This window comes from Cherax quadricarinatus, chromosome 24 (assembly GCF_038502225.1).
Source record: "Cherax quadricarinatus isolate ZL_2023a chromosome 24, ASM3850222v1, whole genome shotgun sequence".
NCBI classification, from domain to species: domain Eukaryota; kingdom Metazoa; phylum Arthropoda; class Malacostraca; order Decapoda; family Parastacidae; genus Cherax; species Cherax quadricarinatus.
In genome coordinates this window covers 43,550,970-43,695,148 of record NC_091315.1, presented here as the reverse complement: position 1 = coordinate 43,695,148, position 144,179 = coordinate 43,550,970, and the positions used below count along the sequence as shown (strand labels likewise).

At 40.0% G+C, this 144,179-nt stretch overlaps 2 protein-coding genes across 5 annotated transcripts in view; both read left to right on the top strand.

Annotated features, from left to right (window-relative positions):
- The window catches only part of LOC128690719 (uncharacterized), a 5,611-nt gene extending 1,930 nt beyond the window's left edge, over positions 1–3,681 (top strand). The window contains exon 2 of the mRNA XM_053779447.2: positions 1–3,681. This exon is cut by the window's left edge and continues 1,005 nt beyond it. Within this exon, the coding sequence (XP_053635422.1) occupies positions 1–2,098 (2,098 nt within the window). The 3' untranslated portion in view covers positions 2,099–3,681.
- Positions 3,682–31,507: 27,826 nt separating this feature from the next.
- On the top strand, positions 31,508–102,805 carry LOC128690980 (SAP30-binding protein). 4 transcript variants are annotated; one of them, XM_053779800.2, is made up of 8 exons: positions 31,508–31,632; positions 35,719–35,928; positions 40,270–40,332; positions 56,235–56,325; positions 59,609–59,730; positions 70,325–70,477; positions 70,725–70,835; positions 102,476–102,805. In XM_053779800.2, the coding sequence occupies exons 1-8, from the start codon at positions 31,627–31,629 to the stop codon at positions 102,662–102,664; spliced, it is 945 nt and encodes a 314-aa protein (XP_053635775.1). In that variant the 5' UTR covers positions 31,508–31,626; the 3' UTR covers positions 102,665–102,805. The 4 variants fall into 4 exon arrangements, with proteins under 4 accessions (XP_053635775.1, XP_053635773.1, XP_053635774.1 ...); XM_053779798.1 differs by lacking the exon at positions 31,508–31,632 and adding an exon at positions 32,191–32,409; XM_053779799.1 differs by lacking the exons at positions 31,508–31,632; positions 40,270–40,332 and adding an exon at positions 32,191–32,409.
- Positions 102,806–144,179: the final 41,374 nt, after the last annotated feature.

The following is a 144,179-nucleotide window of genomic DNA, read 5'->3' as shown; positions in this document are numbered from 1 at the left end:
TTCCTGTCCTCAAAGGTGTAAGAGACAAAGGTGGACCCATGACATTACTACAGCTTCTTATCACGACTTCACCATCATCCTTAAAGCGATGTCGACAGACGTGAGACGTGAGACAGAATTGGAGACTTACCCTTTGTCTAAGTTCTTCTCTGATATGGGCGGAAGTCTAGGTCTCTTCCTTGGTTTGTCTGTCTTAAGTTTTCTTGAATTCTTAATAACAGTAACAAAGCATTTATGGGGGTTAAAAATAAAAGTTATTAATCAAACAAAGAAGCGTCATATTGAAGCTTTAACAAAGTACACAATTCTGGTGGGGCTTTCCATACTGACGAGTGTTCACTGCCTGGAGGCTCTACGCATGTATCTGACTCAGCCAAGATTGACGGCAGTGTCGATAAAATTCTCGTCGTCTTGGGAAGAGGACGACATCATCACACTGGTTTCCCGACGTCTGGCCACTCGTGCTTTAGACTGCCGACCTGAGGAGACACGTCACGAAGAATGTATGATGTGGTGTTTGCTGGAGGGTGCAGTTAGTGGAGTGGCGCCCTTTTTAAATCTCGAAGGTTTACCTGCCTGCCAGCAAGTTACTTTTTCTCTACCGTCTTATGTTTACTTGGTGCCTCCCGAGCTTCTGCTGATGGCGACGCTGACGGAGAAAGTAGAGAAGTGCCGGCGATGGTGTCTTCACTTGCCACACAATAAGACGACGGCTCCTAGGATGATCATGAGTGTAGATAAGAACTACTATTCAGCTAATTCTTTGCAACTTATCTCTAGTATAGGAGGAATAATTGGTCTATATTTGGGATATTCTATCTTTGATTTTCTAAACTACAGTCAGTCTCTCTTAATAGCACGAAGGTCCTATGTATTGGCTGGAATATCTAAAAAATTATTATCGACGATTCTTCGTGTAATAAAGATAACTATTCTTTTATTCAGTGCGGTTTTGGCTTGCTGGCAGGTTTACACTTTTCTCATAAATCATATGATATCATCGTCGATCAAACAGACCCCGAGGGCCAGGCGGAGTGAGTGTCTGTCGTTTACGGTGTGTCGGTGGCCTCCGCTTAGCCTCCCCCATGTTGCCACCCAACTGAGACTCAACATTACTGAGGCAGACTTACTAAAGCTTCCCAGAGAGAAGAGACAGCCGGAGTTGTTGAGGATGTTGGAGGCAATGCCTGGAAACTGGTCAGTATCATTGGATGAGCTTTGGTTTCGTGCTGCATGGAACATTACTGACGTTGTGGAAGGCTTCCAGGCAGTTATGAAAGAAAGGAAGATGCTCACTGGTTTCTGTAATGACTCTTCCATGTGTCAGAAGGTGTGGAAGCCTGTAATGACACCACTCAACCGATGCTTCTCTCTCAACGCTGTGTTTGGTAATTCTGATATTACTGAGATCACTCTGATCTTTCCTCAGTCTCTGGAAAAGACGAGTATTTTAGGACAAAGTCCTCAGATTTACTTCACCGTGAACCCTTCGAATGAACCGGTACTGATGGCCAACATGGTGCCGAAGACTGCGTATCATAGAATTATAGCAACGCACCACACCGCCAGTTACAAGCGTCTGGGCCAGGATAATGGTGAACGACTTGGTGAGAACATCACCCATAGTTCCTGCGTCCACAGGTGTCTTTCTGAGGGTGCCTCAGATCACCTACACTGCCGCTTACCTTATGTATCGTGGAGGCCAGACTTGGACGAATGTGATCAAAACCAATACACTGCTGTGCATAGATTCTTCAAAGGTTTAGGAGGGATCGGTGACTGGAATAATGTCAAAGACAATGAAAATGTCTCCCAAGACCTCCTTAATTTACACGACAAATGTTACAAGGAATGTCGCCACTTACAACACACATTCTTCGCTATGACAGTCGAGAAAGTGTTAGACAAGTACCCGACAGTGGTGGTGCGGTTCTCTGAAGAGGAAGAGGTGGTAGTGAGGGAAGAGGACCGCTACCCGTTGTCCAGCCTCCTGAGTGATCTGGGTTGCATTGCGGGCACCACTGCAGGGTTTTCCCTCCTGTTTGTACTGAAAGAGTTAGTGCCGCGAGCGATGACACGAGGGCAGCCACACACCTGAGGGCAGCCACACACCTGAGGGCAGCCACACACCTGAGAGCAGCCACACACCTGAGGGCAGCCACACACCTGAGAGCAGCCACACACCTGAGGGCAGCCACACACCTGAGACTCTGACCATTGCATGAAGCAAATATATCTTGGTAAAAACTTTCAAGTTGTATTGAGATGAAATACTCATATGACTGCTATTATCCCATTTCTTGGTATCATCATAAAAACACCCATCTGAATATATAAGCAAAGGGCTAGTAACCCCTTCTCATCTATAAATTACTATATGCAAAAAAGAAAAACTTTTCGTTTTATTTTTTAGGTCACCTTCCTCGGTGAAAGACGGCCGATGCATTGACAAAAAATAGTATGTACTCGCCTATTTGTGGCTGCAGGGGTTGATTCACAGCTCCTGGTGTGTGTGTGTGTGTGTATTCACCTAATTGTGGTTGCAGGGGTCAAATTCATAGCTCCTGGCCCCGCTTCTGCACTGGTCGCTACTAGGCCCACTCTCTCCCTGCTCCATGAGCTTTATCACACCTCTTGTTGAAGCTATGTATGGATCCTGCCTACACTACATCACTCTCCAGACTGTTCCACTTCCTGACAACTCTATGACTGAAGAAATACTTCCTAATATCTCCGTGACTCATCTGAGTCTTCAACTTTCAATTGTGACCCCTTGTGTCTCATCTCTGAAACTTCCTGTCCCTATCCACCTTGTCAATTCCTCTCAATATTTTTATGTCGTTATCATGTTCCCCCATCCCTCCTGTACTTCAGTATCGTCAGGTCGATTTCCCTTAACCTCTCCTTGTAGGACATACCACTTTGCTTCGGGACTAGTCTTGTTGCAAATCTTTGCATTTTCCCTAATTTCTTGACGTGTTTGACCAGGTGTGGGTTCCAAACTGGGCAGCATACTCCAATATAGGCCTGACGTACACGGTGAACGATGCCTTACTGAACTGTCGAAACGCTATTCATAGGCTTGCCAGGCGTCCACATGCTGCAGCAGTTATTTGGTTGATGTGCACCTCAGGAGATGTGCTTGGTATTACACTCACTCAAGATTCTTTTCCTTGAGTGAAGTTTTCAGCCTTTGCCCCCTAGCCTGTACTCTGCAGTCTTATATTCGCTTTCCCAGTCTTCATGACTTTGCACTCAGTGGGGATGAACTCCAGGAGCCAGTTTCTGGACCAGCCCTGCAGCCTGTCCAAATTCCTTTGTAGTTCTGCCTGATCCTCATCCGACTGAATTCTCCTCAATAACTTCACATCGTCTGCAAACAGGAACACTTCTGAATCTATCCCTTCCATCACGTCATTCACATATACCAGACACATCACCCCTGTGGAGCCCCGCTCGTCACAGTCGCCCACTCTGACACCTCGTCACATACCATGACTCGCTGTTGCCTTTCTGTCAGGTATTCTCTGATCCATTGCAGCGCCATTCTTGTTATACGTGCTTGATCCTCTAGCTTTTGCACTAATCTCTTGAGTGGAATTGTGTCGAAAGCCTTCTTACAGTCCAAGCAAATGCAATCTATCCATCTCTCTCGTCATATTTCCTTAATCTTGTTGTGAAATTCCAGTAGGTTTGTGACACAGGATTTCCCTTCTCCGATACCATACTGGTTGTCGTATATAAGCTCATTCTCTTCTAGGTGTTCCACCACTCTTCTCTTGATAATCTCCATAACTTTATATACTATACATGTCAGTGACGCTGGTCTGTAGTTTAATGCTGCGTGTCTGTCTTCTTAAAAATTGGGACTACATTTGCTGTCTTCCACACCTCTGGTAGTCGACCTGTTTCGACAGATGTGTTGAAGATTGTTGTAAGCGGAACACACAGCACCTCTGTTCCCTCTCTCAAGACCCTGAGAAATGTCCGGCTCCACTGCCTTTGAGGTATCTAGTTCACTTGGCAGCATCTTGCCTTGATTTCTCCTCTTCCTCTCCTTCCCATCCTTTTCCAGTTATTTCCATCCTTCCTTATCCTTCTTCCTTCCTATCTCACGACAGCTCTCGTCGTCTTAATCCTTAAATCCTCTTCACCTCCTCCTCGGTTGTGTGTATTGTTTTCAGCACTTGTTGCTGTTCCCCACCATTCCTTTCTGTCTCCACTGAAAATATTTCCTTAAATCTCATGTTGAGCTCTTCACATACTTCTCAGTCGTTTCTTGTGATCTTTCCTCCTTCTTTCCTCAGCCTGATTACCTGGTCCATGACCGTTGTTTTCCTCCTGATGTGGCTGTACAACAGCTTCAGGTCAGACTTGGTTTTCGATGCTATGCCAATTTCGTATTGCCGTTGGGCCTCTCTCCTTATCTGTGCACATTAGTTTCTTGCTCTTCGACTAATCTCCTTATTTTCCTGGGTCCTTTGTCTTCTATACCTTTTCCATTCTTTAGTGCACTTAGTTTTGGCCTCTCTACAACTTTAGGTGAACCAAGGGCTCGTTCTGGTCTTCCCTTATTTCTGTTACCCTTGAGTACGAACCTCCCCTCTGCTTCCTTGCATTTTGTTTTCATATATTCCATCATTTCACTTATTGATTTTTCTCACCAGTTCTCTTTCCCACAGAACCTCGTGCAGGAAATTCCTCATGCCTGTGTAGTCCCCTTTTTTATAGTTCGGCTTCTCCCGTCCTACTCATCCTGCCTCCCTCTTCACTTATAACTCTACTATGTATTTGAAGCTCAGGACCAGGTGATCACTGCCTCCGACGGTCCTTTCATATGTGATGTCCCCAATGTGAAACTACTCATGGTAAATATGAGGTCCTCAGTGTATGTGTGCGCTCTCCTAATTGTGCTAACCTAATTGTACTTGCAGGGATTGAGTCGTAGCTCCTGGCCCCGCCTCTTCACTGGTCCTTCGTAGGTCCACTCTCTCCCTACTCCATGAGCAGGGAGAGACTATGGTGCCTGGCTCCACTACATCACTTTCCAGACTGTTCCACTTCCTAACAACTCTGTGACTGAAGAAATACTTCCTAACATCCCTGTAACTCACCTGAGTTTTCAACTTCCAATTGTGACCCCTTGTTTCTGTGTCCCATCTCTGGAACATCCTGTTTCTGTCCACCTTGTCGATTTCTCTCAGTTATTATATCCACTTTATCTCTCCTATCCTCCAGTGTCATCAGGTGTGTGTGTGTGTGTGTGTGTGTGTGTGTGTATGTGTGTGTGTGTATGTGTGTGTGTGTATGTGTGTGTGTGTGTGTGTGTGTGTGTGTGTGTATGTGTGTGTGTGTGTGTGTGTGTGTCTGTGTGTGTGTATGTGTGTGTGTGTGTGTGTGTGTGTGTGTGTGTGTGTGTGTGTGTGTGTGTGTATGTGTGTGTGTGTGTGTGTGTGTGTGTGTGTGTGTGTGTGTATGTGTGTGTGTGTGTGTTTGTGTGTGTGTGTGTGTGTGTGTGTGTGTGTACTCACCTTTTTTTTCGGTTGCAGGGGTCGATTCATAGCTCCTGGCCCCGCCTCTTCACTGATTGCTACTAGGTCCTCTCTCTCCCTGCTCCATGAGCTTTATCAAACCTCGTCTTAAAACTGTGTATGGTTCCTGCCTCCACTTCATCACTTTCTAGGCTATTCCACTGCCTGACAACTCTATGACCGAAGAAATACTTCCTAATATCTCTCTGACTCATCTGTGTCTTCAACTTCCAATTGTGACCTCTTGTTTCTGTGTCCCCTCCCTGGAACATCCTGTCTTTGTCCACCTTGTCTATTCCGCGCAGTATTTTATATGTCGTTATCATGTCTCCCCTGACCCTCCTGTCCTCCAGTGTCGTCAGGCCGATTTCCCTTAGCCTTTCTTCATAGGACATTCCCCTTAGCTCTAGAACTAACCTTGTCGCAAACCTTTGCACTTTCTCTAGTTTCTTGATGTTCTTTATCAAGTGCAGGTTCCAAACAGGTGTGTGTGTGTGTGTACTCACCTATTTGTGGTTGCAGGGGTCGAGTCCTAGCTCCTGGCCCCGCCTCTTCACCGGTTGCTACTAGACCCTCTCTCTCCCCGCTCCATGAGCTTTATCAAACCTCGTCTTAAAACTGTGTATGGTTCCTGCCTCCACTACGTCATTTTCTAGGCTATTCCACTGCCTTACAACTCTATGACTGAAGAAATACTTCCTACTATCTCTCTGACTCATTTGTGTCTTCAACTTCCAATTGTGGCCTCTTGTTTCTGTGTCCCCTCCCTGGAACATCCTGTCCTTGTCCACCTTGTCTATTCCACGCAGTATTTTATATGTCGTTATCATGTCTCCCCTGACCCTCCTGTCCTCCAGTGTCGTCAGGCCGATTTCCCTTAATCTTTCTTCATAGGACATTTCCCTTAGCTCTGGAACTAACCTTGTTGCAAACCTTTGTACTTTCTCTAGTTTCTTGACGTGCTTTATCAAGTGCGGGTTCCAAACAGGTGCTGCATACTCCAGTATGGGCCTGACATACACGGTGTACAGTGTCTTGAATGATTCCTTACTAAGGTGTCGGAATGCTGTTCTCAGGTTTGCCAGGCGCCCATATGCTGCAGCAGTTATCTGATTGATGTGTGCTTCCGGAGACATGCTCGGTGTTATACTCACCCCAAGATCTTTCTCCTTGAGTGAGGTTTGCAGTCTTTGGCCACCTAGCCTATACTCTGTCTGTGGTCTTCTGTGCCCTTCCCCTATCTTCATGACTTTGCATTTGGCAGGATTAAATTCGAGAAGCCATTTGCTGGACCAGGTGTCCAGTCTGTCCAGGTCTCTTTGAAGTCCTGCCTGGTCCTCATCAGATTTAATTCTCCTCATTAACTTCACATCATCTGCAAACAGGGACACTTCTGAGTCTAACCCTTCCGTCATGTCGTTCACATATACCAAAAATAGCACTGGTCCTAGGACCGACCCCTGTGGGACCCCGCTCGTCACAGGTGCCCACTGTGATACATCATTACGTACCATGACTCGTTGTTGCCTCCCTGTCAGGTATTCTCTGATCCATTGCAGTGCCCTTCCTGTTATATGCGCCTGATGCTCTAGCTTCTGCACTAATCTCTTGTGAGGAACTGTGTCAAAGGCCTTCTTGCAGTCCAAGAAGATGCAATCAACCCACCCCTCTCTCTCTTGTCTTACTTCTGTTATTTTATCATAAAACTCCAGAAGGTTTGTGACACAGGATTTGCCTTCCGTGAATCCGTGCTGGTTGGCATTTATACTCCTGTTCCGTTCCAGGTGTGTGTGTGTGTGTGTGTGTGTGTGTGTGTGTGTGTGTGTGTGTGTGTGTGTGTGTGTGTGTGTGTGTGTGTGTGTGTGTGTGTGTGCGCGAGCGCGTACGGGACGAGTTAGGGGCGAGTCAACTTGGTCTTGACTAAGATCGACCAAAATCGAATGAGTAACAGATAAAATAAGACAAGACATCGCCAACATTCAAGAAGAAACAAGTGAACAATTTACAAAAGCAATTTTACATAAATAATTCGTGTACGAAACCATTTCGACGTTATTTATTCTGCAGTGAAAACCGTGTGATTCATGTGCTTAATTGACGGCATCACTGTCAGATGTGTTCCTGACCCGAGAATTATTGTAACATCGTCAGTATCAAGGAGCAACGTTCAGCTGCGACAACTGTCTTCACGTTACAACCCGAGATCTCCATCATTAAAATAAAAATTCAGCCTGAGATGTTAATACTTCTTATTTCTTGAATATAAATTATTAAAAATACATTTCTTTATTTAATATTTTAATGTGCTGGACGAAATGGACATTAAAGTTATATACAAAAAATATGTTATTTTAACTAAGAAACCTTTATTTAATAAATGGGGATGAGGGCGGAGGCCACGAGAAGAGCTGTCACAACACTGAGGCAGCCCTGTGTGTGTGTGTGTGTGTGTGTGTGTGTGTGTGTGTGTGTGTGTGTGTGTGTGTGTGTGTGTGTGTGTGTGTGTGTGTGTGTGTGTGTGTGTACTCACCTATTTTTACTCACCTATTTGTGGTTGCAGGGGTCGATTCACAGCTCCTGGCCCCGCCTCTTCGCTGATTGCTATGGTTCCTGCCTCCACCACATCACTTTCTAGGCTATTCCATGGCCTGACTACTCTATGGCTGAAGAAATACTTCCTAACATCCCTTTGATTCATCTGAGTCTTCAACTTCCAATTGTGACCTCTTGTGTCTGTGTCCCATCTCTGGAACATCCCGTCTTTGTCCACCTCGTCTATTCCGCGCAGTATTTTATATGTCGTTATCATGTCTCCCCTGACCCTCCTGGCCTCCAGTGTCGTCAGGCCGATTTCCCTCAACCTTTCTTCATAGGACAATCCCCGTAGCTCTGGGACTAGTCTTGTTGCAAACCTTTGCACTTTCTCTAATTTCTTGACGTGCTTGACTAGGTGTGGATTCCAAACTGGTGCTGCATACTCCAGTATGGGCCTGACGTAGATGGTGTACAGAGTCTTAAACGAATCCTTACTGAGGTATCGGAACGCTATCCGTAGGTTTGCCAGGCGCCCGTATGCTGCAGCAGTTATCTGATTGATGTGCGCCTCAGGAGATATGCTCGGTGTTATACTCACCCCCAGATCTTTTTCCTTTAGTGAGGTTTGCAGTCTTTGGCCATCTAAACTATATTGTGTCTGCGGTCTTCTTTGCCCTTCCCCAATCTTCATGACTTTGCATTTGGCAGGGTTAAATTCAAGGAGCCAGTTGCTGGACCAGGCTTGTAGCCTGTCCAGATCTCTTTGTAGTCCTGCCTGATCCTCGTCCGATTCGATTCTTCTCATTAACTTCACATCGTCTGCAAACAAGGACACTTCTGAGTCTATCCCTTCCGTTATGTCGTTCACGTATACCAAGAACAGCACAGGTCCTAGGACTGACCCCTGTGGAACCCCGCTTGTCACAGGCGCCCACTCTGACACCTCGTCGCGTACCATGACTCGTTGTTTCCTCCCTGTCAGATATTCTCTGATCCATTGCAGTGCCTTTCCTGTTATGTGTGCCTGGTCCTCTAGCTTTTGCAGTAACCTCTTGTGAGGAACTGTGTCGAAAGCCTTCTTGCAGTCCAAAAATACGCAGTCGATCCACCCCTCTCTCTCTTGTCTTACTTCTGTCACCTTGTCATAAAACTCTAGTAGGTTTGTGACACAGGATTTTCCTTCCCTGAAACCGTGCTGGTTGTCAATTATACACTTGTTTCTTTCCAGGTGCCCCACCACTCTCCTCCTGATGATCTTCTCCATGACCTTGCATACTATACACGTTAGAGATACAGGTCTGTAGTTTAGTGCCTCATGTCTGTCTCCCTTTTTAAAAATTGGGACTACATTTGCCATTTTCCATACCTCAGGGAGTTGCCCAGTTTCAAATGATGTGTTGAAGATCTTTGTTAATGGCTCACACAATATCTCTGCTCCCTCTTTAAGGACTCATGGAGAGATGTTGTCTGGTCCCACCGCCTTTGAGGTGTCAAGTTCGCATAGCAGCTTCTTCACCTCCTCCTTGGTTATATGTACCTCATCCAGCACTTGCTGGTGTGCCCCCCTGTTCTGATTTCTTGGAGTCCTACTGGTTTCCACTGTGTGTGTGTGTGTGTGTGTGTGTGTGTGTGTGTGTGTGTACTCACCTAATTGTGGTTGCAGAGGTCGAGACTCAGCTCCTGGCCCCGCCTCTTCACTGACCGCTACTGGGTCCTCCCTCTCCCTGCTCCATGAGCTTTATTATGCCTCGTCTTAAAACTATGTATGGTTCCTGCCTCCACTACATCGCTTACCAGACCATTCCACTTCCTAACAACTCTGTGGCTGAAGAAATACTTCCTAACATCCCTTCGATTCATCTGAGTCTTCAGCTTCCAATTGAGACCCCTTGTTTGTGTCCCATCTCTGGAACATCCTGTCTCTGTCCACCTTGTCTATTCCACGCAGTATTTTGTATGTCGTTATAATGTTTCCCCTGACCCTCCTGTCCTCCAGTGTCGTCAGGCCGATTTCCCTCAACCTTTCTTCGTAGGACATTCCCCTTAGTTTTGGAACTAGCCTTGTTGCAAACCTTTGCACTTTCTCTAATTTCTTGATGTGATTGACCAGGTGTGGGTTCCAAACTGGTGCTGCATACTCCAGTATGGGCCTGACGTACACAGTGTATAAAGTCTTGAACGATTCCTTACTGAGGTACCGGAATGCTATTCTCAGGTTTGCCAGGCGCCCATATGCCGAAGCAGTTATCTGGTTAACATGTGTGTGTGTGTGTGTGTGTGTGTGTGTGTGTGTGTATGTATGTCTTGCCGAATAGGTAAAAATTGCGATTTTGGTTTAAATAGCAACCCTATTCTTGCCGAATAAGGCAAGTGAAAATTTGTGTAAGCAATAATTTCCCAAAAATCATTCTAACCTAACGAAAAAAAATATATTTCATTGTGTTTGTTTATTATTAAATTATTGTAAACTTAGCTAAAATATATTTTGTTGGATTAGGCTAAATTAAATTACGCTTGTTATAATAAGTTTAGGTCAGTTTTCTAAGATTCTTCCACAAAATTATTAATCTTTACATTAACATAAATGAAAAAATATTTCTTTAAACGTATAAGAGAAAATTTTAGAAAAGACTTAACTTTAAATGAGTCTTGTTAACTGACCAATTTTACCTATTCGGCGCGACTTTATATATATAATATATATATATATATATATATATATATATATATATATATATATATATATATATATATATATATATATATATATATATATATATATATATATATGTATATATATATATATATATATATATATGTATATATATATATATATATATATATATATATATATATATATATATATATATATATGTATATATATATATGTATATATTATATATATATATATATATATATATATATATATATAATATATATATATATATATATATATATATATATATATATATATATATATATATATATATATATTATATATATATATAATATATATATATATATATATATATATATATATATATATATATATAATATATATATATATATATATATATATATATATATATATAAAATATATATATATATATATATATATATATATATATATTTTATATATATATATATTTATATATATATTTAATATATATATATGTATATATAATATATATATATGTATATATAATATATATATATAATATATATATATGTATAATATATATAATATATATATGTATATAATATATATATATATATAATATATATATGTATATATATATATACCTGAGGAGGGTTTCGGGGGTCAACGCCCTCGCGGCCCGGTTTGTGACCAGACCTCATGGTGGGTCAGGGTCTGATCAACCAGGCTGTTACTGTTGGCTGCACGCAACTCTACGTAAGTAAGTAAGTTTATTCAGGTATACACAAATACAGTTACATAGAATTATCATACATAGCAGCATATGTGTAGAGAACCTAGGATAACCCAAAAAAGTCAGACAGTGACTTATTTCTAACCACAGCCTGGCTGGTCAGGTACTTACTTAAGATGCCTGTCCAGCGCCTTCTTGTATACAGCCAGGGGTCTATTGGTAATCCCTCTTACATATGCTGGGAGGCAGTTGAACAGTCTTGGGCCCCTGACACTTATTGTGTTGTCTCTTATCGTGCTAGTGGCAGCCCTGCTTTTCACTTGGATGTTGCATCGTCTGCCGAGTCTTTTGCTTTTATAGGCAGTGATTTTCGTGTGCAAATTTGGTACTAATCCCTCTAGGATTTTCCAAGTGCATAATCATGTATCTCTCCCGCCTGTGTCCCAGGGAGTACACGTAGAGGAACTTCAACCGTTCCCAGTAAATGATGTGTTTTATCGTACTTATGTGTGCCGTGAAGGTTCTCTGTATATTTTCTAGGTCAGCAACTTCACCTGCCATGAAGGAAGGTGCTGTTAGTGTGCAGCAATATTCCAGCCTAGATAGAACACACATACATACACACACACACACACACACACACACACACACACACACACACACACACACACACACACACACACACACACACACACACACACACACACACAGGAATTGACAAGGTGGACAAAAACAGGATGTTCCAGAGACTGGACACAGCAACACGGGGACACAGTTGGAGGCTGAAGACACAGATGAATCAAAGGGATGTTAGGAAGTATTTCTTCAGTCACAGAGTAGTCAGGAAGTGGAATAGTTTGGGAAGCGATGTAGTGGAGGCAGGATCCATACATAGCTTTAAGCAGAGGTACGATAAAGCTCATGGTTCAGGGAGTGACCTAGTAGCGACCAGTGAAGAGGCGGGTCCAGGAGCTTGGACTCGACCCCTGCAACCTCAACTAGGTAAGTACACACACACACACAAACAAACACACACACACACCAGCAAAGAGGCGGGACCAGGAGCTGTGAATCGACACCTGCAACAGCAAATAGGTGAGTACATACAAATTCAAGCTTATAATGCTGTAACCTTCTTAGAGAAAAGGTCAGATTTTTTAGTGATCAATGTAGCTTCACATTACCCATTTCAGTTACAAAAAATTTGGGGTATCCTACTCTTCTTGAATACCAAAAAAATGGTTAAACTAAAAAACTGAATATAACTTCATGCCGCCGTAAATCTACACTGTATAATATTTAGGTAATTCCCTTTAACCGTTCAGGACATAATTGAATATAAAAAACTACAAATTAATAAAATAAGAATAACTCAAATATTTTTAAATATTTTCTTACAATGGTAGGCACCAGCATATTCTCTGGTATAACAGATTAACTGGAGTTCTTTGTTATGATCCGTCTTGACCTCCGCAATATAACAAGGAAACTGACCTCCCGTGATGACCAGTTTCCGTGGCTGTCAGGGTCATGGTAGAACCTCAGACTCTTTGGGAATTGTTCGTTAAGTTTCGACAAATAATTCTTCTAATATTAGTACAATAATTGACTCAGGTGAGTTCTAACTCCTGTCTCTCTGGAGGGTGTTGATCTACAGCTGCTGTCTCTCTGGAGGGTGTTGATCTACAGCTGCTGTCTCTCTGGAGGGTGTTAATCTACAGCTGCTGTCTCTCTGGAGGGTGTTAATCTACAGCTGCTGTCTCTCTGGAGGGTGTTGATCTACAGCTGCTGTCTCTCTGGAGGGTGTTGATCTACAGCTGCTGTCTCTCTGGAGGGTGTTGATCTACAGCTGCTGTCTCTCTGGAGGGTGTTGATCTACAGCTGCTGTCTCTCTAGAGATTGATGTCTCTCTGGAGATTGTTGATCTACAGCTGCTGTCTCTCTGGAGGGTGTTGATCTACAGCTGCTGTCTCTCTAGAGATTGTTGATCTACAGCTGCTGTCTCTCTAGAGATTGTTGATCTACAGCTGCTGTCTCTCTAGAGATTGTTGATCTACAGCTGCTGTCTCTCTAGAGATTGTTGATCTACAGCTGCTGTCTCTCTGGAGGGTGTTGATCTACAGCTGCTGTCTCTCTGGAGAGTGTTGATCTACAGCTGCTGTCTCTCTGGAGGATGTTGATCTACAGCTGCTGTCTCTCTAGAGGATGTTGATCTACAGCTGCTGTCTCTCTAGAGATTGTTGATCTACAGCTGCTGTCTCTCTAGAGATTGTTGATCTACAGCTGCTGTCTCTCTGGAGGGTGTTGATCTACAGCTGCTGTCTCTCTGGAGGGTGTTGATCTACAGCTGCTGTCTCTCTGGAGGGTGTTGATCTACAGCTGCTGTCTCTCTGGAGAGTGTTGATCTACAGCTGCTGTCTCTCTGGAGGGTGTTGATCTACAGCTGCTGTCTCTCTGGAGATTGTTGATCTACAGCTGCTGTCTCTCTAGAGAGTGTTGATCTACAGCTGCTGTCTCTCTGGAGGATGTTGATCTACAGCTGCTGTCTCTCTGGAGGATGTTGATCTACAGCTGCTGTCTCTCTGGAGGGTGTTGATCTACAGCTGCTGTCTCTCTGGAGGGTGTTGATCTACAGCTGCTGTCTCTCTGGAGAGTGTTGATCTACAGCTGCTGTCTCTCTGGAGGGTGTTGATCTACAGCTGCTGTCTCTCTGGAGATTGTTGATCTACAGCTGCTGTCTCTCTGGAGGATGTTGATCTACAGCTGCTGTCTCTCTGGAGAGTGTTGATCTACAGCTGTCTCTCTGTTGTCTCTGCTGTCTCTGGAGGGTGTTGATCTACAGCTGCTGTCTCTCTGGAGGATGTTGATCTACAGCTGCTGTCTCTCTGGAGGGTGTTGATCTACAGCTGCTGTCTCTCTGGAGGGTGTTGATCTACAGCTGCTGTCTCTCTGGAGGATGTTGATCTACAGCTGCTGTGTCTCTGGAGGGTGTTGATCTACAGCTGCTGTCTCTCTGGAGGGTGTTGATCTACAGCTGCTGTCTCTCTGGAGGATGTTGATCTACAGCTGCTGTCTCTCTGGAGGGTGTTGATCTACAGCTGCTGTCTCTCTGGAGGATGTTGATCTACAGCTGCTGTCTCTCTGGAGATTGTTGATCTACAGCTGCTGTCTCTCTGGAGGGTGTTGATCTACAGCTGCTGTGTCTCTGGAGGGTGTTGATCTACAGCTGCTGTGTCTCTGGAGGGTGTTGATCTACAGCTGCTGTCTCTCTGGAGGATGTTGATCTACAGCTGCTGTGTCTCTGGAGGGTGTTGATCTACAGCTGCTGTCTCTCTGGAGGGTGTTGATCTACAGCTGCTGTCTCTCTGGAGGGTGTTGATCTACAGCTGCTGTCTCTCTAGAGATTGTTGATCTACAGCTGCTGTCTCTCTGGAGGGTGTTGATCTACAGCTGCTGTCTCTCTAGAGAGCTGCTGTCTCTCTGGAGGATGTTGATCTACAGCTGCTGTCTCTCTGGAGATTGTTGATCTACAGCTGCTGTCTCTCTAGAGAGTGTTGATCTACAGCTGCTGTCTCTCTGGAGGGTGTTGATCTACAGCTGCTGTCTCTCTAGAGATTGTTGATCTACAGCTGCTGTCTCTGGAGGGTGTTGATCTACAGCTGCTGTCTCTCTAGAGATTGTTGATCTACAGCTGCTGTCTCTGGAGGGTGTTGATCTACAGCTGCTGTCTCTCTGGAGATTGTTGATCTACAGCTGCTGTCTCTCTGGAGAGTGTTGATCTACAGCTGCTGTCTCTCTGGAGATTGTTGATCTACAGCTGCTGTCTCTCTGGAGAGTGTTGATCTACAGCTGCTGTCTCTCTAGAGATTGTTGATCTACAGCTGCTGTCTCTCTAGAGATTGTTGATCTACAGCTGCTGTCTCTCTAGAGATTGTTGATCTACAGTTGCTGTCTCTCTAGAGACTGTTGATCTACAGCTGCTGTCTCTCTAGAGATTGTTGATCTACAGTTGCTGTCTCTCTAGAGACTGTTGATCTACAGCTGCTGTCTCTCTAGAGATTGTTGATCTACAGCTGCTGTCTCTCTAGAGATTGTTGATCTACAGCTGCTGTCTCTCTAGAGATTGTTGATCTACAGCTGCTGTCTCTCTAGAGATTGTTGATCTACAGCTGCTGTCTCTCTAGAGATTGTTGATCTACAGCTGCTGTCTCTCTAGAGATTGTTGATCTACAGTTGCTGTCTCTCAGGAAGGTGTTGATCTACAGCTGCTGTCTCTCTAGAGATTGTTGATCTACAGCTGCTGTCTCTCAGGAAGGTGTTGATCTACAGTTGCTGTCTCTCTAGAGATTGTTGATCTACAGCTGCTGTCTCTCTAGAGACTGTTGATCTACAGCTGCTGTCTCTCTAGAGATTGTTGATCTACAGCTGCTGTCTCTCTAGAGACTGTTGATCTACAGCTGCTGTCTCTCTAGAGATTGTTGATCTACAGTTGCTGTCTCTCTAGAGATTGTTGATCTACAGTTGCTGTCTCTCTAGAGATTGTTGATCTACAGCTGCTGTCTCTCAGGAAGGTGTTGATCTACAGCTGCTGTCTCTCTGGAGAGTGTTGATCTAAAGCACCTAAATTACTGGGAACGGTTAAGTCCCTTGATTTGCACTCCCTGGAACGCAGGCGAGAAAGATACATAATACTTTGAAAAACCTAGAGGGACTAGTACCAAATCTGCACATAAAAATCATTACCTTCGAAAGCAAAAGACTCACACCTACTACTGTGCAACGTACATGTACAGAACCATAAATTTTAATATTAACTCTGAATTTAAACACTTTTTTTGGCAGTTGCAACAGGACCCATACACACAATACCAGACACAAAATCTCAAAAAAAAAAAAAAATCTATGTCCATAAAAGGGCCTAAAATCTGGAATTCCCGCCTGAAAACTCTAGAACCGCAGACTCAACCACCATTTTCAAAACTACCATTAAAAAATATCCCTAACACACCCCATCATCAACTAACTAAACGAAAACCACCTAATTCTCTCTCTCTTTTTATCATGAACACGTCCAAAATAAATAGACTTACTCTCGTTATCTGTCATTCCCCATAATTTACATTTACACTCACCCAAATGACTGTAAACTTAAAATTACTAATTTACCTGGAGTTTACCTGGAGAGAGTTCCGGGGGTCAACGCCCCCGCGGCCCGGTCTGTGACCAGGCCTCCTGGTGGATCAGAGCCTGATCAACCAGGCTGTTACTGCTGGCTGCACGCAAACCAACGTACGAGCCACAGCCCGGCTGGTCATTTCCTAATAAATCTTAAGTTAGTCCTAAGTTTGCCTAAGAAACTCTCCCAATATATGAGCTTTAATGGAAACTGTGTACTATTATAAATATAATTAATCACTTCAGTCACCTAACTTATATAATTATGCAGTAATATATGTTAAAATGTACTGCTCCATAGCCATGTTAATGTAAAGTAAGAATTAGTATTAGTCTGCCTGAAATACCTAGGTATGCTAGAGGCCTTCCTTCTAATTTATTTTTTATTAATTTGGACATGATACATAGTTGTACAAAAGAAATACAATGGTTGAGTGTACATGCCAAAAGCCCCTTGTATGCAGAGCATTATGGGCAGGATTAAAATTAACTTAAGATTAACTAAGCAATGATATATTCAGTGGTAAAAATTACAGTAGACACATCGACACCATGCCTAATCCTTCTAGGATAGGGTAGGTGCCTGAGCCCGAGCCTTTAGCTCATAAGACTGTCATTCCCATTTGCCCCCTTGAGGCGGGGATGGCAGACCAGAGAGGCCTAGCTTGTGGCTAGGCCTGGGGACAGTTGGTCCCAAAGATGAGGAGGTACTTGTGCCTCCTCCCATGGGAGACTTAGGTCTCAGACACTCCCTAAAGAGGGAGCCAAGGCCGGGCCACCACTTGGAAAAGGCCCGGGCCGGGAGAATACCGACGAATCTTTAATAATAATAAATACAGAAGACAAATAACAATTAAGATTCCATTGTCCTCATCGCTTCCGAGCCATGTGGACGAGCTGCACAGTCGCTCCTGTTTGAGTTTGTTCTTGCGCAGTTTACCTGACTGAGCTGCCCCTAGCGTTGGTTGGTGGAAACTTTATTTTCTCCAACATGGCGCTGAATAGCAGAAGAAGAATCAACACTGTCTGTATTGAGATGATCCGTGGGGCTGTCACGGGATCCAACATGGATTTATTGTTACCAGCGATCATTCGCGATACCTATGGTATAGCAAATGAGGAGATAAGTGGTGTCGCACTCAATGGAACGACAAGAATCTTCGTTAAAATGACGTCTGCACGAGTCTACGAGGCGGTGGTCGACAAGTATCAGGAGACCATCATACCGGTTAATACAGCTGTGTCGGTGCGACTCCATGATGTATCTCGACACTACACTTGGGTGAAAATCAGGAATGTGCCTTTTGAGGCGACTGATTTTGATATTAGCAGTGAACTGCGTACCTATGGGACGGTTCACGTAGCCACAGCAGGGAGATGGGCAACTGGACCGCATGCAGGTGTGCTGGAAGGTACATATACTGTTAAAATGACTCTTCGACACCCTATTCCTTCATATGTTGTGTTGAAGGAATTACGGACTCAAGTCTATGTAACGTATACGGGGCAACAACGTACGTGTCGGCTATGTGGGTCATATGACCACATCGCGGCGCAGTGTGGGAAACGAAGTGGGTACCCGGCACAACAGCAACGGCAACAGCAGCCAGTGGGCGAGGTAGGCGATGGGCGAGAACAGTCTCTTGCTACGCCGCCCCAACAACGGTTGTCATGGAGTGAGGAGGTGGACAAAGAAAAGGAGCTCGAATCGCCAGTTGTAACGCTACAAGGAGAATCTCAGTCTTTGGACATACACCAGGTTTTTGAGGAGAGACTAGCTAATATGGGTGAAGAAGTGGCGGCGTCTTTGGTAAAGGCGTTGGATGTCTTGTTAGAGGAATCGGTCCTAGATCAGGTGGAAGACCCAGGCTTAGTTCTGGGGACGGCTGTGAATGATGGTATGGCAGGAGATGATGGTTTGTCGACTAGAGAGTCGAAAGGATTGAAGGTGCATGCAGTAGAGGTGGAGGTGCATCAGGACGGTGCTTCAGATGTCAAAATGCAGGTGGAGGGCGGGACACGAAAGAGGACTGCAGCATCATCGGATTCTGATGATGTGCTCACTCCTGCCCAACGCCCTGGGAAAGTCTTGGGTGGAGGTACAGCAGAGGGAATGGTGACCCCAAGGATCAAGGGATTGCAAAGGTGATTCCCAATAAAGGGAAGAGGGACAGAGGTGTTACAAAACAAACTGGGGTAAAGTCAATGCTGGGGACAAAAGAAAAACCCATTTGTTGAATTCAAGTGTTTTACTATAAATATTAACGGGTTGAGAGATGAGAGGAAGCTTAAGTGGTTTAATGAGTATTTGGTGCTACTTGGTGTGGATGTGGTATTCTTACAGGAACATAATTTTAGGCCTGGTTATGAGTTGGATATGAGTGGTTATAATGTGTACATGGAACATGCGACACGTTTGAAAGGTGGGGCTGCCATTTTGGTAAAGGAAACTAGCCCGTTTATAGTAAGGCGTAGTGAAGGGGGGGAGGGGAGGGTAATTAGAGTGGATGGAACCTGGGGTAGGGTTCCCATAAGTTTAGTATGTGTATATGGCCCGGCTGAGGGTGACGTGAGTATTAAAACTAAATTTGTTCAGGACGTACTGGTCTATTTTTTACGTGGTTTACCGAATGTTGCAATAATAGGCGGAGATTGGAATTGCGTGATACGTCGTAAAGATGTGGAGCCTAGAGGTGCGGGGTGTTGTTTGGGTATATTGGGGGATATATTGACCGGGGTGGGGTTAAAAGATGTGTGTGGGGGGGAGGGATGGTAGAGCATACCTTCATTAACGAAACGAGGTTATGCGGCGAGGTTGGACCGAATGTACGTGCCTTGTGCGGTTACTGTGCGGAGGGTGAATGTGATAGATGTGATTTTTTCGGATCATAGAGGAGTTGTAATAGATGTGGATATTGAGGGTGTGCCTCGGAGGGGTCCATCATTTTGGAAATTGAATGTAAAGTTATTAAAGGAAGAGGATAGTCTTTTGTCTTTTGGACATATGTGGGATCGTTTAGTGCTTGAAGCACCAGGGGATGTTGCCATGGTTAATTTTTTTTTTTATATTTTTATTTAGAACATAGGACAAATACAATAATGTATAAGAGTATAAAATTAAAAACCACACTAGATATTACAAAACCTCTAGTACACAATCCTGGTACATTTAAAGAACACCATAGATAATGGCCATGTTACAACCATATACATAACCCACAACCATATACATAACCATATACATAACCCACAACCATATACATAACCCACAACCATATACATAACCCACAACCATATACATAACCTACAAACCCTCCTTTTACAATCATTATTGCCAGTGCAGACACAGCTGACACTTCTACCCCCCCCCACCGTATGTACAGTCGCCGTTCTAAATAACATACATTAATTATCCTAATGAATGGTCATACACTGACCTCATCAAAACCTTAATGAGTGTTTACCTAAGAGTTGGTAGTGCATGAACAAGACAACATAAATTTACAGACTAAAACAGTTATGAAACATTACACTCCTATACACATACACTGTAATAAGTAGAAGAATATACACCACCAATATAATATCAAATATTAATGTTAACCATGAATTATAAACTTTCAAAACATTGCATATCGTGAAGTTCACACTCAAAATGCAAGATAATACACCTCATCCTACATGTCGGTACAATACTAGGCTATGTACACATTTTAAAGAACCCAAGATTACAACATGAAAAAGTAATATCCAAATGGTCTATTATGATTTTAGTAAGTTACCAACACTAAACTCCTTATAACATCTATCACGCCACATATAAACTTAACAAAACGTGTCACACATTCCACAAGACTTCATTTTATGAGTAATTCAAGATCTCAGTGCCACACAACGCCACAACCATACACACACAGACGTATGGAACCATTCATAATACATACACGTCACTCCCTAAAACCCGCGCTCTACCCTAAAGTCTCTAACATACCGTTTGGTGCTATCACGGGGGGAGTCCAGCCCCCTGTTGCCTTACCCCACCCGCAGTTGCAGCAACATTTGAACAGTAAGACATCGATACTTTGCCGGGAAACTATTATCCCAACTTCTACCATATACGAGTTTATTTCTGCAATACGTTCTGTAGATACCTGCCGCAATTGCCCTGATCCTACCTGATCCCCCGGTTTCCCGCATACCCCACGAGATATAGAGGAAATCAGCCACCACGTACATTATTGCTCTTCGTACCTCACTTGATACTCCGCTAACTTCCAATGTTAAGGCCCGTAAGGTTGAAATACTTCCCCCACTAAGAAAATCTAAAACCCGCCCCAACCACGAACGAACTTTGTCCAAGGTATCACAAAAGTAGACAGCATGAAAAGCTGTTTCTTCAAGACCGCAACGCAAGCAATCCGCCTCCCTTACCAAACCCATCCTATTTAAGACCGATTTTGATGCTAAAATCCCCATGACAAATCTGTACACCAATTCACGAACCCTTGGTGCCAACTTAAGTTTACAAAATCCTTCCCATATTTCCCCCCAATTATACAGCGGAAAAACAGACAATCCCTGTACAATTTCCCTACGACAACATATGCTGACCATTTGCCCCACCTGGATCCGTTTCGCATTTCTCAACTTTAACAACAAACGCAGCATGTCCTCACACTCTATTAATCCCCTGCCGCTCCACCATTTACGCATTTCGATCATTACCCGACCCACCCGGATGCCCTTCTCACCGCCCGCCCTAAGGAACCGCTGCTTTACATAGAGGGCCTTCACCCGTGGCCCCAAAGCCAAGAGACCTAAACCCCCACGGCGAACATGGGTCATGACCACCTCCCGACTTAACCAAGCCCTCCCGAAACCCCAAACATAACGTAAGACCCTTCTCTGCAGATCCTGAATATCCGTATCTCTTAAAGGGTACACCGCGGCCACACCCCATACTTTACTATAAACAAGTGTATTAACCACTACTGTCCTCTGTTGCAACGAGACATCCCCAGCTCTTAACCCCCGAAGTCGATCTAAAGCCTTGTTAACCACCAATTCAGAGTTTACCCTTCGGCTCTCCCTCTCATCTGCCATGTACACGATGCCACATATTCTAAGTTGCACCACGACTGACCACCCATACCTTTCGCCCAACCTCCCCCCCACCCATGTACCCACCTCCAATAATTTCGATTTTGCCTTGTTAACGCACATGCCTGACTCTGCCCCAAAAAACTCAACAATCCATCCCACGATCTGCAAATCCTCCTCCCCTTTTAACAGAATTGTGGTATCATCTACGTACCCGACCACACGCTCTGCATGGTCACTGCTCAGCGTTCCACGCCTCAAACCACCATCCACCAGCTCATAAAATGGGTTTTGCATACAAGCAAAAAGCAGCTGGGAGAGGGGGCACCCTTGCCTCAAACCCCTTTCCATACGGACCGGCTGACCCATTTTACCGTTTACCTGTATGCGTACCATAGCCGTGGCATACAAGGTATCCACCCATCTTGCAATTCCCTCTCCAAAACCCTGCTTCAATAAATTAAGCCTCAATAAATCCCTATCAACACAGTCATAAGCATTTTGCCAGTCAAGCCCGAGGACACCCCCCCCTTGACATTCCTCCAAAAACTCCCTAATACGTACATGTCCGTCCCTCATGCTCCTACCTGGTATGCCTAGCTGTCCCTCGTGAATAACCGACCCCATAACCTTCCTCATTCTGTTTCCTAAAACTTTTGCAAAGATTTTATAGTCAGAGCACATAAGAGATATTGCTCTATATGCACTCAGACCCCTCCCCCCTCCCTTTTTGGGCACCAACACAACCACCCCCGTACTTTGTGACATACCTAACCTCCCCTCCGTGAGCATGCAATTTAATACATCAACCAAACAATGCTTAATACTTCCCCAATGCGCCCTATAAAAATCATTCGAAATGCCATCTATACCTGGTGCCTTTCCTTTACTCATACTAAAAATCGCCTCCTCTACCTCCTCCACTCGAATGCTACCTTCTAGTACCGTTCTATCCCTGTCACTTATAACTTTTCTGAAATCCCTCCTCACCAGGCCGCCCTCATGGACCCCCCCTACTCCCCTCCGTAGCTTTTCCCCAAACCATAGATCAGCATAAAAACTCATGCTGTCCGTGGTGAGGAGTACTTGACCCGGCAGGTAACCACCCAAACCCGTGCATACTTCCAATTGCAAGAGGGACGTCGCCTGTTGCCTGACCCTAAATTTGCGCAAGACACAACCCGAAGGTTTGTCACCCCATAGCACTTCTTCCATACCTGCTCTGACTCTAACCGCATTGAAACGTTCATTGTGAATTTCTGCAAGTCGACTACGAAGATGTTCAATGTCGTCATACCGACTACTACTCCCGCCCCCCACATAGTAATCATTTAGCTGCCCCTCCAGATAGTTTTGCAGCCCATACCTCCACCTCGCCTCCTCTTTTCCCCGCTTCTTATAATAACTCGCTATTCCAGGTTTGGCACGCGTTTCCCACCATTCCAACAAACATTCACCTGCCCGTCGCGTTTCCCAAATATCCTTCCACCAGTCCTGAAAAGCTGACCCATCCCCCTCCCCCTCCAATAGCCGCACGTTCAGTTTCCAATAACCTGGATAAACCCTGATCATTCCATCCCAGTTCAAGTCCGCTAGCACTGCACGGTGATCTGAAAACCCCACATCAAAGGTCTGTACGTGCCCAACTCTAATCCCTTGTGTTACATAAAGTCTATCCAGACGGGCCGCATAGCCCCTACGAACGAACGTATGCTCCACCCCCCACCCACCCCGCCCCACCACATCATAAACCCCTGCATCCCCCAGCAGATTCCGTAAGACAGGTAAAACGCACCCCGCCCCCCGCGGCTCAACATCGCCATGGCGGATAACGCAATTCCAATCCCCACCCATGACGGTAATGAACGGCAAACCCCGAGTGTAAAACGTTAAAGCCTCCCTTACAAAGTCTACTTTAACTTTAGTGTTGCTGTCCGCTGGCATGTAAACGCCAATAAAACAAACCCTCACCTCACCCCAGTACCCATCTACCCTCACCACCCTCCCACCTCCCCCCTCCTCCCATCTTAAGACACGCCAAGGGCTGGACTCCTTCACCGCTATAGCTACCCCACCCTTTAATTTTAAAGAACTGCTAACATACATTCGGTAGCCTTTTAACCGTAACTCTCGCCCAAACTTATAATTGTGTTCTTGTATGAAACATACGTCCACAGCATATCTGCGCAAGAACCACTCCATCCACACACACTTAAACTCTGCCCGCAGACCATTTACATTGATGGTAACACACTTGAATTCACAAAGGAGGTTTTCCTCTATGCTTGTGGGTCTTTCCCGTTCCTACATGTACATTACACTGACCTCCTTTGACCTTTGACTTCCCAAGGCCCCCCTCACCCCCCCGTGCCCTACCCACATGCTGGGCGCTTGCCCCAACCCCGTCTGCAGGAGGCGCCTCCGCCACTTTCGACCATAATTTCTTCCCTGGACGCTGTCCCGGTGTCAGGACCTCGTCCATATCCGACACTCCTGCCGTCCGTTTGCGGGAACCAACTTCCACACACATCGCCTCACCAGACGAAGCCTCCTGGTGAACTTCCACCACCACCTCATGCATCCGTGTCATTGTAGGCACGTCCAGGTCTCCCATCTTTGGCGAATCATCCTTCACCACTTCTTGACTCTCAGGTGAAACGTCTGGGCTATGCTCTGCCCCATCCAGGAGATCGTTTAACACGTTCTCCAGCAAACTTTCCTGTGACAACCCCACAGGCTCCGTAGGCCCCACAGGTGGCGTGGGCACGTTTGTAGTGTCCACCGACAGGGTGGCGCACGCCATAGACTGCATCTCCTCTTGTTGTACTTCCTCACTCCAAAGCTTAGGTCCTTGTTCAGGCGAGGGACCAGTCTCCAGATCAAAGGCCTCGGTTCTTAGGACCACAGGAGAAGGTTCCCGGATACGTACAACCAGGCGTCTGGAGCACTGAGCAGCCATATGGTCATACGAGTTGCATAACCTGCATGTCTTACGTTGGCCCGCATAGTGAACAAAAACTTGGGTCCTGTAGTGCTCTAGATAAACGTAAGATGGAATCGGCTGTTTTAATGTCATCTTTAGGGTGCAGGAGCCTTCCGGGAGCCCCTCGTATGGGCCCTCCCTCCATACTCCCTTGGTCGCTGCATGTACCGTGCCGTATTTGCCAAAAACTTTCCGAATAACATACTCCTCCGCCTCGAAAGGCACGTTCCTTACTTTGACCCAGGTGACGTATGTGGAGACATCATGCAGACATACCTCTACGGCTGAATTCACCACCATTTTTCTCTCTTGAAAAGCGTCCCCAATCTTGGAGTAAAAGCCGGCATTTGCGAATTTTACAAAAAACCTCGACATCCCATTGAGAGCCACACCATATAATTCCTCAGTGGGGATGCCATAGACGTCGCGAATGATGGTAGGCAACAAGACATGCATCGTTGCACCACTGAGAGAGCCACGAATAAATTCCACACAGACTGTGTTTACTCTTCTACCTTGACGATCCGCCATCTTGCGTACTGTAGTACACGGTTCGCCACCAGGTGTAAGCAAGAGCAGGCTCAGAAAGCGTCCTCTCAGCCCGCAGGGTGAGAGACGAATGTGACGTTTGAAAGGTGGGGCTGCCATTTTGGTAAAGGAAACTAGCCCGTTTATAGTAAGGCGTAGTGAAGGGGGGGAGGGGAGGGTAATTAGAGTGGATGGAACCTGGGGTAGGGTTCCCATAAGTTTAGTATGTGTATATGGCCCGGCTGAGGGTGACGTGAGTATTAAAACTAAATTTGTTCAGGACGTACTGGTCTATTTTTTACGTGGTTTACCGAATGTTGCAATAATAGGCGGAGATTGGAATTGCGTGATACGTCGTAAAGATGTGGAGCCTAGAGGTGCGGGGTGTTGTTTGGGTATATTGGGGGATATATTGACCGGGGTGGGGTTAAAAGATGTGTGTGGGGGGGAGGGATGGTAGAGCATACCTTCATTAACGAAACGAGGTTATGCGGCGAGGTTGGACCGAATGTACGTGCCTTGTGCGGTTACTGTGCGGAGGGTGAATGTGATAGATGTGATTTTTTCGGATCATAGAGGAGTTGTAATAGATGTGGATATTGAGGGTGTGCCTCGGAGGGGTCCATCATTTTGGAAATTGAATGTAAAGTTATTAAAGGAAGAGGATAGTCTTTTGTCTTTTGGACATATGTGGGATCGTTTAGTGGTATAAGCACCAGGGGATGTTGCCATGGTTAATTGGTGGGAAACGATAGCTAAAAAACGTATTAAGGAATATTATATTAATCGAGGGACGAGATATAATCAGTTACAATACGGTTTTCAAAAATATTTAGAGGGGCAGTTGCGCGAATGTTATGCACAAATTAATGCTAATTATCCTGTTATTGAAATTGAAAGTTTGAAGGAAAATATCCGGACTTTACAAAATGAGAGGTTTGATGGGGAAAGGCTTAAGGGCCTGATGTTGTAGTTAAGTACTGATAGACTTTTAGCATTGTTTAGGATAGTGGTGGCTTGTGATGCTGTGTAATAAAAGGCAGTTACTTTCCAATAGGTTTTGATTGGGTGTCAGATTATGGAGGTTTAGATCAGGGTCAACGTGATCAATCATCTTCTAGGTTTAAATTATGGTTATTTATATCCTGAGTTGTGTGTTGAGTTCTAGTACTGATATCTGTAGTGGTAGGGAGTTTGGACAAGTATATAGCTAGAGTATTTTGGTCATGTAGGGTATAGTCACTACTACACATAATGAATTCAGTTGATGTTGTCTATGTGTTGTGCTGGAATGAACTAAAGTACAACTAGGTATAAACTAGTAATATAAAAATACAAATTCAAAATAGAACAAGACTCTCACTTGTAATTGCACTAAGGTCTAATAATGACTTTTGTGGAGTCTATGTTTTGAGCTAGAATGAGCTATAGTACAATAGGTTTAATCTAATAATATAAAAATACAAATTAAAAATAGCACTAGTCTCTCACTAGTAATTGCACTATGGTCTAATATAGTGAATTTGGTATTGACTATGTATTGAGCTAGAAAGAGCTATAGTACAACTAGGTTTAATCTAATAATATAAAAATACAAATTAAAAATAGCACCCGTCTCTCACTAGTAATTGCACTATGGTCTAATATAGTGAATTTGGTATTGACTATGTATTGAGCTAGAAAGAGCTATAGTACAACTAGGTTTAGTCTAATAATATAAAAATACAAATTACAAATAGCACCAGTCTCTCACTAGTAATTGCACTATGGTCTAGTATAGTGAATTTGGTATTGACTATGTATTGAGCTAGAATGAGTTAGAGTAAAACTGTGATTAATCTAATAATATAATAAAGGAACAAGACTCTCAATTGTAATTGCACTAAGGTCTTATATAAGTTGTTTACAAGAATTAGAGTATAAGATTTGAGTATAAGAATTAGAGTATAAGACTTCATAAGATACGTCAGGATATGCAACGGTGGTGGGTGGGTAGGGAGTTCATAATAGGTGAGGCAATGTTACGGGTCATCATAAACATGAGAGATCCTTCACATATTAAATTGGGAAACCTTGATGGGGTGGATGGTAAGGCAGTGGTAGCGGTGGTAGAAGGGGTTTATCCGATGTATGATTGGCGTAATATTTGGGGGCGTTTGAACAAATTGCGTTTAAAACCTAAAGTACGAGAAGTTATGTATAGATTTTTACATGGGATCTTACCGTCTGGAATGGTTTTATTCCAAAAGAGAATACGGGAGGATGGGATATGCAAGGCTTGTGGCGGATTGGAGACTGTTTTCCATATGGTGTATTTTTGCGAATGTATTGAACTAATAAGGGTTTGGTTGGTTAAGATAATAAGGTTAGTGGGAGGGGGGGGTTTGCAGGTGTTGAGGGTTTTAAAGCTTAGACATAGGTGGGGTGAATCAAATGGTAGAGAATGCGGTAGGGTATATAATTACGGATTATATTTATGTCTTGGGCTATGAGAGGAGCGAACGTGTGTGAAAGAATTAATGCGTTAACAGCAACTTTTTATAGGACAAAGTGTAGGAATAAGGAGGTGTATGGGGGGAGATGGGAGAGGGATTTAAGTGAGGGTTATAGGAATTTCACATTACGGGATTTACGGGAGTTGAAAGGCAGGTAAGGGGGATGAAATGGGCTGGTTTCCTAGAATGGGCGGTAGCGTGATGAGTTTGTTTTATGAATGTTATATGAGGTATGTCTGGGGTGCAATTTTAACATTATTTGTTCTGAGTGTTTCAAGTACAATACAGTTATATTTGGAATTGTCGACTTATAACTATATATGTATATGTATGTGTATATGTATGTATATGTATATATGTATATATATATATATATATATATATATATATATATATATATATATATATATATATATATATAAATGTTTACTTTCTTGTATGTACCATTAACGGTTTTTCTCATGAACATTTTCAATGATATTCAATACATATTTTCTATGCGTATTTATGATTTTGATACAAGGTGTAAATGTCAAAATGGCTTTTTATATTACATTTTAATTTACAATGTATTTTTGTAAGCACAATTGATTTGGTGCCAATAGAAGCATAGTGTGTTTTAATATATTTGGGCATTGTTTTTCTTTTTAATTTGTCTAGATGGTGGCAATACTATGTATGTAGTTTAAGAGTTATACGAACCTTGAAGTTGTAAGAATGGATGAAGTTATTCGTGGTTGAGTTGACGTAATATTAATAACTGACGTTGGAAGTAATTGTGTTCAATTAGACAATATACTTTATATAATTATTTATATGTATGTACCTGAATGGTAAATTGAAGTCTGATTTTTAAAGGTGAAGAGTGGGTTTTCCTTTTTTATTGTTCTTTTTTTTCTTTATGATAATACATGGTTGTATCATGTACACCAACAAATATGATTAGGGGGATGTGGTAAATTTTCGTGTTGATTTAGACATTTATAATACAGATGGAATACCAGGCTTAGGTTAGGGTAAATTTATGATATAATTGTGGAATGTTCTTTGATTCAAACGGCTCTTTATTATGCAAATTGGGTAGAATGGTTCTACGTATGGCATTATTGAAAAATGTTGAGCTAAATCTAATTGTAGGTACGATGTGTAATGTACATGTGCACACATGGGCGAGCAGCTGCGTGGACCGTGCAGTTCTCATGGTCCTGTATGGTCGGTGCAATTCTCATGGTCCTGTATGGTCGGTGCAGTTCTCATGGACCTGTATGGTCGGTGCAGTTCTCATGGACCTGTATGGTCGGTGCAGTTCTCATGGTCCTGTATGGTCGGTGCAGTTCTCATGGACCTGTATGGTCGGTGCAGTTCTCATGGACCTGTATGGTCGGTGCAGTTCTCATGGTCCTGTATGGTCGGTGCAGTTCTCATGGTCCTGTATGGTCGGTGCAGTTCTCATGGTCCTGTATGGTCGGTGCAGTTCTCATGGACCTGTATGGTCGGTGCAGTTCTCATGGACCTGTATGGTCGGTGCAGTTCTCATGGACCTGTATGGTCGGTGCAGTTCTCATGGACCTGTATGGTCGGTGCAGTTCTCATGGACCTGTATGGTCGGTGCAGTTCTCATGGACCTGTATGGTCGGTGTAGGTTCCGCTTGGATGTGTTTTTGACATCATTGGTTTAATTATTATCCTATATTTCGTTCCGTGTTCAGAGCAGAAAGAATTTAGTCTGTAACGAAATAATGAAAGTATACTTGTATTTTGTTATTCTAGTGTAAATTAAGAGCAAGGATGATTAATTTGAGGAAGAGTTACTATAGGTTTACATGTTTTTTTACGAAAGTTAACTTATCCACATGTATCTAGTATAGGACAGTTTTAAGCTTCGGTATCTGATTTTATATGTAGGTTATAGTGGTCATATTTGTTATATTGTTATAGTATTCGTTATTGTTTCAATATCTAATGTAACGTTTTTTCAGTTATTGTTCATATATTGTCATCTTTATGGTTTTTCCTTTTGTCTATTGTCTATTTGTATGATTTTAAATAAAATATAAAAAAAATTAAGCACAAATGAGTATTTCAAAGACAGGTCATATGGTCATTTTATAAGTTACTGAACATTCAAGAGAATGGAGTACTCTATTAGGTAATGTAATTAAAAAAAAACAAAGTTTGATAGGGTCACAGGTTATACATTTATGAGATAGAGTTATTCAATATTTATTTAGTTGTGGTTGAGTAAGTGGTTTTTAAGAAGAGACTTGAATTGATAAACAGTGTTTCTTTTATATTCACAGGTAATGAATTCCACTACTACTACCTCTTCTTCTTCTACTACTACTACAACTACTGATGAAATTAAGACACATGTGCGGCGTCTGGTTGTCTTTGTTGTGGACGTTTCGCCATCCAGTGGCTGGCTGGCTGGCGAAACGTCTACGATGAATATGCCCGGGTGTTGTGCATGTGTCTTAATTTCATCTTGTCGGTATTATATACAATTCTTGTACTACTACTACTACTACTACCTCCACCTCTTCCTGCCTATACATAGCCGTCCTGCTCCACCTCTGTTAGTGTTGTATGATCCGGCACCTCCACCACAATACAAATAAATTATCTGATTTTTGCTTAAAAATTCAAATAACTTAAGAGTGCCATTGCCGTAGAGCTGTGTCTTTGTGCCTTTTTTAGGGCTGAAGTGCTTGCGGTGTGCGTTTGCGTCGCCTTTGCAGCAACGTGTCCCTGAACCATATCCAGTCATTGCAAGTTGATATGCTTCCAGTAAGTTGCACCAGCAGAGTCCCTGTTGTCTTTTACGTCGTCTTCGTTATTGTTTATCCAGGCTTAGCAGTTGGGTCTAGTCCTGACTCTTCTCTCTTCGACTCATGACATTCCTCTCACCGTCTATTCTTCGCACTGTCCCCACTTGCCCCTCGCCCCTCGTGGGTCCTTACCTGTGAGTCCTATCGTATCGTATCGTGTTAGTGTGACTTTGTCAATGGTCCAAGTCGGACCGGAACGTCGTCGTAAGCTTCTCTCTTTTATGTGCGGGTTATTTGTGTATCGTTCCAGTCACGGTATTGTGCCTTTTTGTTATTTATTTATTTTTGGGCCTTTTATATGCATTGAGTTTTTGCATACACACATTGTAAACTTTGTTAGGAAATATGTATTTTCATTTAATTACTGTTATGATTATTATTATTATTATTATTATTATTATTATTATTATTATTATTATTATTATTATTATTATTATTATTATTATTATTATTATTATTATTGTTGTTGTTGTTGTTGTTAAAAGTGCTGTATTATTATTACTATTATTACTGCAGTTATTAAATATACAGTATAATGTTGACTGTGAGGCTGGAGGTGGTGGAGGACTGGTGGTGGTGGTGGAGGACTGGTGGTTGTGGGGGTGGTGGTGGAGGACTGGTGGTTGTGGGGGTGGTGGTGGAGGACTGGTGGTTGTGGGGGTGGTGGTGGAGGACTGGTGGTTGTGGGGGTGGTGGTGGAGGACTGGTGGTGGGGGTGGTGGTGGTGGAGGACTGGAGGACTGGTGGTGGGGGTGGTGGTGGTGGAGGACTGGTGGTGGTGGGTCGTCAACATCGCTGCTCAAACAACAACAAACATCCTCAAGGTTTCTTTAACCATTGTTTATAACCTTTTTTTTTTTTTTAAGACTTTCTTTAGTTGTTGGTGAATTTTGAAATGTGTTTATTGTGTGTTGAGGGCGAGTGTGTTGAGCTGGAATATTAGTGTGTTGAAGGAGGAGTTGTGTTCATGGCCTCGGCTCTGTGCTTCACTCTGGATTTTGAGTCCTTATTTAGAGTCGCTGCATTTATAAAATATTCAGTGATCAGAAGGTCCCCAGGATGCCGGTGAGGGGCTCTTGTTCCAAGTAACTGGACCCAGTCTCCCCTGTGCATAGAGTTTGATTGACTCGCACTCCCCCCCCCCCTCTCGAGGCGCTGTATGACCCCTGCTGGTTTAACGATCTTCCAGTGTTATAATAATTATCCTCCAGGGTGCTCAAGTTATTGCTACAAGTTATATACATAGTTACCAGCTACTATTGTACAGGAAAAATAGTTATTCTAGAAATTGTTTATGATCATAGGCCTACTGTGGCCTATTATCACCATTGCTCTTGCTCTGCCTGGTAGGCAGAGCAAGAGCTTTGGCAAGGGTGGAAATATTGGGTGTTTTTCCTTATACCTGCTGTCCCTGTTCACCCATCAATAAAATGGGTGCCTGGATGTTAGTGGACTGGTGTGGGTCACATCTTGGGACAAAATTGACCTAATTTGCCCAGAATGCTTTGCATAACAAGCAGCTTTATATAGTAGCATATCATTGATGTCGGCTAGGCCTGTATACCTTGTACATGTACATGTGGGGTTCTTCAAGGTAGTATCCTGGACCCTTTGCTATTCCTGTGCTATGTGAATGACATGCCTATCAGTGTCAAATGCAAGCTTCTACTGTACGCAGTTGACAGTGCTCTGTTAGTATCAGGTAAAGACCCACAAGATATTGCTAATATACTATCATTAGAACTAGACTTCTGTAGCAAATGGTTGGTGGACAACAAACTATCGCTACACCTCGGGAAAATGGAAGCCATACTCTTTGGCACGAAACAAAAATTGAAAAGGGTAAATAATTTTAATGTTTAGTGTAATGGAGAACCTATTATTATAGTAAATTTAGTGAAATATCTGGGAATCCCCTTTGACCCAAGCATGTCCGGAGTACTAATAAGAAACAATGTTGTAAAGAAAGCAAATGCCAGATTAAAGTTTCTCTACAGACAGGTGCAGTGTCTACCAACTGAGGCTCGCAGGACCCTATGTCTATCTCTTGTACATTGTATTATAGACTACTCTTGCTCTTCATGGTACTCTGCCTTACCAAAAAGAAAACTGAAAGCTAGGCTACAAATCACCCAGAACAAAATGGTGAGATTCATTCTGGACCTGGGTCCAAGAGAGCATGTAGGTCAGACTGAATTACAGCTCGATAGCTAGCACACTCAGCTCACACACTGAAGTCCGGAGTTCGAATCTCTGGTATGGCTGGAAAACATTAAGACGTGTTTCTATAAGACACCTGCTGTCCATGTTCGCCCAGTATAAAATGGGTACTTTGCTGTTAGTTGACTGGTGTGGGTCGCATCCTGGAGGAAACTGACCTAATTTGCCTGAAATGTTCTGCATAACAAGCGGCTTTTTATATGGTAGAATGTCATTAATGTCAACTAGGCCTGTATACCTTGTATACCTAAACCTAATGAAACACCACTGCATCCCACTGATACAGCTAACAAGATAAACGACTTCTTCTCAACCATAGGATCTAATCTTGCCAGTAAAATCCCATGTACCAACACCCATGCCGGGGATTACCTAGATGGGAATTTCCCAAATTCCTTCTATCTTATACCAACTGAGCCCACCGAAATCACCAAGATCATAAAGTCACTTAAAAATAACTCGGGGAATCTGTCTCATGTCCCACCATTATTGTACAAGCGAGTGGCCCATGTCCTTTCGCATGCTATTTCATTACTTTTTAACAAGTCACTAGAAACTAGCACCTTCCCGAAACTACTCAAGACAGCAAGACACCCATACATAAAGATGGTGACCCTCTAGATTAAACAACTATAGGCCAATATCAAACTTACCATTGCTACCCAAAATCTTCGAGAAACTCGTGCACAGGAGACTATACATGTTTTTTTTTTTTGTTTTTTTTCAACAAGTCGGTCGTCTCCCACCGAGGCAGGGTGACCCAAAAAAGAAAGAAAATCCCCAAAAAGAAAATACTTTCATCATCATTCAACACTTTCACCACACTCACACATTATCACTGCTTTTGCAGAGGTGCCCAGAATACAACAGTTTAGAAGCATATACGTATAAAGATACACAACATATCCCTCCAAACTGCCAATATACATGTACGTGTATATACTATACATGTATATACTATATATACACATACATATATACATACATACATACATACATATATACATACATATATAAACAAATCACTTGGGAGTAAAGTTCTGGGAGTAAACTTCTGGGAAGATGGGTATTAGTAAGCCCGACAAGCATTGAGGTATCAAAAACAATGATTAAAATGGGAAAGTTAAGAGTAAGTAAAGTGTTGTATTGGAAGAGACAAGAAAATTCAGTAACTGACAGTTGGAAAAATTGTGCTGTTTTATACATAGTAAGCCTTTACTGGTACATAATTATATAAAAGCAGTTTGTTTATGTTCTTTATATATGTTGCTGTGTCATATATATAAAATAGTGATATATAGTACAGTGGAACCTTGGTTTTCGTCCTGTCCAGTTATCGTACAATTCAGTTTTCAGCCACATTTTTCGGCGAAATTTTCCCCTTGTTTTCGTACATCTGCTCGGAAATTGTCCGTACCAGATGCATCCTCCTGCCCACGGGATGCGGCCACTCATACATTCGTGACGCAGTCTGCCTTTGTTATTCGTTCAGTGAGCATTGCTCCGCATGTTCATCCGAAACATTTTGTAATAATCCTGGGGAAGTCTGTGTGGTTGGAGGTGAGTGACTAGGACATGGAAGAGTTGGTGGACGACCACAGGGAAGAGCTAACCACTAAGAGCTGTAAGACCTTCATCTGGAACAGCAACAGACCTTAGCTGAGGAAATCGCTTCAGAGGAGGAGGAAGAGAGAGGGGAGAATGTGCCTTCTTCAGCAATTAAGGATATTTGTGCAAAGTGGAGTGAGGTGCAAAGTTTTGTGGAGAAATATCACCCTAACACAGCTGTTGCAAGATGTGTCAGCAACATGTTCAATGACAATGTTGTGTCCCATTTTAGGCAAATCTTAGAGTGACGCCAGAAACAGGCCTCTCTGGACAGATTTTTTGTGCGACAGGGGTCCAATGACTCAAGCTGGTCCTAGTGCCAGTTTATCACTTAATCACCCTAGACTAAATGCTAAATACTCACCTATGTACTTCCACATCATAACTGAAACAATCACTTTGAACCTTTTATCTATTTTTATTTTTTTTTATCACACTGGCCGATTCCCACCAAGGCAGGGTGGCCCGAAAAAGAAAAACTTTCACCATCATTCACTCCATCACTGTCTTGCCAGAAGGGTGCTTTACACTACAGTTTTTAAACTGCAACATTAACACCCCTCCTTCAGGACAGGAATATAATTGAATCATTGTTTTCACAAAAAGCATTTTCAAATATAAATATATCTTTGTATTATACAAATTTTGATTAATTTATAATTAATATTCTACTGTACAACTATGAAATAATTACTATCCTATTGTACAACTATGATATACTCCTTAGTGTTAAGTAGACTAAGCCAATAATGTTAAGTTGGCCCATAATGCCTAGGCATAATAGAGGCTATCTTTGCATTGCAACCCACTATTGTAAATACAAAATCTCAGTGTACTGTTTGCAAAGACATAAAATAAATAAATAAATATGTCCTTGCAAATAGTAAATTGACAAAGAAGGAAAGTAACCCCAGATAGGGCATTGATACTAGAAGTCCTTATGGAGGGGGATTCCCCTTCCAAACAATAACCTCTCGTCCCTCTCCCCTCCTCGCCGTCTTCCTTACACCAACAAGAGTCTTCAATAAAGGTAAAAGTAATGTTAAATGTTCATTTATCCATTTCATTAGTGCTCTATATTTATTTCTCATTGTTTTCTGTATGTAAAACTATAGTTATTCTCTATAAAATTTATTTTTTGTTAATATTTTTGGGTGTCTGGAACAGATTAATTGGATTTACATTATTTCTCATGGGAAATATTACTTCAGTTTTCGTACAAATAGGTTTTCGGCTGATTTTCTGGAACGGATTAAAGACAAAAACCGGGGTTCCGCTGTATCTGATAAAAAATATTTCATTGAATTCATTTTAAATTTACAGGACACATCAGTCAGTATGTCTCTTGGGCAGCTTACTGCAAACTACACAGACTCGGAGGGTGAAGACGATGATCATCTGAGTGATGACACATCTCGCAGGTCCTCTCCCATGGGGTTATCCAGAATATCAGAACTGCGCGATGAAGGTAGCCGTCGAGAAAATTTCAGTGCAGAGTCAGGCGGTTCAGGCACAAACACTCCACGAAAGAAGGTTTCCATTATTTATTTTATTAGGTGTTTCCAGTAGTTATAACATATTGTTTTAATTTTTCTGCCTCTTTGTTTCCGGATGATTTCTTGAGAATGCCTCTTTGCAATGAAACAAAATAGTATGTTTCACAGTATGTAATAAAATGAAACTTCATTGTATTGACATTGGACAGTGTAGCCCCCTGATGACCATTGTAGGAACTAATTTTTAACTATCATGGGGGTATATCTCTGTACACTGGACCAACATTGTACAGGTACTCCTCGCTTAATGACCAAGTTCTGTTCCTAAGAGTAGATAGGTAAACAAATTGGTCATTAAGCGAGGAGCTGCCCCTTACTGATATTTCAAGCATACTGTACTGGTGGGGGGTTTGTGTCAACCATCTTTAGATATTGTTTTAATATCACCTTTGCACCGTTTATAACATATTTAGTATAATAAAAATAGAATTGGGCATTAAAAACAATAAAAAAAAAGTAAATTACACATACAGTACACTGGTCAAAGAACCAGTCATAAGTTCGAGTGGTTGTTAAACAGGTAGGTTGTTAAGTGAGGAGCACCTGTATAGGTATATGTACAGTTAAAATCTCGATTTAATGGACCCAGATGTAGTAGATAAAATCTGTGGCCAGACAATGTTTAGCAGCATTGGACAAAGTCCCTTAAATCATGAATTATCTGTTATTGTTGCAGTCTGCTGTGTAAATATATTTTCGAATTTAAGGACTTAGTCCAATAAATTAAAAAAATTTTCTGGTCGCAGACCAGGCCACGGGGGTGTTGACCCCCAGAACTCTCTCCAGGTAAACTCCAGGTAAACTGTTGCATTCTTGGAAAATATCCTCATAGCTTAGATTTAATGGACAATCAGCATTAATAGACACCTCTTCCCCCTGTTAATATGTTAAATTAAGGGTTCACTATACTTAATTCCAAACTCACCTAATACCAGATGTGTTGAATAGTCTGGGTTGCAAGTGCATTTTTATCAAGTACAGGATGAGTGTCATCTAATACTGTACTGATGGTGATACTGCATGTAAGCTGACATGGTGAGAGGGATTTTTAAAAGCAGGCCCTGATTTATATGGGTGTAGCTGGCCTGTGAGAGCCTGAGCACCTGTAGTTACATTAACTTCCTATCCTTAGATAATATTAATTTCATGATAATCTATATGTTTGAACATGGGGGTGTTGCGAATTATGCCCATGCACGACATTTTATATTTGAGAAATATTCCAGTTACGAGGTTTCACTTAATATTATATATTGGACTTCTTCATTAGTAGCTAAAGTGAAGATTTCCGACATTGAATTATCTGATGCCACATGTATCATGATACTAGGATATTGTTCTCTATTTTTATTATAAATATTAGTATTAATATATATATGTATGTATAAAAATAGGAAAAGTAGAAAACTAGTTAATAATGAAAGAGGATGGAATCACTAGTTAAAAGACCGGCCGCTAGTTATGCTGCCGGCTGGATTCAAAGCTTTTGTCACATAACCAACTGATGTAAGAATTGCTGGTTGCTGACACAAGCAGTAAGTTCAGGTTCTCAACCTCGAGTGCATAGCCCTCTTTAGCACTCCGAGGCAGGGTGACCCAAAAAGAAAGAAAATCCCCAAAAAGAAAATACTTTCATCATTCAACACTTTCACCTCACTCACACATAATCACTGTTTTTGCAGAGGTGCCCAGAATACAACAGTTTAGAAGCATATACGTATAAAGATACACAACATATCCCTCCAAACTGCCAATATCCCGAACCCCTCCTTTAAAGTGCAGGCATTGTACTTCCCATTTCCAGGACTCAAGTCCAGCTATTTAAAAATAACCGGCTTCCCTGAATCGCTTCACTAAATATTATCCTGCTCACACTCCAGCAGCTCGTCAGGTCCCAAATACCATTCGTCTCCATTCACTCCTATCGAACACGCTCACGCACGCTTACTGGAAGTCCAAGCCCCTCGCCCACAAAACCTCCTTTACCCCTTCCTTCCAACCTTTTCGAGGACGACCCCTACCCCTCCTTCCTTCCCCTACAGATTTATACACTCTCCATGTCATTCTACCTTGGTCTATTCTCTCTAAATGACCAAACCACCTCAACAACCCCTCTTCTGCCCTCTGACTAATACTTTTATTAACTCCACACCTCCTAATTTCCACACTCCGAATTTTCTGCATAATATTTACACCACACATTGCCCTTAGACAGGACATCTCCACTGCCTCCAACTGCCTCCTCGCTGCACCATTGACAACCCAAGCTTCACACCCAATAAGAGTGTTGGTACTACTATACTTTCACACATTCCCTTCTTTGCCTCAATAGATAACTTTTTTGTCTCCACATACCTCAACGCACCACTCGCCTTTTTTCCCTGGTCAGTTCTATGATTAACCTCATCCTTCATAAATCTATCTGCCGACACGTCAACTCCCAAATATCTGAAAACATTCACTTCTTCCATACTCCACCTCCCCAATTTGATATCTAATTTTTCTTTATCTAAATCACTTGATACCCTCATCACCTTACTCTTTTCTATGTTCACTTTCAACTTTCTACCTTTACACACACTCCCAAACTCGTCCACTAACCTTTGCAATTTTTCTTTAGAATCTCCCATAAGCACAGTATCATCAGCAAAAAGTAGCTGTGTTAATTCCCATTTTGTATTTGATTCCCCATAATTTAATCCCACCCCTCTCCTGAACACCCTAGCATTTACTTCTTTTACAACCCCATCTATAAATATATTAAACAGCCATGGTGACATTACACATCCCTGTCTTAGACCTACTTTTACATTATTTATACAGTTATGACAATATTGCAGTAGTCTGCGTAACAGTAAAAATTCTATTTGAATTTTTATTTTCACAAAAAAAAAAAAAATGTGGAAAGCAAAAGAAATGTAAGAGGGGCCTGGGGACGTAACTAATGAACAGAGAAAATTTTATTTTTGTACCAGGAATGTCTGTCTTGTTTATTCTGGGACCTATTTGGAAATTGGCATCTTTTGAAATTTGTGTGAAATTGGCAAAATTGCCAATTTCTGACCACTTTATTGGATAGTTGAAATCAGTAAATGGGTGGTTTCTTGTACTCATTCGATAGAAAAAGTGGAGTTCTAGCGAAATAGTTACGATTTTTGTCGACTGGTAAATTGGAATTGGCTGAAAATGGGGCTCAAAGTGGGCAAAATCGCCGATGCGTAAACATCGTCGAGACCGCTAACTTTGCAAGAGCATAATTCCGTAAGTTTTCAATCAAATTTCATACTTTTGGTGTCATTATGATCAGAAAAAGATTCTCTATCATTTCATATGATATTTTTTTTATTATTTTTTTTTTTTTTTTATTATTTTTTTTTTTACCCTGAGAACAAGTTTAGGGGAGGGTCTCTCGACCCATCATAAACAAAGGGAGAAGTAAAGAATAATTCATGCCGTGAATTATAAACAAACGTGTATTAAGGGCAGTGACTGAGCCAGATGCCAGATTCAGTTTTCTCTACTGCTCAACCAGAGAAAACGTAATGTTTACCCTCCACCCGACTCGCCACTCAATAGCACATAAACATTGCATGTTTATATGCTATGTTTTTATGCTGTATTCCATGTAAAATGTTTGTTATATAATTTTGAAGAAAACATCATAGATGGATAAATGAAAATGTCTATATTAACCTAAAATAAGACATTTAATGTGCCCAAGAGTGATTATTATTATTATGTATTAGTATTATAACTATGGTGTTAAGACTAGAGGGACACTAGTGAACGAGTACCAAAGGCATGTTTATATGCTATGTAATGTGTTTCTTCTATGATTTTGAAGAAAATATCAATGATGGATTATTGAAAATGTCTATATTAACCTAAAATAAGACATTTAATGTGCCCAAGAGTGAGTCATGGCCCAGGTGAACGCGACTGGTACCAACGATTTCTGAGCGGATGCATGAAATCCAGGGGGAAATTTTGCCAAAAAAGTGCTTGATTTCCGAATTGGCTGATTTCCACACCGGCCGAAAACCAGGTTTCCACTGTAGTTATAGCATGTTTATACTCTTCAAATCCAGTAATGAAAGTTGTAACTGCAAATACAATATTGTGAATAAAAGTGTTCATGTAACAGTACTGTATATAATATTGCCTACCAAGCTTTGTCCAGTCCACAATTCAGGTAAAGGAAAAGGATATCACAGTCTCATGTGTCAGCTTGCTAGTTGCATAAATTGCAAGCAAGAGCTGATATAATCCACTCCTAACATGGTGATTCAAGTAATGAGTCATTCATTCACTGCCTTAGGTGGAGATTGGACAGTTGCAGCGAAGAAACCGTGTGAGAGCAGCACGGTTGCCACCGCATAAAGTAAGTTTAACTGCACACGTGCAAATCCACGACTGTAACGTACAGTTCCTTTCCCTTATCTGTGTATTGCTGTGTATGCCTTTAATGCAACTACCCATCCATGTATCCAGTTTTTTTGCTTTTCCAATCACTTCTTACAGAGTTCTGCCATGTACTTTATTTGGTACTGCATATTCAGAAGACTTAATTCCTTTTAATTCTTTCTTTCTTGTCCCCTTAACTTTTATATACAAAAACTACACACGCTTGCAACACTTTAGGACCTTTCTTTCATACACATACAGTAGAAGCAGGCCAATTATATCAACACTTCATCCACTTATTAATAATAATAATTATTATTTTGATGAAGGAAAAAGGGTGGGTGGTGCATTGAGGTATCTGTGAAGACAAAGAGTGTTATCCATGGAGGCAAGGAAGGGAATTTATGAGAGTATAAGGGTACCAACACACTTATGTGGTTGTGAAGCATGGGTTGTAAGTGCTGCAGCAAGGAGGCAGCTGGAGGCGGTGGAGATGTTGTGTCTAAGGGCAGTGTGTGGTGTAAATATTATGCAGAGAATTCAGAGTGTGGAAATTAGGCGGAGGTGTGGAGTTACTAAAAGTATTAGCCAGAGGGCTGAAGAGGGGCTGTTGAAGTGGTTTGGTCATTTAGAGAGAATGGAACAAAGTAGAATGACTTGCAGAGCATATAAATCTGTAGGGGAAGGAAGGCAGGGTAGGGGTCATCCCCGAAAAGGTTGGAGGGAGAGGGTAAAGGAGGTTTTGTGGGGAAGGGGCTTAGGCTTCCAGCAAGCGTGCATGAGCGTGTCAGATAGGAGTGAATGGAGACAAATGATTTTTGGGACCTGATGAGCTGTTGAGTGTGAACGGAGTAATATTTTGTGAAGGGAGTCAGGGAAACCGGTTAGCTGGACTTGAGTCCTGGAAATGGGAAGTACAATGCCTGCACTTTAAAGGAGGGATTTGGGATACTGGCAATTTGGAGGGACGTCTAAGCTGTCATATCTGAGCACCTCTGCAAAGACTTAGATTATGTATGAGTGATGGTGAAAGTGTTGAATGATGAAATTTTTTTTTCTTTCTTTTTGGGTCACCCTGCTTCGGTGGGAAACGGCCGACGTGTTAAAAAAAATTAACAAAAATTTGTCAAGGATAATTATGGTATGTACTAATAAAAATAATAACAATTGTTTAAAAACAAAGTCGACAAAGAATTGGGTGGATATAGAGAGACCAAGATTTTTATCTTGCTGCTGCATCCAGCATATTAAAATAAGTTTGTGAGTTAATATATTCCTTGAGGAGGGGGTGCCTTAATCCCAGTAAGGGGCTCTTGATTCAGGGGGCTAGACTTATTCTCCCATCTTTGGGTCAAACCTGATTGCCTCCCATTCCTTAGGCACAGTATGACCCATATAGGTTTAGTGCTTCCCAGTGATTTACACAGATTTTGCAAAGGCATTTGACAAATGTGATCATGGAGTGATAGCACACAAAATGAAGGCCATGGGCATTACGGGGAAGGTAGGTAGATGGATTTTCGGTTTCCTAACTCGCAGAACACAAAAAGTAGTAGTGAACAGGGCAAGATCCAGAATCAGTGAGGTCAAAAGCTCAGTGCCCCAAGGCACTGTCCTGGCACCTCTGCTGTTCCTCATCCTCATAGCAGACATAGACAAAAACACCCGGCACACTTTTGTATCATCATTTGCAGATGACACTAAAATAAGCATGAAAGTCAGTACGGTAGAGGACACTGAAAAAGTACAGGAAGACATAAACAGGGTTTTCCAGTGGGCAGTGGAGAACAACATGATGTTCAATGGTGATAAGTTCCAGCTGCTTAGGTATGGAAAGAATGAAGAACTCAAAAGGAGCACTATATACAAAACTCAAGAGGGTCACCAAATAGAACGTAAGGAACACGTAAAAGACCTAGGAACAATTATGTCAGCGGACCTTTCTTTTCAAGACCATAACAAGACAAAGATCATGACAGCCAGGAAGATGACGGGGTGGGTATTGAGAACTTTCAAAACAAAGGAAATAATGCCAATGGTGACACTCTTCAAATCGCTAGTGCTCCCTCACTTAGAATATTGTTCAGTGCTGATGGCCCCGTTCAAGGCAGGAGAAATATTTGAGCTGGAACAAATACAGAGATCGTTTATGGCTCACATTGAGCCAGTAAGGCACCTAAACTACTGGGAATGCCTGCAAGTCTTGAACATGTACTCATTGGAGCGGAGGAGAGAGAGGTACATGATAATATGTACCTGGAAGGTACTCGAGGGCTTGGTCCCAAATCTGCACACTGCCATAACAACATACTGGAGTGAGAGATATGGGAGGAAGTGTAAAATAAACCCAGTGAGGAGCAAGGGTGCGGTGGGAACAATTAGGGAACACTGTATCAACATCCGGGGTCCCAGACTTTTCACCAGGTGCCAGATCAACCAGGCTGTGATGGATATGTGGGGGAGTGGGCCTCCAGCAGCAACAGCCTAGTTGACCAGGCAAGCACCAGACAAGCCTGGCCCATGGCTGGGCTCAGAGAATAGATAAACTCAAAACTCTTCAAAGGTATATCAAAGGTGTAAATAAAAATTAAAATTCACTATACAACAGTTAATTTTTAGAGTGAGGGTAAACTTGTTTGGAGTTATGGAAAATTCAATGATCAGGGATTGACAGCAGGTGCCTTCCTCAGCAGGGAAGCATGAGCAGTTCATTGTTTCTACATTTAGAGACCAGCTAGGAAATAAAACATTGTAGTGGCCTAGCTGCATCAAAAATAAGTTCTTTCTGGGGAGTTGAGCATATTTTCTTTATTACAAGTTAGTCTTGTGAGAAGCAGCTGCAGTGGGGTGCTACCCTGGGTAGTTGTTTAAGACACCTGGAGGAAAAGAAATATTGAGTGAATTTTACAGTATAATGGTGCTCTTTTATGTGAAAGTAAAGGTATGGGTCCTGCTGTATATTGCTGTATTCTTATTACTCTTACAACATTTTTGCACTGATATTAGACTTAAGTTATTACTTATCAATAGTGGATTTATTATCACAGTATTCTGTGCTGTGTATAACGTAATTAAGAAAACACAAATATGTACTCTTAAAATCTGTTGTTAATTTTACAAAATATTTATGAACTACAATATATGTAGTTGATCACCATAAAGTATGAGAAGATGTAGTATCAGATACCAACACAATGGATAAAAAACAAATGAAGTATAAGGATAGTATTATATTGCATTTTGTCTTTATCCATAAAATATGAGACCTTGCAGGTAGTTGGGATGAACTGATAATAAATGTGATCAGTAATAAAGATTTATTCATTCAGTTGTACTGTATATATGTCTTGAAATAAAATTATTTTTACTAGTTTTTTAAATTTCAATTGTTGAGCTGAACCTTACTACTGTACATGCAGTGCCTCACAGTATTATTGTATTAATGTATGAAATATTAGTTTGTAACTCCCTTTAACAACTAGTTATGTTTATTGCATACTGTACCTCATTTAATGTAATCCTCTACTGTACTATTACTGGTGAACTAAGTACGTCTCTGTTAATTCCATTCCAGTTTCATTTACCGGTATAATTCAGTGAATTCTCGATGTAACGGACTTTTAAAATTATGGGCAGAATCCACTGGGTAAATTGAACTTATAACTCCTCTATTTTCAGTGTTTATTGTAATGTAAGTAAATTGAGAGTACAATACAGTACCATATTAGGTGTACAGTAGAGTGTTTCAGTTCAGTATTTTGCTAATTTTTTAACATTCTGATTTAACTGATCCTCAGACAGTCCCCTATTAGTGCATTATATCAAGGGTTTATTACTACTACTTATTGGTAGTAGTGTATTCCATTTATTTTTGATAAAGATTTGCTTGTTCATTCTATTTATGCCATGGTGTTTTGGAATTTATGCCTCAACATCTGTCATTAAGGATCAGACTTAAATGTTTTGGCATATAGTAGTAGGAATATTTTATTAGTTTTATATTTTTAATTTATTAATATTTGAAATGAGTTTTTATATTATACAAGTAAATTTTAGGCAGGTATGATGTTAAATCTTGGTAGTTTTGTGAGTTTTGAATTAGTCTTGGTAAATGTGATGAGATTTAGTAGTTCTCCCATATGTTTTGAATTTGTTTTGGTGAGTAAACATGGTAAGTAGCAATAATATTATATATAAGTATATATATAAGTATATAAAGAAAAATTGGATATCAAATTGGGGAGGAGGAGTATGGAAGAAGTGAATGTTTTCAGATACTTGGGAGTTGACGTGTCGGCGGATGGATTTATGAAGGATGAGGTTAATCATAGAATTGATGAGGGAAAAAAGGTGAGTGGTGCGTTGAGGTATATGTGGAGTCAAAAAACGTTATCTATGGAGGCAAAGAAGGGAATGTATGAAAGTATAGTAGTACCAACACTCTTATATGGGTGTGAAGCTTGGGTGGTAAATGCAGCAGCGAGGAGACGGTTGGAGGCAGTGGAGATGTCCTGTTTAAGGGCAATGTGTGGTGTAAATATTATGCAGAAAATTCGGAGTGTGGAAATTAGGAGAAGGTGTGGAGTTAATAAAAGTATTAGTCAGAGGGCAGAAGAGGGGTTGTTGAGGTGGTTTGGTCATTTAGAGAGAATGGATCAAAGTAGAATGACATGGAAAGCATATAAATCTACAGGGGAAGGAAGGCGGGGTAGGGGTCGTCCTCGAAAGGGTTGGAGAGAGGGGGTAAAGGAGGTTTTGTGGGTAAGGGGCTTGGACTTCCAGCAAGCGTGCGTGAGCGTGTTAGATAGGAGTGAATGGAGACGAATGGTACTTGGGACCTGACGATCTGTTGGATTCAGGGATTCAGGGAAACCGGTTATTTTCATATAGTCGGACTTGAGTCCTGGAAATGGGAAGTACAATGCCTGCACTTTAAAGGAGGGGTTTGGGATATTGGCAGTTTGGAGGGATATGTTGTGTATCTTTATATGTGTATGCTTCTAGACTGTTGTATTCTGAGCACCTCTGCAAAAACAGTGATAATGTGCGAGTGTGGTGAAAGTGTTGAATGATGATGAAAGTATTTTCTTTTTGGGGATTTTCTTTCTTTTTTGGGTCACCCTGCCTCGGTGGGAGACGGCCGACTTGTTGAAAAAAAAAATAAGTAATTTTATGTGGTAAGTACATTTTTTATAGCTTGAATTAGTCTTGGTAAGGTGTGAAGAGTAGTAGCAGTTCTAATGTATGTTTTGCATTAGTTTTAGTAAGTAGATGTCAGGAGTCTTAACCCTTTGACTGTCACAAGCCCATTTCTGAAACTGTCATTCTATGTTGCAAAATTTTTGGAAAAAAAATTATTTTTTCTTATGAAATGATAGTCTTTTCTTGATGCTAATGACACCAAAAATAAGAAATTTGATTGAAAACTTATGGAATTACTCTCCCGCGAAGTTAGTGATCTCGGCGATATATACGCATTGGCGATTTTGCCAATTTTGAGCCCTATTTTCAGCCAATTCCATTACTCCAGTCCACCAAACTCATAGCTATTTCTCTAGAACTCCATTTTTTTTCTATCAGTTGAGTACAAGAAACTGCCCATTTACTGATTTCAACTACCCAATAAAGTGGTCAGAAATTGTCAATTTGGACAATTTCACGAAAATTAAAATAGATGCGAATTTCAAAATAGGGTCCAGAATAAACAATGCAGACATTCTTGGCACTAAAATAACCTATCCTCTGTTCATTAGTCACGTCTCCAGGCCCCTCTTATATTACTCTTGCTTTCTATTTTGATTTTTTATTCACACACAAAAATAGAAGATTTACTGTTATGCAGACTACTGCATTATTGTAAAATGGTATAAATAATATCAGTGCACTAGTGAAAGAATATTACACTCTCCAGTTGACGTGTATTGGACGTGTGGTGTGATTTGCTTACTCTTGAACATTGGTAAAAATCAAACATTTCCACTACTTTGAGCTCAATTTCAAGGTCGTTTTCATTATGAAACTAATGAAAATCATCTCTATTTCTGTAATATGTTTTCCATTCTATCAACTGAGACAAAGAAACGAGAATACAACCATAAATACTATACGAAAATACGCCTCAAAGTTGGTGTTTTAATCCAAAAACATAGTCATTTTTTTTCTCATGCACTGCGTGCTGCAGGATTTTTTTTTATACTGACCACACAGACCCATTCTCTCACATGTGGGCCTACCAGCTTTCTCCTGCTTGATTTGAAGCTTCTAGAATTATTGAGTATGTATACGTCCGAAACACTGGCTCGTAAGATGTATATAGTATATGGCCGAAACAGTCAAAGGGTTAATAGTTATATATGCATTGAATTTGGGCCATAAGGGTATATGTGTTTTCTTGTTTGGGTCATCCTGCTTTGGCAGGAGTTGTCTGTTGAGTTTTAAAAAAAATTCCAGCTACAGTAGTCCTCCCCGTATCCACAGGGGGGAAATACGTTCCAAGACCTACCCTGGTTAGTAGCAAACCCTATACATGTATGTCATTTTTTCATATACAGTAGGGCCCCACTTAAACGGCAGGTTAGGTTCCAGGCTACTGCCGGAAAGCAGACATTGCCAGAAAGCAGAGCGCCATTTGTTTTCACTTATAAATGTCAAATAATAAGTTTACACTAGCATATATTAAGTTAGCAGTAGAACAAGCCATTGAAAAACAATAAGAAGTAAAATACACACACAGTACACTCATTACTTACCTCAGAATATTTGTAGTCTTAATGTAGGGTGAGAAGTGAGTAGTGTTTATTGTAAGAAGTTAGGTGTGGTAGGTATGGTAGCCAGCCAGGCCACCCCACCCCACCCACACTTAATATACTTCGACATTTAAAGAGCCCTAGAGCGATAAAATGCATATAGCGTACACTTATTACTTACCTTAAAATACACCTTCCATCCGACTTACGACCTGCTCGACTTACGACCACTCGACTTACGACCATGTTTCTTATGCCAAATTTCTGGGAAATAAACAACTATTTGTGTTGTACACAGTGTTTATCCTAAACCTTACAGTATAAAATACAGTACTAACAACATAAAAAGTAAAGTAAAACATGAAATACCAAAATAAAACACTAAAATAAAATCATTACAAAAATGTTTTGTTGATATTCAGTAGTAAAGTTCGACTTACGACCATTTCGACTTACGACCGGTTTCTTGGAACCGAACTCGGTCGTAAGTCAGATGGTAGGTGTATTTGTAGTCTTAATATAGGGTGCAAGGTGAATAGTAGGGTAGATAGGTATCGAAGTGTGGTAGGTATCATAACCCCATCTGGCCACCGCACCCACACATTATATACTAGGCATTTAAAGTGCCCTAGAGCAATAAAATGCATTTTCAGTACAGGTGGCCCTTCACATTTGCGAGTTCCACTTTTGCGAGCTTCAAACATTCGCAGATGCCCAGCCGCCCAATCATATTTATGCTTCCCGTGATTTTGTTGGATTTGGTCCTCAGGACGAAGTTAACAAAGCCGTGAGGAAGACTGTGGAGTTAGCAAGGCTAGTTGGTGGTGAAGGGTTTGAGGACATGCAGGAGGGTGAGGTGAGAGAACTGATTGAAGAACATACACTGGGCCTAATTGATGAAGAGTTGTTGGAGATTGTGCAGGTAGAGAGTGAGGATGAAGAAGAGGAGTGTTGCTGAGGCCAATCAGCCTCAAGCTCCACCCTTGAAAAACTAGGGCAAGTGATGAGAATGACAGCACAGCTCAAACAATTTTTTTACGACATAGACCCATCGATGTTGAGGGCTTTGATAGATATGAAGAGGAAACGGTCTCAGTTGCCCATCACAATGTTCTTCACAAGGAAGCCTGCCACTACTCCTGTTGCTAACTCTGACTCTAGTGATGTCGATGATCCACCGCCTATTATCGGCAGTGACACTGGTAGTGAAGAGTTAAAATCCACAAACTAGATTAATCATGCCATGCAGTTGCACTCCATATAATCACCTCCATTCATTTGTCATCAGTAACTGCATGGCTAACTATCATCACCATCATCATTGTCATTATCACAAGTCATCAGAGTTCGTCTGCCTAACCCTATGAGTGGTGAGTGTTTTATTTGTTCATTATTTATTAAACCATAACATGTATGTATATACAATATGTGTATGTATTTTACGATGTTTTCATGTGTTTTATGATTGTTCATGGTTCATAAGTTAAGGAAGCAGTTTTGTTAGGCTAAGTAAATGCTATTATTATATTTCCCTACAATATATTTGTGCACCAAACATTTGCAAATTTTCAACATTCACAAGGTTCTTGATTCCCTAACCCTTGTGAATGTCATCTACTTCTGTAACTGGAGGTTCTGTTTTCTTATCATATTACTATATTGGCTGTTGCCACAATTTCACACAGTAGACCCCCGGTTTTCATGATTAATCCATTCCAGAAAGTTGGCCTAAATCCGAAATGGCCGAAAACCAAAGTAATATTTCCCATGAGAAATAATGTAAATCCAATTAATCCAGTTCAGACAATCAAAAATATTAACAAAAAAATTAATTTTATAGAGAATAACTATAGTGTTGCAGTTCTTCAGCAGTTAGTACATTTATTACTTACCTTTAAAATATTTGTAGTCTTAATGTAGGGTGAGAGGTGGGTAGTATTTATTTGTGGGAAGTCAGTGTAGGTAGCCGATAGATGTAGGTACAGTTCCTCCATCACAAATCCGGCATCATTGGGACCTGTAGTGTGCCGGATTACTGAGTTTGCCGGATTACAGAGTGGTTAGGTTAGAATACACTTAATAAAATTAACCAACTTGACTTACACAAAGTTTATTGAACATCAGCAAAAATCGAACATTTCCGTTACTTTGAGCTCAATTTCAAGATACTTTTCGTCATGAAAGCAATCAAAATCATGTCTGTTTCTGTAATATATCTTCCATTCTATCAAATGAGTCCAAAAAATGAGAATACAACCATAAAAACCATAGGAAAATATACTGCAAAGAGGCGGCTAATGGCTGAGAAGTGAACTCCCTTATTTATCGTCCGTCTTTTTTATTTTTGTTGTACGTTAAGAAGCATCTTTCCATCATACATTGCCCAAGTTTCAATGAGATAGCCCAACAAACAACCAAGAAAAAAATATTTACCAAAAATCATTTATGGCAAGCCCAAGCCAGGTACTGGAAATAAGTCACTTTGTCTGACTTTTCTGGGTTATCCTAGGTTCTCAATACATACGCTGCTATGTATGATAGTCTATGTAACTGTATTTGTGTATACCTGAATAAACTTATGTACTTCTAGTCTGTCAACTGAATACAAGAAACTGCCCATTCACTTATTTCAACTACCCAATAAAGTGGTCAGAAATTGGCAATTTGGCCGATTTCACACAAATTTCAACAGATGCCAATTTCAAAATAGTGTCCAGAATAAACAATGTAGACATTCCTGGCACTAAAATAATATTTTCTCTGTTCATTAGTCACGGCTACAGGCCCCTCTTATATTACTCTTGCTTACCATTTGGAATTTTTATTCACAAAAAAAAAAAAAGATTTACTGTTATGCAGACTGCTGCATTATTGTAATAATTGTATAAATAATGTCAACCCATTCTTGACTGGCAGGCAGACAGGTATTGGACGGTGACGTCATTTGTTTACTCTTGAGATTCACTAAAGAATGGAACATTTTTGCTACTGTGAGCGCAATTTCAAGGTACTTTTCTTCATGAAAGCAAAATCATATCTATTTCTGTAATATATATCTTTCATTCTATCGAATGAGACCGAAAAATGAGAATATAACCATAAAAACATACAAAAATATACCGCTAAGCGGCCGCTAATGGCTGAGAAGTTAATTCCGCTATTTATGGTCTGATTTCTTTCATTTTTGGTGTATGTGAAGAAGTATCTTTCCATCATACATTGCCCAAGTTTGAGTAAGATAACCCAACAAACAACTGAGAAAATAATATAATAATAATAATAATAATATCTTTATTTACTACACGTACATGTACAAGGTATACAGGCCTAGCTGACATCAATGACATACTACTGTATAGAAAGCTGCTTGTTATGCTGAGTATTTCAAGAAAATTAGGTCAGTGTTCCAGGATAACACCCACACTAGTCGGCTAACACCCAGGTACCCATTTACTGATGGGTAAACATAGACAACAGGTGTAAAGAAACAGGCCTAATGTTTCTACCCTGGCTGGGAATCGAATATATACCAAAAATCATATATGGCTAACCCAAGCCAGGTACTAAAAATAATCCACGTTGACTTTTTTGGGTTATCTTAGGTTCTCTACACATATGCTGCTGTGTGTGATAATCTGTATAGAGAAAATAACTTTTTTGTTTCAGGGTTATGGTGCAGTACGAGTGTATATCACAGTTAGCCCTGTGCTATACTCCGTTTTCTCTAATACAAGCCCCCAAGACAGGGATAGGAGAATGGTACTAGTATTCAAAGTTTATTCTCTATAAGGATTACAATGCTGAGTTTACAGAATTTGGTTATTGTGTGGTTTACATGTAGTAAAGTACTAATTACAGAGGGTGCCACTAGAACACCTAGCATGGCTAGGCATTTCGGGCAGACTTAGATTAATTCTTAAATTTAAAGTATTACAAATTATGAGGTAAGTTGGTATTATGGCTAAGTGACTAAATACTAGTTTGTGAGTTTAGCAATGTGAATGCTTTTGTTTTGGCACAATACATAGTTTCAGTATTGGAGTATCACAGGCTCATCGAATGCCGAAAATATCGAAAAGCGAATCAATTTTCCCCATAAGAAATAATGGAAATCAAATTAATCCGTGCAAGAAACCCAAAAGTATGAAAAAAAAACAATTTTTTACCACATGAAATATTAATTTTAATACACACAAACTGAAGAAGACATGCACAGTTACATGACACTTACCTTTATTGAAGATCTGGTGATGATTGATGGGATGGGAGGAGGGGAGAGTGTGGATGGTGTTAGTGTTTAGAAGGGGAATCCCCTTCCATTAGGACTTGAGGTAGCAAGTCCTTTTCCGGGGTTACTTCCCTTCTTCTTTTGATGCCACTAGGACCAGCTTGAGAGTCACTGGACCTCTGTCGCACAACAAATCTGTCCATAGAGCTCTGTACCTCCCGTTCCTTTACGATTTGTCTAAAATGGGCCACAACATTGTCATTGTAATAGTCACCAGCATGGCTTGCAATAGCTGTGTTAGGGTGATTTTCATCCATAAAGGTTTGCACTTGAACCCACTGTGCACACATTTCCTTAATTTTTGAAGTAGGCACAATGGATTCCACAACTGGCATAGGCTTCTCAGGGTTAGCCCCAAACCCTTCAAAATCTTTTTTAATTTCCATACTAATTCACACCCTTTTTACCACAGGGTTGGCACTAGAAGCTTTCTTGGGGCCCATGGTGACTTATTTTGCAGAAACAAGCACCAAAAACAGTGATAATATGGATAATATGGAATGTACCGAATGTATCCTTAGATGAGCGCACACTGGCTGGCTTGTAAACACTGGCACACAAGGGGCAGTTCAGGTCACACGTGGACACGTCTCGTATGAATCGTATCTAATACCGGGTTTTCAATTGGATACCGAGGCAAAATTTTTGCGTTAAAATGCATCGAATACCGGATTTATCGAATACCGATGCCATCGAATACCGGGGTCCACTGTATCCTCTTCATACCTCCATCGAACTGCTCGGTGTTATGCCAAATATTATTTATTCTGGAGTATTTAACGTGTTTTATGTTATTTATATTGTTTATTATGTCATATTTATATTGTTTATTATGTCAATTGTGATAGGCAAACAAGCTGTAGTGTTGATATTAGCGTAATAAAGCATATTCTCCTGCATCATGAGACTGAGTTCATGACAATGGACAGTGGCTTCAGCCACCTTATCTTTAATAGATAATGTTCTGTGTAGGTGCTTTACATAATGAGAAGCATTTCTTTTATTCATTGGAACCATGGCTAGGGCTAAAGTAAGCAGGTTAAAACAATAAATGGAGAAAAAGAAATTGGAATGACTTATGCAGCAAGTAGTGCCACCAAACAGTACCAGCAGGTTGGTGTGGCGACCCTGGAAATTTGAAATTATACTAGCCAAAATTAGTGCCGAATAACTGATTGCCAGATTTGTGATGGCGGACCTGTACACATATATAGTCCCTCTGGGCTACACCTACCGGCTACCTACACTGCAGAACACAGCCACATTATTACCATCAACATACCATGTTCACTGAGTTTAATTATTTCTAACGATTACCTTTAGCTACCATCATAAACAGAGGGAGAAGTAATGGGTAATTCATGCCGAGAACTGTAAACAAATGTGTATTAAGAGCAGTGACTGAGCCAGATGCCAGATTCACAGTTTTCTCCAACACTTGACCAGAGAAAACGTAATGTTTACCCTCCACCCGACTCACCACTCGATAGTATATAAACATAGCATGTTTATATTTTATGTTTATATGCTATATGCTATGTAACATGTTTCTTATATAATTTTGAAGAAAATATCAGAGATGGATTAATGAAAATGTCTATATTAACCTAAAATAAGACATTTAATGTGCCAAGGTTAGTAATGAGTGTGTAGGGCCACCTATACACTCATTACTAACCTTAAAATATTTGTAATCCTAATGTAGGGTGAGAGATGAGTAAATGAATGAACAAGAGAAAAAGAGAATGAGTACATGAGAATGGACAGACATGAGTTTTGTAAACAAACCAGCAGAACGCATATGGTTTTAGTTTACTCTGGCAAGCCGACTGGAGAAACATCTCATATTTATGTTAATTTATTCTACTGTGGGTATATTATCATGCTTATGTTACGTAGCGTGTTTATTATATAATTTTGAAAAAATATCATAGATGGATTAAGCAAAGTGTCTGTATTAACGTTTTATACGACATTTAATGCACCTCAGAGTGATTATTATTGTGTGTTATTATTATCATTATTGTTAATATGGCATCTTCAAGTGTAATTAGACACTCTTAGTGATTTTAATGTGTACCTGCATGGCAACCCCCCCCCCCCCCACTCTTCATAGATCTAAACTTATTCCCTGTTCAGAACATCCACACTTACTACTGTGCAATCTACATCTACAGGACCTTAAATTCCAATATTAACCTTGACCTAAAACGCTTTCTTGATAGTTGTGACAGGACCCATAGGCATAACACCAGACACAAACATCTCTACGACATTCGCCGTGTCCGATTAAACCTTTACAAAAATTCAGTGGGTGGTAAATGCAGCAGCGAGGAGACGGTTGGAGGCAGTGGAGATGTCCTGTCTAAGGGCAATGTGTGGTGTAAATATTATGCAGAAAATTCGGAGTGTGGAAATTAGGAGAAGGTGTGGAGTTAATAAAAGCATTAGTCAGAGGGCAGAAGAGGGGTTGTTGAGGTGGTTTGGTCATTTAGAGAGAATGGATCAAAGTAGAATGACATGGAAAGCATATAAATCTATAGGGGAAGGAAAGAGGGGTAGGGGTCGTCCTCGAAAGGGTTGGAAAGAGGGGGTAAAGGAGGTTTTGTGGGTGAGGGGCTTGGACTTCCAGCAAGCGTGCACGAGCGTGTTAGATAGGAGTGAATGGAGACGAATGATACTTGGGACCTGACGATCTGTTGGAGTGTGAGCAGGGTAATATTTAGTGAAGGGATTCAGGGAAACCGGTTATTTTCATATAGTCGGACTTGAGTCCTGGAAATGGGAAGTACAATGCCTGCACTTTAAAGGAGGGGTTTGGGATATTGGCAGTTTGGAGGGATATGTTGTGTATCTCTATACGTATATGCTTCTAAACTGTTATATTCTGAGCACCTCTGCAAAAGCAGTGATAATGTGTGAGTGTGGTGAAAGTGTTGAATGATGATGAAAGTATTTTCTTTTTTGGGGATTTTCTTTCTTTTTTGGGTCACCCTGCCTCGGTGGGAGACGACCGACTTGTTGAAAAAAAAAAAAAAAAAAATTCAGGGAAACCGGTTATTTTCATATAGTCGGACTTGAGTCCTGGAAATGGGAAGTACAATGCCTGCACTTTAAAGGAGGGGTTTGGGATATTGGCAGTTTGGAGGGATATGTTGTGTATCTTTATAAGTATATGCTTCTAAACTGTTGTATTCTGAGCACCTCTGCAAAAGCAGTGATAATGTGTGTGTGTGGTGAAAGTGTTGTATGATGATGAAAGTATTTTCTTTTTGGGGATTTTCTTTCTTTTTTTTTTTGGGTCACCCTGCCTCGGTGGGAGACGACCGACTTGTTGAAAAAAAAAAAAAAAAAATTCAATGTATGTCAAAGGCCCTAAAATCTGGAACACCCTACCTGAAAACTCTAGAACTGCAGACACATTCATCACCTTCAAAACTACCATTAGAAAACATCTTATTTCCCTGATACACCCCGTCAACTAACTACATAAAAACCACCTGGTGGTTCACACTTACACTCACTCACACCCATTTGACTATAAGCACAGAAATACAAATCTTAATCTTAAAATAATGATTCCTAACTAGTCATAAGTTTGCCTGTGATACTTCAATATAGAAACTATGTATTGTGCCAAAACAAAAGCATTCACATTGCTAAACTCACAAACTAGTATTTAGTCACTTAGTATTTAGTCAACTTACTTCATAATTTGTAATAATTTAGAGTTAAGAATTAATCTAAGTTTGCCCGAAATGCCTAGCCATGCTAGGTGACCTAGTGGCTCCCTCTGTAATTAGTATTTTATTACATGTAAACCACACAATAACCAAAATCTGTAAACCCCGCATTGTAATCCTTATAGAGAATAAACTTGATTGATTGATTAGGTACAGGTACACATAAGTATAATTATCAGAGTACGTATATATAAAATATGAAATAACTTTAAAAAACTTGAAATTTTGGGAAGTTGCGGTGCTCACGGAGAATGTATTATGTACGTATTTAAGTGGTCATATTTCTTTCAGAGGAGTTGTAAATCTTTCCAGTACAGGCCAACACATTACACATTCACTGCACTTCTGACATGATTTAGTAGAATTGCAAGGTCTTGATAGTATTAAAACGTGAAAATGAAAATAGGCAGGGTTGGAAGGCAAGGGAGGGTGTGATCATGGGGGGAGAGTGAAGGTGTATGGGGCTAAGGAGAAGAGTGACAGTGGGTGGTAGCATTATTCCAGCAACGAACTTCTAAGTCTTGAGTAGTTTGAGTCATTTCTTCTGTTTGAAAATTAAATAATACAGGACAGTGGGATACAATGGAGTGTATTCTACTGTAAAAAATAAACCTATTAATTATGTGAAAAATATTTTGCTATGAGAATACTTTTAAGTGCCCAATGTATAAAATATATGAAGGAATTTGAAGCCAACCCATTGTAGAAACCTTATGTTCATAAAAGAAAGGACTTTATTTGCTTCTAATATTTAATAAAAAAAATGTATTATGAGGTATACTGGGATAAGAGACAGGGGATACCTTAAAAAACTTTGGTTTATTGAAATCACTATATAATTTCTGCCCTCACTGTATCTGTACATAGTTGAATAGTTATGATTCTTATGAAGACATTCTATTACATACAATATTATTTTAATATTGCATACAAAAGGGATATTGATTATAATATTTAGATGAATTAGTGAACATCACTTCTCTAAAGATTCGATAAAATAGGTTGCAGTCTGTTGAAGTAGTTTGTAGTCTATAGTAATTTTTTACTTAAATATTTGGTCATGTTTGCAGTAATATTTACTGTTTTCTGATTTTCACAACAGGTTAATAGATTAGTTTCCTATGCTAATGAAGAGGATGAAGATGAAGGAGAAGACATTGAAAGAGAGAGAGAAGAGGATGAACCTGATGAAAGTAAGTGTATCAAGGTGCATTAGGATGAAACTAATATTTCAGAAAAGTCAGGTGCAAAGCAAGTTCTTATTGTGACAATATTTCATAGAGATTTGATAAAGCTCTTTGTAGAGTAAAATATTATCACCATAAAAGCCTACTATGCTCCTCTGCATTTTCTGTTAACTGTCAACAATAAAATATCCGCTAACATTTCAGAAAATTACAAATTTAATCATTGCTTAAAACTTCTATGGCAATTGTTCCTTTATTTAGCTGTGTTCAGTTTTGTACCAAAAGATCTAGGGTTGAATCTAGACTTTAGATGGAAAAGATACAAATTATAGCTTAAAAAGCCATGGAATGGGTAGGATTTGAACCCATGGCATGGATTTACAACCCCATCCTTTCCATGATATGTTTTCAATCTTGTTAGTACAATTTCGTGAGTTATAGTTTAAATTGCTAATGCATTGCGATCAAAGACTGGAATTCATGTGTTTCATAATCTATGCGATTCGATTATGTACCATTTTTACTGAAGGCTGTGTCACATAACTTTGATTATTCACATTTTTTCTTGGTTCCCATCATTTTTTTTGCTTGGCACACAATCCCTAAAGTGAAAAATAACCATAGCATTTCATTCAAAATATGTTTGTTCTTAGGAATGTCAGTACATGTACAGCCTCTCCTCACTTAGCGACGTACTCATTTACCGACGACTTGGACTTACAATGGGCTATCTGATCAGTATGCATACCTAAATAATGTATATTAATAATGTATATTAGAGCTGATTTCCTCTATTCTGTTTATTACAATATACAGTACACTACTGTATAAACATTTAAAAATATACTAAAAATGTTATAAATGGTGCAAAGGTGACATTAAAACAATATCAAAGATGGTTGACACAAACCCACTACCATTATAGTATGCTCCTCACTTAGCAATGAATTTGTTTACTGATGTGGTCTTAGGAACGCAACTTCATCGTTAAGTGAGGAGAGGCTGTATTTAGGAGATTAGAGCATTATGTATGAGGTATGGATAAGAAATGGTTAAATAATTCAGATAAGTAAAATTTCCTATTATTTGCAGCTTGACGATTAACATAATCTCCAGTAATCTACTTTAACCCTTTGACTGTTGCAACCCCAAATCCTGAGGTGTCTCCTGGTGTCGCAAAATATTTGAAAAAAAAAATTCTTATGAAATGATAGAGAATCTCTTCCTGATAGTAATGACACCAAAAGTGTCATTACTTAGGGAATTACGCTCTCGTGGAGTTAGCGACCTTGGTGATGTTTACGCATCGGTGATTTCGCCCACTTTGAGCCCTATTTTCGGTCAATTCCATTGTTCCAGTCCACCAAACTCATAGCTATTTCTTTAGAACTCCATTTGTTTTATCGATTGAGTACAAGAAACCACCCATTTACTGATTTCAACTACCCAATAAAGTGGTCAAAAATTGGCAATTTGGCCAATTTTATGCAAATTAAAAAATGTCACTTTCAAAATAGGGTCCAGAATGAACAATGCAGACATTCCTGGCACTAAAATAGCATTTACTCTGTTCATCAGTCACGTCTCCAGGCCCCTGTTATAATTCTCTTGCTTTCTATTTTGAATTTTTATTCACACAAAAAACAGAAGATATACTGTTATGCAGACTACTGCAATATTGTAATTGTATAAATAATGTCAAACCATTTGTGACTGCATATTAGAATGGCTAGTTGGACATTTATTGGACAATGACGTCATTTGTTTTTCTCTCGAACATCAGCAAAAATCGAACATTTCTGCCACTTTGAGCTCCATTTCAAGATCCTTTTCATAGTAAAACCAATCAAAATCACTTCTATTCTATAATGTGTTTTCCATTCTATCAAATGAGACCAAGAAAACAAGAATACAACCATAAATACTATACAAAAATACACCTCAAAGTTGGCGTTTTAATCCAAAAACAGTCAGTTTTTTTTTTTTTTAATTGGACACTGCATGCTGCAGGATTTTTTTTTATACTGTGCACACTGACCACACAGACCCATTCTCTCACATGTGGGCCTACCAGCTTTCTCCTGCTTGACTTGAAGCCGGTAGAATATTTGAGTATATATACGTCAAACACATTGGCTCGTAAGACATACGTATACGACCAAAACAATCAAAGGGTTAACACCCATTATTATGGAGTTTGACTGTATTTGTAATATCAGTTAAGTTATGTATGGATGTTTGCAGTTTTTGGATGTAAGAACCTTTAGATTTTTTTAGTGAGAATTCCTTGCCGGCATAATTTGTCAGATACACAAATAACCCGCACATAAAAGACAGAAGCTTACAGAAGCTTATCGTTCCAGTCACGGTATTGTGCCTTTTTGTTATTTATAATTTGTCAGAGATTAGGCAGTTCCAGCCAGGATATATGCACAACCCAAACCATGTGCCACGATAATTAAAATTAAATACAGCCTCTCCTCACTTAACGATGGGGTTCAGTTCCTAAGAACACGTCGGTAAATGAGTTCATCACTAAGTGAGGAGCATACTATAATGGTACTTGGTTTGTGTTAACCATCTTTGATATTGTTTTATTGTCACCTTTGCACCATTTATAACATTTCTGGTGTATTTTTAAATGTTTATACAGTAGCGTACTGTATATATTGTAATAAACAGAATAGAAGACAGCTCTAATATACATTATTTAGGTATGCATACTGGTCAAAGAGCCCGTCGTAAGTCCGAGTCGTCAGTAAACGAGTACGTCGCTAAGTGAGGAGAGGCTGTGCATACACAACAGGGAAAAACCGGCAGGCCGGACTTGATTCCTGGAGATGGGAAGTACAGTGCCGGAACTCTGAAAGAGGGGTGTTAATGTTGCAGTTTTATAAATGTAGTGTAAGCATGCCTCTGGCAAGATGGTGATGGAGTGAATGATGATGATGAAAATTTTTCTTTTTCGGCCCACCCTGCCTTGGTGGGAAATGGCCGATGTGTTAATAAAAACAAAAGCACAACTTTTTTAAATTAAATTATTTTAAAGAAAAAGTAATACATACTAAATCTCATGAACAACAAAACTTTCAAAACAATGACACTGAATTTTATAGCATTCAAATTCAAGTTGGAAAGGGTGGTGTCTAAAAGTTTGTGAAGGCTTCTTGGAGCTGAAGCTACCCTTCCTTTCTTGAATCAGATCTGATTACCCCTATTTCCTAGGTGTTATATGAAATAGTTTTATTGCTTCCCAATAAATATAAAAAATATGCTTATCTTTTTTCAGCATTGAACTCTGAGCCGATGGACACTGGCACAGATGAAGGTGAAGACGACAAAGCAAAGGTGAAATCCCATGGCATTAAGCTGCCTGCACCACCACCTGGAAAGTGTCCACAACATTTACAGGTAAACTGGACATCTCTGCGTTGTCCCTGCCAATTATAATTTTTTTTTTCCTGCACACCAGCCAACTCCCACTGAGGTAGAAAGACCTGAAAAAAAAAAGAAAAACTTTCACCATAATTCATTCAATCACGCTAGATAACAGGGATATCTTGCTACTCCTACTTACACTTTGGTCACACTTCACAGACACGCACATGCATATATATATATACATACATCTAGGTTTTCTCCTTATTCTAAATAGCTCTTGTTCTTTTTTATTTCTTCTATTGTCCATGGGGAAGTGGAAAAGAATCTTTCCTCCGTAAGCCATGCGTGTCGTATGAGGCGACTAAAATGCCGGGAGCAATGGGCTAGTAACCCCTTCTCCTGTATACATTTACTAAAAAAGAGAAGAAGAAAAACTTTATAAAACTGGGTTGTTTAAATGTGCGTGGATGTAGTGCGGATGACAAGAAACAGATGATTGCTGATGTTATGAATGAAAAGAAGTTGGATGTCCTGGCTCTAAGCGAAACAAAGCTGAAGGGGGTAGGAGAGTTTCAGTGGGGGGAAATAAATGGGATTAAATCTGGAGTATCTGAGAGAGTTAGAGCAAAGGAAGGGGTAGCAGTAATGTTAAATGATCAGTTATGGAAGGAGAAAAGAGAATATGAATGTGTAAATTCGAGAATTATGTGGATTAAAGTAAAGGTTGGATGCGAGAAGTGGGTCATAATAAGCGTGTATGCACCTGGAGAAGAGAGGAATGCAGAGGAGAGAGAGAGATTTTGGGAGATGTTAAGTGAATGTATAGGAGCCTTTGAACCAAGTGAGAGAGTAATTGTGGTAGGGGACCTGAATGCTAAAGTAGGAGAAACTTTTAGAGAGGGTGTGGTAGGTAAGTTTGGGGTGCCAGGTGTAAATGATAATGGGAGCCCTTTGATTGAACTTTGTATAGAAAGGGGTTTAGTTATAGGTAATACATATTTTAAGAAAAAGAGGATAAATAAGTATACACGATATGATGTAGGGCGAAATGACAGTAGTTTGTTGGATTATGTATTAGTAGATAAAAGACTGTTGAGTAGACTTCAGGATGTACATGTTTATCGAGGGGCCACAGATATATCAGATCACTTTCTAGTTGTAGCTACACTGAGAGTAAAAGGTAGATGGGATACAAGGAGAATAGAAGCATCAGGGAAGAGAGAGGTGAAGGTTTATAAACTAAAAGAGGAGGCAGTTAGGGTAAGATATAAACAGCTATTGGAGGATAGATGGGCTAATGAGAGCATAGGCAATGGGGTCGAAGAGGAATGGGGTAGGTTTAAAAATGTAGTGTTAGAGTGTTCAGCAGAAGTTTGTGGTTACAGGAAAGTGGGTGCAGGAGGGAAGAGGAGCGATTGGTGGAATGATGATGTAAAGAGAGTAGTAAGGGAGAAAAAGTTAGCATATGAGAAGTTTTTACAAAGTAGAAGTGATGCAAGGAGGGAAGAGTATATGGAGAAAAAGAGAGAGGTTAAGAGAGTGGTGAAGCAATGTAAAAAGAGAGCAAATGAGAGAGTGGGTGAGCTGTTATCAACAAATTTTGTTGAAAATAAGAAAAAGTTTTGGAGTGAGATTAACAAGTTAAGGAAGCCTAGAGAACAAATGGATTTGTCAGTTAAAAATAGGAGAGGAGAGTTATTAAATGGAGAGTTAGAGGTATTGGGAAGATGGAGGGAATATTTTGAGGAATTGTTAAATGTTGATGAAGATAGGGAAGCTGTGATTTCGTGTATAGGGCAAGGAGGAATAACATCTTGTAGGAGTGAGGAAGAGCCAGTTGTGAGTGTGGGGGAAGTTCGTGAGGCAGTAGGTAAAATGAAAGGGGGTAAGGCAGCCGGGATTGATGGGATAAAGATAGAAATGTTAAAAGCAGGTGGGGATATAGTTTTGGAGTGGTTGGTGCAATTATTTAATAAATGTATGGAAGAGGGTAAGGTACCTAGGGATTGGCAGAGAGCATGCATAGTTCCTTTGTATAAAGGCAAAGGGGATAAAAGAGAGTGCAAAAATTATAGGGGGATAAGTCTGTTGAGTGTACCTGGTAAAGTGTATGGTAGAGTTATAATTGAAAGAATTAAGAGTAAGACGGAGAATAGGATAGCAGATGAACAAGGAGGCTTTATGAAAGGTAGGGGGTGTGTGGACCAGGTGTTTACAGTGAAACATATAAGTGAACAGTATTTAGATAAGGCTAAAGAGGTCTTTGTGGCATTTATGGATTTGGAAAAGGCGTATGACAGGGTGGATAGGGGGGCAATGTGGCAGATGTTGCAAGTGTATGGTGTAGGAGGTAGGTTACTGAAAGCAGTGAAGAGTTTTTACGAGGATAGTGAGGCTCAAGTTAGAGTATGTAGAAAAGAGGGAAATTTTTTCCCAGTAAAAGTAGGCCTTAGACAAGGATGTGTGATGTCACCGTGGTTGTTTAATATATTTATAGATGGGGTTGTAAGAGAAGTAAATGCGAGGGTCTTGGCAAGAGGCGTGGAGTTAAAAGATAAAGAATCACACACAGGGTGGGAGTTGTCACAGCTGCTCTTTGCTGATGACACTGTGCTCTTGGGAGATTCTGAAGAGAAGCTGCAGAGATTGGTGGATGAATTTGGTAGGGTGTGCAAAAGAAGAAAATTAAAGGTGAATACAGGAAAGAGTAAGGTTATGAGGATAACAAAAAGATTAGGTGATGAAAGATTGAATATCAGATTGGAGGGAGAGAGTATGGAGGAGGTGAACGTATTCAGATATTTGGGAGTGGACGTGTCAGCGGATGGGTCTATGAAAGATGAGGTGAATCATAGAATTGATGAGGGAAAAAGAGTGAGTGGTGCACTTAGGAGTCTGTGGAGACAAAGAACTTTGTCCTTGGAGGCAAAGAGGGGAATGTATGAGAGTATAGTTTTACCAACGCTCTTATATGGGTGTGAAGCATGGGTGATGAATGTTGCAGCGAGGAGAAGGCTGGAGGCAGTGGAGATGTCATGTCTGAGGGCAATGTGTGGTGTGAATATAATGCAGAGAATTCGTAGTTTGGAAGTTAGGAGGAGGTGCGGGATTACCAAAACTGTTGTCCAGAGGGCTGAGGAAGGGTTGTTGAGGTGGTTCGGACATGTAGAGAGAATGGAGCGAAACAGAATAACTTCAAGAGTGTATCAGTCTGTAGTGGAAGGAAGGCGGGGTAGGGGTCGGCCTAGGAAGGGTTGGAGGGAGGGGGTAAAGGAGGTTTTGTGTGCGAGGGGCTTGGACTTCCAGCAGGCATGCGTGAGCGTGTTTGATAGGAGTGAATGGAGACAAATGGTTTTTAATACTTGACGTGCTGTTGGAGTGTGAGCAAAGTAACATTTATGAAGGGATTCAGGGAAACCGGCAGGCCGGACTTGAGTCCTGGAGATGGGAAGTACAGTGCCTGCACTCTGAAGGAGGGGTGTTAATGTTGCAGTTTAAAAACTGTAGTGTAAAGCACCCTTCTGGCAAGACAGTGATGGAGTGAATGATGGTGAAAGTTTTTCTTTTTCGGGCCACCCTGCCTTGGTGGGAATCGGCCAGTGTGATAATAAAAAAATAAAAAAAAAAATGTTGACATCACAGTTTAGATGACCCTCCAGATTGCAGCATTATCCCCTTTCAGAATAAAGGCACTACTTTCCACCTCCAGGACTCAAGTCTGGCTAACCGGTTTCTCTGACACCCTTTATGACTGTTACCTTGCTCACACTCCAACATCATGTTAAATCATAAAAACCACTTGCCTCCACTTCTAGCTAATGCTCACACAAGCCTATTGGATGTCCTAGCCCCTCATTCAGCCACAAAAACAGGCTCTAAACCCATATGAATTGTATAGTGCTGCTTGGCTAAGGGGTGCTCACATTATTAGAAAAGTATGAAGATTTGGCTCGTGTTAAAGTTTGCTTAATAAGTCAGTCTCTACTAATGTGTGTCAATTATGAATGGAATGTGTTCCATCTTCAAAATATGTACATTATATTTTGTTCATTGATTCTCTGGTAACTTTATGTGAATTTCTCATATTCTTTATAATACAGGCAGTTCTTAAAAAGATTTCTTTCCTTGATGACAGCACAAGTTGTAGGTGTAGTGTGTGGCATATCACCTCAAGCAAAAAATTTTACCTATTTTTACCTCACAATCATGTTTGCCAACATGACTGTCTGCCCATTCACAAAACAGTAAGAACATTGAAGGGACATAAATTCTAGTGGCTTCAAATCATGCAGGAGAAAGCTGGTAGGCCCACATGTGAGAGAATGGGTCTGTGTGGTCAGTGTGCACCATGTAAATAAAATCCTGCAGCATGCAGTGCATAACGAGAAAAAAAAACTCCAACCGTTTTTTTTAATTAAAATGCCGATTTTGTGGTCTATTTTCCTATAATATTTATGGTTGTATTCTTGTTTTCTTGGTCTCATTTGATAGAATGGAAAACATATAGAAATAGAGGTGATTTTGATTGGTTTTACTATGAAAAGAACCTTGAAATGGAGCTCAAAGTAGGGGAATTGTTTGATTTTTTGCTGATGTTCAAAAGTACACACATGATATCATTTTCCAATAAATGTCCAAGTAGCCATTCTAATATGCAGTCATGAATGAGTTGACATTATTTATACAATTATGACAATATTGCAGTAGTCTGCAATATCTTCTATTTTTTGTTTGAAAAAAAATCAAAATAGAAAGCAAGAGTAATATCAGAGGGGCCTGGTGACATGACTGATGAACAAAGAAAATGTTATTTTTAGAGCCAGGAATGTCTGCATTGTTCATTCTGGACCCTATTTTGAAATTATCGTATGTTTTAATTTTCGTGAAATTGGGCAAATTGCAAATTTCTGACCACCTTATTGAGTAGTTCAAATCAGTAAATGGGCAGTTTCTTGTACTCAATCGATAGAAAAAATGGAATTCTAAACAAATAGCTATGAGTTTGGTCGACTGGAACAATCGAATTAGCCGAAAATAGGGCTCAAAATGGGCGAGATAGCCGATTCATAAATATCACCGAGGTCACTAACTTCGCGAGAACGTAATTCCGTCAGTTTTCCATTAAATTTCGTTCTTTTGGTGTCATTACAATTGGGAAAAGATTCTTTATCATTTCATAAGATTTTTTTTTTTTTTTTTTTTTGCAACACCAGGAGACACATCAGGATTTGGGGTTGCGACAGGGGTTAAAGGAGGGGTTTGGGATATTGGCAGTTGTTGTGTATCTTTATACGTATATCCTTCTAAACTGTTGTGTTCTGGGCACCTCTGCAAAAACAGTGCTTATGTATGAGTGAGGTGAAAGTGTTGAGTGATGATAAAAGTATTTTATTTTTGGGGGTTTTCTTTCTTCTTGGGTCACCCTGCCTCAGTGGGATATGGACAACTTGTTAAAAGCAAATAAATAAATAAATAAATATACACCTACCATCCGACTTATGACCGAGTTCGGTTCAGAGAAACCAGTCGTAAGTCGAAATGGTCGTAAGTCGAACTTTACTACTGAATATCAACAAAACATTTTTGTAAGGGCTTTATTTTATTGTTTTATTTTGGTATTTCATGTTTTACTTTACTTTTTATGTTGTTAGTACTGTATTTTATACTGTAAGGTTTAGGATAAGCACTGTGTACAACACAAATAGTTGTTTATTTCCCAGAAATTTGGCATGAAAAACACGGTCGTAAGTCGAGTGGTCGTAAGTCGAGCAGGTCGTAAGTCAGATGGTAGGTGTGTATATATATATATATATATATATATATATGAACAGTATTTAGATAAAGGTAGGGAAGTTTTTATTGCATTTATGGATTTAGAAAAGGCATATGATAGAGTGAATAGGGGAGCAATGTGGCAGATGTTGCAAGTATATGGAATAGGTGATAAGTTATTAAATGCTGTAAAGAGTTTTTATGAGGATAGTGGGGCTCAAGTTAGGGTGTGTGGAAGAGAGGGAGACTACTTCCCGGTAAAAGTAGGTCTTAGACAGGGATTTGTAATGTCACCATGGTTGTTTAATATATTTATAGATGGGGATGTAAAAGAAGTAAATGCTAGGGTGTTCGGGAGAGGGGTGGGATTAAATTATGGGGAATCAGATTAAAAATGGGAAATAACACAGTTACTTTTTGCTGATGATACTGTGCTTATGGGAGATTCTAAAGAAAAATTGCAAAGGTTAGTTTGGGAGTGTGTGTAAAGGTAGAAAGTTTAAAGTGAATGTAGAAAAGAGTAAGGTGATGAGGGTATCAAATGATTTAGATAAAGAAAAATTGGATATCAAATTGGGGAGGCGGAGTATGGAAGAAGTGATTGTTTTCAGATACTTGGGAGTTGACATGTCGGCGGATGGATTTATGAAGGATGAGGTTAATCATAGAATTGATGAGGGAAAAAAGGTGATTTCTGCGTTGAGGTATATGTGGAGACAAGAAACGTTATCTATGGAGGCAAAGAAGGGAATGTATGAAAGTATTGTAGTACCAACACTCTTATATGGGTGTGAGGCTTGGGTTGTGAATGCAGCAGCGAGGAGGCGGTTGGAGGCAGTGGAGATGTCTTGTCTAAGGGCAATGTGTGGTGTAAATATTATGCAGAAAATTCAGTGTGTGGAAATTAGGAGAAGGTGTGGAGTTAATAAAAGTATTTTGTCAGAGAGCTGAAGTGGGGTTGTTGAGGTGGTTTGGTCATTTAGAGAGAATGGATCAAAGTAGAATCACATGGAGAGCGTATAAATCTGTAGCAAAAGGAAGGCGGGGTAGGGGTCGTCCTCGAAAAGGTTGGAAGGAAGGGGTAGTCCTTGAAAAGGTTGGAAGGAAGGGGTAGTCCTTGAAAAGGTTGGAAGGAAGGGGTAAGGGAGGTTTTGTGGGCGAGGGGGTTGGACTTCCAGCAGGCGTGCATGAGCATGTTCAATAGGAGTGAATGGAGATGAATGGTATTTGGGACCTGATGATCTGTTGGAGTGTGAGCAGGGTAATATTTAGTGAAGGGATTCAGGGAAACTGGTTATTTTTATATAGCCGGACTTGAGTCCTGGAAATGGGAAGTACAATGCCTGCACTCTAAAGGAGGTGTTCGGGATATTAGCAGTTTGGAGGGATATGTTATGTATCTTTATACATATATACTTCTAAACTGTTGTGTTCTGGGCACCTCTGCAAAAACAGTGATTATGTGTGAGTGAGGTGAAAGTGTTGAATGATGATGAAAGCATTTTCTTCTTGGGGATTTTCTTTCTTTTTTGGGTCACCCTGCCTTGGTGGGAGACGGCTGACTTGTTAAAAAAAAAAAATGTATACAGTGGACCCTCAACCAGCGATGGCATCGATTAATGATAAATCTGACTAGCGATACATTTTAACGCAAAAATTTTGCCTCTATTATCGCTTAAAAACCCGACCAGCACTATTCGTTCTGTACGAGACGCGTCCACTTTGGCCTGAGCACGCCTCACTTGTCCCGTGGGTGCCAGTGTTTACAAGCCAGCCACCACGGTCACTTCCAAACATACAACTGGAACATTTCATATTATCACAGCCTTTGTAGTGATTGCACCTGCAAAATAAGTCACCATGGGCCCCAAGAAAGCTTCTAGTGCCAACCCTACAGCAAAAAGGGTGAGAATTACTATGGAGATGAAGAAAGAGATCATTGCTAAGTATGAAAGTGGAGTGCGTGTCTCTGAGCTGGTCAGGTTGTATAATAAACCCCAATCAACCATCGCTACTGTTGTGGGCAAGAAAACGGCAATCAAGGAAGCTGTTCTTGCCAAAGGGGCAACTATGTTTTCGAAACTGAGATCGCAAGCGGTAGAAGATGTTGAGAGACTCTTATTGGTGTGGATAAACGAGAAACAGATAGCAGGAGATAGCATCTCTCAAGCGATCATATGTGAAAAGGCTAGGAAGTTGCATGACGATTTAATTAAAAAAATGCCAGCAACTAGTGATGTGAGTAAATTTAAGGCCAGCAAAGGTTGGTTTGAGAGATTTAAGAAGTGTAGTGGCATTCATAGGCTGCCAGTTCAGACCACTAAGCAGCTGAAAAATATGTGCAGGAATTCAAGGAGTACATAGACAGTGAAGGACTGAAACCTGAACAAGTGTTTAATTGTGACGAAACAGGCCTGTTTTGGAAGAAAATGCCAAGCAGGACGTACATTACTCAGGAGGAAAAGGCACTCCCAGGACATAAGCCTATGAAAGACAGGCTTACTCTGTTGATGTGTGCCAATGCTAGTGGTGATTGCAAAGTGAAGCCTTTATTGGTGTATCACTCTGAAACTCCCAGAGTGTTCAGGAAAAACAGTGTCGTCAAGGCTAATTTGTGTGTGCTGTGGAGGGCAAACAATAAGGCATGGGTCACTAGGGACTTTTTCTATGACTGGTTACACCATGCATTTGCCCCAATGTGAAAAATTACCTAATTGAAAAGAAATTAGACCTTAAGTGCCTCCTGGTATTAGACAATGCTCCTGGTCATCCTTCAGACTTGGCAGAGCGACTTTCTAGGGACATGAGCTTCATTAAGGTGAAGTTTTTGCCTCCTAATACCACTCCTCTCCTGCAGCCCATGGACCAGCAGGTCATTTCTAACTTCAAAAAAATCTACACAAAAGCTATGTTTCAAAAGTGCTTTGTAGTGACCTCAGAAACTCAACTGACTCTAAGAGAGTTTTGGAAAGATCATTTTACCATCCTCAATTGTGTAAACATTATAGGTAAGGCTTGGGAGGAAGTGACTAAGAGGACCTTGAACTCTACTTGGAAAAAACTGTGGCCAGAAGGTGTAGACAAAAGGGATTGTGAAGGGTTTGAGGCTAACCCTGAGAATCCTATGCCAGTTGAGGAATCCATTGTGGCATTGGGGAAATCCTTGGGTTGGAGGTTAGTGGGGAGGATGTGGAAGAGCTAGTGGAGGAGGACAATGAAGAACTAACCACTGATGAGCTGCTAGATCATCTTGAACAGCAAGAGGGCAGACCTGAGGAAATTGCTTCGGAGGAGGGGATAGAGAAATTGAAGAAGTTGCCTACTTCTAAGATTAAGGAAATGTGTGCAAAGTGGCTTGAAGTGCAAATCTTTTTTGATGAAAATCACCCTGACACAGCTACTGCAAGCCATGTTGGCAACCTGTACACTGACAATGTTGTGAACCACTTTAGGAAAGTCATAAAGGAACGAGAGGTACAGGTATCTATGGACAGATATGTTGGGCAACAGAAGTCCAGTGACTCTGAAGCTGGTCCTAGTGGCATTAAAAGAACAAGGGAAGTAACCCCAGAAAAAGACTTGCTACCTCAAGTGCTAATGGAAGGGGATTCCCCTTCTAAACACTAAGAAGATCAACGGTCTCCCCTCCTTCCATCCCATCAATCATCACCAGATCTTCAATAAAGGTAAGTGTCATGTAACTGTGCATGTCTTCTTCAGTTTGTGTGTATTAAAATTAATATTTCATGTGGTAAATTTTTTTTTTTCAATACTTTGGGGTGTCTTGCACAGATTAATTTGATTTCCATTATTTCTTATGGGGAAGATTAACTTGACTGACGATTATTTCGATTAACGATGAGCTCTCAGGAACGGATTAATATCGCTGGTTGAGGGTCCACTGTATTTATGTATGTATTTATGTATTTTTCTAACAAGTTGGCTGTCTCCCACCAAGGCAGGGTAGCTCAAAAAGAAAGAAAATCCCCAAAAAAGAAAATACTTTCATCATCATTCAACACTTTCACCTCACTCATACATAATCACTGTCTTTGCAGAGGCACTCAGATACGACAGTTTAGAAGTCCCTCCAAACTGTCAGTATCCCAGACCCTGCCTTTAAAGTGCAGGCATTGTACTTCCCATTTCCAGGACTCAAGTCTGGCAAAATCTATAATAACCGGTTTCCCTGAATCCCTTCACTAAATATTTGTGCCTAATAGGTAAAACTTGCAATTTTGGCTTAAATAGCAATGCTCTTCTTGCCGAATAAGGCAAGCGAAAATTTGTATATGCAATAATTTTGCAAAAATCATTCTGAATCTGACCAAAAAAAATACATTTCATTGTGTTTATTATTAAATTATTGTAAACTTATCTAAATTATATTTAGTTGGATTAGGCTAAATCAAACTGCACTTGTTATAGTAAGGTTAGGTATGTTTTCTAAGGTTCTTTTGGTACAAAATTATTAATTTTTACATAAACATAAATGAAAAAAAATATATCTTTAAACGTACAAGAGAAAATCTTAGAAAGGACTTAATTTTAAACGAGTTCTTGCTACTTGACCAGTTTTACCTATATGGCACGACATATATATTACATGGATAGCAGTAGTTTTAAAATGAGCCCTCAAGAATAAAAATTGAAAAAGACATATCTGCTAATGTCTTGACCATGATTCATTCAGATGTATCAAGTTTAACTGTATAGTATTTAGATTTTTGAAGGGTAATTTACTGAAAACCATGAGTTTTCTTGAAATATAAATTTGCACACATGCAGATGGTAAAGAATATTTCTTTGGTATAGATTTTATCTTTTTACATTTTATTTTTATGTTGACCAGGATAAAGTGGTTAGGTGCTTGAATGAGGTGCGTCGAGGAAACAAGGACTACAATGCCATGATTCAGAATAACAAGGAATTTCGAAATCCTGGCATTTATGAAAAACTGATTGACCTCTTGCAGCTTGATGAGATGGGGACCAACTATCCACTGGTGAGATAACAGACTTGTTCTATGTTGATTTTTGGCTTACTGGCTTGGTACAATATTTATAGGTGGACCAAAATAATAGACAAAGATAATTGCTTATTAATACAATTCTTTTTTAATGTCCAACTTTCATTTTGAACTTGCTTTGAAATTATTCAAGATTTTTATAAATACTATAGGCAAGTAGCATTCAGCATTTCCTTTGTTTCAGAGCTCTTTTAACTATTATTCATATTTAACATTGTTTCAGGATATGTTTGATCCACACTGCTGGGGTAAGGAATCTTATTATGATGAATTAGCAAGAGTACAGAAAGAAGAAATGGATAAGAGAGAAAAGGAACGGAAAGACAAGACTAAGGTAATTTACAAAAAATGTCTGTTTTCTAGGTACTTGCAAAAAAACAAAAATAAAAAAACATGGCATGCTTTAAAAGTGTGAGCAAGGCAATGCTAATAAAAAAAACTCAGGGAAAAACTGGTTAGCCAGGCTCAGAGTTCTGGAGGTGCCAGCACTATGAAGGACAGGTTTTGAGAGTCATTGGAATGGTATTTTCTGCACACTTCTGGCAAAATAACAGTTGAATGAATTATAGTGAATGTGTTTCTTTCTTTGGGTCTCCCTTCCTTGGTGGGAAATGGCCAATATGGCAATGAAAAATATTTGTATTCATGAGGAAACCTTATGAGCCATACAGCACCTGGGGAAATGGGAGGTTATAAAGTTTAATTAATCCAGGAAGAGGGAGGGATGCTCCAATTCTTTGGATAAAGATCCTTCAAAAGAATTTTGAAGGATTTAGATGATAAAGCTTATGCCATAGTTCCTTTCAGCAACCTGAAAATCATTATTATAAAGGCTCCAGTGTTTAGAGGTGAAATATTGTGAAGAGGTAAAGCATTCCCTAGATATTGAGCACACAACCACACATATATGTAACATAAACCTTAATTGAAAGTCAGTTATATTCAGTGAAATGTGACACGTGATAGGGTGTTCTGCTGAGACCTATAGAGTGGGGTAAGATATACAGTGTAATCTCTACTCACGAGTTTAATCTGTTCCGTGACCTTGCTCGCATCTGGATTTGCTCGCTTGCAGAGTCAGTTTTCCTCATATAAATTAATTGAAATGGAATTAATCCATTCCTGTGGAATTCCAGGCACGACAAAATACTTCAATGATTTCGCTAATGTCAACTCTACGGCTTATTTTTCTAACACAATTCATCTAATATGACATAAACAATATTAATAACATAGAAACATGATATATACACTAGAATGAATGAAATATTATGTATGTGAGTAGTGTTAGTGGAGGCAACATAACGGCCTTTGTTGTTGGTGGGGCATATAGGGCCACCACTGTGGCCATTCCTACATACCTTCCCATGCTTTTATTATAACAGAAAATGGAGTGTTTGTAAGGCAAACTCCATTAGATCACTATGTACATATTTTCATAAGGAAAACAATAATAATAAGAACATAAGAAAGAAGGAACACTGCAATAGACCTACTGACCCATGCAGAGCAGGGTTAGTAGGGATTAGCCCAATGACCCACCCAGTCTGGTCACATCCACTCAAGGAAGGAGCACAGCACCAGATCCAGCAGCACAAGCTAGTCAGGTCCAACTCACACCCACTCATGTATTTATCTAACCTATTTTTAAAACTACACAACGTTTTAGCCTTAATAACTGTACTCGGGAGTTTGTTCCACTCATCCACAACTCTATTACCAAACCAGTGCTTTCCTATATCCTTCCTGAATCTGAATTTTTCCAACTTGAAACCATTGCTGCGAGTCCTGTCTTGGCTGGAAATTTTCAGCACGCTATTTACATCCCCTTTATTTATTCCTGTTTTCCATTTATACACCTTGATCATATCCCACCTAATTCTACGCCTTTCGAGAGAGTGCAGATTCAGGGCCCTCAGTCTATCCTCATAGGGAAGATTTCTGATACATGGGATCATCTTTGTCGTCGTCCTCTGTACATTTTCGAGAGCATTTATATCCATTCTGTAATACGGTGACCAGAACTGAGCAGCGTAGTCTAAATGAGGCCTAACCAAGGATATATAGAGTTGAAGAACAACCTGAGGACTTCTATTATTTATACTTCTAGATATGAAGCCAAGAATTCTGTTAGCTTTATTGCGAACACTAATGCACTGTTGTCTTGGTTTTAGATTACTGCTAACCAGAACTCCTAAATCCTTTTCGCAATCAGTAGTATTAAGATCTACATTATTTAGTTTATATGTGGCATGGTTATTTACCTGTCCAACATTTAAAACTTTGCATTTGTCAATATTAAACTGCATCTGCCAGTTCTCCGACCATTGCATCAGTCTGTTCGAATCATCCTGGAGTGCTCTGGTGTCCTCATTAGAATGAATTGGACTGCCTATTTTGGTATCATCAGCAAATTTGCTTATGTCGCTATTTATTCCCTCATCTATCTCGTTTATGTAAAATGTGAACAACAACAGACCCAACACTGACCCCTGAGGAACACCGCTTGTGACGTGCCCCCATTCTGATTTCTCCCCATTTATGCAAACTCTCTGCTGCCTATTTGTCAGCCATGCCTCTACCCAGGAAAAAATTTCTCCTTCTATTCCGTGTGCCTTAAGTTTCCTCAGTAACCTCTGGTGTGGAACTCTATCAAAAGCCTTACTGAAGTCCATATACACAATATCATATTCATTACCATGATCTACCTCCTCAAACACCTTAGTGAAAAAAGTTAGTAAATTCGTAAGACAGGAACGCCCCTTTGTAAAACTGTGTTGAGATTCATTAATCAATCTGTACCTATCAAGATGGCTGCAAATTGCTTCGGCTATTATTGATTCCATAAATTTTCCCACTATGGAGGTAAGGCTTATTGGTCTATAGTTCGAAGCCAAGGACCTGTCACCTGCCTTGTAAATAGGTATTACATTTGCTATTTTCCACTTATCAGGCACTATGCCAGTTTGTAGTGATATGTTAAATTGGGATGTCAAAGGTATGCTAAGTTCCTCTTTACATTCCTTTAACACCCTTGCAAACAGTTCAACAGGACCTGGGGATTTGTTAGGTTTTAGTTTCTCTATTTGTCTGAGGACCATGTCACTAGTTACCGCAATCGTACATAGTTTATTATCATCCTGTTCTACATAATCTATTATTTCAGGAATATTGCTAGTATTTTCCTGGGTGAAAACTGAGAGGAAGTATGTATTGAGAATTTCACACGTATCCCTATCACTGTCAGTGATCTGACCAGAGTTACTCTTAAGTGGGCCAATCTTGTCCCTAATTTTACTTCTGTATACCTGAAAGAACCCTTTTGGGTTAGTCTTTGAATCCCTTGCAACCTTAGCCTCATAATCCCTTTTTGCTTTTCTTATTCCTTTCTTTATCTCTCTCTTTAATTTATTATATTGATTTCTTAACTGCCCATCCCCTCTTTTGATACACCTATATATGCCTCTCTTTTGACCAATGAGATGTTTTAATCTATTGTTCATCCATTTGGGGTCATTTTTGTTAGATCTAATTTCCCTACTCAGAACAAAAGTTGTCTTGGCAGCTAGAACTATGCTTTGAAAAACGTCATATTGGCAACCAAGATCACCTACCTGACCCATAGTCAGGACATCCCAATTTAGCCCACCCAGGTAATTTTTCAGTCCCATGAAGTCAGCCAAGCAAAAATCTGGGACAGAAATTTGATTGCAGTTATCTGGGTAATTCCATGATATATTGAAACTAAGTGATTTGTGATCACTTTCCCCAAGCTCATCATTAACCTCAAGATTATTAATTAGTGAATCTTTGTTGGCAAGAACCAGGTCAAGAAGATTGTTTCCTCAAGTTGGTTCTGTCACAATCTGTTCTAAAAAGCAATCCTGAACTGTATCAAGAAAGTCTCTAGACTCAAGATTTCCTGTCATATTGTTCCAGTCAATTTGTCTAAAGTTAAAATCTCCCATTATCACAACATTTTCATATCTAGATGCCTTATGAATTTGTCACGTCCCTCGAGAAACTGTAGCCAAACAGATTCTGTGTTCGATGTTTCTAATCTTATATCATGTCTAAGACAATTTAAAGTTTCTGTGACATACATTGCCACTCCACCACCCTTCCTGTTGACCCTATCAGTGTGAAATAGTTTATAACTCTGTATGTTGCATTCAGAAGGCATTTCTCTATCTTTCAGGTTGAACCAGGTCTCTTGTTATACCAATAATATCTATATTACCTACACTTGCAAGTAATCTTAGCGCATCTATCTTCTTTCTTAGACTCCTACTACAGTGGAACCTCAAAAATCGAACTGCTCCCAACACAACCAATTATGTAAGTGTATTTTTGTAAGTGCTTCTATAAGTGTATTTTTGAGGGTCTGAAATGGACTAACCTAATTTACATTATTCCTCATGGGAATAAATTCATTCGGTAAAGGCACTCGAACAGCCTTCTGGACTGAAGAAAGTTCGATATTTGAGGTTCCACTGTATTTGTATAGTAAACCTTAAGGGAGCTAGTCACTCGTTGCCCTCTACTATAATAATGTAAAGAAATTATGTAATACAGCATTTACCTTGGAGATGCAGAAGAGATGCTGGGCACGTCGGCGTATGCCAAATTATATATAGTATGTACATATTATAATATTACAGTAGTATTCGTATTATTATAGTATTATACAGTGGTACCCCAAGTTTCGGCCATAATTTGTTCCAGAAGGCTGTTTGAGTGCCGTTACAGAATTAATTTGTTCCCATGAGGAATAATGTAAATTACATTAGGCCATTTCAGACCCCCAAAAATACACTTACAAAAGCACTTACAATAATACACTTACATAGCTGTTCGAGTAGAGAGTTGTATGAAACTCGGCGTACCACTGTACATATTATATTATTATTATTATTATTATTATTATTATTACATATTATTATGTATTATTATGATTACATATTATTATTATTAATTAGTACGCACGTATTCTTATAATAACCCTTGCTTACCATTTGAAATTTTTATTCACACAAAAAATAGACAATTTACTGTTATGCAGACTACTGCATTATTGTAATAATTGTATAAATGTCATCCCATTCATGACTGTATAATAGTGGTCAGTTGGACACACATTAGACAGTGACGTCATTTGTTTCCTCTTGAAGATCGGCAAAAATCAAACATTTCTGTTACTTTGAACTCAATTTCAAGGTACTTATCTTTGTGAAACCAATAAAAATCATATATATTTCTGTAATGTATCTTCCATTCTATCAAATGAGACCAAAATAAACAAGAATACAACCATACGAAAATATACCACTAAAGGGCGGCTAATAGCTGAGAAGTGAACTCCGTTATTTATGGTCCGATTTCTCTCAATTTTGGTGTACATTAAGATAGTCCAACAAACATATGAGATCCAGTTCCCTAGATCAAAACCAATAGCCCCTCACCAGCATCAAGGAACCTCCCTTGAGGCCCGCTCGCACCTGGAAATTTCGCTTGCATCTGGAAGCAAAAAATCAACCAAGCAACTGCTTGCATCTGGAAAAACTTGCACGTGGATGCACTCGTAAGTAGAAGTTCCACTGTATACAGTAGAATCTCTTGCATCACATTTCCATGGTTCTCATTTTCGTTAAATTGCATATATTGTACCTAATCCTAATTGTGCAGGAAAGTAAGCAGTCAGTGTTTTATAGCATTGACTGCTTTAAAAAACATGTTGGGATGCAGTGCCCAAAGACTAGTAACTCATTATTACACTATGTATTATTATACATTCCTGTACCTTTAACTCTTTCATGGTTCATGCCATGGTACTACGGCTCTGAGCCCATAGAACTATATGATGAGGTCAGCTCACTTGGATAAGCAGCAAGTGGTAAATTTGGGCCTAGATATGAGAGAATGGGTCTATACAGTGAGTGTGCACCATATAAAAAATCCTTCCCCACACAGTGCATGATGGGAAGAAAAACTGACCGTGTATTTGGTTTAAAATAGCGACTGTGCAGTGTATTTTTGGATGGGTTTTATGTTTGTATTCTCAGTGTCTTGGTATGATTTGATAAATGGAAGATATATTACAGAAATAGAGATGATTTTAAAATTGAACTCAAAGTAGCGGAAATGTTTGATTTTTGTCGATATTCTAGAGAACAAAAATTATGTCACTCTTCTAATATGTGTTCAACTGGCCAGTCTAATACATGTTCACAAATGAGCTGACATTATTTTTACAATTATTACAATAATGCATTAGTCTGCATAATAGTAAATCTGCTATTTTTATATGAATAAAAATTCAAAATGGAAAGCAAGTGTAATAGAGGAGAGGCCTGCGGATGTAAATAATGAACAGAGGAAATATTTTAGTGCCAGGAATGTCTACATTGTTTATTCTCTACTCTATATTTAAATTGTCAATGTTTTAATTGTGTGTGAAATTGGCCAAATTACCAATTTCTGATCAATTTATAGGGTATTCAAAATAATTAAATAGACTGTTTTTTGTACCCAGTTGATAGAATGGGAGGCATACTAGCAAAATAGCTGAGTTTGGTCGACTGGAACAATGGAACTGGCCTCAAATAGGACTCAAAGCATGCAAAACTGCTGATGCATAAATATCGCCGAGACCACTTTGTGAGAGAATAATTATACAAATTTTCCATCAAATTTCGTACTTTTGGTTTCATTATTTCGGAAAAAGATTCTCCATTTCATAATTTTTTTTTTTTATTTTTTTTTAATTCTTGGACCCTGACAGCAATTTTCAGATCAAGGGTGAAGACCCTGAAAGGGTTAACAGCCATTATTTCTTACCTTAACCCTTTCACTGTTGTGACCCCTGCTTCATTTCTTACCTTAACCCTTTCACTGTCGTGACCCCTGCTTGCAAACTTGCTCTCAGCATTGAGGAATTTAAAAAAAAACTTCTTATGAAATAATAATCTTTTCCCGATGGTAATGAAACCAAAAGTACAAAATTTGATGGAAAATTTACGGAATTACATTCTTGAGAAGTTAGCAGTCTCGGCAATATTTATGCATTGGTGATTTCACCCACTTTGATCCCTATTTTGGGCCAATTCCATTGTTCAGGTCGACTATATTCAAAGCTATTTCATTAGCACTCCTTTTGTTCTATCGATTGTGAAAAAGAAACTGCCATTTACCTATTTCAACTACCCAATAAAGTGATGAGAAACTGGCAATTTGACCAATTTCATACAAAATTCAAGAAGTCAGTTTCAAAATAGGGTCCAGAATAAACAATGCAAACACTAGCACTAAAATAACATTTTCTCTGTTCATTATCATGTCTCCAGGCCCCTCTAATATTACTCTTGCTTTCCATTTTGAATTTTTATTCACATGAAAAATAATAAAAGGTTTGCTGTTATGCAGACTTCTGCATTACTATAATAATTGCATAAATAATGTCAGTGCATTCCCAAATGCATATTAGACTGGCCAGTTGGAAGTGCATTGGAAAAGTGATGTCATCCGTGCACTCTGGAATATCGGCAAAAATCTAACATTTCTGCTACTTTGAGCTTGACTTCAAGAAACTTTCAGTCCTGAAACGAATCAAAATCATCTCTATTTCTGTAATATATTTTCCATTCTATGAAATGAGACCAAGAAATTGAGAATACAGCCATAAAAAAAATATGAAAATACACCGCAAAGTTACTGTTTTAAACCCAAAACAGTCTTTTTATGTATATATAGTGAGGTTCAAGTTAGGGTGTGTAGAAGAGAGGGAAACTACTTCCCTGTAAAAGTAGGTCTTAGACAGGGATATGTAATGTCACCATGGTTGTTTAATATATTTATAGATGGGGTTGTAAAAGAAGTAAATGCTAGGGTGTTCGGGAGAGGGGTGGGATTAAATTATGGGGAATCAAATACAAAATGGGAATTGACACAGTTACTTTTTGCTGATGATATTGTGCTTATGGGAGATTCTAAAGAAAAATTGCAAAGGTTAGTGGATGAGTTTGGGAGTGTGTGTAAAGGCAGAAAGTTGAAAGTGAACTTAGAAAAGAGTAAGGTGATGAGGGTATCAAATGATTTAGATAAAGAAAAATTGGATATCAAATTGGGGAGGAGGAGTATGGAAGAAGTAAATGTTTTCAGATATTTGGGAGTTGACGTGTCGGTGGATGGATTTATGAAGGATGAGATTAATCATAGAGTTGATGAAGGAAAAAAGGTGAGTGGTGTGTTGAGGCATATGTGGAGTCAAAAAACGTTATCTATGGAGGCAAAGAAGGGAATGTATGAAAGTATAGTAGTACCAACACTCTTATATGGGTGTGAAGCTTGGGTTGTAAATGCAGCAGCGAGGAGGCGGTTGGAGGCAGTGGAGATGTCCTGTCTAAGGGCAATGTGTGGTGTAAATATTATGCAGAAAATTTGGAGTGTGGAAATTAGGAGAAGGTGTGGAGTTAATAAAAGCATTAGTCAGAGGGCTGAAGAGGGGTTGTTAAGGTGGTTTGGTCATTTAGAGAGAATGGATCACAGTAGAATGACATGGAGAGCATTTAAATCTGTAGGAGAAGGAAGGCGGGGTAGGGGTCATCCTCAAAAAGGTTGGAAGGAAGGGGTAAGGGAGGTTTTGTGGGCGAGGGGCTTGGACTTCCAGCAGGCGTGCATGAGCATGTTAGATAGGAGAGAATGGAGACGAATGGTATTTGGGACCTGACGATCTGTTGGAGTGTGAGCAGGGTAATATTTAGTGAAGGGATTCAGGGAAACCGGTTATTTTTATATAGCCGGACTTGAGTCCTGGAAATGGGAAGTACAATGCCTGCACTCTAAAGGAGGGGTTTTGGGATGTTAGCAGTTTGGAGGGATATGTTGTGTATCTTTATACGTATATGCTTCTAAATTGTTGTGTTCTGAGCACCTCTGCAAAAACAGTGATTATGTGTGAGTGAGGTGAAAGTGTTGAATGATGATGAAAGTATTTTCTTTTTGGGGATTTTCTTTCTTTTTGGGTCACCCTGCCTTGGTGGGAGACCGACACCAAAAAGGTTAAATCATAAATAAATATGAATTTATTTTTCACATTATCTTTTCATTTTTGAAATCTACTGTTAGTAATATGTATAACATCTACAGTGTTTTGTATCATATTAATACGATATTGACGTGCAGTGGAACCTCTACTTACCAGTGCCCCAACGTGTGAGCTTTTCAAGATACGAGCAGTTGCTCAGTCGATTTTTTTGCTTCCAGATGCAAGCGAAATTTCAAAATGTGAGCGGGCCTCAAGGGAGGCTCCTTGACGCTGGTGAGGGGCTCTTGCTCTTGAACTAGGGAATTACATCTCAGTTGTTTGTTGGACTATCTTATTGAAACTTGGGCAATGTATGATGGAAAGATGCTTCTTAACGTACACCAAAATTGAAAGAAATTGGACCATCAATAATGGAATTCATTTCTTGGCCATTAGCCTCCCCTTAGCGGTATATTTTCGTAATGGTTTTTATGGTTGTATTCTCGTTTTTTTTTTGGTCTCATTTGATAGAATGGAAGATATATTACAGAAATATATATGATTTTGATTGGTTTAACAATGAAAAGTACCTTGAAATTGAGCTCAAATTAGCAGAAATGTTAGATTCTTTGGAGATGTTCAAGAGTAAACAAATGATGTCACCGTCCAATACTGTCCGACTGGCCATTCCAATATGCAGTCATGAATGGGTTGACATTATTTATACAATTATTACAATAGTGCAGTAGTCTGCATAACAGTAAATCTTCTATTTTTTGTGTGAGTAGAAATTCCAAATGGTAAGCAAGAGTATTATTATAAGAATATTTTTTTTTTTTTTTTTTATTATCACACTGGCCGATTCCCACCAAGGCAGGGTGGCCCGAAAAAGAAAAACTTTCACCATCATTCACTCCATCACTGTCTTGCCAGAAGGGTGCTTTACACTACAGTTTTTAAACTGCAACATTAACACCCCTCCTTCAGAGTGCAGGCACTGTACTTCCCATCTCCAGGACTCAAGTCCGGCCTGCCGGTTTCCCTGAACCCCTTCATAAATGTTACTTTGCTCACACTCCAACAGCACGTCAAGTATTAAAAACCATTTGTCTCCATTCACTCCTATCAAACACGCTCATGCATGCCTGCTGGAAGTCCAAGCCCCTCGCACACAAAACCTCCTTTACCCCCTCCCTCCAACCTTTCCTAGGCCGACCCCTACCCCGCCTTCCTTCCACTACAGACTGATACACTCTTGAAGTCATTCTGTTTCGCTCCATTCTCTCTACATGTCCGAACCACCTCAACAACCCTTCCTCAGCCCTCTGGACAACAGTTTTGGTAATCCCGCACCTCCTCCTAACTTCCAAACTACGAATTCTCTGCATTATATTCACACCACACATTGCCCTTAGACATGACATCTCCACTGCCTCCAGCCTTCTCCTCGCTGCAACATTCATCACCCACGCTTCACACCCATATAAGAGCGTTGGTAAAACTATACTCTCATACATTCCCCTCTTTGCCTCCAAGGACAAAGTTCTTTGTCTCCACAGACTCCTAAGTGCACCACTCACTCTTTTTCCCTCATCAATCTATGATTCACCTCATCTTTCATAGACCCATCCGCTGACACATCCACTCCCAAATATCTGAATACGTTCACCTCCTCCATACTCTCTCCCTCCAATCTGATATCCAATCTTTCATCACCTAATCTTTTTGTTATCCTCATAACCTTACTCTTTCCTGTATTCACCTTTAATTTTCTTCTTTTGCACACCCTACCAAATTCATCCACCAATCTCTGCAACTTCTCTTCAGAATCTCCCAAGAGCACAGTGTCATCAGCAAAGAGCAGCTGTGACAACTCCCACTTTGTGTGTGATTCTTTATCTTTTAACTCCACGCCTCTTGCCAAGACCCTCGCATTTACTTCTCTTACAACCCCATCTATAAATATATTAAACAACCACGGTGACATCACACCTCCTTGTCTAAGGCCTACTTATACTGGGAAAAAATTTCCCTCTTTCCTACATACTCTAACTTGAGCCTCACTATCCTCGTAAAAACTCTTCACTGCTTTCAGTAACCTACCTCCTACACCATACACTTGCAACATCTGCCACATTGCCCCCCTATCCACCCTGTCATACGCCTTTTCCAAATCCATAAATGCCACAAAGACCTCTTTAGCCTTATCTAAATACTGTTCACTTATATGTTTCACTGTAAACACTTGGTCCACACACCCCCTACCTTTCCTAAAGCCTCCTTGTTCATCTGCTATCCTATTCTCCGTCTTACTCTTAATTCTTTCAATTATAACTCTACCATACACTTTACCAGGTATACTCAACAGACTTATCCCCCTATAATTTTTGCACTCTCTTTTATCCCCTTTGTCTTTATACAAAGGAACTATGCATGCTCTCTGCCAATCCCTAGGTACCTTACCCTCTTCCATACATTTATTAAATAATTGCACCAACCACTCCAAAACTATATCCCCACCTGCTTTTAACATTTCTATCTTTATCCCATCAATCCCGGCTGCCTTACCCCCTTTCATTTTACCTACTGCCTCACGAACTTCCCCCACACTCACAACTGGCTCTTCCTCACTCCTACAAGATGTTATTCCTCCTTGCCCTATACACGAAATCACAGCTTCGCTATCTTCATCAACATTTAACAATTCCTCAAAATATTCCCTCCATCTTCCCAATACCTCTAACTCTCCATTTAATAACTCTCCTCTCCTATTTTTAACTGACAAATCCATTTGTTCTCTAGGCTTTCTTAACTTGTTAATCTCACTCCAAAACTTTTTCTTATTTTCAACAAAATTTGTTGATAACATCTCGCCCACTCTCTCATTTGCTCTCTTTTTACATTGCTTCACCACTCTCTTAACCTCTCTCTTTTTCTCCATATACTCTTCCCTCCTTGCATCACTTCTACTTTGTAAAAACTTCTCATATGCTAACTTTTTCTCCCTTACTACTCTCTTTACATCATCATTCCACCAATCGCTCCTCTTTCCTCCCGCACCCACTTTCCTGTAACCACAAACTTCTGCTGAACACTCTAACACTACATTTTTAAACCTACCCCATATCTCTTCGACCCCATTGCCTATGCTCTCATTAGCCCATCTATCCTCCAATAGCTGTTTATATCTTACCCTAACTGCCTCCTCTTTTAGTTTATAAACCTTCACCTCTCTCTTCCCTGATGCTTCTATTCTCCTTGTATCCCATCTACCTTTTTCTCTCAGTGTAGCTACAACTAGATATATCTGTGGCCCCTCTATAAACATGTACATCCTGAAGTCTACTCAACAGTCTTTTATCTACCAATACATAATCCAACAAACTACTGTCATTTCGCCCTACATCATATCTTGTATACTTATTTATCCTCTTTTTCTTAAAATATGTATTACCTATAACTAAACCCCTTTCTATACAAAGTTCAATCAAAGGGCTCCCATTATCATTTACACCTGGCACCCCAAACTTACCTACCACACCCTCTCTAAAAGTTTCTCCTACTTTAGCATTCAGGTCCCCTACCACAATTACTCTCTCACTTGGTTCAAAGGCTCCTATACATTCACTTAACATCTCCCAAAATCTCTCTCTCTCCTCTGCATTCCTCTCTTCTCCAGGTGCATACACGCTTATTATGACCCACTTCTCGCATCCAACCTTTACTTTAATCCACATAATTCTTGAATTTACACATTCATATTCTCTTTTCTCCTTCCATAACTGATCATTTAACATTACTGCTACCCCTTCCTTTGCTCTAACTCTCTCAGATACTCCAGATTTAATCCCATTTATTTCCCCCCACTGAAACTCTCCTACCCCCTTCAGCTTTGTTTTGCTTAGGGCCAGGACATCCAACTTCTTTTCATTCATAACATCAGCAATCATCTGTTTCTTGTCATCCGCACTACATCCACGCACATTTAAGCATCCCAGTTTTATAAAGTTTTTCTTCTTCTCTTTTTTAGTAAATGTCTACAGGAGAAGGGGTTACTAGCCCATTGCTCCCGGCATTTTATAAGAATATGTACGTACTAATTAATAATAATATGTATAATAATATTAGTATAATAATAATATACGTATAATAATAATGTACTATGATAATTATAATAGACGGCTTCAAAAGGCCGTCACTAGATGGCAGTGAATAATACCACAACAATGCGGGAGCAGTTATGGCTGCCTCCACCTGTCACGTAATGACACATTTTATTCATTCTAGAGTATATATTAGGTTTCTATGTTATATTGTTTATTATGTCATATTAGATGGATTTTGATGAATAAATATGCTGTAGAGTTGATATTAGAGAAATACGTATTGAAGGAGTATTTTGTCCTATCTCCAAACAAACTCTCGTCCTCTGTCAGCACCACTACATAGTCACATATGTAATGATATACAGTGGACCCCCGGATTATGAAATTAATCCATTCCAGAGAGAGAGACTTATCCCAAATCTGACTTATTCCGAATTAATTTTCCCCATAAGAAATAATGGAAATCCAATTAATCCATTTCAGACACCCAAAAGTATTAAAAAAATGTTTTCTACGTGAAATATACATTTGCCTACACAGAAAACAATGATACATAAAGAATAAAACAATAATAACATCACACTTACCTTTATTGAAGACTTGGTGATGTATGGAAGACAGGAGGAGAGGAGAGGATGGAGGAGTTTACAATGGTTTAGAAGGGGAATCCCCTTCCATAAAGACTTCAGGTACCCAGTCCTTATCCTGGGTTACTTCCCTCCTTTGTGTTTTAATGCCACGAAGACCAGCTTGAGAGTCACTGGACTCCTGTAGCTCAAAAAAGTGTTCCAGAGAGGCCTGTTTCTGGTGTATGTCAGGAATTGTGTTGGGAGACAGGACAAGATAGTCCTTCAATATGACACTAATAAACCATACCACGTGTGGGGTTTGAACCCGCGGTCAGTCTCAAAACTCCAGATTTGTTTGCAATCGTGTCATTACGATTTCGTGAGTTATGACACTAATATCAGCTCTACTGCTTATTTATCTAGCACAATTCATCTGACATAATAAACAATATTAATAACATAGAAGCATTATATATACTCTAGCTCCGTGGTAAAGTACTGTGGACTCTGATACAGAGTTGGCAGGTTTGAGTCCTGTCGTGAACGTAGAGACAATGTTTGTAAATAATTTTGCCTGTTTGCAAATTGTTAAGCAGTTGAAATCTCATACTCTAGAATCAATAAAATATGGCATTAAGAATGTCACAAGTGGTGGTGGTATGTTTGTTGTTGTTTGTATAAAGGTCACTGAAAGATAAGCCTTACATAGTGGTGGTGAAGGCAGCAGCAGAGGTGGCGGTGTTAGTCGGTAGCCCTATATATCTCCAACAACAATGGAGGAGTCGGTTTCATGCTGTCCTTTTTCTATCGATTAATCGCTTAACTTGCTACAGTTAATGCTACACTTTATCGCTGGCTGGTGCTATAGCCTTTATAGACTCCTGCTGCTTTAGTATCACACATATTGCAGAATCACTGAAAATGGCACATTCTCCCCTCTCTATCAGCCCTTTACCAAAGGGCTGGCTGGCACTAGAAGCTTTCTTTGGGCCCATGGTGGCTTATTTAGCAGTTACAAGCACTAAAAAGAATGGAATACAAAATGTATCATATGAATGCGTGGGATCGTCCTCACTGACTGGTAAACAGTGGCACACTGGGCCGCTCAGGCTGACACGAATGACTTATACCGAGTTCAGTGACATTCACCGAGCCAACATTTTAACGCAAAAATGTTACTTATTCCGATGACGTCTTAATCTAGGGGTCCACTGTATTTTATTAATTCTAGAATATATATCAGGTCTCTGTGTTTTTTATATTATTATGTCATATTAAATTAATTTTAATAGATAAACTGTAGAGTTGATAGGGAAATATTGAAGTATTTTGTCGTGCCTGGAATTCCACTGGAATGGATTAATTCCATTTCAGTTAATTTAAATGAGGAAAATTGACGCAGCAAACGGGCAAATCGAGATGCGAGCAAGGTCACGAAATGGATTAAACTCATAAGTAGAGGTTCCACTGTACAGTGCTCATCACAGAATTATGCCGGGTGAGTTCCCTGGCATTATGCTGTGATGAAAATCAAAGGCTTACTATACAGGACCTCTTCAAGGGGGGCTCCTCGTTGTGGTGAAGAGGCTCTTGGTCTGAGGAATTAGACCTGTCGGTCTCCTTCCTCAGACCGAACCTAATTACCCCCAATCTCCCCTTCCCTATCCCATCCTCCCCTTTTTCCTTTCCTCCTCCTCCTCCCCACCCCTCCCTTTTGCCCTTCCTTTTTGGCCTTTGGGATTTTTTCCCACAGGCACGCTAGTTCCTAGGTAGGGGAAAGGGTACCAGGGTCCATACCATTTCGTTGAGGTTCTTGGCGGTGGCGTAGTTTGCCATGGAATCTGGATTGCCTGGGGATGTCCCGATCCCTCTCCAGTATCCCAGAGGGTGGCTTTGGGTGTCTCTCGGGTGACGGGTGTATCTCTGGAAGCCACCTTTTGGATTCCGGGGGTGGTGGCCAAAGGAGGTATGCTTTGTGGCGGATATCCGGCCGCCCTCTCTTTTGTCCACCAAGGTAGCTTGGCAGATGTGAGGTTGCTATCCCGGATTGCTGGTTTACTGGCATGATGGGTAGGGTATGGCACGGGTTCCATGCTGCATCTACGCTACTTGCGGTGCTGAGGTCCTCTTGGGCGTGGAGGGAGATTTCTGGCCCTTTCATTCCTCCTAGGAACTATCCCTCCCCGGTCCCCCCTTTTTTTTATTCTTTTTTTTATTTTTATTTTCTTTTTTTTTTTTCTTAAAAACAAAACGAAAGAAGTAACCTAACCACGGAGAACCCAATCCATGAACCTGCTACCCTCAGGCCCCTACTTGATACCACACCCTATTCTGACCCCGCCTCGTCTTTGGACCACTCTTCGGACACTCCTCATGCCTCTGTACCTCTTGCCGGTGCTGTTTCCTTACCCGCTTCAGGTACTGAGGTCTCGACTGACTCCTTCGATTTATCTGACCTCCGCTCTCCTTTGACTATGCTTCCGGCCTCTCCCTCTACGGTGCGGCAATTTTTTAATCGCTGGCCCGTTCCACGTCAGACCAACTCTGGTCCAACGCCAACGACAATTACCTGCTGATGATACTTCTCCACCTTCTCGTTCTTCTCAGAAAAGATCGACACGTCCTGCACTCCCTTTCCACGCTCAGTTTCAGAATGCACAATGGACTAAATTCTTCACTTTACGACCGACTTCCTCTACTGCCTATCTTTCCGACCACAGTATTGGCAAGGCACTCCTACGCCATGTTGGTAAAGATATTTCTTTTCATGCTCTTAAGAGCGGTACACGCATCATCACTGTACAGAATGCTACCCAAGTTCATGATCTTTCTCTTTCCCATATAGATACTGTTCCTGTCACTATTGAAAAACATCATTCCCTCAATTCTTATAGTGGTACTGTCATTCTGCCCCATACCATAGTTCAACAAAATTTCCAGACATGTGGCAATGACATTCTTGAACAGCTGGAACTCCAAGATCTCCCAATCCTCAAGGTAGACACTTATGTTCTTCCTGCCCGAAGGCGGAGACGATACCCTAGCAATGTGGCTCGTTTAACTTTTGACAGCCGTGAACTCCCATCCTCAGTTTATGTAGCAGGACATCGGTTACAAGTTCGAAAGGTGATCCCTTCACCGCAACAGTGTAGAAATTGATGGTGATTTGGCCATCCAGCGAAATACTATTGCAGATCTATAGCCGAATGCCCAGTCTGTGGTACCGATGACCATTCAAATACGTCTTGCAATCGACCTCCCTCTTGCCTTAACCCTTTGACTGTCGAAGGGCCAAATCCTGAAGTTGCTTCTGGTGTCGCAAAATATTCGAAAAAAAAAAAAAAATATTTTTTCTTATGAAAATGTTAAGATTATTTTTCTGATTGTTTTAGTCCCAAAAAAAAATTTTTCCCATCAGTACTTACCGAGATATAGAGTCCTGAAGTTTGCTGAAATTGATCTGCTGGCGGCAACAGCGGCGACTGCCGCTCACCCGGTAAACTTTTATTTACTTGTATTCGATGGTTTCTTGTTTTTTTCACTATTTTATTTTTTCACATAACTTTTGTGGCCTGTGAGACCAAATTATTGTGCAATGTTCAAATATACACTCTTTGAATGTAACACAATTATAGCAAAAACACTCGTATCATTATAATGTTGCTAAAACTTGTTTACACAAACAAACAATGTAAACAAATGTTTATTACGATTGCTTTATAATATATATACATATGTACAATCACTGGACACTTTATTAGAAGTGCTGCAGCTTGTGGAATTCTTTGAAACATGGGTATAAGCACAATGGTGTCTTACACTCCTCACACATAAAACGAGTGTCTCTGCGTTTTTGTTGGCGTTTTGTGGTATGTCCACAGACAAAACACCTCTTCTGAGCATTTTTCTTGGCAGTAGTAGCAGGCAGTGGTATGGGGTAGTGATCACCAGGCCTCAGACGAGAGGACATGTGTTGATAATTTCGTGGGTGCTGGTCTATTGCAGGTGTTGTTTCTTGGTACTTGAATATTATTTGTCTGATGACTGACAAACAAAATTCACCATATTTGGGTTTGTTCTTGGTCTTCAACTTATACATATTATAAGCATTCAGCATGGAAATGTCAAGAAGATGGAAAAACAGTTTTATGTACCACTTATAACTCTTGCGAACACAGTCAGCAAACCCAATCTGCATGTCACATTTGTCCACTAAGCGCATATTGAGGTTGTAATCCATCACAGCTGCAGGTTTTACAATAGGTTCTTTGGTCTCTCTATTCTGCTTGCCAGTCTCTACCATTTCGTGTCGGTGAACTGATGTCAGCAGTGTGACATCACGTTTGTCATGCCACCGAAATGCCATGATGTCATTGGCAGCAAACACCTGCACTTCACCTCTACGACTGCCAGCTTCGAACCTAGGCATATGTTTACGACTTCTACGCACTGTGCCACACACATCTGTCATGTTCACTCGCAAGAAATCACTGAGTATAGGGCTTGTGTACCAGTTGTCAGTATATAAAATATGCCCCTTACCAAGATATGGCTCCATCATTGTTCTAACCACATCACCAGAGATACCCAGTAACTTCCTGGTATCTTCCATTGTTTTACCGCCAGTGTACACAATTATATCCAAAACCAGACCAGTTTTGCAATCACACAGAACAAATAACTTTATACCAAAGCGTTTCCTCTTGCTTGGTATATACTGCTTGAATGAGAGTCTTCCTTTGAACAAAATCAAAGACTCATCAATAACAAGCTTCCTGAAGGGATAAAAATACATACAGCACTTTTGTTTCAGGTACATAAACACACGTCTGATCTTATATAACCTGTCGCTTCTGTCAGGCCTGGTTTTGTCTGAAAAGTGTAACATACGTAACAGTAACACAAATCTATTCACTGGTATAATGTCACTGAAAGCAGGGGTTGAAATCAGGCGGTCTGTCGCCCAGTATGTGCTGACACTATGCTTATACACATGTGGCATAAGCATTATTGTGGCAAAGAACAGATACATCTCTGCCACAGTTGTGTCCTTCCACTGGTGTAGGCGTGATCTTGGTGAAAGCATAGTGTTTGCCATGGTGTACTCATAGTATGTATTGCTTTCCCTGACAATAATGTCCATCAGGGGTTCATCGAAGAACAACTGAAAGCATTCCAGTTCAGTGGGATTGTTCCCAAGTGTACATGATGGCCGTATTCCACTTTGTCCTCCATCAAAGTCATGGGGATTGGGAACAAACTCGTCATCTTGATGCCAATCCCAGATGCGGTCAGCTGGTGCGTTCTGGATATTGTAATGTCGTTGTGGTTGTGCAGGTTGTGGTTGTGGTTGTGAGAGTGTGGGGTCGGCCGAAGCAGGTTGTAGTTGTGCAGAGTCGGCAGCGCGGGCACTAGCGTGGCCCGCTGCTGGTGTCACATGACTTATGGCACCGTCACTATCACCACCACCGCCTGCTGCCTCACTCACATCATACCCATCGTAACAATATCGTCATCTTCACTATCAGGACGTGGTGTAGGGCCACGGGATGTGCTCCGAGATGTACTCCTTCCTCTTGGAAGAGCATATGGCACACTACCAGACCGCATGCGACGTCGTACATACTGCCGTTTCACTGGGGAATATTCACCCTCACTGTCACAGCTAGAAGTGCTTTCAATAACCTTGAAATCACTATCACTATCACTTGCACTGCTCACATCTGAGTCTTGTACACGGGCAAATAGTTTCCTCTTTCGTCCTGGTACAGGTGAATATGAACGAGCCGGCCTAGCACCAGAGGTGGATGGTTGTGGGTCATCTGGGTTTTCATCACTAATTATGTTATCCTGGGTAATTTTCTCGGTCACACCCGTTTCAAAACCAGGGAATTCACTTTCACTGACACTATCATCACTGTTTGAGCTATCACTTGGGAACAAAAGACCTCCAATCCGCCGAGGAGTGAGGAACTTCTTACCGCGAGGCATGGTGAAAATGGACTACCAAGATGGCGTTCCCACAATGCACCGCTGAGTCCCAGATTTTTTTCACAGGGTGCACACCGACCACTGAGACCCATTCTCTCTCGTGTAGGCCTACCAGCCCTCTCCCGCTCGATTTGAAGCCGCTAGAATTTATGCGTATAGATACGTCAAACACGGTATCTCCCATGACGTACATATACGACCGCGACAGTCAAAGGGTTAATTGTCATGAGGCTCACCCTTCGTACTCTCGCTGTTGCCAAGTCTACTTAAATGAGCGGGAAATCCGTTACCTCAAAGAGGCAGAAGGTCTTCCTTATGCCAAGGCAGTTTCTCATCTCTGACTCCAAGGGAGACTACCTCGTATTTCTTATTCCCGTGTTTCAAAACGTCCCCCCACTTCTGGGGTCCCATCTTCTGCAGCCTCCTCTGTGGTTACCTCTCCCATAGTCACTCCTGTATCTAATTCTTTTGCTGTCCTAGGCTCAGACGTCCCTACGTCAATGCCTCAGTCTGTTCTCTCATCTTCGTGTTCTCCCTCACAAGCCTCAGTATCGACGAGATCTCGTACTACACCTCCTCCCAATCGTCCCTCTACTTCTCAGAAGTCAAAAAAAAGTCCTTTAACCCCTCCTTCCCTTCTTCCACCTCCTCATTTTACCTTCCCTGTCTCTGTACCGGGTTCTTCCCCTCTCACTGGCTCTGTTACAAACGTAGAGGTTCACCCTCCTCCTCGTACTATACTTACCTCCCCTGTTCCCTCCCAAGTTTCTTCCTCTTCTGCCACCTCCCAGGTTTCTGCCTCTTCTGTCCCCTTCCATGCTTCTTCTCCAGTTCCTTCCACCCTTTTGCCCCCCCTACCTTGGTACAGTCCATTACAGTTCCAATCTTTACTCATCCTCCCCCTACCATCTCCAATATTGTCTCCCATACGATGTCTCTGAATTCCGAAACACTTGAAGCAATCTCTGAATATATTGCAGAGACCAAACCATCAATGGACACTGATCCACCCTCTGTTCCTTCTCTCCCGTCTCCTCCATCTACGCAACTCCTTTTTTCACAGCACACTGTTCCTTCGCTGCTTGAATGTTTTCCGCTGCCCCCGCATGTGGACTTTTCTAACCCCTCTAGTCCGTAGGAACCCTTACCTGCGGATTTCAGGTATCTTTATCATTGCCAATCATGGCCTATTTACAGTGGAATATATGCGGCCTCAGGAGTAATCGGGGTGAGCTTCAGATGTTACTCTCCCAGTTTTCCCCTGTTGGTGTTTGCTTACAGGAACCAAAATTACACACTGCTGTTATCTCTCCCATCTCAGGCTATAATTTATTGTATTCTTCAGATCCTTTTCCTGATGGGACCTTTAATGAAAGTGCCCTTCTTCTACGCACTGATATTCCGTACCATCAGCTATTTGTTCGTACTTCGCTGCATTACACAGCAGCCCATATCCACTTGCATAGGTGGTATACGCTCTGTTCTTTATATCTCTCTCCTTCTTGGGCATTATCTATTCCGTATATTGCCTTTGTTGTTTCATCATTACCGCCACCGATTCTGTTACTTGGCGATTTTAATGCCCATCATTTCCTCTGGGGGGTCTCACTGTGATTCCTGTGGCATTCAGTTAGAGGCTTTTCTTGCCACCCACCCCCTCCATGTTTTAAATACAGGTACTCACACCCATTTTGATCCTCGGACTCGCACTCTCTCTTGCATCGATCTCTCAGTCTGCTCTTCCTCCGCAGTATTAGACTTCACCTGGTCTGTTCTCCCGGATTTACATGACAGCGATCATTTCCCAATCATTCTTACTTCCCCTTCATATTCACCTCCTCTTTGTATCCCACGCTGGCAATTTGATCAGGCAAATTGGAACCTTTACTCACAACTAACTGTTTTTAGTGAGGTTCCTTCTTCGTCCTCCATTGATGAGCTTTTACACCTCTTCTCGTCCTCCGTTTTAACCGCAGCTTCTCATTCTATACCCCAAACTTCGGGCAGGCATTCTCAGAAATGCGTGCCTTGGTGGTCTCCTGCTTGTGCTCGTGCAGTACGTTTGAAACTCGCTGCATGGGGCAGGTACCGGTACAATAGAACCACGGAGAGACTTCTTGATTTTAAGCAGAAGCGTGTGATCGCTCGCTGTGTCATCCGTGACGCTAAACGCACTTGCTGGCGAGATTATGTCTCCACCATCACCTCTGCTTCCTCTATGAGTGCAGTCTGGAAAAAAGTACGAAAATTGAGTGGTAAATATTCTCCTGACCCGGCTCCTGTTCTGCGGGTTGCCGGTGTTGATATAGCAAACCCACTAGGTCTGTATTTCTCAGGGGCTCCATCTATGCCCCTCGTTTCTTTCCTCAAAGTCTGCCAGAGAGTTAGCACCCTTGGACTTTTCTTCTCAGAGAAGAACAGTATAATGTGCCGTTTACACTTCAAGAACTGGAGGCAACACTCTCAGCTTGCTGATCATCGGCAGCTGGGCCCAACGACATTCATATTCGTATGCTACAACATTTACATCAGTCAGCCCTTGCAGTCCTATTATGCCTTTTCAATCTTATTTGGTCACAAGGAGTTCTTCCACAGCTGTGGAAATCTGCCATTGTTCTCCCTTTCTGCAAACCAGGCACTACGGGACATGAAGCCTCCCACTATCGTCCCATTGCTCTTACCAGTGCAGTTTGCAAAGTGATGGAACGCCTGGTAAATAGACGTTTAGTGTGGTATTTAGAGACACACAATAGTCTCTCCACTAGTCAGAATGGCTTTCGTAAGGGACGTTCTACCATAGACCCCTTACTATGCTTGGATACATATGTTCGTAATGCCTTTGCGAATAACCACTCAGTTATTGCCATATTTTTTGACCTTGAGAAGGCATATGACACAACTTGGAGGTATAATATTTTGGCCCAAGCCCACTCCTTAGGCCTCCGAGGCAATCTACCATCCTTCCTTAAGAACTTTTTAACTGACAGGCATTTCCGTGTTCGGGTTAATAATGTGCTCTCCCCGGACTTTATCCAAGCTGTAGGTGTCCCTCAGGGATGTGTTCTGAGCACAACATTTTTTCTCCTTGCTATAAATGATTTGGCCTCTAGTCTTCCATCAAATATTTGGTCATCACTCTATGTTGATGACTTCGCTATTGCCTGTGCAGGCGCTGACTGCCACCTCATTACAGTTCTCTCCAGTATGCGATCGACCGTGTTTTCAATTGGGCCACCACACATGGGTTTAACTTTTCCAGCACCAAAACTCACCAAATTACTTTCACTAGATGCTCTGTCATCTCTGATCATTCTTTGTACCTCTATGGCTCCCGTATCCCTGAACGTGATAGTCAGGTTTCTGGGCCTCCTCTTTGACCGTAGGTTGTCCTGGAAACCTCACATTACCTCTCTGAAGGCAACTTGTCACAGCCGGCTGAACCTTCTTAAAACCCTTGCTCATCTTTCATGGGGAGCTGATCGTCGAACTCTCCTTCGCCTACATTCCACCCTCATTTTATCGAAACTTGATTATGGTGACCAGATCTATTCAGCGGCCTCTCCTGCTACTCTCTCTAGCCTTAACCCCATTCATCACCAAGGATTACGTTTATGCCTTGGTGCTTTTCGCTCTTCCCCTGTTGAGAGCCTCTATGCAGAAGCGAACGTTCCATCCTTATCCGATCGCTGTGATGCCCATTGCCTTCACTACTATGTACGCTCTCATGATCTCCGCAATCCTTCCATTTATAGAATGGTCACTGATATTAGTAGACATTATTTGTTCGCCGCCCCTGTTTACTCCATCCCTTCTCTCTTCGCCTACATTCGCTCTTGTCTTCTCTTCAATTACCACCTTTCTATGTACATGTAGCATCTCACTTTTCCCTATATCCCTGGGAAGTTACAGCTGTTCATGTCTGTTCTTTCTCTCTCCCTTGCTCGAAAGCCCAACTGTCTACGGTCGCTTCCCGCTCTCTTTTTCTTGACCACTTTCACTCTCATTCTCATGCCATTGTTGTGTACACAGATGGCTCTAAGTCTTCTAACGGCGTAGGATTCTCAGCAGTGTTTCCGGACAGCGTCGTACAAGGGCATTTACTATCTTCGGCTAGTATTTTTACTGCTGAATTGTATGCCATCCTTACAGCACTTATCCGTATTGCATCTATGCCTGTGTCATCATTTGTGGTTGTCTCAGACTCCCTTAGTGCTTTACAGGCTATACAGAAATTTGATACACCTCACCCCTTAGTCCTCCGTATCCAACTTTGGCTACGCCGCATCTTTACCAAGCATAAAGATATTGTTTTTTGTTGGGTCCCTGGTCATGTTGACGTACAGGGCAATGAACAGGCAGACACTGCTGCACGGTCAGCAGTACATGACCTACCAGTTTCATGTAGAGGTATTCCATTTACGGACTATTTTGCTGCAATATCTTCCCAACTTCACAACCGTTGGCAACAACGTTGGTCTACTATGCTCGGCAACAAACTTCAATCTATTAAACCGAGTATAGGTTACTGGCCGTCTTCTTATCACCAGGTTGGGTGATAAGAAGACGAGGTTGGGAGACTACTCTCTCCCGTCTTCGCATTGGCCATACTCGTCTTACTCATGGATATCTCATGGAGAGGCGCCCTGCTCCTCTCTGTGAGAATTGCCAAGTTCCATTATCAGTCAGCCACATTCTGTTGGACTGCCCACTTTATCAACGAGCACGCAGAATTTACCTCCGTCGTCATCTTCGCTCTGCTGCTCTCTCTTTACCTTCCCTTCTTGCTGATGGACCCACCTTTCATCCAGACTCTCTCATTGGCTTTTTGACAACTGACTTACTTCACAAATTCTGATACCTTCAGCCCTTTCTACTTCAATCTCTTGCTACCCTCTACCCCCGTACTATCCCCTGCCCCGCTGTTTTCTGTAACCTACTCCTCTTCAAGGGGGGCTCCTTGGCGTGGTGAAGAGGCTCTTGGTCTGAGGAATTAGACCTATCGGTCTTCTTCCTCAGACCGAACCTAATTACCCCCCAATCTCCCCTCCCCTATCCCATCCTCCCCTTTTTCCTTTCCTCCTCCTCCTCCCCACTCCTCCCTTTTGCCCTTCCTCTTTTTGTCCTTTGGGATTTCTCCCACAGGCGCGCTAGTTCCTAGGTAGGAGAAAGGATACCGGGGTCCATCCCATTCCGTTGAGGTTCTTAGCGGTGGCGTAGTTTGCCGTGGAATCTGGATCGCCTGGGGATGTCCCGATCCCTCTCCGGTATCCCGGAGTAGCTTTGGGTGTCTTTCGGGCGACGAGTGTATCTCTGGAAGCCACCTTTCGGATTCCGGGGGTGGTGGCCGAAGGAGGTATGCTTTGTGGCGGATATCCGGCCGCCCTCTCTTTTGTCCACCGAGGTAGCTCGGCAGATGTGAGGTTGCTATCCCGGATTGTTAGTTTACTAGCATGATGGGTAGGGTATGGCACGGGTTCCATGCTGCATCTGCGCTACTTGCGGTGCTGATGTCCTCTTGGGCGCGGAGGGAGATTTCTGGCCCTTTCATTCCTCCTAGGACCTATCCCTCCCCGGTCCCCCCTTTTTTTTTCTTTTTTTTTATTTTTATTTTCTTCTTTCTTTTTTTTCTTAAAAACAAAAAGAAAGAAGTAACCTAACCATGGCAGCCCTAGTCCATGAACCTGGTACCCCCGGGCCCCTTCCTGATACCGCACCCCGTTCTGACCCCGCCTCGTCTTTGGACCACTCTTCAGACATTCCTCATGCCTCTGTACCTATTGCCGGTGCTGTTTCCTCACCCGCTTCAGGTACTGAGGCCTCGACTGACTCCTTCGATTTATCGGACCTTCGCTCTCCTCTGACTATGCTTCCGGCCTCTCCCTCTACGGTGCGGCAATTTTCAAATCGCCGACCCGTTCCACGTCGGACCAACTCTGGTCCCACGCCTAAACGTCAACGACAATTACCTGCTGATGATACTTCTCCACCTTCTCGTTCTTCTCAGAAACGATCGACACGTCCTTCACTACCTTTCCACGCTCAGTTTCAGACTGAACAGTGGACTAAATTCTTCACTTTACGACCAACTTCCTCTACTGCCTATCTTTCTGACCATAGTATTGGCAAGGCACTCCTACGCCATGTTGGTAAAGATATTTCTTTTCATGCTCTTAAGAGCGGTACGCGCATCATTACCGTACAGAATGCTACCCAGGCTCATGAGCTCTCTCGTCTTTCCCATATCGATACTGTTCCTGTCACTCTTGAAAAACATCATTCCCTCAATTCTTGTAGTGGTACCGTCATTCTGCCCCATACCATAGTTCAACAAAATTTCCAGACATGTGGCACCGAGATTCTAGAACAGCTGGAGCTCCAAGATCTCCCAATCCTCAAGGTAGACACTTACGTTCTTCCTGCCCGTGGGCGGAGACGATACCCTAGCAATGTGGCTCATTTAACTTTTGACAGCCGAGAACTCCCATCCTCAGTTTATATAGCAGGACATCGGTTACAAGTTCGAAAGGTGATCCCTACACCACAACAGTGTAGAAATTGCTGGCGATTTGGCCATCCAGCGAAATATTGCAGATCTATCGCCGAATGCCCAGTCTGTGGTGCCGATGACCATTCTAATACGTCTTGCAATCGATCTCCCTCTTGCCTTAACTGTCATGAGGCTCACCCTTCGTACTCTCGCCATTGTCAGGTCTATTTAAACGAGCGGGAAATCCGTTACCTCAAAGAGACAGAAGGTCTCCCTTATGCCATGGCAGTTTCTCATCTCTGCCCCCAAGGGAGACTCCCACGTGTTTCTTATTCCAGGGTTTCAAAATGTCCCCCCACTTCTAGTATCCCATCTTCTACACCCACCTCTGTGGTTACCTCTCCCATAATCACTCCTGTATCTAATCCTTTTGCTGTCCTCGGCTCAGACGTCCCTACTTCAACGCCTCAGTCTAATCTCGCTTCTTCGAGTTCTCTCTCACAAGCCTCAGTATCGACGAGACCTCGTACGACACCTCCTCCCAATCGTCCCTCTACTTCTCAAAAGTCAAAAAGAGGTCCGGTAACACCTCCTACCCATCTTCCACCTCCTCATTTTACCCTCCCTGTCTCTGTCCCTAGTTCTTCCCCTCTCACTGGCTCAGTTACAAGTGCAGAGGTTCACCCTCCTCCTCGTAATGTACCTTCCTCCCCTGTTCCCTCCCAAGTTTCTTCCTCTTCTGCCACCTCCCAGGTTCCTGCCTCTTCTGTCCCCTGCCACGCTTCTCCAGTTCCCTCCACCCTTTCGCCCCCCCCTACCTTGGTACAGTCCAATACAGTTCCAATCTTTACTCATCCTCCCCCTACCATTCCCAATATTGTCTCCCATACGACATCTCTGAATTCCGAAACACTTGAAGCAATCTCTGAATATATTGCAGAGACCAAACCATCAATGGACACTGATCCACCTTCCGCTCTTTCTCTCTCCTCTGCTCCATCTGCGCAACTCCTTTCTTCACAGCGCACCGTTCCTTCGCTGCTTGAACATTTTCCACTGCCTCCGCATGTGGACTTTTCTAACCCTTCTAGTCCATAGGAACCCTTACCTGCGGATTTCAAGTATCTTTATCATTGCCAATCATGGCCTATTTACAGTGGAATATACGCGGCCTCAGGGGTAATCGGGGTGAGCTTCAGATGTTACTCTCCCAGTTTGCCCCTGTTGGTGTTTGCTTACAGGAACCAAAATTACACTCTGCTGTTATTTCTCACATCTCAGGCTATAATTTATTGTATTCTTCAGATCCTTTTCCTGATGGGACCTTTAATGAAAGTGCCCTTCTTCTCCGCACTGATATTCTGTACCATCAGCTATTTGTTCATACTTCGCTGCATTACACAGCAGCCCGTATCCACTTACATAGGTGGTATACACTCTGTTCTTTATATCTCTCTCCTTCTCGGGCATTATCTATTCCGGATTTTGCCTTCCTTGTTTCGTCATTACCGCCACCGATTCTGTTACTTGGTGATTTTAATGCCCACCATTTCCTCTGGGGGGGTCTCACTGTGATTCCCGTGGAATTCAGTTAGAGGCTTTTCTTGCCACCCACCCCCTCCATGTTTTAAATACAGGTACTCACACCCATTTTGATCCTCGGACTCATACTCTCTCTTGCATCGATCTCTCAGTTTGCTCTTCCTCCGCCGCATTAGACTTCACTTGGTCTGTTCTCCCGGACTTACATGACAGTGATCATTTCCCAATCATTCTTACTTCCCCTTCATATTCGCCACCTCTTCGCACCCCACGCTGGCAATTTAATCGGGCAAATTGGAACCTTTACTCACACCTAACTGTTTTTAAAGAGGTTCCTTCTTCGTCCTCCATCGATGAGCTTTTACACCTCTTCTCGTCCTCCGTTTTCACCGCAGCTTCTCATTCTATACCCCAAACTTCGGGCAGGCATTCTCAGAAATGCGTGCCTTGGTGGTCTCCTGCTTGTGCTTGTGCAGTACGTTTGAAACGCGCTGCATGGGGCAGGTACCGGTACAATAGAACCACAGAGCGACTCCTTGATTTTAAACAGAAGCGTGCGATCGCTCGCCGTGTCATCCGTGACGCTAAACGCACTTGCTGGCGAGATTATGTCTCCACCATCACCTCTGCTTCCTCTATGAGTGCAGTGTGGGAAAAAAGTACGAAAACTGAGTGGTAAATATTCTCCTGACCCGGCTCCTGTTCTGCGGGTTGCCGGTGTTGATATAGCAAACCCACTAGATGTTGCCAATGAAATTGGCAATCATCTGGTCCGTATTTCTCAGGGACTCCATCTATGCCCCTCATTTCTTTCCTCAAAGTCTGCCAGAGAGTTAGCACCCTTGGACTTTTCTTCTCTCAGAGAAGAACAGTATAATGTGCCTTTTACACTTCAAGAACTGGAGGCAACACTCTCAGCTTGTCGATCATCGGCAGCTGGGCCCGACGACATTCATATTCGTATGCTACAACATTTACATCAGTCAGCCCTTGCAGTCCTATTACGCCTTTACAATCTTATTTGGTCACAAGGAGTTCTTCCACAGCTGTGGAAATCCGCCATTGTTCTCCCTTTCCGCAAACCAGGCACTACGGGACATGAAACCTCCCACTATTGTCCCATTGCTCTTACCAGTGCAGTTTGCAAAGTAATGGAACGCCTAGTAAATAGACGTTTAGTGTGGTATTTAGAGACACACAACAGTCTCTCCACTCGTCAATATGGCTTTCGTAAGGGACGTTCTACCGTAGACCCCTTACTACGCTTGGATACGTATGTTCGTAATGCCTTTGCGAATAACCACTCAGTTATTGCCATATTTTTTGACCTTGAGAAGGCATATGACACAACTTGGAGGTATAATATTTTAGCCCAAGCCCACTCCTTAGGCCTTCGAGGCAATCTACCATCCTTCCTTAAGAACTTTTTAACTGACAGGCATTTCCGTGTTCGGGTTAATAATGTGCTCTCCCCGGACTTTATCCAAGCTGAAGGTGTCCCCCAGGGATGTGTTCTGAGCACAACACTTTTTCTCCTTGCTATTAATGATTTGGCCTCTAGTCTTCCATCAAATATTTGGTCATCACTCTATGTTGATGACTTTGCTATTGCCTGTGCAGGCGCTGACTGTCACCTCCTTACAGTTTCTCTCCAACATGCAGTCGACCGTGTTTCCAATTGGGCCACCACACGTGGGTTTAAATTTTCCAGCACTAAAACCCACCAAATCACTTTCACTAGACGCTCTGTCATCTCCGATCATCCTTTGTACCTCTATGGCTCCCGTATCCCTGAACGTGATACAGTCAAGTTTCTGGGCCTCCTCTTTGATCGTAGGTTATCCTGGAAACCTCACATTACCTCTCTGAAGGCAACTTGTCACAGCCGGCTGAACCTTCTTAAAACCCTTGCTCATCTTTCGTGGGGAGCTGATCGTCGAACCCTCCTTCGCCTACATTCCACACTTTTTTTATCGAAACTTGATTATGGTGACCAGATCTATTCAGCGGCATCTCCTGCTACTCTCTCTAGCCTTAACCCCATTCATCACCAAGGATTACGTTTATGCCTTGGTGCTTTCTGCTCTTCCCCTGTCGAGAGCCTCTATGCAGAAGCGAACGTTCCATCCTTATCCGATCGCCGTGATGCCCATTGCCTGCGCTACTATGTACGCTCTCATGATCTCCGCAATCCTTCCATTTATAGAATGGTCACTGATATTAGTAGACATTCTTTATTTGTTCGCCGCCCCTGTTTACTCCGTCCCTTCTCTCTTCGCCTTCATTCGCTCTTGTCTTCTCTTCAACTACCACCTTTCTATGTACATGTAGCATCTCACTTTTCCCTACCCCCCTGGGAAGTTCCAGCTGTTCAAGTCTGTTCTTTCTCCCTCCCTTGCTCGAAAGCCCAACTGTCTACGGTCGCTTCCCGCTCTCTTTTTCTTGACCACTTTCACTCTCATTCTCATGCCATTGCTGTGTACACAGATGGCTCTAAGTCTTCTGACGGCGTAGGATTCGCAGCAGTGTTTCCGGACAGCGTCGTACAAGGGCATTTACTATCTTCGGCTAGTATTTTTACTGCTGAATTATATGCCATCCTTACAGCACTTATCCGTATTACATCTATGCCTGTGTCATCATTTGTGGTTGTCTCAGACTCCCTTAGTGCTTTACAGGCTATACAAAAATTTGATACACCTCACCCCTTAGTCCTCCGTATCCAACTTTGGCTACGCCGCATCTTTACCAAGCATAAAGATATTGTTTTTTGTTGGGTCCCTGGTCATGTTGACGTACAGGGCAATGAACAGGCAGACACTGCTGCGCGGTCAGCAGTACATGACCTACCAGTTTCTTATAGAGGTATTCCATTTACGGACTATTTTGCTGCAATATCTTCCCACCTTCACACCCGTTGGCAACAACGTTGGTCTACTATGCTCGGCAACTAACTTCAGTCTATTAAACCGAGTATAGGTTACTGGCCGTCTTCTTATCACCAGTGTCGAGGTTGGGAGACTACTCTCTCCCGTCTTCGCATTGGCCATACTCGTCTTACTCATGGATACCTCATGGAGAGGCGTCTTGCTCCTCTCTGTGAGAATTGCCAAGCTCCATTATCAGTCAGCCACATTCTGTTGGACTGCCCACTTTATCAACGAGCACGCAGAATTTACCTCTGTCGTCGTCTTCGCTCCGCTGCTCTCTCTTTACCTTCCCTTCTCGCTGATGGATCCACCTTTCATCCGGACTCTCTTTGACAACTGACTGACTTCACAAACTCTGATGCCTTGAGCCCTTTCTACCTCAGTCTCTACCCCCGCACTATCCCCTGCCCCGCTGTTTTCTGTAACCTACTGATCATCCCTTCCCCCTTCTACCGCCCAATACCCTCGCTTCCTTCCCTACCCTGCAGCGCTGTATAGCCCTTGTGGCTTAGAGCTTCATTTTAATTATAATAATTACTATACAGGAGGGTCTTTTCTTGTCAGTGCATTCTGCTGGGTAGCAGCTGTTAGCGCCTGCTGCCACACTTCACAGTGACTTCTCATTGCTCACATGGCTGCCATGGTGAGAGGAAGGGTTGCACTTTTGTCTCTCATCCGCCTCATCTTTTGTCCAGTGTTCCCTTTGGTTTTGGGGCTATACATCTTTGATTATGGATAAAAGTCTTTAACATCTGAAACTATAGCTCAAATCATATTATTATTATTATAATCAAGGGGAAAGCTCTAAAACCGGAGGATTATTCAGCGCCTGGGGGGGGGATGTGGAAGGCATTCAGGCTTAATTTGGGGAACTGGAGCACAGATCCAATTCCCTAAATCAAGAGCCCCTCACCAACATCAAGGAACCTTCCTTGAGGGGACTCAAATCATAGGGCTTCACAAACCTGGGCACCAGACAAAAGAAATAGTGGAGAATGTTAGTGCGTGTGAGCGTTCAGTAAGGAACTGGGTGCAGCATTTCAAGGCTGGTGGTGGTGTCGAGTTACCATCTGCCAGACCTCGGCCTTGCCCCTCGAGGAAGACATCTGTTTGTACCTTGACTGTGTTAAAGAAGCAGTTACTCTCTAAATGCTTCTTTAACACTTAAGGTACAAACAGATGTCTTCTTACAGAGTGGTGCTATGGGTCATTTTTCCATGTGGTATGTGAGTGAGTTGGGCATGTGCAATTTATATTATTTAGTCAAAAGTATTTTTATAAATACAGTATTGTCTACCAAAATTTTGATGTATATTACTTCCAACAGGTGGATATAATTTCTGGTACCAAAAAGCCACTTGAAGAGGAAGCCAAAAAGCGAAAATCAAGGTTTGATCAGGGAGGCCCATCCAATAATGTTATCAAGCCCATGATTGTTCCTCCAACCCTCACATCTGTACCAACAGGAACTAAAGCCACCATAGATGCTTTTGGTAGCCTTAAGAAAACAAAATAAAATAAATACCAACTTTCATTTGATATGTATTTAGGATTTTGTGATGAATAGTTTATTACAAAATAATGAAGACCTTGCAGATTTTTTTATTACATGTTCAGTCTTTTTCTAATACATAGTGAATAAAGATAATTACAACCACTGTCCTCTTGACTTGTTCCTTACTTATGTAGTTGTAATTAACTGTTTGAATCATCTAATTCTAGTTCTTATTTGAAAGCAGTGGTGGTCTCATGATAAACAAATCACAAGTTTGTTTGTTTATTTATGACAAAAGTCATAACTTGCTTTCAGTAAACGCTATACAATGAGGGATATAGGACCATATCTGGCAATAATACATAATGTAAAAATATAAAATTATTTACATATCTACAAATATGAATTTGAAAGAATAAACTTTCAGTATACTTACAAAAGCTCTATAAAACAAAAATAAATGCTGAGTGAATTAACGTTTACTTCTGGTTGTTAGCTACCCCCACAGCTTAAAAGCCACAATAAATTTCTTCAGTGAAAACCAATGAAATCGTAAAAAAAAAAATCGGGAGATTCCACTTGCAGTATCTAAAAAAAATTTAACACTTTTTAAACCATCACTTTCTCCATACTGATATAACTCTCATTATTGTACATATTTATGAAGTGTTAAATTAATAAATATAATTTATTATTAAAGTATATTCTACTACTATTAATCCCTAAGTGATGTCAATACTTATACATACTAAGAGCCAAGAGTTAAATATTTCTTATTGTTACGGAACCTAGTCGGAGCATTGTACATAGTAATATATTTCTGTTCATGTGAAAAACTTTCTTTGTCTAAGAGATCTTATTTACCTCAAAATCATTGCAACTTCCTTAACATTCACAATCTTAAAAAAACATGAAGAGGAGGAGAACTTCAGCAAGCCTGCTGGCACATGCTAGTCAGGTCCAACTCACACAACATTTTGACAAAACCACATAATCATTGGCAGCAATTAGACATTTCCTAAGAATTATAATTGAAAATTTTATGCTGTATTTAAGGTTCACTACAAATTTAATCTGTGGAGAAAGTTTACACAACTTCATACAAGATATTACTTTTAAGCATATGCTTCATCAAGAAGCTCCCTAATTTACCATCATGTTTACTTAAAATATGTGCGAGGATAGTACTGTGATATTTACTTGGTTAACTTGCAGTTATGAGAGATTAAACTGTTTAGAGCTCTGAACTACATGTTAAAACAATAAAATAGTAAAATCAAGAAAAGTCACACCTAGAGATCTTGGATCAGCAGTGCTTCAAGAAAGTCAAGATTTGGATCTGAAGCTGTACACACACTTCACCACACATTAGGTCTCCTACACATGACATTAATGTATTCCTTAAAACTGTAAGTAGTGTGTTCGAAACTCAGAATTTATATTTCCACAGATGCCTACTTTAGAATCGGAGATGTATTCCCAAGGCATAATATTCCTTATTTAATTTAATTTATTTTAAAACTAAAAATATTTACTCAATATTTTACATACTATTCCTTTTCACTCATAAATATTAATTATTGTTTAATATGCCTGTTAAATAGAATAGAGATACAATACATTACAGTCCAGTACAAAGGTGTAGGAGTAAACAACAGTTGTGCTGTCTCCATCTTTCTTATTCTCCCCATTCTATTCATTCCCACCTCTTGCATCAATATACAGTCATTACTCTTGCAATGTTATGGTAAAGGTATCGGGTAAAGCAGTGACTAGGGGGTGTCCCAAAGTACCAGTATCAGTGGTATCAGTTAATTTTGATAGTATTAGTGGGTAATTAATTAATTTTGATGGTATTATAAAACAGAGTATTGGTATCAACAAAAACTTGGTATCGTCCCATCCCTGTTGGTGATAACTGTGCAAGATGTGGGATGAGCTCCCACTGTCCTGAGGGGCAGGCAGGAGCTATACTGTCTCAGACAGGAGGGAATGGAATACAGGGAAGGAAATAAGGCACTCCCACTACTGTCTTAATCCTCACAATAACATAATGTGGCCAGCAGGGAGGCAGTGTAAGTGGAAATGCTGCTTAACCCTCTGGCCTCACTGGACCATTTACAAAGTCACATTGTGTGCCTTTGTAAGTGGTCCAAGTCGGACTGAAATGTCGTCATGAGCTCCTCTCTCCCATGTGCGGGTTATTTGTGTATTGTTCCAGTCATGGTATTGTGCCTTTTTGTTCTTCTCAATAACCAATAAAATCATAATTATTAAATATTCACTTCTTGACCAATATTTAAATATTAGCTCTCCACACATACATCCAATGCACATACATAAAATATTGCTGCATATGATGAGAAAATAAGAGAAAAATAAATACAATGTAGCAAACAAACTCGTTATCATTAAATCTTGGTTCCTCACTGTTATTTACCAAACATGAACTCTCCACACATGAATAAAAATAACTTATGGGACATAAAAACACTGTGTTGGGGAACTACTGTACAGTTTGATATGGGAGCAACCGTCACATTTTTTTCTGATAAATTAATGACTTAATATTACAAACCAGTATTTAATTTCCAACAGTGGTAACTGCTTGACTATTTTACACATACTGATACATATTGGTATGACCACTATACTGATGGCATAAATTGCCCTGCACTGTGCACTGGTGCCTCAAAGAAACACTAGTCACAGCATGCTCTCTGTCTTGGCAAAATAAATTTTGTTTAAGTACACTAATTTAACTATACCTCCTTGCCAAATAATTATAGCATTTGTGTTGTTATTCCAAATGATTTTTGTACTGTTTTTCTTTCAGATGCTGAATAAATAATGCTTGGCACAACCTAACCAAGAGGTTTCATAATGTGCTCTGTCAATTTCCTTAGTTACTGTACCAACAGGACTGGTTAATTACTGTAAAATAATTATATTTTAAGACATCCCAGTTTTACTTAACAAAATTCTACCAGATAAAAATAATTATCTTATATAATCTGATACTTCCTTCTGCAATTCATTAACATACCACTAATGTACAGTACTGTACAAAAAATACAACTTAAAAAACACTTAACAGCTTTCCTGGTTTAATGTGCATCCTGTGACTAACCAAAGATGTAACATAATTCTAATGCATTATAACTCACATTAAATGTCGAGCATGAAATAATGCACAGCACTTAGAATTTGCAGGACACAATATTGAGAGATTCTTTAACAATATAGGAAACTTATAACCATAGTAGGCTTAGGACATAAAATTTTTGGATACTATCATATTTTAACAAGATGAATTTGGTTATTGCTAAAAAATTATAAATACTGTACTGTAATTCTACCTAAATTGAGGACGTCTTTTTTTTTTTTTTCCATCCAAGGATGGGGAATAATGCCTTAATTTATATATACTGATGTTAACTGTGGCAGCAGATACATTACACTTAAGGAGACCTAAGATTATCTTGGGGTGACTACAGTATATGGTCAACACTGTTAAGATTACTACATCTGGCAGTTACTAAGATTAGAGTTATAGCTGTCATACTCTGGATGCTGAGCCAAGTTTCTTCATTTTATACATCAAGTCAAATGGCAAAAATGAACACTTCACATATACTATACAACCTATGACAGAGTCACTCTAGTGTTTACATGCTGCATAATGGTAATATCATAGTCATCAAAGACTGCAAAAATCTGCAATATCTGAAAGGATCACTGGGAGTTACAGTATTTGCACTTAAAAGCCACAACAACTGTGTAGTGTAGTAAAATTTGCCTGCAAATTCTGCTGGTATTCAGACATTGTACTTTTAAGACTTTTTACTTTTACTTTTTAGATTTTGCATTCTCAGAATAAACATATATTTTTTAAAACACTAAATATTTAAATTAAACAAAATTATACTGCAAAACCAATTTTCTAATTAATGAACAATCACATCACTAAAACTAACCTTGATTTTTCTATGCACTAGGTTGCAGATCTCCCAAGTATCCATTTCGTGTGAGGTGATGAAAAGATAACATACATTAATGTAAACATGATAAATAAGGTCAAGAATAAAAATAAGAAGAGACTAAAAAAATCAGCTGACTGCTCTAAGAATAAGACAACACTGATGGGAAAACAGAGAAATGGGAAGATGAACAGTATGACATAGAAAGGTTTAGATAAGGGTAACCGTACAGTTAGGTGTAGAATATGATTAAGCTGGGTGACATCAAAAATAGAATGCAAAATTTGAAGGATAGGGGATAAGCAGGGTGCAAGTGGAAGAATATGCCAGATCCAAATAAAAGAAAAATCTCCATTAAACTGTGGGAATGGTCTTTTCTTAACATCTTAAACACAAGCTAATTCAATGTTATATTATAGAGTACATACAGTACATAAATACTCATATATACTCTGCCCTAGTAAGATGGCTAATGTGTAAAAAAAAAAAAATAAAGAGAAAATGCTAGGGCAGAAATAGAGAAAATATGTATCAATTAATCAATATCACATATGAAAATGTAAATAATTAGTGTGAAGGCAAGTGGAATGCTAATATTTTTTTTTTTTTAGCTAAATTCAGGATTAGAATCAAAAGTAGAAGAAATGATGATTGCTGAAGTAGAGAGAAAATCTAGCAACAGTGAAAATAAGAGGCACTAATTGTTAAGAGAAAATAATTTAGGAAAAAAGCAGTCAGTATGTAGTTAAAATAAAAAGATGGTAGTGAAGGTAGTATTAAAAATTTCACAGTGCTTGAACCAAAAGGTCATTCAGTGATTTATTTAGTAAAAAAATTGGCACGTGCATGCCTGTTAACCATGTACTAAAATCTCTCCTCCATGAAGAAACTAGTCAACTTGTGTCAGTTAAAAGAGAACCAATTGGGATAAAGTGGACATTCAAAATTTGCATGGGTTACATTCCCCAAAACTGTGCTACCAGTGATTTCCACGACTTGTGGACTGAAAAACACATGGGAAAAATAGGGCTACCTTCCTCAAGAATCTTATTTCCAAGGCCTGGGGGAAGCCACTTGTTGACTCATTTTAAGAGTACATATATCTTTCATAACCTTAGGTAGTAGGTCAGTAGACAGCAACCACCCAGGGAGGTACTACCATCCTGCCAAGTGAATGTAAAATGGAAGCTTGTAATTGTTTTACATGATCCTAGGACTGCTGGTGTCATTTTTCCGTCTCATAAACATGCAAGATTTCAGGTACGTCTTGCTACTTTTACTTACACTCAAGTCACATTACACTTGCATTTACAAGCATATATATATACACACACCCCTCTGGGTTTTCTTCTATTTTCTTACTAGTTTCTGTTCTTGTTTCTTCCCTCTTGTCTCCATGGGAAAGTGGAACAGAATTCTTCCTCTGTAAGCCATGTGTGTCGTAAAAGAAGAGAAACTTTCGTTTTTCTTTTTGGGCCACCCTGCTTTGGTGGGATACAGTGAGTTTGTTGAAAGAAGAAAGATCTTTCATAACATTATTGGTAAAGAATAACAAGAAGCTGATGAATCTGACATATGTGCAATACTTAGATAACTTTATATTTTGAAGAGTTTTCACCAACCAGAGCCTTTTTCAATTCAACTGAGGATATTAACTGGAGAAAGCACATTCCTTCCACAGAAAGTGGGATATGTGAGAATGAATGACCCTCAAAACCACCAGCATTAAATATAATACGTATAGTATTTTTGTTTGGGATAGGGTAAAAAGTGACTAAAGCAGTTTATCTTACCCTCTATTCCCTTCTTGTCTTTGTTGCTAGAGAAGTTTGGAGATATGGTTGATGTGGCATTTATCAGCCAAAATGCCTGACTGTGGCCTTCACCTGTGGCCTTCATCTTCACTATATCATATACACTATACAATTTTCTCGCAAGTTTTCACTCTTTATTATCAATTGCCAACCAACATTCAACAATTATATAAATGCAGCAAGCATAGGTAAATGACTTTTTTTAAGGCACAAGAATGTGTAACACTAGCTATGCATGAAACCTACCAGCCATAACAACCACCACCACCTCCCATCTCTACTCTAACCATAGTTTTCTTAGAAATTATAAATTTCATGCCCAACTGTCTTCTTGGCATCTCAACATCACTTTTATTCCTCTTGGGTGCTGTGATTAATATCCAGACAAAGCAAGATAATGATATGAATGAAAACAGAGAGCATAACTACAGGGAAACTACTGTATGGTATGTGTCCAGAATCTGAAGACTACTTTGTTTATACTGAGCAGCAATGCTAGGCCTCCCCCACTCCAAAACAATGGCCTTGCTCAAAGGGTGGAGGTACACTCCCTAAAGTAATGCACTCCACTAATTCTACCCTGGCATGCCTTAACTGTAATGGCACAGAACTGCTGGAAGTGGAAAAATCAAATTTAAATTGCAGAAAACTGAAAACACAACTTACAGTTGTCTATTGCACTTTAAAAATTGAGACCTAAAAGTCTGCCAATGTCTCAACAGTTCCTAAAGGATCACAGAAATCTCAGGTAATTCAAAAAGGTCAAAGCTGCAGACATACAGTAAAGTATGCAGCACACAAGTTCCTAGGCATGAGTGCCCAATTCCACATCGACAAAGAGTAGTTTAATTATAATCAAAGATAATTTTTTAAAAAATAAAGTTGTATAAAGAGGAAGCAGGCAGAGAACCTAAGGAAGACAATAAAGCAAGTGAAAGAACAAGAGATGGTGACAGTGGCTGGGCCAATTATGTGGATTTTAGGGAACTGTGTTATTATACAGTATTTATGGGGAATCAATAAACCTGTGTAGGTCATACAGTACCTGTGGTTGGGAGGCAATTAAATCTGATCCAAGGACAATTCCTTGAAAAAGGAGATCTTCATTGCAGAAGCAATACCAAGGTGGAAGGGGAGGTCTAAAAAATTCCTCAGCCTTTCCAAAGCCCCCCAATAAAAATAGTAATAGTACTACAAAACAAGTCTCCTAGGTCCCCCCCCCCATTTAACTAGATAGCCCCCTAACCCCCTTATAGAAATTTTGGCATTGCCCGTTCCACTAACATTAATGCAACTCCCCACCCCCATTTAACCAGATAGCCCCCTAACCCCCCCCCATAGAAATTCTGGCACTGCCCCTGTATCACTAGCATCAATGCATCCCCCCCCCTTGAAAAGGAAATTTTAGGGTAAGGTATGCTCATACTGTGAATTTTGAGGAAGAAGGGAGCCAACCAGAACAACACAATATTTGATGCACTGACTAACAAATAGGACACTGATATTAACTGATAAAAAAGTGGTGATGGGAGAAACTGACAACAGTAGTAAAATGGCAGAAGTACAGTGCTGAAAGTGAGTAACAAGGCAGAATGAGTATTCAAAGCTATTGTAGCTGGTGATGGGGATAACAAAACAAGCTACATGACTAGTTTAGGGAGCATTTAAGAAAATATGAACGGAGTTTTTAACCATTATTATATTCATGGAGAAGCCCAAAACCCATAAGGATTGTAAAGCACCCACTGTCCTGACCTCACTTCTGGCTTTTATTGTTACTCCTCACTTGTCAGTTGAGAATGTGTCAGAACAAACTGAAATGCCATCAAATTTCCATTTGAAATTTGTGGCCTTGTGATCAGCTATATCTATTAACTGTTGTCTATGATACTGGATGCATAATGAAGAAAGAAATTGTGTACTGTTAATTATGAGGGTGATGATAAAGCTTGATTGGAATACATACAGTTTAGAAATTCTTCAATGCCTATAACCTACAAGGAGAACCGTGTGTGCAATACAATAGTTCAATAAAGCACGCAAAGTTTATTTTTGGATATGGAAGACGAGGCTTTGTAAATTTCTCCTGGCTTTTAATACAGCATAGTAAACAAGGTCTCCTTTACTTTATGCATTCTTACTTTACATTGATTTGTTTCTGCGATGTCCAATTTCAAGGGTTAATTCTGTATGTGCAATTAACAGTAATGTGTGTGACCAACACGATTCACAAAACACATCAAAGATTCCTATTATGCATATGTATGTGTTTATGGCCCAAGTGAGCTTAATACAAATGTCAAGGACCTGGATTATTATTATTATTATTTTAAAAATGTGCTCAACCTATATGGGTTACAAAGCATCATAAGGCTGAGGGAAGCTACTGGCCAAGGAAAGTGTGCAACAAGTGAATTTAAATATTAACAAGGAAAGCTATGGACCCAGAAGACATCTACAGCATAAAATGAGGAACACCTGTATACCTGGGACATAAACACATGAACTGCCTAGTGAATGAATTCAGAGATTCACTCTCACACCCCAAAGTCCACAAGTGCTTAGGGGTATGCCAAAGTAATCAGTATCAGTGGGTATCAGATATTTTTTATGAGATTTATACTGGTCTAAAATTTAGTGTCAGTATCAGTGGGTATAAGTTTATTTTCATGGTATCAGTGAATATTGGGTAAGTTTGATGATACTGTATCAGTATCACCAAAAATTTTGGCATCACATCACTACTTGTGCTTAACCCTTAAACGGTCCAAACGTATATATACGTTTTTTCAACATTTGAAAGTATGTAAAAAAATGTACATCATCTTTTTTTTTTTTTTTTACATTTGAAAATGTGTAAAATAAACTTTTATCTACATTTTTTTTGTTATATTTGAAAATATGTAAAAAAAAACAGATCTACTTTTGGAGCACTACGGATTTGAACGTCGATCTATTTGGACCGTTTAAGGGTTAATACCTTTTTTGTACATACGTACAGTATTTTTATATTTTACCATATCGGTTGTCTCCAACGAAGGGTAGGTGAGCTAATAAGGAAACACATTCACTATCAATCTCTCAATCACTGTCTTGCCATAAGTATACTGACATCACAATTCAGTTGACAATCCAACTGCAACATCTCCACTCCCTCCATCACACTGTAGACACTGCCCTTTCCACCAGTTTCCCCCTGAATTCCTTCACAAATGTTACCTTGCTCACACTCCAACAGGACGTCCATTAAAATTCACTTGCATCCACTCATTCATGCCTTAACATGCTCACACAAGCCTACTGGATGCTTGAGCTTCTACGACTTGAAATCTCTTTTAACCTCTCACTTCAACTTTCTTGGGATGACCTCTACCCCTCCTATCTTCCAACTCAGATTTATACACCCTCTCTCTAATCTCTATCACTTTCCCCATCCTCTCTAATTGCCCAAATCACCTAAACAACCCCTCCTCAGCTCTTGGTGACTCAACCTCCTCTTTAATATCTATGCTACAAAACCCATGAATAATATTTACAACATACAGTATGGCCCCACTTATATGGCAGGTTAAGTTCCAAGCTACCGCTTGACAGCGGACATCGCTGGAAAGCAGAACGCCATTTTTTCACTTATAAATGCATATAAATGTCAGGTAACAAGTTTACACTAACTCATATTAACCCTTTAACTGTCGAAACCTCAAATCCTGAAGTGTCTCCTGGTGTCAAAGAATATTCGAAAAAAAAAAGAACATCATTTTTTCTTATGAGTATGTTAAGATTATTTTTCTGATCGTTTTAAGCCCCCAAAAATTTTTTTGCCATCAGTACTTACCGAGATATAGAGGCGTACAGTTGGCAGAAAATGAGCCACGTATGGTAACAGTGGCGATGCTGCTCACCCGGTAAATTTTTTTTACTCCCATGCAAAGGTATCTTGCTTTTTCCATTACTTTGTTTTTTCAGGTAACTTATGTGGCCTGTGAGACCAAAGTAAGGTGCAATGTATATATATACACTCATTGTATACAACACAATAAGTGCACAAACATAATTATCACTATATTGTTTACAAAACTTGTTTACACAAACAATACAAAAAAATTTTTTTACTATTATTCTATTATATACAAATGTACAGTCACTGGACATGCTCCTAGTTCCACAGCTTGTGGAACTCTTTGACACATGGTTTCATACACAATGGTGTTTTACACTTCTCACACATAAAACGAGGGTGTCTGCGTTTTTGTGGGCATTTTTCGTATGTGCACAGACAAAACACCTCATCTGAGCAGTTTTCTTCATAGTAGTAGCAGACAGTTGTGTTAGGTAGTTATCCTAGGTAAATATGTCATCATTCCTTCCTATCTACCTTTCTTTGTCTTCTTTCTTTCTTTATTTATTCATTCTTTCCTTCCTTCTGGTTTCTATAATATATATACATGTATATAGTCACTGGACACTTTCATATAACTGCTATTATCTTCAGCAAGCTTGTGTTGTGTGTGAGTGTATGGACTTGTGAATGTGCTGAGTCAGCTGTCAAAATGACATATTGTATCATTACTCACTCCCCCAACCGCCTGTCAAAACAATGAGGTAGGATGCTCCCTTCCCCTTTATCTTCCTACCTAATTATCTTTCTCCTTCACTCTCCCTCATTCTCTCTCTCATTCTCCTTCATTCTCCTTCACTTTTCTGGTATCCTGGGCAATGCTTTTGGTCACAAACTCCTCAAAACCATGAAATTGATCTTCACTGACACTTCCATCTGTGTTAGAGCATCACTTAGGAAGAGAAGAGTCCCAGATTTGCCAAGAAGTCAGATATTTCTTACCACTAGGCATGATGAACAAGGACTAATTATCTTTCCCCTTCGTTCTCTCTCCCATTCTCTATCTCATTCTCCTTCATTTTCCTGGTATCCTAGGCAATGCTTTTGGTCACAAACTCCTCAAAACCATGAAATTAATCTTCACCGACACTTCCATCTGTGTTAGAGCATCACTTGAGAAGAGTCCCAGATTTGCCAGGGAGTCAGATATTTCTTACCGCTAGGCATGATGAACAAGGACTACTGAAATGGCATTCCCACAATGCACCACTGGCTCCCCGATTTTTTTTATATGGTGCACACTGACCATGGAGACTCAGTCTCTCACATGTGGGCCTACCAGCTTTCTCCTGCTTGATCTGAAGCCACACGGTGGCTCGTAAGACGTACATTTTTTTTTTTTTTTTTTAAAAGTCGGCCTTCTTCCACCGAGGCAGGGTGACAGAAAAAGAAAGAAAATCCCCAAAAAGAAAATACTTTCACCTTACTCACACATAATCACTGTTTTTGCAGAGGTGCTCAGAACACAACAGCTTCAAAGCATATGCATATAAAGATACATAATACGTATATCCCTCCAAACTGCCAATATCCCGAACCCCTCCTTTAGAGTGCAGGCATTGTACTTCCCATTTCCAGGACTCAAGTCCGGCTATATAAAAATAACTGGTTTCCCTGAATCCCTTCACTAAATATTACCCTGCTCACACTCCAACAGATAGTCAGGTCCCAAATACATGTACTATTCGTCTTCATTTACTCCGATCGAACACGCTCATGCACGCCTGCTGGAAGTCCAAGCCCCTCGCCCACAAAACCTCCCTTACCCCTTCCTTCCAACCTTTTCGAGGACGACCCCTACCCTGCCTTCCTTCCCCTACAGATTTATACGCTCTCCATGTCATTCTACTTTGATCCATTCTCTCTAAGTGACCAAACCACCTCAACAACCCCTCTTCAGCCCTCTGACTAATATTTTTATTAACTCCACACCTTCTCCTAATTTCCACACTCCGAATTTTCTGCATATTTTTACACCACACATTGCCCTTAGACAGGACATCTCCACTGCCTCCAACCGCCTCCTCGTTGCTGCATTCACAACCCAAGCTTCACGCCTATATAAGAGTGTTGGTACTACTATACTTTCATACATTCCCTTCTTTGCCTCCATAGATAACATTGTCTCCACATATACCTCAATGCACCACTCACCTTTTTTCCCTCATCAATTCTATGATTAACCTCATCCTTCATAAATCCATCCGCCAACACGTCAACTCCCAAGTATCTGAAAACATTCACTTCTTCCATACTCCTCCTCCCCAATTTGATATCCAATTTTTCTTTATCCAAATCATTTGATACCCTCATCACCTTACTCTTTTCTACGTTCACTTTCAACTTTCTACCTTTTTACACACTCCCAAACTCATCCACTAACCTTTGCAATTTTTCTTTAGAATCTCCCATGAGCACAGTATCATCAGCAAAAAGCAACTGTGTCAATTCCCATTTTGTATTTGATTCCCCATAATTTAATTCCACCCCCTCTCCCGTACACCTTAGCACTTACTTCTTTTACAACCCCATCTATAAATATATTAAACAACTATGGTGACATTACACAACCCTGTCTAAGACCTACTTTTACCGGGAAGTAGTCTCCCTCTCTTCTACACACCCTAACCTGATCCTCGCTATCCTCATAAAAACTCTTTACAGCATTTAGTAACTTACCACCTATTCCATATGTACTTGCAACATCTGCCACATTGCTCCCCTATCCACTCTATCATATGCCTTTTCTAAATCCATAAATGCAATAAAAACTTCCCTAGCTTTATCTAAATACTGTTCACATATATGCTTCAATGTAAACACTTGATCTACACATCCCCTACCCACTCTGAAACCTCCTTGCTCATCCGCAATCCTACATTCTGTCTTACCTCTAATTCTTTCAATTATAACAATACCATACACTTTTCCTGGTATACAGTGAAACCCTGGGTTTCGGCCGCTTCGGGTTTCGCTCGCTTTTTTGGCCCAGTCTAGCGTTGTTTATCCTTGAGTGAACATCCATCCATCCATCCATCCACCAGCCGGCCAGCCAGCCAGCCAGCCGGACAGCCAGGCAGCCGGCCAGCCAGGCAGCCAGCCAGGCAGCCAGCCAGCCGGTCAGCCAGCCATTAACTGTGACTATGAAATAAGCCACCATGGGCCCTATGGTTAATAAAGTGAGGAACACCATAGCAGTGAAGGAGATCATAGAAAAATATGAGAGTGGCATTCGTGTAGGGAAGCTTGCCAGGATGTACAGCAAAAACAAATCAACTATCACTTCTATCCTGCTGAAGAGAAAAGAACTCAAGGAAGCTGATGTTGCAAAAGGTGTTGTCATGTTATCCAAAAATATATCACAAACAGTCAAAGAGGTTGAGAAGTTGTTGGTGGTGTGGATCAACAATAAACATATAGCAGGTGAGTGTTTCAGAGTCGATCATTTGTGAGAAGGCAAGGCAGTTGCATGCCAATCTGATAAAGAAAATGCATGGAACCAGTGCTGATATTAGTGAATTTAAGGGAGCCAGCCAGCTAGCCGGCTATCCGGCCAGCCAGCTATCTGTCCGGCCAGCTATCCGGCTAGCCATCCAGCCATTAATTGTGACTGTGAAATAAGCCACCATAGGCCCTATGGTTAATAAAGTGAGGAACACCATAGCAGTGAAGGAGATCATAGAAAAATATGAGAGTGGCATTCGTGTAGGGAAGCTTGCCAGGATGTACAGCAAAAACAAATCAACTATCACTTCTATCCTGCCGAAGAGAAAAGAACTCAAGGAAGCTGATGTTGCGAAAGGTGTTGTCATGTTATCCAAAAATAGATCACAAATAGTCAAAGAGGTTGAGAAGTTGTTTGTGGTGTGGATCAACAATAAATATAGAGCAGGTCATAGTGTTTCAGAGTCGATCATTTGTGAGAAGACAAGGCAGTTGCATGCCGATCTGATAAAGAAAATGCATGGAACCAGTGCTGATGTTAGTGAATTTAAGGCTAGCAGAGGTTGGTTTGATAGATTTAAGAAGTGTAGTGGCATACACAGTGTGGTAAGGCATGGGGAGGCAGCAAGTTCAGACAAATGTGCAGCTAAAAACTTCGTGAGTGAATTTAAGGGGTACATAGACTGAAAAATTAAAACCTCAACAAGTGTTCAATTGTGACGAAACAGGCCAGTTTTGGAAGAAAATGCCAAAGAGGACCTACATTACTCAGGAGAAAAAGTCACTGCCAGGACACAAGCCTATGAAAGACAGGCTCACTCTTTTGTTCTTTGCTAATGCTAGTGGTGATTTTAATCTGTTAATTGTCCACACATAGATCTACGTTCGCTCGCTCAGGGCTCCGAATATTTTAAAAAAATAGTTTTCTTTTTTAACCCTTAAACTGTCCAAACGTTGATCTACGTTCACTTGCGTAGCGCTCCGACCTTTATTTTCTCCATTTGAAAACATGTAAAAAAAAAAAGGAGATCTACATTCAGAGCACTACGCACGTTAACGTAGATCTACGTTTGGACAGTTTAAGGCTTAACCCTTTCAGGGTCTGTGCCATAGATCTATGGCTTTATGTTCAGGGTCCAAACCGTAGATCTACGCCAAGAGCTCAGCTCACTCGGATAAGCTGTGAGCAGTAAATTTGGGCCTAGATATGAGAGAATACATCTATGTGGTATGTGTGCCCCACATAAAACAAATCCTGCAGCACACAGTGCATAATGAGAAAAAAAAACGAGACCGTAATTTTCGATTAAAACAGCGACTTTGCAGTGTTATTTTGTATGTTTTTTATACTTGTATTTGCAATTTCTTGGTCTCATTTGATAGAATGGAAAATATACTACAGAAACAGAGATGATTTTGATTGGTTTTATTACTGGAAATGGCTTGAAACTGAGCTCAAAGTAGCAGAAATGTTAAATTTTTGCCGATGTTCAAGAGTAAACAAGTGACCTCACAAGTCTAATACATAACAGCTGGTGGGTCTAATATACATTCACAAATGTGGTGATATTATTTATACAATTATTACAGTATTGCATAACAGTAAATCTTTTATTTTTTGGTTTGAATAAAAATTCATTATGTGAATAAAAAATCAAAATGGAATTAATTTGTAAAGCCTGAAAATGCAACTAATGAACAGAGGAAATGGTAGTTTAGTGCCAGGAATGCCTGCATTGTTTATTCTGGACCCTATTTTGAAAATGGAATATTTTGAACTTTGATTTAAATTGGCCAAATTACCAATTTCCGGTCACTTTATTTTGATGTTGAAATAGTTGACTTGGCAATTTCTTGTGCTCAATCGATAGAATATAAGTAATACTAGTGAAATAGCTAAGAATTTGGTTGACTGGAATACTGTAATTGGCCTAAAATGGGAGTTAAAATCGGTAAAATCGCCGCTGCATAAATATCGCTGACACATCAAAATTCACGAGAGCATAATTCCGTCAATTTTCCATCAAATTTCATACTTTTGGTTTTATTACCTTCAGAAAAAGATTCTCTACCATTTCATAAGAAAAAAATAACAAAATTATTTTTTGAAAATTCTTGGACCCTGGTGCACACTTTGAAATTTGGCCTCTGGACCCTGAAAGGGTTAAATTAAAGAGGGCAATTTTCTGTGTGTAATAAGATCAAAAAAAAAATTTAGGACCAATACTTATGGAGATATAAGATTGCGAAGTTGACACTGAATGTTCACCTAATGGCAATATCGAGTCCTGCCGCTTACAGAAGTGTTGCCGATATACCTTTTTTCCTCGTTTTTATACTATTTTATATAATTTTTATGTTCTGATAATTACAATTCATAGTAGTTCTTGTAATTTCATAGCCAATCTTTGTTCTGACACTAATATTAGGTACTGAAATTGTGCTCAGTCACAAACACACTGACAGGTCAACAATTACACCTGCCTTGGTTATTTACTATTGTCTAGGAATATACACAAAGTATTTATAGGTCCCAGCAATGTTTTAGACATGCTGGAGTATATATGAAACTCCTTGAAGCATGGTGTTAAGATGAGTGTCATTAAACTGCTGACAGGGTAAGCATTGGAGTGACACTTGATAATCATGCACTGATGCAGGGAACCCTGGCTTTATTAGTTTTCAGTTACACATAAACATGTGTGACTGTCTGTCTCTCTAGCTCTTTGTTTATCTCTAACTCTGCTTATTATGAACCAACAGGTATTACACATGACTGCGCCGTCATGTCTGATTCCTGAGCAAGTGTAAATACATATTACTTGCCAGTCATGCTTACTATGCATTATATTTACAATCACAGTATAGCACTTTGTCTGGATTTTTTTGGTTATCCTTGGTAATTTACACTATGTATAAGTGTATGTATGTGTACCTGTGAGACAGAAACAGAGATAGACAGAGACACAGACAGACACAGATACAGACAGATGGAGATAGAGACAGCCAAATCCAGCCAGCCAGCCTGCCGAACACGTATTACACATTCTAGAGTAGGTTATAAGACATTCTGGCAGGATGACACTACCAAAATTAAAAGGGTGTTATACAATGTTGCACACGGGTTATTATTGAAGTTTTTGATATTTCCTCAACCACTTGTGGCCACATCCACATCAAAGCCACTAAACTTGGAGTCAACACCACTTTCCTCTTAAAATGGGAGTGTTAATACTACATGAAATCAGTGAATCCCTGGTGTTTGCCATGCTGTTTGCTCTAGCTGGCACTCAAATCAACTGGTGCTCCCACAAGGCACTAAGTGGTCTCAGATTTTTTAATACCACACACACTGAGTGTTAAGACCCATTCTATGCTGACCAGGCATCTCGGGCCAATCGTGCCAAATTTGGAGGCAGGAAAAATAAAACGTAGATCTATGTTTGGAGTGCTAGCAGTAAGAACATAGATCTACGTTTGGATAGTTAACAGGTTAAAGAGAAGCCTTTACTTGTGTATCACTAAGAAAATCCTAGTGTGTTTAAGAAAAACAATGTCATCAAAAATAAATCGTCTGTCTTGTGGCATGAATCACGAGGCAAATTTTCAAAGAGTGGGTCCATGAAGTGTTTGGCCCCAGTGTGAAAAAATACCTCCTGGAAAATAATTTGCCACTCAAGTGCCTCCTGGTAATGGACAATGCTCCTGCTCATCTTCCAAACTTGCAAGACCTATTGTCTAGAGACTTCAATTTTATAACAGTTAAGTTCTTGCCTCCTAACACCACTCCTCTCCTCCAGCCCATGGACCAGCAGGTCATTTCTAACTTGAAAAACCTCTATACCAAAGCAGTGTTTAAAAGTTGATTTGAAGTGACCTCAGGCACTCGGTTGACCCTAAGAGAGTTCTGGAGGAAGCACTTCAGTATCCTCCACTGAATAAGCCTTACAGGTAAGGCTTGGGAGGGAGTGACTTCCAGGAATTTGAACTCTGCTTGGAGACAGCTGTGACCACAATGTGTCATCCAGAGGTATTTTGAAGGGTTTGAGGCTGACCCTGACCCTGCCGACCCTCTGCCTGTTGTGGAAGATACTGTGGCATTGGGCAAGTCCATGGAGCTGGAGGTAAGTGGAGAGGATGTGGAAGAGTTGGTGGAGGACCACAGGGAAGAGCTAACCACTGACAAACTGCAAGAGCTTCAACTGGAACAGCATCAGACCACAGCTCAGGAACTTGCTTCAGAGGAGGAGGAAGAGAGAGTGAAGGAGGTGCCTTCTTCAGTGATTAAGGATATGTGTGCAAAGTGGAATGAGTTGCAAAATTTTGTTGAAAAGTATCACCCTGACCAAGCTGAAACAAGCCATATCTGCAACATGTTCAGTGACAAAATCCTGTCCCACTTCAGGGAAATCTTAAAGAGATGCCAGAAACAGAGCACTCTTGACAGTTATTTTGTGAGACAGGGGTCCAGTGACTCTCAAGCTGGTCCTAGTGTCCTTAAAAGACAAAGAAGGGAAGTAACCCCAGATAAGGACTTGTTACCTAAAGTCTTTGTGAAAGGGGATTCCCCTTCCAAACAGTAATTCCTTCCTCTTTCCTCCCCCCTATCTTCCAGATACCAGCAAGTCTCTTCAATTAAGGTAAGTAAATGTTATTTTAAATGTTTATTTAAATTTTAATTTATCTACATATATATGTATTTTCTAGGTAGTAGGTTGGTAGACAGCAACCGCCCAGGGAGGTACTACCGTCCTGCCAAGTGAGTGTAAAACGAAAGCCTGTAATTGTTTTACATGATGGTAGGATTCCTGGTGTCCTTTTTTCTGTATCATAAACATGCAAGATTTCAGGTATGTATTGCTACTTCTACTTACACTTAGGTCACACTACACATACATGTACAAGCATATATATACACACCCCTCTGGGTTTTCTTCTATTTTCTTTCTAGTTCTTGTTCTTGTTTATTTCCTCTTGTCTCCATGGGGAAGTGGAACAGAATTCTTCCTCCGTAAGCCATGCGTGTTGTAAGAGCCGACTAAAATGCCAGGAGCAAGGGGCTAGTAACCCCTTCTCCCGTATAAATTACTGAACTTAAAAAGAGAAACTTTCGTTTTTCTTTTTGGGCCACCCTGCCTTGGTGGGATATGGCCGGTTTGTTGAGAAAAAAAAATATATATATGTATTTATCTGTGTTGTGTGTATGTAAAACTATAGTTATTATTTAAAAAATGTATTTTTTTTGTGAATATTTTTGTGGGTCTGGAATGGATTAATTTTATTTCCATCATTTCTTATGGGAAATATTGCTTGGCCTTTCAGCCGTTTCGCGTTTAGGCCTAGCTCCTGGAACGGACTATGGCTGAGACCCGGGGTTTCACTTTACAGTATTGTTGTGTATGTAAAACTATTGTGTGTATGTAAAACTATAGTTATTATTCAAAAATGTATTTTTTTGTGAATATTTTTGCGAGTCTGGAATGGATTAATTTTATTTACATTATTTCTTATGGGAAATATTGCTTCGTCTTTCAGCCGTTTCGCATTTAGGCCTAGCTCCTGGAACGGACTATGGCTGAGACCCGGGGTTTCACTTGACAGTATTGCTGTGTAGTTCCATAAGCCACTTTAATTATTCAGTGCAGGTAATTCATCAACAAACTGATTATACCGTATTACCAAAGATGCGATTAAATCCAAAATGCGACAGCCTTTCATTATTACCAGTATTGTACCATCTGAATATGGTGCCAAATAATGTGTAATTGGATAGTATAAAAATTCACTAAAGGTAGACTACAAGACTGAGAGAATACCAGTTTTCTTTATTTATATGTCTTTTTTTTTATTCAAACTAAGTTTGAGTAAGAATTTTGCCAAGAAATTTGTACTTCTGCTTCAAATCTACATTATTTTATTAAAAAAGTTTTGAGACTTAAATTTTAGTGTGTAACTTAAAAAATATTGAAACCACAATTGAAACTAGACCTGAAGAGGCCCAATGGTTTATAGAAAATTGGTTTATTTGCTTTGAAAGTTTAAACAAATGCCAGTTAAAGAACTACGTGAATGAGACACAAATAACCCGTACATAGGAGAATGAAACTTGTGACAACGTTTCAGTCCGACTTCAGCTGGGTAGGATGAAATGACAATCTTGTTGAATTAAAAATGTGGTAATAAGAGTAAGATGCAATATCACAGAAAAAAGTTTTAAGTAATACAGATTGATGTTAAGAGCATAAGTGGTTATTTTCAAGAAATAAGAAGTGTCAGGTGGAACATTTTGTTGTACTTATTTTTTCATAGCAAAATGTGATGGGTACAATTATAGTAGGTGGAATGGTGAAGGTTATTAAATTTAAATGTTGAGAATAATATTCAGCAATTAAAGTACATTGAAAGAAAAAATAAGAGCATCATTTTGGTAAAAGATGATCAGACCCCTGAAGGGCCATAATAATATAATGATATAAACGGAGAAGTAAGCTGTTTGCTCTCCAAAATAGGGCAAGGCTTATGAAATAAACTAGTGTATTTGAAGGTGGGTAACATTGGATCAAAACAAGTAATACTCACAAGTTAGTGTACACTGGACCCCCAGATTTCATCCAGTGCGGAAATCGTACAATTCAGATTTCAACCACTTTTTTCAGTGAAATTTTACCCTGGGTTTCGTACATCCACTCGGAATCGTCCGTACCAAATGTGTCCGCCTGGGCTGCTCACACGTTCGTGACTCACTCTTGGGCACATTAAATGTCTTATTTACGTTAATACAGTGGAACCCCAGATTTCAGCCGTAATCCGTTCCAGGTCGGCCTCAATCCAAAAAAGCTGAAAACCGAAGTAACATTTCCCGTAAAAATCAATGTAAATACAATTAATCCATTCCAGACACCCAAAAATATTAACAAAAAATACATTTTTTAAAGATTAACTATAGTTTTACATACAGTAAAAATGAAAAATAAATATAAAATACAATTTTAATGATAAATGAACATTACATGTATAACTTTATTGAAGACTCTTAATGACGTATTGAAGAAGGTGAGGAGGGGAGAGGGAGTTGGGGTTATTGTTTGGACAGGGAATCCCCCTCTTCAGGTATCAAGTCTCTATTCGGGGTTACTTCCCTTCTTTGTCTTTTATTGGCACTAGGACCAGCTTGAGAGTCACTGCACCCCTGTCGCACAAAAAAACTGTCCAGAGAGGTCTGTTTCTGGCATCACTTTAAGATTTGACTGAAGTGGGACAAGATTTTGTCACTGAACTCTATTGCATTTCTCACTTTCTTTACCAAAGGGCTGGCACTAGGAACTTTCTTTGGGCCCATGGTTGCTTATTTTGCAGTCGCACTCAATAAACAACCACAAAAAAAATAGATCATAACGAAATGTTTGGATGAATGCACGGAGTGTTGCTCACTCACCCAGACACACAACCAGACTGACTCACGAACGTGGTGGAGTAGTGGGCGGATGCCTCCAATACAGCCAAAATCCAGGATAGAATTTCGGCCAAAAAAGCGACCGAAATCCAATTTGGCCGATATCCGATATGCCTTTGTTACTCGTTCACTAAGAGTGTCCCTCTAGTCTTAACACCATAGTAAAAATACTAATACGTAATAATAATCACTTGGGCACATTAAATGTCTTATTTTACATAGACATTTTCATTAATCCATCTATGATATTTTCTTCAAAATTATATAAGAAACACATCACATAGCATTTAAGCATGCAAAGTTTGCATGCTATGTATGTTTAATAATAATCACTCTTGGGCACATTAAATGTCTTATTTTATGTTAATACTGTATAGACATTTTCATTAATCCATCTATGATATTTTCTTCAATATTATGTAAGAAGCACGTTACATAGCATATAAACATGAAATGTTTATATGCCATGGAGGGGTATAAATCAGTGGAGGGAAAACATTATGTTTTCTCTGGTCCAGCATTAGAAAAAACATGTATGAATCTGTGTTGGCCCAGTCACCGCTTTCGTTTACAATTCTCAGCATGAATTATTCATTACTTCTCCCTTTGTTTATGATGGTGTCTAAGGTTGTTAGAAACAATTAAACTCAGTGAACATGGTATGTCGATGGTAATAATGTGACTCTGGGCCGCAGTGTAGGTAGCTGGTAGGTGTAGCCCAAGCGGGCTACATGTACCAGCTACCTACACTGACATCCTACATATAAATACTACTCACCTCTTGCCCTACATTAAGACTACAAATATTTTAAGGTAAGTATTGAATGTACTGTGTATGTATTTGACTTTTTATTGTTTTTAATGCCTAGTTCTATTACTAACTTAATTTATTTTTTGTTAATATTTTTGGGTGTCTGGAACAGATTAATTGGATTTACATTATCTCTCATGGGAAATATTACTTTGGTTGTCGTCCATTTCAGATTTCGACCGACCTTCTGGAACAGATTAAGGATGAAAACCAGGGCTCCACTGTATACTGTATACTGTTATATGGGATTTCTGGGAAAGCCAATAATTTAAGGTGCTGAGTCACAGAACACTTAGCCAAAAAGAATAAAAAGGTACAACAGTGTGACTGGAACAATACATGAATAACCCGCACATAGGAGAATGAAATCTACGACAACATTTTCAGTGTAACTAGTTAATGGTCCAGGTCAGACCAAAACTATCTTAAGTTTCATTCACTTAGCCAAATCTACATTTCAAAACTTTTAGAGATACAGCAGAGATGATGTATGATACAACTGAAAGAAGCTATAGAAGAAAGATAGTCAAGTGCACAGTATTATTGAATGAAAAAGATGTAGGAATACATGTTGACAGAAATTGTATGAGGGAAATAATTGGAATGAAACAAATAACAAAGCCACATTTGGAGAGGATTGCCTGCAAACTTGTTTTTTTACCAAGGCTACCAATCAAATTTAAACTCCTAAGGATAATAATTTCAACACTTTTAACCCTTTGACTGTCGCGACCCCAAATCCTAGTGTCTCTGTGTCACAAAATATTCGAAAAAAAAAACAAAAAAAAATCTTATGAAATGACAGAATGCTAATGACACCAAAAGTACAAAATTTGATGAAAAACTTATGGAATCACACTCTTGTAAAGTTAGTGATCTCAGTGATATTTATGCATTGGCGATTTCGCCCACTTTGAGCCCTATTTTTGGTCAATTTCATTGTATCAGTCGACCAAACTCATAGCTATTTCTTTAGAACTACATTTGTTCTATCGATTAAGTACAAGACACAGCTCATTTACTGATTTTAATTACCCAATAACATGGTCAGAAATTGGCAATTTGGCCAATTTCATGCAAATTAAAAAATGTCAATTTCAAAATAGGATCCAGAATGAAAAATGCAGGCATTCCTGGCACTAAAATAACATTTTCTCTGTCCATCAGTCACATCTCCAGGTCCCTCTTATATTACTCTTATTTTCTATTTTGAATTGTTATTCACACAAAAATAGAAGATTTACTGTTATGTGGACTATGCATTATTATAATAATTGTATAAATAATGTCAACCCATTCGTGACTGCATATTAGAATGGCTAGTTGGACACTTAATGGACCAATCAAAATCATCTCTATTTCTGTAATATGTCTTCCATTCTATCAAATGAGACCAAGAAAACGAGAATACAACCATAAATACTAAACAAAAATACACCTCAAAGTTGGCGTTTCAATCCAAAAACATGGTCGGAGTTTTTTTTTTTTCTCATTATACACTGCATGCTGCAGGATTCTTTTTATACTGCACACACTGACCCATTCTCTTGCATGTGGGCCTACCAGTTTTCTCCCACTTGATTTGAAGCCACTACAATTTTGGCGTATTAATACGTCAAAAACATTGGCTCGTAAGACATATATATATGACCGAAACAGTCAAAGGGTTAACACAAAAAGTAATGGAATAAAAAGTATTAAAATGCCATTATTTTAGTTCACTTTTAACCTATTCTCAAGATTTACATCATGAAAGCAAGGTACTGTAATCTTATGATCCTTAATTCATAAAAATATCTCGTCTGCTACTTCAAAAAAAAAAAAAAAAGTTGGGAAACAATACTGTATGTACCATATTATACTTGCATATATAAGAGGAAATCCACAGGTCTGGAAATAAACATGTTGTAGTACATACTGTACCTTAGATGATGTTTAAGATGAAGATGCTCTGCTATTTTATATAAGAAATCTGATAGTCTTTGTCACCTCCTTTCCTGAAGAGCTTTCTGCCACAACCATTAATTTAGCACACTTACAGACACCTTCACCTGTTTCTTGCCTCAACATGTAATTGTCTCAACATGTACTTTATGTACACACCAAACCTCAATGTATTGTTTATCTCAATACTAGTACTCTTACAAGTTTAAAAACATTAGCACTTAATAATTAGTAAACATTTCCTTCATATTTCCAATTTTTTTCACTTCACAACCAAATCCCACGTGTAATAAATGATTTGTTACAAGCACACCTAGAAACTAAGTTTCCTCAAGGCCTTAATTTCACACAAGCCTTATTGATGCCTTAAATTCAAAATGTCCAATCAATGGCTCGGAATCTATTAACTTTACTCTAGTGCTAACTAAAGTGCACAAGTTTCATACAGCTGCAGCTTTCTGCACCTTTGTGAGGAACCCTTAGTAGTAAAAGGGTCTTTGTTTCCAGTGCCCGCTAAGTTAACACAAATAAATTTCATCAACTCACTGCTGATGACTGAAATCACCGGATATTTTTTTGTAAACTCTATAACAATATTTACACAGTTGCAATGAGAGTAAAACGTTCAATTTCAAAAGATATATAACCCGTCAACGTCTACGAGTTCCAAGTGAATTGGCAATGTCTTAGTTTCACAAAAAATCTGTCTGCACCTCATATTAGCACATTAGTTTGTAATGCATTACTTTCACCCAAACCTTATCAGTTGCCCTAGTTTTGTGCAAAAAAAGTCAGTGCTTTTGTCAAATGAGATCCGTTACGCCTCAAATTCACAGAGCATCACCTACTGCTGGTGATGTCGCTGCTGCATGTGTTGGTGAGGATTCTGCTGCTGTTGCAAGGAACTTGTGTGGTGCTGATGATAATGAAGAAGATGAGGCAAATGGTGGTGGTAATTTGTTGCTTTGTGAAGTGAAAGAGGCTCAATATGACTTTGTAGGCTGGTGGTCATATTAGTGTGTGTAGTGGACACTGGAGTTGGAGTAGCAGCAGGAGATGACTCCTGGCTTACCACGTGCTTCTGAAGTGGCAGTGGCTCTGGCACTTCCTGAAATTAGAGAAATATATATCAAGAGATATTGACAATATCTGTAATCAAGAGTAAAATATTAAATAGCAAAATATTCATATAAAAAATCTTTCAAAATTTCTTTCACACATGCAACATCTGTGCTAGCAGAGATTATCCTTTTACAGAAAAGTTTTCAAAGCTGGATTTCCTATAATGTCCCAGTAAACAATACCTTTCCATTTTGAACCGAGCATGTTTCAAGATCCTGCACTAGCTAATTCTATATGGTACTATACAGGCTTATCCCTTAGAAAAATAATAAAAAATTAGTTGATGCAAATTTTGTTAAAACAGTTTATTTAACTAAATCCATGCCAAAGACAACAGTGTGTAACACTAGAACTTTTCATAAAAAGAAAAAGAAGGAAATTTTGGGTGGATGTATGAATGTTAAGAAAGAACAGCTTGTTAAAACTGATTAAAACTAAATTAAGAAGGGGTAGGAGAGCTGAATAGGAAGGAGTAAATGGGATTAAGCTAAGTGTCATTGAGAGGTAGACAATAACTCAACTGAGAAGCAGTAATTCAATGATACTTTAAGCAGGAGAACCTTTATTGTATGATAATTTACCCACAATATACAGCTTCTCCTCACTTACCGACGTACTCGTTTACCAACAACTCGGAGTTACGATGGGCTCTCTGACGAGTTGTTATTGTATACTGTATGAGAACTTGGGTCATGAATGGGCAGTGCAGTGTCTCAGCATCAAGCATCTTAATCTCCTTCCAACAGCCACTCAGAACACTAGCTTTCACAGTTTCCAAGACTACATATCTGTACAAATTTCCTGTTGCTTTTCCTCTTGGAAGAGGAAAAACAAGAGGAAAATGGAAGTACAAAAGAAGTTCATTGTAAAGGGGTTAGTGATGCATCTCAGCATCAAGCAATCTCCAAGAGTACATATTTCATCTATAAATTTGTACTTTATTGTGCATCCCATAGTAGAAGATAGAGTTGTGCATCCCATAGTAGAAGATAGAGTTGTGCATCCCATAGTAGAAGATAGAGTTTTTCCTCTTCCAAGTGCTGCTGCACTTGGAAGAGGAAAAACAAGAGGAAAATGGAAGTACAAAAGAAGTTCACAGTAAAGAGGTTAGCTGGTGTGTTCATATGTGTGTTTACACTCTCGGTGTATCATGGCAGCTTAAGAAATTATTAAAATCTGTGAACAAGGTATGTCAATGGTAAAAATAATAATAATAATAATAATAATAATAAATAATATGACATTTAGAGCACTCCAGATCGATTATTTATTATTATTATAAATTATTATTATAAACTTTATTATAAATTATTATAATAATAATAAATGCTATTTTTGCATTTTTTCTTATAACACGAGTGATCTAGGAGTGTCTCCCCTGACGTAAACACCGTTTTCTTTAGTTATAGACCAGAGGTACAGACGAGAAAATGTATCTATCTTATGATCTTATCCCAGAGCAGCAGCCTCCATGTCTACCCCATTCACATAATATGGCATATACAGTACAGTGGACCCCCATAATTAATCCGTTCCAGAAAGAGTAACTAAACCAGAATCTGACAATTTTCGAATTAATTTTTCCCATGAGAAATAATGTAAATCCAATTAATCCGTTCCAGACACCCGAAAGTATTAACAAAAATTATTTTTTTTATAAACATAGATTTACATACAGAAAAGAATGAGAAATCAAGTATAAAACAATAATATCACACTTACCTTTATTGAAGACTCTTGTTAGTGTATGGAAGATGGAAGGAAGGGAAGAGGGTTAGGGTGATGTTCCTCCACAAATGTTTGCACCTCACTCCACTTTGCACAAATGTCCTTAATCTTTAAAGAAGGCACCTTCTTCCCTCTCTCTTTCTCCTCCTCTGAAGCAATTTCCTCAGCTGGTGTACATAAGAACGTAAGAAAGCAGGAACACTGCAGCAGACCTGTTGGCCCATACTAGGCACATCCTTCACAAACCATCCCACTAACAGAACTGTATTTGCCCAACCCAATTTTCAATGCTTCCCAAGCAATAAGCCTTGATAATTCTATTCATTCATGCACAAGTCCCACTCAAATCAAATCGTGTGTGTGGGAAGTACCCTGTCTGGTGTGTGGGGATGTACCCTGGCTGGTGTGTAGGGAAGTGCCCTGGCTGGTGTGTGTGGGGAAGTGCCCTGGCTGGTGTGTGTGGGGAAGTACCCTGGCTGGTGTGTGTGGGGAAGTACCCTGGCTGGTGTGTTCTTGAATTCTATCATGTTTATCGCCTTCTTTACCAAAGGGCTGGCACTAGGAGCTTTCTTTTGGCCCATGGTGGCTTATTTAGCAGTTGCAAGCACTAAAAAGAATGGAACAATACAAAATGTATCGTATGAATGCATGGGATCGTCCTCAGTGGCTGATAAACAATGGCACTGGCTGTAAATGGTGTGTCTGGCCGCGCAGACACGTTTGGGACGAATGACTATTACCGAGTTCAATGACGATCACCGAATCAATATTTTGACGAAAAAACATTACTTATTCTGAATATTACGAAATCCGATGACTACATAATCTGGGGGTCCACTGTATTATTCATTCCAGCATCTTCATTACAGTTCTAAGATATTTATCATGTTTCTGATATCAATTTGGAATAAATGTAATAGATAACCTTCATTACAAATATGTATTAGCGCAATTACACAGCATTTTATTAGTGACATGGCTAGCATTCAATGCCCATGATGACTAACCAGTTACTGAATGCTACTGCTCGTCTCGCTCTCTCTCTCTCTCTCTCTCATTTAGCTCCTCCCACTTCGTAACGATGTTAGATGGTGAATTTAATGTATTAGACAGAAAATTTTAAAACAAAATTTTAAAAAATCGGAAAAAATTCTGAAAATTCACTACAGGTTCAGATGTATATTACTTGCCGCATCATCAAAATAATTTTTGTAAGATTACTATACTAATTCTTTGTAGAAACATGGTACAAAGATGATACTTATCCCTTTTAGGGTCCCCAGGCCCTCTCCCAGACTTGTTCTCAGGGTCGCCCAAATTTAAAAAAAAAAAAAATTATTTTTTTCTTATGAAAAGATAGAGAATCTTTTCCCGATCATAATGACACCAAAAGTATGAAATTTGATGGAAAAATTACAGAATTATGCTCTCGCAAAGTTAGCGTCTCTACGATGTTTACGCATCAGCGATTTTGCCCACTTTGAGCCCTATTTTTGGCCAATTCCACTGTACTAGTCGAAAAAAATCATAACTATTTCGCTAGAACTCCATTTTGTCTATCGAATGAATACAAGAAACCACCCATTTACCGATTTCAACTATCCAATACAGTGGTCAGAATTTAGCAATTTTGCCAATTTCACACAAATTTCAAAAGATGCCAATTTCCAAATAGGGTCCAGAATAAACAAGAAAGACATTCCTGGCACTAAAATACCATTTCCTCTGTTCATTAGTCACGTCCCCACGCCTCTCACATTCTTTTGCTTTCCACTTTGAATTTTTATTCTCACAAAAAATAGGAGATTTACTGTTATGCAGACTACTTCATTAGTGTAGAAATGGTATAAATAATATCAGCGCACTTGTGAAAGAATATCAGACTCACCAGTTGACGTGTATTGGATGCTTAGCATGATTTGTTTACTTTTAAACTTTGGTAAAAATCGAACATTTCTGCTACTTTGAGCTCAATGTCAAGGTACTTTTCATTGTAGAACCAGTCAAAATCATCTCAATTTCTGTAATATGTCTTCCATTCTATAAAATGAGACCAGGAAAACTAGAATACAACAATAAATACCATACGAAAATACAGTGGACCCCGGTATTCGATGGCATCGGTATTCGATAAATCCGGTATTCAATGCATTTTAATGCAAAAATTTTGCCTCGGTATCCAATTGAAAACCCGGTATTCGATACGATTCGTACGAGACGTGTCCACGTGTGGTCTGAACTGCCCCGTGTGTGCCAGTGTTTACAAGCCAGCCAGTGTGCGCGCATCTAAGCATACATTCGGTACATTCCATATTATCACTGTTTTGGTGCTTGTTTCTGCAAAATAAGTCACCATAGGCCCCAAGAAAGCTTCTAGTGCCAACCCTGTGGTAAAAACAGTGAGAATTAGTATGGAAATTAAGAAAGATTTTGAAGGGTTTGGGGCTAACCCTGAGAAGCCTATGCCAGTTGTGGAATCCACTGTGCCTACTTCAAAAATTAAGGAAATGTGTGCACAGTGGGTTGAACTGCAAACCTTTATGGATGAAAATCACCCTAACACAGCTAGTGCAAGCCGTGCTGGTGACTATTACAATGACAATGTTGTGGCCCATTTTAGACAAATCATAAAGGAACGGGAGGTACAGAGCTCTATGGACAGATTTGTTGTGCAACAGAGGTCCAGCGACTCTCAAGCTGGTCCTAGTGGCATCAAAAGAAGAAGGGAAGTAACCCCGGAAAAGGACTTGCTACCTCAAGTCCTAATGGAAGGGGATTCCCCTTCTAAACACTAACACCATCCACACTCTCCCCTCCTCCCATCCCATCAATCATCACCAGATCTTCATTAAAGGTAAGTGTCAATTATTCTATTGTTATTTTTCTGTTGTTATTGTTGTTATTGTAATTATTCTATTGCATTAAACTTAATATTTCATGTTGTAAAATATTTTTTTTCATACTTTCGGGTGTCTTGCACGGATTAATTTGATTTCCATTATTTCTTATGGGGAAAATTGATTCGCTTTCGATATTTTCGGTATTCGATGAGCTCTCAGGAACGGATTAATATCGAATACCGGGGGTCCACTGTACAGCGCAAAGTCCCTGTTTTAATCCAAAAACACGGTCAAAGTTTTTTTTTTCTCATTACGCACTGTGTGCTGCAGGATTTTTTTTATACTGCACACACTGACCACATAGACCAATTCTTTCATATGTAGGCCTACCAGCTTTCTCTCACTAGATTTGAGGGCGCTAGAATTTAGGCGTACTAGTACGTCAAAAACCCTGGTGCGTAAGCCGTACTAATACGTCCGAAACCCTGAAAGGGTTATATACTACAATGTTGCCAGATTCTTAAGCTATTTTTCTGTAAGTTTAACTCATATGTGTATATTACTTTTTCATTGTTTTCTGTAGTATATAAGAGTTATGCAAATTAAAATAAAGTTATCAAGTTAGAGAAGAGAGAGATTTTGGGAGATGTTAAGCAAGTTTGTAGGAACTTTTGAGCCAAGCGAAAGAGTAATTGTGGCAGGAGACCTAAATGCTAAAGTAGAAGAAGCATTTAGAGAGGAGTGTGGTAGGTAAGTCTGGGGTGCCAGGTGTAAATGATAGTGGGGAGCATTTGATTGAACTTTGTATAGAAAGGGGTTTGGTTATAGGTAACACATATTTTAAGAAAAAGAGGATAAATAAGTATACAAGATATGATGTAGGGCAAGATGACAGTATAGTTTGTTGGACTACGTATTGGTAGATAAAAGACTCTTGGGTAGACTTCAGAATGTACACGTTTATAGAGGGGCCACAGATACATCAGATCACTTTTTAGTTGTAGCTACAGTGGGAATAGAAGGTATATATATAGGATGCAGGGAAAATGGAAGCAGCAAGTAAGAGAGAAGTGAAGGTTTATAAACTAAAGGAGGAGGCAGTTAGGGTAAGATATAAACAACTGTTGGAGGACAGATGTGCTAGTGAGAATACAGGAAATGGGGTAGATGTATGGGGCAAGTTTAAGAATATAGAATTAGAGTGTTCAGCAAAAGTTTGTGGTTACAGGAAAGTGGGTGTGGGAGGGAAGAAGAGTGACTGGTGGAATGATGATGTAAAGAGAGTAGTAAGAGAGAAAAAGTAAGCATACGAGACGTTTTTACAAAGTAGAAGTGATGCAAGGAGGGAGGAGTATATGGAGTGAAAAAGAGAGGTTAAAAGAGTGATGAAGCAATATAAAAAGAGAGCAAATGAGAAAGTGGGTGAGATGTTATCAACAAATGTTGTTGAAAATAAGAAAAAGTTTTGGAGTGAGATTAATAAGTTGAGAAAGCCTAGGGAAAGAATGGATTTGTTAGTTAAAAATAGGAGAGAAGAGTTATTAAATGGAGAGTTAGAGGTATTGGGAAGACGGAGGGAATATTTTGAGGAATTGTTAAATGTTGATGAAGATAGGGAAGCTGTGATTTTGTGTATAGGACAAGGGGGAATAGCATCATATATGAGTGAGGAAGAACCAGCTGTGAGTGTGGGGGAAGTGCATTTGGCAGTGAATAGAATGAAAGTGGGTAAAGCAGCTGGGATTGATGGGATAAAAATAGAAATGTTAAAAGTAGGTAGGAATATAGTTTTGGAGTGGTTAGCATTTTTATTTAATAAATGTATGGAAAAGGGTAAGGTACCTAGGGGTTGGCAGAGAACATGCATAGTTCCTTTGTATAAAGGCAAAGGGGACATAAAAAGAGTGTAAAAATTATAGGGGAATAAGTCTGCTGGGTGTAGGTATTAAGTTGGTAGACAGCAACTGCCCAGGGAGGTACTACCGTCCTGCCAAGTGAGTGTAAAACGGAATCCTGTAATTGTTTTACATGATGGTAGGATTGCTGGTGTCTTTTTTCTGTCTCTTAAACATGCAAGATTTCAGGTACGTCTTTCTACTTCTACTTACACTTACGTCACACTACACATACATGTACAAGCATATATATATACACACCCCTCTGGGTTTTCTTCTATTTTCTTTCTAGTTCTTGTTCTTGTTTATTTCCTATCTCCATGGGGAAGTGGAACAGACTTCTTCCTCTGTAAGCCGTGCATGTTGTAAGAGGCGACTAAAATGCCGGGAGCAAGGGCTTAGAAACCCCTTCTCCTGTATAACTTACTAAATTTAAAAAGAGAAAATTTCGTTTTTCTTTTTGAGCCACCCTGCCTTGGTGGGATATGGCCGGTTTGTTGAAAAAAAAAAAAGGTCTGTTGAGTATACCTGGTAAAGTGTATGGTAGAGTTATTATTGATAGAATTATGAGTAAGATGGAGAGCAGGACAGCAGATGAACAAGGAGGCTTTAGGACAAGTAGGGGGGGTGTAGACCAAGTGTTTGCAGTGAAACACATAGGTGAACAGTATTTGGATAAAGGTAAAGAGGTTTTTATTTATTTTACTGTACCAACATGGAGACAACTTGTACACAATGCAAAGTGTTTGTGTTATGGTGTAAGTTTCACAAACATGGAAATAAGTCACTCTGTCTGACATTTTTGGGTTATCCTAGGTAATCTATGCACATTCTATGTATGATAATCTATATAACTGTATTAATGTGTAAATGTACCTGAATAAAAACTTTCTCACTCACAAACATTGAAATGAATGTGTATGAACCATAACCAGATGCGTTCCTCTACTTGTTTACATATTCCGCCTCTCTGTCCTCTCATTCACTCGCCTCTCATTTATGTATTTGTTTTATCTCGTTTATTCACCACTCACCCTACATTAAGACTACAAATATTTTAAGGTAAGTAATGAGTGTACTGTACATGCATTTTATCACTCTAGGGCACTTTAAATGTATATTACGTGTGGAAGGGATGGCCATATATACCACACTTGACCTTTTGCAATAAATACTACTCACTTCTCACCTTACACTAAGACTACAAATATCTTAAGGTAAGTAATGAGTGTACTGTATGCATTTAATCGCTCTAGAGCTCTTTAAATGTCGTAGTATATTACATGTGGGTGGGGTGGCCAGGTAGGCTACCATATCTCCCACACTTGACCTCCTACAATAAATACTACTCACCTCTCAATCGACAGTACAACTACAAATACATACTTGAAGGTGAGTAATGAGTGTACTGTGTGTGAATTGTACTTTTTATTGTTTTTAATCCCTAGTTCTATTGCTATCTTAATATATGCTAGTGTAAATTTGTTATCTGGCATTTACATGCATTTATAAGTGAAGAAAATGGTGTTCTGCTTTCTGGCGATGTCTGCTTTCCGGTGATAGCCTGTAACCTAACCTGCAGTATAAGTGAGGCCCCTACTGCACATGTATATATAGTAAACTATTATACAGTAGACCGTTATATTACACGGTAGTTACGTTCCTGAAAACACCATGTTAGGTAAATCCATCTTAGATAAACTGAAGAACTCAACTGAAGAAAAACAGGGTTTTGTTCCTGGGAGCCCAAAAAAAGCCGAACAACTTTTTTTTTAGACCTCCAGACCTTACAAAAATAAAAGTGCATATGTAATTGTAGTTCATTGTAGTGATGTATTATGTTGGTTTTACTGCTTAAGACTACAAATGCAACATAAATAATAGTATTTCTTATCTTAAATTGTGGGTGCTGGTGTTTGTTGATGACTGTGAAGAGAGTGGAGAGTTATGCTGTGGCCCTATTGGGCTGATGTGGATGGCAGAGGTTCTGGTACTGAAGTTGATGGTTGTACTGGAGTGTGCATAAATTCTGTAATGGATTTCTGTGCTATTTTACCCTGCAGTACATTATACAGCTGACGGTAAGGTATCAGCTGCTCTAGACACCGTTTCAGAGCACTGCTTCTAGATTTGGCAGGTTCCTCTTCGATGAAAAAGTCTAACATTAATTTAGTAAGTCAGTCATGTTAGTCAAGTCAGTTAGTAAGTCAGTCAGTCAAGTCAGTAAGTCAAGTCAGGCAGTAAGTCAGTCAAATCAGTCAGTCAGTAAGTCAGTCAGTCAGTCAAGTCAGTCAGTCAGTCAAGTCAGTCAGTCAGTCAGTCAGTCAAGTCAGTCAGTCAAGTCAGTCAGTCAGTCAGTCAAGTCAGTCAGTCAGTCAGTCAGTCAGTCAAGTCAGTCAGTCAGGCAGTCAGTAAGGTAAGGCAGTCAGTAAGGTAAGTCAATCAGTCAGTGAAGTAAGTCAGTAAGTCAGTCATGTCAGTCAGTAACTCAGTCAAGTGAGTCTGTTAGTTAGTCAAGTCAGTCAGTCAAATAAGTCAAGTCAGTCAGTCAGTTATTCATCACACAAACTCATATATTTACCTCTTTCATTTTAATTGCACAAACTGATGCTTCATTAACCCTTTGAGGGTTTCGGCCGTACTAGTACGGCTTACGACCCAGGGTTTTTGACGTACTAGTACGCCTAAATTCTAGCGCCCTCAAATCTAGTGGGAGAAAGCTGGTAGACCTACATATGAAAGAATGGGTCTATGTGGTCAGTGTGCACAGTATAAAAAAAATCCTGCAGCACAGAGTGCATAATGAGAAAAAAAAAACTTTGACCGTTTTTTTTGGAATAAAACAGCGACTTTGCACTGTATTTTCGTATGGTATTTATTGTTGTATTCTAGTTTTCTTGGTCTCATTTTATAGAATGGAAGACATATTACAGAAATTGAGATGATTTTGACTGGTTTTACAATGAAAAGTACCTTGAAATTGAGCTCAAAGTAGCAGAAATGTTCGATTTTTGCCAAAGTTCAAAAGTAAACAAATCATGCCAAGCATCCAATACATGTCAACTGGTGAGTCTAATATTCTTTCGCAAGTGCGCCAATATTATTTATACCATTTTTTACACTAATGCAGTAGTCTGCATAACAGTAAATCTATTTTTTGTGAGAATAAAAATTCAAAGTGGAAAGCAAAAGAATATAAGAGGGGCCTTGAGACGTGACTAATGAACAGAGGAAATGTCATTTTAGTGCCAGGAATGTCTTTCTTGTTTATTCTGGACCCTATTCGGAAATTGGCATCTTTTGAAATTTGTGTGAAATTGGCAAAATTGCTAAATTCTGACCACTGTACTGGATAGTTGAAATTGATAAATGGGTGGTTTCTTGCACTCATTCGATAGAAAAAATGGAGTTCTAGCGAAATATTCATGTTTTTTGTCGACTAGTACAGTGGAATTGGCCGAAAATTGGGCTCAAAGTGGGCAAAATCGCCGATGCGTAAACATCGCCGAGACCGCTAACTCCGCGAGAGCATAATTCCGTAAGTTTTCTATCAAATTTCAAACTTTTGGTGTCATTATGATCGGGAAAAGATTCTCTATCTTTTCATAAGAGAATTTTTTTTTTTTTAAATTTGGCCCTGAGAACGAGTCTCGGAGAGAGCCTGTCGGCCCTCAAAGGATTAAGGCCATAGGCTCTCTCTTATCTAATATCTCTGTTTTCTTTGTTAACTCAAAGACTTAAATGCTTATACCTTTTCTTGCCACTTTCAGCAACGCTCTTATGCCTACTTGTTGCCATGATTGCTTGGCAGATACAAGATATGGCAATTAAAAGATCAAAACATAATTCACAAACACAGCTAGTTCCTAGGAGACGATCGTATTGAAGGCTGGGATGGGGGTGGCAGGAGTGTTGGGGGTGGTGGTGGGAGTGTTGGGGGTGGCAGGGGATGGCGGTAGGTCTTCTCCCGCTGACACAATGGTCTGACCCACAACAAGGCAGTAGATTGAGCTGGAGAATTTTTTTTCCGTGTCCACACACAGAACCATGTTAAGTTAATTTTACTAAGTACAGTGGACCCCCGCTTAACGATCACCTCCCAATGCGATCAATTATGTAAGTGTATTTATGTAAGTGTGTTTGTACGTGTATGTTTGGGGGTCTGAAATGGACTAATCTACCTCACAATATTCCTTATGGGAACAAATTCGGTCAGTACTGGCACCTGAACATGCTTCTGGAATGAAAAAATATCGTTAACCGGGGGTCCACTGTATTATATAAAATTGTGCCGCAATTTTTCAACAGTGCAATAACCAGAGCATGGCAATAAATCTGTGTAATATAACAGTCTACTGTATTACGTGGATTTATTTGCCACATTTTGGTTATTACACTATTGAAAAATTGAGGAACAATTTTATACAACACTTTCTAAAATTAACTTAACACAGTTCGGTTTGTGGGAGGAGAAAAAAATTTGGAGCATCGCCCACGAGATATTTCCTCAACTCGTGCAGCTGCCTGGCTGTGGGTTAAACCACCGAGTTAACAGGGGAGACCTACCGCCATCACCTGCCACCCTTGTCCCAGCCTTCAGTTTATACTCATGTAGGATCGTTCTCTCCTAGGAGCTAGCTGTGTCTGTGGATTGTGTTTTGGTCTTTTAATTGCCATATCTTTTATCTGCCAAACAATCATGGCAACAAGTAGGCATATGAGTGTTGTTGAAAGTGGCAAGAAAAGATATAAGCATTTATATCTTGGAGTTACAAAGAAAATCGAGATATTACACAAGCTTAAGAGTGGGCTCACATGTGATGGATATAGCGAGAACCCATAGCCTTAATGAAGTGTCAGTTCGTACAATTAAAAAGAGTGAGATGAATATACAAGCTTGTGTAATGAATAACCCAGAATGACATGTAGATCACAAGTAAATAAAAGAATGACACATAAATGACAACAAGTAAATAAAACGGAAAACTTATTGCTCGAGTGAAATGAACAAATATCAAAGAAAGGTGCACTACTTAATTTCATCTTAATTAGGAAAAAGGCCTTGCAATTGTTTAAAGCAGTGTGTGATAAGGAAGGAAGGCCTGAAAAGGAGTGTATGTTTAGCACAGGCTGGTTCCACAACTTTAAGTTGCATAATAAGTTACATAATACATATTAAGTTTTCTGGTGAAAGTGCTTCAGCTAATCATACAGCAGCAAGTAATTTCCCTGCTGAATTGCAGGAAATTATTTCAGAGGGTGGCTATGAGCAACATCAAGTGTTTAATGCTGACGAGACAAGTGCTTTTTGGGAAGAAAATGCCAACAAGAACTTATTTAAGTCAGCAAGAGAAAAGTGTACCGGGCTTCAAGGTAGCAAAGGAATGCTTCACCTTGCTCCTTTGCAGTAATGCGTCAGGTGATTTCAAGTGTAAGCCTATGGTTATTTACTGCTCTAAGAATCCTCATGCCATGAAGGGTGTAGATACAAACACCTTACCTGTAATTTGGAGGGCAAATCAGTCAGCATGAATGACAGAGAAAATATTTATTGACTGGTTTAAGCATTACTTTATTCCTGAAGTCAAGTTTTACCAGCACAGTAAGAACTTTGCATTCAAGGCTCACTTCATTCTTGATAATTCCCATACTCATCCAAAGACTTTGATGGATGTGACCCCACATGTAAAAAAGTGGTATTTTTACCTCCAAATACATCTCTAATACAACCACTGGATCAGGGCATTTTTAACCCTTTCAGGGTTGGTAGGCCCTCTCCGAAACTTTTTCTCAGGGTCGGAAATTTTTTGAAAAAATAAAATTATTTTTTCTTATGAAATGATAGAGAATCTTTTCCCAATCATAATGACACCAAAAGTATGAAATTTGATGAAAAACTTACGGAATTATGCTTTCACAAAGTTAGCGGTCTCGACAATGTTTACGCATTGGCGATTTTACCCACTTTTATCCCTATTTTCGGCCAATTCCAATGTACCAGTCGACAAAAATCTTAACTATTTCGCTAGAACTCCATTTTTTCTATCGAAGGAGTACAAGAAACTACCCATTTACCGATTTCAACTATCCAACACAGTGGTCAGAATTCAGCAATTTTGCCAATTTCACACAAATTTCAAAAGATGCCAATTTCCAAATAGGGTCCAGAATAAACAAGAAAGACATTCCTGGCACTAAAATAACATTTCCTCTGTTCATTAGTCACATCCCCAGGCCCCTCTTACATTTTTTTGCTTCACTTTGAATTTTTATTCTCACAAAAAATAGAAGATTTACTGTTATGCAGACTAATGCATTAGTATAGAAATGGTATAAATAATATCAGCGTACTTTTGAAAGAATATTAGACTCACCAGTTGATGCGTATTGGACACGTGGCTTGATTTATTTACTTTTGAACTTTGGCAAAAATCGAACATGTCTGCTACTTTGAACTCAATTTCAAGGTACTTTTCATTGTGAAACCAATAAAAATCATCTTAATTTCCGTAATATCTCTTCCATTCTATAAAATGAGACCAGGAAAACTGGAATACAATCATAAATAGCATATGAAAATACACTGCAAAGTCGCTGTTTTAAACCCAAAACACATTTGGAGTTTTTTTTTTTTCCTCATTATGCACTGTGTGCTGCAGGATTTTTTTTTTTATACTGCGCACACTGACCACATAGACCCATTCTTTCATATATAGGCCTACCAGCTTTCTCTCACTAGATCTGAAGGCACTAGAATTTAGGCATACTAGTACGGCACCAACCCTGAAAGGGTTAAGTCATTCAGGTGTAACTACAAAAGAAAAGTCATGAAAAACTAGTTGCATCAATGGACTCTGACTCTAGCCTGGGAGTACCAAGTTTCTGGAATAAATTTAACATTGCAGATGCCATCAGCTATGCTAGAAGTGCATGGAATGAAGTGCCACAATCAACATTAAATGTAGGCTGGGGAAAGTTATGGCCTTCTTTCACTGGTTTTCCCTTGCTTGAGAGTCAGGTTTGGGATATTGTTCAGCTGACAAGGAGATTACCAGGTGATGGTTTTGAAGATATGAATGAAGATGTGAACGAGTTCTTAGAAGATGATGAAGACAGTAGTCCAGAGGAGGAAATGTTGGCAAAGCTCGATGCACAGATACAAGGGAGCCAGATATGAGAAGATGAAGAACCTGAAGAAAAACAGTTAACACTGCAGCAGTTACATGAGCAATTCCATGTTGCTGCTAAACTAGCAGACTTTTTCACTGAAGAGGATCCTGACAAATCTAGAAACAGTGCTTTGAAACTGGGTCTAGAACAGCTGATGATGTCTTACCATCAGCTGTATAATGTACTGCAGGATAGAAGAGTGCAGAGATCCATTACAGAAATTATGCACTCTCCAGTACAATCATTGACTTCAGTACCAGAACCTCAACCATCCACTTTAGTACCAGAAAATCAACCATCCACTTCTGCCGACAACCAACAAGCATCCACCTCAGCCTAGTAGGGCCATACCATGTATATCCACCCTCTTCACAATCACTGATACACACCAGCAACCACAATTTAAGGTAAATAATATTGTCTCTGTTGCATCTGTAGTCTTAAGCAACAAAAACATTATCATTTTTATTTTCCTAAGATCTGGATGTCTAAAAAAAAAGGTGTTTGGCTTTTCTGGGGGTCCCAGGAATGTAACCCTATTTTTCCCATAAGTTCTTCAGTTTACCTAACACGGACTTAAATAACATGGCGTTTTCAGGTCTACTGTGCATATACATAAACATATTCATGTACATATATATATACAGTGGTACCTCGGCATACGTCCGCTTTGGAATAAGTCCAACTTGGTATATGTCCTGTTTGGACGCGAAAATTTTTGCTTCGTATACGATCTTGTTTGGAATACAGCTCGCGTGCTAGAACTTGTATGGGTCAAAATGAGACATGACACCTCGCACTACCCTTGTTTACCTCTCTCAAGACAATGCCATGACTGCCACTAGCGTCAGTACGCCCATCGCTACCATTCAGTAAACAACTCGCGCTGTAACTCTCTGTGAATTTTCACACGATTTTTGTGTTTTTTCATATAAATTTTTAGTAAATTCATTAACCATGAGTTCTAAGAAAGTTAATGAGAAGAGCAAAGCAACGAAGAAAATGGTTAGGATCACCATGGAGGTGAAAAAAGAGATTGTTGAAAAGTATGAAGGTGGCATGCATATCCAGGACTTGGCTGCTGCATACTGTATGCCAAGAACAATGGTATCTACGAGTGTGAAAAATAAAAATGTTATTAAATTGGCTAACATTGTGAAAGGGGTAAAATCGATTACCAAACAAAGATCAGGGACATCAGAGCATGTTGAAAAATTGCTTTTGATCTGGATAACAGAAAAACAGTGTACTGGCAATAGTATATCAGAGGCAATGGTTTGCGAATAGGCAAAACTGATGCATGCCGACCTTTTGAAAAACAAGGCAGGAATGAGCCCGTACTTCATTAATCAAGAAAATCTTTGCCAAATGGATGGACGTCAAAAAACTTTGCAGAGAAGAACCAACCAACCAGAAAATCAACCATCCACTTCTGCCGACAACCAACAAGCATCCACCTCAGCCTAGTAGGGCCATACCATGTATATCCACCCTCTTCACAATCACTGATACACACCAGCAACCACAATTTAAGGTAAATAATATTGTCTCTGTTGCATCTGTAGTCTTAAGCAACAAAAACATTATCATTTTTATTTTCCTAAGATCTGGATGTCTAAAAAAAAAGGTGTTTGGCTTTTCTGGGGGTCCCAGGAATGTAACCCTATTTTTCCCATAAGTTCTTCAGTTTACCTAACACGGACTTAAATAACATGGCGTTTTCAGGTCTACTGTGCATATACATAAACATATTCATGTACATATATATATACAGTGGTACCTCGGCATACGTCCGCTTTGGAATAAGTCCAACTTGGTATATGTCCTGTTTGGACGCGAAAATTTTTGCTTCGTATACGATCTTGTTTGGAATACAGCTCGCGTGCTAGAACTTGTATGGGTCAAAATGAGACATGACACCTCGCACTACCCTTGTTTACCTCTCTCAAGACAATGCCATGACTGCCACTAGCGTCAGTACGCCCATCGCTACCATTCAGTAAACAACTCGCGCTGTAACTCTCTGTGAATTTTCACACGATTTTTGTGTTTTTTCATATAAATTTTTAGTAAATTCATTAACCATGAGTTCTAAGAAAGTTAATGAGAAGAGCAAAGCAACGAAGAAAATGGTTAGGATCACCATGGAGGTGAAAAAAGAGATTGTTGAAAAGTATGAAGGTGGCATGCATATCCAGGACTTGGCTGCTGCATACTGTATGCCAAGAACAATGGTATCTACGAGTGTGAAAAATAAAAATGTTATTAAATTGGCTAACATTGTGAAAGGGGTAAAATCGATTACCAAACAAAGATCAGGGACATCAGAGCATGTTGAAAAATTGCTTTTGATCTGGATAACAGAAAAACAGTGTACTGGCAATAGTATATCAGAGGCAATGGTTTGCGAATAGGCAAAACTGATGCATGCCGACCTTTTGAAAAACAAGGCAGGAATGAGCCCGTACTTCATTAATCAAGAAAATCTTTGCCAAATGGATGGACGTCAAAAAACTTTGCAGAGAAGAACCACCCCAACAAAGCCCAATCAAGCCATAATAGCATTATCTGGAATGACCAGACAATGTCACATTTCCAAAACATCCTGAGGAGAAGGCAGAAGCAAAGTTCTTTGGACAGATTTTTAGCAAAAGTCAAACCTGGTGAGCTTCAACCAGGTCCAAATAGGAAAAAAGAGACAGAAAAGAGAAGGGGACTCTCCTTCCAATCAATAACATTTCCTCCTCCTCCTCTTCCTCCCTTCTCAGCACTATCCTAGTAGGCACTCGACTCTTTTCAGCAAAGTAAAATGAGGATAAATTTGCATTTATTTCATCTAATTCTTTTGTATTTATGCATGTATTTTAGTATTAAGTAAAGTTTGAATTACATATTTTAGTATCAAGCAGTGTTTAAATTATTTTATACAACCCCATCAATGTATAATATGCCAATAACAACAGGATTTTTTTTTCAATGGAATGGATTAATCGTTTTCCCTATACAGTGGAAACTTGACTTACAAGTTTAATCCATTCTGAGACCTAGCTCGTAACAATTTACTCATATAGCTAATTAATTTTCTGCATTTAAATTAATTGAAAAGCCATTAATCCATTCCTGCACTCTGGAGACAAAACAACATACTTGAATATGAAGCTAATATCAACTGTACAGCTTATTTATCTATCACAATTCATCTAATATGACATAATAAACAATATAATTAACACAGAAACATGATATATACTCAAGAAAGAATAAAATAGGCCATAATATGGTGGCAGAGGCAGCAGCGGAAGCATCAGCCATTTCCTGTCCCACTTTGACTATACAATAGTATCTTCCCATTCTCTTATTGTAAGAGAAAAAACAGATTATTTGTGAGGCTAACTGCAGTAGATCACTAGTTTTCTAAGGAAAACACTGAAACAATG

What these genes read in the sequence shown, in the direction of transcription:
- LOC128690980 (XM_053779798.1), top strand. Translation starts at nt 32,206, where the DNA reads ATGCCTATCAGTGTCAAATGCAAGCTTCTACTGTACGCAGTTGACAGT. An exon ending in CAAACACTCCACGAAAGAAG is followed by an intron (nt 35,929 to 40,269) that starts GTTTCCATTATT and finishes TCACTGCCTTAG; the next exon opens with GTGGAGATTGGACAGTTGCA. An exon ending in AACGGAAAGACAAGACTAAG is followed by an intron (nt 70,836 to 102,475) that starts GTAATTTACAAA and finishes TACTTCCAACAG; the next exon opens with GTGGATATAATTTCTGGTAC.